General features: G+C 42.4%; 2 protein-coding genes and 1 long non-coding RNA gene across 4 annotated transcripts; all 3 read left to right on the top strand.

The window, feature by feature from the left end:
- Nucleotides 1–30,645: 30,645 nt before the first annotated feature.
- trpc4b (transient receptor potential cation channel, subfamily C, member 4b) lies at nucleotides 30,646–84,932 on the top strand. The gene is made up of 11 exons (XM_007891235.2): nucleotides 30,646–30,735; nucleotides 45,053–45,457; nucleotides 47,926–48,444; nucleotides 60,176–60,512; nucleotides 68,005–68,144; nucleotides 71,872–72,194; nucleotides 73,411–73,606; nucleotides 74,690–74,896; nucleotides 75,085–75,126; nucleotides 81,799–81,888; nucleotides 84,138–84,932. Exons 2-11 carry the CDS (start codon nucleotides 45,080–45,082, stop codon nucleotides 84,876–84,878), a joined length of 2,973 nt encoding a protein of 990 aa, XP_007889426.2. The 5' UTR covers nucleotides 30,646–30,735; nucleotides 45,053–45,079; the 3' UTR covers nucleotides 84,879–84,932.
- LOC121848908 lies at nucleotides 76,125–76,503 on the top strand. The gene is made up of 2 exons (XR_006085042.1): nucleotides 76,125–76,205; nucleotides 76,446–76,503. It is a non-coding gene; the product is annotated as an uncharacterized LOC121848908 (long non-coding RNA).
- A 9,319-nt stretch (nucleotides 84,933–94,251) lies between the features above and the next one.
- LOC103177186 (periostin) lies at nucleotides 94,252–136,185 on the top strand. Of its 2 annotated transcripts, XM_007891236.2 has the most exons (22): nucleotides 94,252–94,416; nucleotides 94,696–94,794; nucleotides 110,177–110,241; nucleotides 112,700–112,857; nucleotides 113,596–113,760; nucleotides 114,821–114,967; nucleotides 115,378–115,519; nucleotides 119,387–119,599; nucleotides 119,795–119,929; nucleotides 120,870–121,018; nucleotides 121,554–121,690; nucleotides 122,603–122,733; nucleotides 123,331–123,461; nucleotides 123,660–123,762; nucleotides 124,515–124,582; nucleotides 128,291–128,336; nucleotides 128,662–128,757; nucleotides 129,385–129,447; nucleotides 130,955–131,041; nucleotides 133,417–133,506; nucleotides 134,106–134,147; nucleotides 135,165–136,185. In XM_007891236.2, exons 1-22 carry the CDS (start codon nucleotides 94,298–94,300, stop codon nucleotides 135,233–135,235), a joined length of 2,457 nt encoding a protein of 818 aa, XP_007889427.2. In that variant the 5' UTR covers nucleotides 94,252–94,297; the 3' UTR covers nucleotides 135,236–136,185. The 2 variants fall into 2 exon arrangements, with proteins under 2 accessions (XP_007889427.2, XP_007889428.2); XM_007891237.2 differs by lacking the exon at nucleotides 130,955–131,041.
- Nucleotides 136,186–144,179: the final 7,994 nt, after the last annotated feature.

Below are 144,179 nucleotides of genomic sequence, written 5' to 3'. Positions count from 1 at the left end.
GCAAATTAGACCCAAAATATGTGTGGCGACGTCAATATTCAAGATGAACAATAGAATTGAAGATTGATATGTAACCAAGTAAGATAGTTTTATTGTAACTGAATGACAAACTCTTATCACTAAAACTAGCAATTACTTTCTTGAAGTCTTTATAATATTTTTCCCTTCATAAAAGTTGAGAGGAAAAGATCTCTAGTTTTAGGGAACGCTTTATGTTGAACCTTGGATGCTGATAAACCTTTCATTCAAGTATTTTTTTCTTGCCATAAATGTATCATTTGGCTCTCAATGCTTAAACAGTGGAATCATTTGTTCAATGCCAAGGTTGGTTGTCGAAGTGTCCTGACCTGACTCAGAAATGTTTTGTGAAACATATCTTACAAGAAGATATAAACACATCATACTGTAGTTCCAACTCCTAATAGCAAAAATTGGCTGCCACGTTTCACCCTCAAAATACAGATCAATCCACTTTACAATATATTCTGTGAAGCGCTTTGAGACGTCTCAACAATGTGGGAAGGTGCTCTATCAAATGCAAGGATTGTTATTATAAATTTTCACAAAATGGTTCTTCAAGGTGCTATCATATGTCATTCCCAACTGATTGTATTGATGTTCACATTAAATACGGTGCCTCTTTATATGTATGTTAAGAAAGGGAGAATTCTACAGTTCACAGGCAGTTTTCGATTGCCATCTGAATTTTGCTTTCGGGCTGTTTTTCAGCTGATAAAAGACCCATGCTGTGGAAAGCAATAAATGTGCCACAAAAAGCCTCTCCCTGTCTTCAGGAACATTATTTGATTCAGCAAAACTGGTTTTGTTAGCAAAATGTGCAATTTCATTGCAAAGCTCACAGGGAATAAGCAGAGTTTCTTGGGTGACATGGTTGACAATGGATCATGTCAGCTCTCAGTTACAGTGATATGTGCTACACTGAACATCAAGCTACATTCCTTGGGCAGCAGAGGGATCTGGAGCTCTTCACCTGAAAGTTAGGCAACTCAGACTCCCCCACTGCTTGCTGCCCCTCTACTCACCACCCCCGCCCGCACGCTGCACCCTTTTCACCACTGGCTCCACCACAACTTTTTTATTATCACATTACACATCATGCATCGAGGGTATCAAGGGCTGTGGAGCAAAGGCAGGGAAATTAAGTCGAGGTACAGATCAACCATGATCTAGTAGAATGGCGGAACAGGCTCGAGGGTCTGAATGGCCTAGTCCTTTTCCTACGTTCCTATGTTTCACCCCAATTTGTTTCTTGAGAGAAGGAAAGCTGATAATTTTAGCAATTTGTTCCAATTTGGTTTTGTAATTTACCAGAACACTCCAGTCCTCATCCTGTGTCCACTGCAGTCTAAGGTACTTAATGAGTCAAGGCAAACATGTTACCTTATCTCTTTATTGCTCAACAACCTTATACAAGCATCTCACCATCACCCTGTTGGAATTTTAAACACTTGGAATCTGAGGCCTAAAATTCCACCTAGTCTCACCCTGCAAAGAGTATTTTGCCTTAAAGTATAGGACGACCCAGAATTGTTAAATACAGTATTAAATTGGAAGCTGGATTTCATAAAACGAACAAACTCCCTTGGTTTCCAGATTAAGACCAATTTCATGCATTTTAAGATGAAATGTTCTTACAGAGCACAACTAGGTTAGATTTCAAGCCCCTAGCAGGGCAACATGAGCTTGCCTCAAATCCAGTACATTAATCTATGTGTGCTGCTAGTCAACGTCTGAAAGCTTGATCGAAACTTACATACAGATAAGCTTGTAACAGTACATAGCTTGAGCTGAAAAATAAATAAAGTGAATAATATTGGCTCTCGGATGTCGGCTCATATGGGATTTGATCAAATGTACAGGTGGTGTCTGCAGGAGGGATTATCACTTTGCACCAAGCGCTGCACAGAGTAATTTGCTACATCAATTTTCTCCGCACACGGCAGATTTTATTTAATGAAAAGATGACTGGTGAAATGAGATTTGACAGCAATATGAATGCATATCAAGCTGCAGAGCATTATAAGGTCTGTTACTACGTATCTCCAGGCATCTGTCATGGCAATTAAAATATTCTCCTGCTTCTTAACTAACTCCCTTGGCAACGGAATGCAAAACAACTGGTCACAACTGATGTTGAATTTGTGCACCGAGGTATATCTACAGCACAACAGTTGAAGATAATTATGACAAATAGCAGTATGTGGCAGCCTGGGTCCAATTGCTATTACTTTGTTTGAATTGCCACAATTGCATTTCGCCTCTCTGAGCATTCACAGCTCATTTTTAAGCCCAACTTCTCTGTTTTTTCAAGGCAGATGTTGCAGTTGATATGTAAAAAATAATAATAATAATCCTTGCATTTGATATGGCACTTAACACGTCATCAAAATGTCTCAAAGCGCTTTATAGGATTTACTGTAATGTGCAGTCATTGTGTAGGCATATGTGACAACCAATTTGTGTACAGCAATGTGCCACAAATAATCATGCAGTGGATTTTATTTGGGGATTGAATCTTTACGAGTAGTGCCATGGGATCTTAAACATCAGACGGCAATGAACAGGAAGGAATGTTTAAAGGCTCATCTGAAGGATGACACCTCTGGCAATGCAGTATTCCTCCAGCAGAATGTCAGGCTAGACCGTCAGTTGGAAGTCCTAATGTGGGACATGAACCCACAACCTTCGGACTCAGAGGCAAGATTGCTACCAACTGAACCAGGCTGACACCTACCATTCACTCACTTATCTCAAATCCATTTATGTCCGTAACCATTTACATTGACAAAAAAATGAAATCTTGGTCCTTTCTCCGCACATTAATACTAAAAACTTATCCTCTATGTCGACATTAACACAAACTTCAACACACTTGTTTAGGCCCATAACAGTATTAAGGGCATTGTTTTATTGCCACTTATGTCGACAGGACACTCTTAATTAATGACTCTTTTTTATTTACATGACTATTTTTGTAAATATGTTAATTTTTTGTAAATAAGGTAACGAAAATACATGTAAATACATGGTTCAGGAACTTTAATTAAATGCAAGCTATTTTTTAAAATAAATCAATGAAAATGCATGGTACAGAAATTTTAATCACAGATTATCTATTTGTCGAATTGTAACAAAACACGATGAGCCCCATGAATGTCTACCTAGGTAGGTAGGACTGTAATAATAATAATAATCTGTGCATTTGATATAGCGCCTTATCATATCGTCAAGACATCTCAAAGAGAGACCTGAGTTCAATTCCAGGCAGAGGGCGAAACCTTGGGCAAGTTTCCTTACTCCACACACCTAATAATAATCCCTTCAAAACCAAAAACAATAATAAATTGGTCATTTTCAATCTACGACTGTTTGTGGGACATTGCTGTGCGCAATTGGCTGCCGCGTTCGCCCACAAATATACAGTCAATTCACTTTACAGTGTGTTCTGTGAAGCGCTTTGGGACGTCTTCCCGACGTGAAAAGCGCTATATGTAATGCAAGGATTATTATTATTATCATTATTATTATTATTGACTGTGTATCTTATGGCTCAAATCTTTTCATGTCAGGATGTTGTCTCAAAGCGCTTTGGAGATGGGGAATTTTTCCAATATTTTTNCCTATTTTTTAAAATCCAATTTCGTAGCATATTGTTTTCAAATTTCCTTTGATAATATGCCAGGCATGGCCTCAACCAGTGACGTGTACTAATTCAACAGAAGCCACTTGCTCTTGTGCTCACACAGAGTTAGTTGAGCTCACCAGTTGTAAGTCATAACTGAGCTTCACATGTAAATTCTATCTGTTAAGGTTTTGTGGCTTTATTATTCTTCAGTTGCTTGTTTTCTAAAGGAACCTACATTGTGGGACTGTGCAAACAACATTGGTACAATACCAGCAGAGAGTTTTATTGAACAGGAGGAGGGAGAACTGGTCAAGGGATGACGCCCTGAGAGAAATCAGACAGTGGCTTTTTTGGAAGCAGAGTTGACTTGCAGGTTCCTGAGCAACAGTGGCTGAGACGCCTACGCTTATCAATGCAGCCTGTGACAGAACTGCTGAAGCTTGTGAAAAATGATATACTGGGAGGTCATCTGTGCATACAGCATTGACACCCGCTGCGAAAATTACAATTTCTCTGAACTTTTGTTGCAATGGTTCTTTCCGAGTTCCAACCGGGAATATGTCTCAGGAGCGAAGCACTGCACAAGAGATCGACAAGTGTGTTGTATTGTATGACCTCAAGCTGAAATAATGTTGGCTGCAAGATTCGAGGACAGAGCCTGCAGCAACTTAGTTTTGATGCTCCTAAGTTTAGTTCTGTACAAGGGTCATTGACTATCCTCATTGGAGCCCTTAGGGAATCTTCATGGAACCCACTGCAATAATTTAACTATAGCATGTCCACTCAATAATTCCATAACTGGTGTGTGAACACAAACGATGTGCTCTGAATGTAATTACCAAGAGGTATCCTGAGGTGAAAGCAATGAAGCTTTCATTCTCATAATAATAATAATCCTTGCATTTGATATAGCGTCTTATTGCATTGTCAAGGTGCATCAAAGTGCTTCACAGGATATATTGTAAAGTGGATTGACTGTGTATTTTTTGGGTGAAACACAGCAGCCAGTTTGTGCACAGCAATGTCCCACAAATAGCCATTGAGTGAGTGACTGATTTTATTTGGGGATTTATTGGCCAGGACACCGAGAGAAACTCTCTTCTCTTTTCGAATACAGTAGTGGCATGGGATCTTTAACATCCACCTGAACAGGCAGATGTGGCCTTGGTTTAACATCTCATCCAAAGGATGGATACCATGCTCCATACCAGAGATGTTCAAAAGAGCGTCTCATTGATATCTCCTTTCAACCGTGTTGGCAGGATTCATTTTCTTTACTGGTGCAGAGAAAAATGAGAATCAGTCGCACTCCAGTTCATGAGTCCTCTTAGAAGTGGTACACATTTCCTACAAAGACCCAGAGGAGCATTGTATTAATAATAATAATAATCCCTGCATTTCATACAGTGCCTTATTACATCTTCTAAACGTTTCGAAGCGCTTCACAGAATATACCGTAAAGTGAATTGACTGCGGGTTTTGTGGGCGAAACGTGGCAGCCAATTGCACACAGTAGTTTCCCACAAACAGTCGTGGATTAAGTGACCACATTTTCTTTTGAAGGACATAAAACCTCATCACATCAGTGAAACATCTTCAGAGCTTCACAGGGTTTATTGTGAAGTGCAGTGACTGTTAGTTTGATGGTAAGCGTAGCCCTTAATTTGCATTTGACAATGCCTCACAGAAAAGCCATGAAGCCAATTAGCAATTTTATGTGAGGGATTGTTGTTCAAGACACCAGATAAAACTCCCTTCTCATTTCAAATAGTGGCATGGGATCTTTAACATCTATCTGAACAGGCAGACAGCCTCATAAAGATCTCTAGAATCATTTGATAAGCTGGCTGTTTTGAAACGGGATCACTGCCAGGAGATTGTCTATGTAATTTAAGCACATGGCTTGTTAGGTCATGGAACAGGGGCAGACAGCAGTAAACGGCCACCTGATTAAGACTACCGCAGCAACACGCCAGAGAGAATTGGCAGGGCCATGTCGACAGTTTTTCATTCAACAAGCCATCTGCCACTCTCAGTTATTTTCAATTATGTGTAAAAATCTTCCACATTTGGCATATCATTGAAATAACAGCCCAGAAGGAGGCCATTTGGCTGGTGCTAGCTTCTACATTGGTGTTCCAGACTAGTCTTAATTCTCTTTCCCTTTACTCTTTCAGTAGCAGATATGAACCTCGTAGTCCTGCGATCTGTATTTTTTTCCTTTTCAATCACTGATTCACTCATCAGAGGGAATAATCTTCCAGACGAATAATTCATTAATACCTTCAGATAAATCCCATAATGTCTTGGCACTGTAATCACTCTTCATTTCTTTAGCAGCAATTTTACTTGCCAGTCCGACAACAACAACAAAATTACATTTGTATACCACCTTTCACGTCGGGAAGATATCCCACTATCCCACTAATATATCACTCGTCACTATTTTTGTTTCATTCACTCTTCTAGATCGTGGTCCTCACCTTCAAAGCCTTCCATGGCCTTGCTCCCCCCTATATCTGCAACCTACTAACCCCCTAACATCCTGCCCACTCCCTCCACTTAGCGGGCTCCAGCCTGCTTCAAGTCACCCGCTTCTACATTCCAGACACCAATATATGTAGATATATCACTGTCAGCTTGGCTCAGTGCTGGTAGTGTTCTCATCTCTGCGTCAAAAGTTTCGCCCACAAAATATACAGTCAATTCACTTTACAGTATATTCTGTGAAGTGCTTTGAGAAGTCTCGAAGATGTGATAGGGCACTATAGCAAATGCAAGGATTATTATTTTTATAAAAGGTTTTCGGGTTCAAGTCCTGTGTTTGGGACTTTGAGTTCATAGTTGAGGCTGACACTCCAGTTCAGGGTTGGGAAACATTTCATTGTCAGAGGTGCTGCATTCAGATGAAATGTTAAGCCAAGGTCCCTTCCATCTATTCAGTTAATTGGACGTTAAAGATCTAAGCACTATTCAAAAAGAGCAGGGAGTTTCTCCTACTGGCGTGACCAATAATAATCCAGTTAAAATGGTCATTCATACTCTGGCTGTTTGTAGGGCAATTGTAGTGTCCAGTTGGCTGTTGCATTCACCTATAAATACAACAACGACAACAAATTACACTTATATAGCGCCTGATGTAAGGAGGTGCTATCGTGAGCCAAGCAGGAGGGCCTCTGTCTTGCCAGCATTGAGCTAGAGGAAGTTGGCTCTCATCCAGGTCTTGATGTCAGACAGACAAGAAGCCAGTTCATCATTGCTGCTGGAGTCGAGGATAGAAGCGGCGAGATAGAGTTGGGTGTCATTCACACACATGTATAAATTGACCCCATGCCTGCAGATGAAATTGCATGTATAGATTGAAGAGGAGGAGACTGAGGACAGAGCCCTTAGGGACACCACATGTGCAATGCGGAGGTTAGAGGAGAAGCCGTTGGTGGCCACATAGTGCAGATGATGGGAAAGGTAGGATTGGAACCAGGCAAGAATAGAACCATTGAGGTGGTGGAGAAGAATAGAGTGGTCAACAGAATCGAAAGCAGCTAAGAGGTCAAGAAGGACGAGGAGACAGAGAGAGCCCTAGTCGCAGGTGGATAGAATGTAATTTGTCACTTTGACCAGGGCTGTGCTGTGAGTAGCACAAAACCCAGATTGGAGGGGTTCATGGAGTGAATGCTGGGAGAGGAAAGAGTGAAGCTGGGAAGTGACAACTTGTTCCATGACCTTTGATAGAAAAGGAAGGTTTGAAGCAGAGCAGTAATTGAAGAGCAGAGATGGGTCAAGGGAAAGTTTTTTTCGGGGTGATGATGGCTGTCTTTTGGGGGATGGTATGATGCCAGTGGACAGGGAGAGGTTAACAAGGTCTTTAAGTAGGGGGGGCAAGGAGTTGGAACTGGGAGGTGAGGAGAGGGGTAGGGATGGGGTCAAGGGAGTAGGTGTTGGATTTCATACAGGAAATGATGGAGGTGAGCAAAGAGGGGAAGACAGGGTCAAAAGTGTGGAGGGCGGGAGGGAGGGAGGGAGCGGGCGGTGGGGATGCAGTGCCGGTAGATGGGCTAGAGGTGGCAGAGCGGATCCCCTTGGCTTTGGACTCAAGGAAATCCATCATCTCCTCACATTTGATGTTGGAGAAGAGGATAGCAGATGCATGGGAGGGTGGACGAAGGAGTTGTTCTTAGCTTCCAAGATTATTTTGGAATAAAAGGATGACTTAGCTGAGGGGAGGACAACGTGGTAAGTCTGGTTCAGTCTTGCCAGATCTGACGGTGAACCGTTAATTTGCATTTGCGCCAGGTGCATTTGGTGGAGCGCACCTGAGGGATTTGAGGGAGCGGAGGTGGCTGGTGTACCAGGGGGATTTGTGTGAGTAGGAGGCGGTGCGGGAGATGATGGGGGCAAACGTGTTGAGGAAGGCCGAGAGGGAGTTGTTTAGGAGGCTGAGCAAGGAGGGTAGGTCATTGCAGGAGGAGGGCCAGAGGGGTAGGAGTTCAGATGCCTCCGTGGCAGCAGAGAGAGCATGGATGGGGATTTTTCTTCAGGGGCGGTAGGAGATGCACATGGGGTAGCTGGCAGAGAGGGGATGGAGGAGTTAAGAGAGATTAAATAGTGAGCTCTGTAATAGTCACTACTGTAACAGTAATTTCATTGAGATTTTTTGATGTGATAATAATAATCTTTATATTTGATGTATTGCCTGTCACAACCGAAGAACATCTTAAATTCCTTCACAGGATTTACAGTAAAGTGCATTTACTGTCCATTTGCAGACAAAGGTGGTAGGTGCTGAAGTAATAAGCTGCTATATCAAATGCAAGAACTATTATTATTATTTATTATATCCCCTCCCAAAATAACCTTGAGGCCCAAAATCTGTAACTTATTTCAAGCAAGTGTGTCGTTAATTTATTATTCTACTTAACTCCACTTTTTCCCATTCAGTATCACTGAGAATTATAATCGTAATCATTCTATATCCCAAATCTACTTTTATCCTTACTTGTTATCTCCCCTTTCTGCGAGTCTGCCTTTTTAGGTGATTCATTCTTGAATTCTTGCATGCTGTAGAAGCATCAGTTGATGTAGTTCAATTCCCATTGTGATCCTCACAGCACTTCTGTCATCAACAAGTAATTTTTCTGTGTGCGCATGTGGTTGTGTATGTGAGGAGGAAGGAGGGAATCTGTACCTTTCTGTGGGCCACGCACTCATTAAACCTGAATATATTTTCTTGCGGATACACTATGTCAACTGAAGCGCAGGTCAGGGGCTTGCCGCAATGCCACAACTGACGCTCCAGTTGGCCAGTTGGCAGTTCTTAAGCATTCAATAGGAGCACAATGCAGGCCACTCAACAGATTTCTCCTTCTCCTTGCATCGCTCCTTCAACCCAGGGGTACAGCTCAGGTTGGCAACCCAGTAGTTGCAGTAATAAATCTGCATTCTCCTATACTTTAAAACTCCTAATGCCTGTTGTGTTAAAATGAGACCAAGGCCATATTACTATGTGTGATACCTCGCTTCTTCCCTACAACAACAACAACAACAACAAGATTCCATTTATAGAGCGCCTTTCACGTCAGGAGGACGTCCCAAGGCGCTGCACAGTTGGGTCATGACCCGAGCAGGGGGGAAATGGTCAGGGTGAGGGGAGGGAAGGGAGGGAGAGAGGAGGGGGGAAATGGTCAGGGTGAGGGGAGGGAAGGGAGGGAGCGAGGAGGAGGAAGAGAGTCGAGAGGGGAGCTGAAGGCACGGTCAAAGAGAAAGGTTTTGAGACCGGCCTTGAAGGAGGAAAGGGAGGAAGCAAGGCGAAGGCACTGGGGGATGGAGTTCCAGAGCCTCGGGGCTGAGAGGCTGAAGGCCCGACCACCGATAGTAGGGCGGTTGGGGCGGGGGACGTGGAGCAGACCGGAGCCAGAGGAACGGAGGGTACGGGCAGGTAGGTAGGGGGATAGTAGGTTGGAGAGGTAGGAGGGAGCAAGGCCGTGAATGGCCTTGTAGGTGAGGATGAGGATCTTGAAATCAATCCTCTGGGGGATGGGGAGCCAGTGGAGGCGAGCGAGGGTGGGAGTGATGTGGTCCCGAAGCCTGGTGCGGGACAGTACACGAGCTGCAGAGTTCTGAATGACCTGCAGCTTGTGGAGGGAGGTGGCGGGAAGGCCGGCGAGGAGAGAGTTCCCATAGTCCAGCCTTGAGGTGACAAAGGCGTGAACCAGGGTTTCAGCAGCGTGAGGGGTGAGGTAGTGCCGTAATCTGGCGATATTCCGGAGGTGATGGAAGGCGGTGCCAGTTGTGGTGCGGATGTGAGGGAGAAAGGACAGCTCAGGGTCGAACAAAACGCCGAGGTTCCTGACTGGCTTTGAGAGGTGGAGAGTGCAGCCTTGGATGCTGATGGTGTCAGCGCCTGAGGTGCGGAGGCGCTGACGTGAGCCAATCAGGAGGGCCTCGGTTTTTCGCACGTTGAGCTGAAGAAAGTTGTCTCTCGTCCAGGACTCGATGTCGGACAGGCAGGCTGTCAGGACATCGGTGGTCGTGGAGTTGAGAGTAGAGGAGGAAAGGTAGAGTTGGGTGTCATCCGCATACATGTGGAAGTTAACCCCATGTTTGCGGATGATGTCACCAAGGGGGAGCATATAGAGGGTGAAGAGGAGGGGACCGAGGACAGAGCCCTGAGGGACACCACATGAGACAGTACGGGGGGTGGAGGAGAAGCCATTCGTTGAGACGAAGTGAAGACGGTGAGAAAGGTACGACCTAAACCATTCAAGGACAGTGCCTTGAAGGTTGAGGTGGGAGGACAAGCGGTGGAGTAGGATAGTGTGGTCGACCGTATCGAATGCTGCCGATAGGTCGAGGAGGACGAGGAGACAGAGGGAGCCCTGGTCACAGATGGTCAGGATATCATTGGTGACCTTGACCAGGGCAGTTTCTGTGCTATGAGCAGCACGGAAACCTGACTGAAGGGGTTCAAAAAGAGAATGGGTGGAGAGGAAAGAGCGCAGTTGGGAGGCGACAACTCTTTCCAAGACCTTGGAGAGAAAGGGGAGGTTGGAGATGGGCCGGTAGCTTGATAGCTGCGACGCATCAAGGGAGGGTTTTTTCAGGGTGGGCGTGATGATGGCAGTTTTTAATGGAATGGGGACAGAGCCAGAGGAGAGGGACAGGTTTATGATGTCAGTGATGTGTGGGGCAAGAAAATGGAGCTGGGAGATAAGGAGTGGAGTGGGGATGGGGTCAAGGGAGCAGGTGGTTGGTTTTAGGGATAGGATGAGTTCAGTGACAGAGGGTGGGGAAACGGGTACGAAGGTGTGTAGGGGAGGATGGGTAGGAGTCGGAGTGTGGGAGGGAAGGGGTGGGTGGTGGGTGGAAGTTGGAGGGGAAGTGACCGCGGAGCGGATTCCCTTGATCTTGGATTCAAGGAAATCCAGCATCTCCTCGCAGTGAAGGTTGGAGGAGATGACCTGCGCGGGGTGGCGGGGGGACGGAGGAGTCGGGATGTGGTGGAAAACAGTAGCCTGGGGTTGTTCTTCGCCTCCAGGATTATCCTGGAGTAGAAGGACGACTTGGCCGAGGCTAGAGTGGAGCGGTAAATTTTGAGGAGGTCCAGCCAGATTTGTCGGTGGACCGTTAAGCCGGATTTGACAAAGGTGCGCTCAGCAGCCCGCACCTGGCATTTCAGTGAGCGGAGGTGGGTGGTGTACCAGGGGGAGGAGCGGGAGTAGGAGACAGTGCGGGAAGTGATGGGGGCAAGAGTATCGAGTGTGGAGGAGAGGATATTGTGGAGGAGGGAGAGAGGAGAAGAGGGGTCGGTGAGGGTTGAAGGCCAGAGGGAGAGGAGTTCAGAGGACTCCAAGGCATCGGTTAGGGATTGTGGGGGTAACTTCTTCCAAGGGCGGTAGAAGATGGTGGTGGGTCTGGTGGAGGTGGGGAGGGGGGTGGAGGTGGTGAAGGAGATGAAGTAGTGGTCGGAGATGGCCTTGTCGGTAATAGTGACATCCGAGACACTGAGGCCCCGGGTGATCACCAAATCGAGTGGGTGGCCGTGACTGTGAGTGGGGGAGTTTATGTGTAGGGAAAGGTTGAGTGAGGAGAGCAGGGAAGAGAAGTCTGTGGAGATGGAGCAGGAGGGGGTGAAGTGTAGGTTAAAGTCGCCCAGGATGATGAGGCGATCGGAGCAGAGGCAAAGAGATGTGAGGAGTGTTGAAATGTCAGAGATGAAGGTGGGAGAGGTTTTAGGGGGCCGGTAGAGGAGGAGGATTTTAAGGGAGAGGAATGAGGGGTGGGAGAGGGTGAGGTGCTCGAAGGAGGGGAAAGAGCCAGAGGAGTAGGGGGATAGGGCAAGTGGTGTCCTTGAGATAAGGGCAACACCACCGCCACGGCGGTTGGGGCGGGGGATGTGGTGGGAGGTGTAGCCGGGTGGCGTGGCCTCCGTGAGGGGGAAGGTGTCGCCTGGGGTGAGCCACGTTTCTGTCAAGGCCATGATATCAACGTTCTCATCAAGGATGAGATCGTTGATGACCAGGGCCTTGTTGCAGAGGGAGCGGACATTTTGCAGTCCGATGTGGAGGGAGCGGTTGACAGAAGGGTGTGTGGGAGGGGAGGGGGGTCCAGGTTGTGAGGCAGGGGTGGGGGAGATGGGGATGAGGGAGGAGAGGTTGACTCCCCGGGTCTGTGTCCGGGGTGGCTGGCGAGAGTGGTGGGGAATGGGGCAGTCGGTGTGGCTGCTGCTGGACAGCCAACGCCGAGTGCCACGGTGAGCCCGGCGGAGGATTCCCAGACTGGAACAGAGGGAGGTTGTGGGAGGGTCAAGTGGGGATAGAAGACGAGAGGGACGGAGAGAGAGGAGGAGAGAGCGGGAGAGATGCAGAGGGGGGAGGGTTTGGGGGGAGAGAGGAGGGGGGAGGGAGGGAGGGGGTGAGGGGGCTCGGGTCAAAGCGGCAGCCATAGTGCGCACGCGGGGACCGGGAGCGAGCGGTCAGGTGGATGGCATTATCCCGCAGATTGGGGCATCGAACCCAACAGGACCATAGTGGGCTCTGATGTGAGCCCTGGGGGGGGGGGGGGGCGCGGAGGGTTTTGTTTTTTTTGTTTTTTTTGTTTTGTGCGCGCGCACTCACCTGAAAACTAATCTATGACGTCGCAGTTCCCCCGCTCCGCCCCCACACCTCCCTCCACTCCCTAGCTGCACTCGCTCCGGCGTCGAGTTTAAGTACCTGGGTCAGTAGGCCCAGGCTCCTCCCCGCGCTGTCCTGCCGCCGCTCCCCGACTGGCTGCACTCGCTCCGGCGTCGAGTTTAAGTACCTGGGTCAGTAGGCCCAGGCTCCTCCCCGCGCTGTCCTGCTGCCGCTCCCCGACTGGCTGCACTCGCTCCGGCGTCGAGTTTAAGTACCTGGGTCAGTAGGCCCAGGCTCCTCCCCGCGCTGTCCTGCCGCCGCTCCCCGACTGGCTGCACTCGCTCCGGCGTCGAGTTTAAGTACCTGGGTCAGTAGGCCCAGGCTCCTCCCCGCGCTGTCCTGCCGCCGCTCCCCGACTGGCTGCACTCGCTCCGGCGTCGAGTTTAAGTACCTGGGTCAGTAGGCCCAGGCTCCTCCCCGCGCTGTCCTGCTGCCGCTCCCCGACTGGCTGCACTCGCTCCGGCGTCGAGTTTAAGTACCTGGGTCAGTAGGCCCAGGCTCCTCCCCGCGCTGTCCTGCTGCCGCTCCCCGACTGGCTGCACTCGCTCCGGCGTCGAGTTTAAGTACCTGGGTCAGTAGGCCCAGGCTCCTCCCCGCGCTGTCCTGCTGCCGCTCCCCGACTGGCTGCACTCGCTCCGGCGTCGAGTTTAAGTACCTGGGTCAGTAGGCCCAGGCTCCTCCCCGCGCTGTCCTGCTGCCGCTCCCCGACTGGCTGCACTCGCTCCGGCGTCGAGTTTAAGTACCCGGTCAGTAGGCCCAGGCTCCTCCCCGCGCTGTCCTGCTGCCGCTCCCCGACTGGCTGCACTCGCTCCGGCGTCGAGTTTAAGTACCCGGTCAGTAGGCCCAGGCTCCTCCCCGCGCTGTCCTGCTGCCGCTCCCCGACTAAAAATCAGCCCCTTCAACCAAGCCTTCAATCAAACTTCCCCTCCTATTCCCCTGCTTCCCACCTTGTTTGGGTTTCCACAACTTCCCTGAGAAGCACTTTCAGATGTTATCCTCCATGAAAGGTAAATTGCATTTAATTGCACCCTTCAAGCAGGGTAATGTCCCAGAGGCAGTGGCAAGGTGGGACCCCAAGCAAGGCAGAGTGGGGAGGTGACTCTTAAGATGGGCTTTAAAGACAGATAAAGAAATGGAGAGGTGGAGGATAGAGCCAGGAAGTTGCAGAGGTTGGGGGCATAGTAATAGAATCACTGATAGTGGAGTGTGGAGTGGGGTACAAACAGGTAGGGAGGTAAAAAAAGGCACTTGTTTTACAAGTTGCAAGTTGTTGTCTCTTATCTTGCAAATAAGATTTTACCTCAGGCCATGAACACACATACAATGGCAGGTTGCAAACCCACAGAGATACGTTACTCTGGGAGATGCACTTTCGTTGATGAATTATTAAAAATGTGGGCTATTGTTATAAAAACATGTAACAGTGACAAGTGGAGTGCAGTTGACATTCCTAATTTTCAGTATCAAGAACACATAATTACTGTAATATGCACTTCCTGAGCTGATAATTCCTGCGTTGGGTGTCAGTCTCACTCAGTCGGTGGCACTCTTACCACTTAATAATAATAATAATAATCCTTGCATTTGATATAGCGCTTTTCACGTCGGGAGGACGTCCCAAAGCGCTTCACAGAATATACTGTAAAGTGAATTGACTGTATATTTGTGGGCGAACGCGGCAGCCAATTGCGCACAGCAATGTCCCACAAACAGTCGTAGATTGAAAATGACCAATTTATTATTGTTTTTGGTTTTGGAGGGATTATTATTAGGCGTGTGGAGTAAGGAAACTTGCCCAAGGTTTCGCCCTGCCGGGAATTGAACTCAGGTCTCTCGTTTGCAAAGCGAGTGCTCTAACCACTGAGCTACAGGACTCCAAACTTAATGGGTTCAGACTCCACAATGGGACTTTGAGCTCATAATCCAGACTAATATTCCAATACAGTATTGGGAGGAGTGTTGTATTGTTATAGTTGCTGTCCTTTGTGTGAGAAATTAAACTGAGGCCTTGTTCACGTTAGACATTAAAGATCCCAAAAGGGAGTTTCTTCTGGTGTCCTGGACAACAAATAAAAAATTCAAAAAATTGACCAAAGAAGACCAAGGTCCATCCATTTTGCCTTCCACCATCCTGACATTTCCACCATCCTCGCAGTTGTATGCACTTGTCATATCCCAAACTATTTACTGTATCCCATGATATGTAATTTGCTTTTGAAAGAATCAACACTTTCTGCTTCCACCGTCTCCCTAAGGAGCCTATTCCTTACATTTGCTACTCTCTCACTGAAATAGTGTCTCCATAGATTTGTTTTGAAATTACCTCCCTTCAATTGCAGGCAGTATCCTCTGGTTCTAGGTCACGAACAGCCCTCAGACAATCTTTAAAGATGGGGTAAGAGGAGACAAGCCATTGGGACTTTATCTGGGATGGGAGCCTAAGTGGGCTGAAAAATGGTGTGACGTTACTCCACCATTGCTTAAACAATTTTTGTGGGGGAGTCAACAGGGTATCTGACACATGCGGAAACCCATAATCACCATGTTTAAGAGTATCCAAACCAAGCTGAGATTTCCTGAAATCCCAGAGATAGATTGTTGGAATGGAATGCGCACTCTCTCCCTGGAGGAATGCATCCTGCTTACCTAATTCCGGAAATCATTAGGCGCAGGTTGGCAAAAGCCAACTCTTGGAGACGTCAGAGTGTGTGTTGGGGTACTGTTGGAGTTTAACCAGCTAAAACTGCATAACTTGCCATTGATATTCCTGTCTGGAAGGCTTTCCCGCTGCTTGTCCACCTAGGACCACCCTAGCCGTTAGGGCTTTGACTTGCAATGTTAACAGAAACTGAGTGGGATGACTCCCTGCTCCCAGTGACTGGTCTGCCCTTCCAGGTCCTGCTGATGAGACAGCCTGGCTGTACTATCATCAGCTGTGCCCTGGAATACTTTGGACCTGCCTGGCTCAGGAATTGGACTACCAAGACCATCACAGAGGGCTGGCTCAATCCGACGTTCCATTGCCAGGCATGTCATCTTGGAGCCAGTTCAGCTCCAAGGAGACCCCGCTTACCTCCCACCAAGGAGGATAGACTTAAACAAAGGCTGAAATACTAGCTGTCCATTCCAAAATGTTCTGATGAAAGCATTTAATCTGATGTGTAAGCAGTAATTCACTTATACTGATTGCTATTCCCAATAATTGTTTCAACGCAATTTGAGAGATGGAAAAACTGGCCGATTTCATTTCAATTTAAAACCCAGACTGTAAAGTTTCACACAATGGAACTGGTGAAAGGCAAATTTAGCAATATCTCTCCCTCCCCCATCAAGAAGGAAATGAGGTAAGAGAAATATCTTGATTCTGTTCTGTAATCTGCAGACAGATTATGAGCAAGGCAAAGAGGGTAATATTTATTTTCTCTCCACTGAAATAGAACAAACAGTAAAGAGGAAAGAACTAGTGTAATTAAACTGAGGAAGGTGGATTAATGTGACTGGCAACCTCAGCAACTTGCTTGAGTTTATTCTTTTCACAGAGATACTGCAACAATGCAATAGACTGCAAATCTTGCCACCAGGGATCCCTTACTTAGCTCGAATCTTGTTTTTAACCTATATCAAACCTAACCATTTCGGGTTAATCTAGATTAACACAATCTAAACTGACATTTCAGTGAGATGCTGGGCGAGTATTGCAATGTCGGGAGGTGCTGTCCTTCAGAGGTGCCGTCTGCCTGTTCAGGCAAACGATAAAGGACGCCTGGTATTATTTGAAAAGAGAAGGAAGTTTCTCCCGGGTCAAAGTGCTCCCGACATGATAGGCGCTGTACAATGTAATTTCATAATTTTGTAACCATCTCCCAAATAAAAAAAAAGTCATTCATTTCATGGCTGTTGCACAACATTACTGTGCAGGACATTACTGTGCACAAATTGGCTATTGTATTTACCTACAAAAATACAGTCACTACATTTTACAGTAAGTCCTTTGAAATGTCTTCTTGACGTGAAAGGTGTTATATCAAAATGCAATGATTATTTTTATTATTATAATTTTTCATTGTGGTTTGGTTATCGAAGCGGTTTATTTACTCATAGAATACCAGCATCAGAACTCATCCATAGAACCATAGAAATTTACAGGACAGAAGAAGGCCTTTCAGTCCATCGTGTCTGTGTTTACTCTTAAAGAGCACTCATTTCAGCTCCATTTACCTGGCTTTTCCACAAACCTGTTTAGTTTACTTTTTTTTAGATATTGAGGACTGAGTCACAAATGAAACAGCACGTGTGAAATACCAACTGAAACAGAACATGGCTGTCACTACTGCGTTTTACACCATCCAGAATTTGACACATTGTTAAATTCAGTCTTAACCCTGAAATCAGCTTTCAAGTGCCCTAACAGGTAGGGTGGTCCTAGCTGGATAAGCAGCAGGAAGCTTCCAGTCAGTAATTTCAATGGCAAACCATGCAGTTTTAGCTGGTTGAACTCCAACAGTACCCCAACACACACTCTGGGGTCCCCAAGCCTTGGCTCTTGCCAACCTGTGACAAATGCTCTCCAGAATTAAATAAGCAGGGTGTGTCCCTCTGAGGAGAGAGTGCGTATTCCATTCTACCCATGGGAATTTCCATGTGTAGGTGGCATACATGGAACTCTGTCTTGTTTGGACACTTAAGGTTAAACTTAAGGTTTCCTTATGTGTCCAACACACAACCGATCAAAAAAATCTTACAGAAAAACAGTTTCAAGACTATTAAAAAAATTGCCAAATTCTGGGTTCTCTGACAATACTAAAACAATAGAGCAAATCTAGATCCATGAGGAAATTCTATCTCACTATCATAACTAATAAAGTATTTATGCCATTGAGGTCAAAGCTGCTTTGCTTGTTGCTGTACAATAATCATAATACTTACATATGGTATAGCACCTTATCATGTCTCAAAGCGCTTTACAGGATTTTACTCTGATATGTAATGACTGTGTATTTGTGGGTAAACACAACAGCCAATTTACATGAAAGCAATGTTTCACAAACAACCATGAAGTGTGTGACCAATTTTATCTGGGGGATTGTTGGCCAGGGTAAAGATGTGGAATAGGAAGTCTCATTGTGCTTTCAGCTTCACAACAAATTGGAACTCATATAGTCTAAGCTGAAATTCCAATGCAGTGCTGGGGTTTGCTGCATTCTCAGAGATGCTGTCCTTCGAATGAGACATTAAAACAAGGTCCCATCTGCCTATTCAGGTGGATGTTAAAGATCCCATTGCACTATTCAAAGATTGACAGGAGTTTCTTAAAGTGTCCTGGTCAACAATCCCCCAGATAAAATTGATCATTCATTTCATGGCTGTTTGTGGACATTGCTGTGTGCAAATTGTCTGCCAAGTTTATCCATACATGTAGTCACTGCATTTTAAAGTACATCCTGTGAATCAATTTGCGATGTACTCCTGACGTGGAAGATTATTATTATATTATTATTATGTTTCGCCCACAAAATATACAGCCCATTCACTTTACAGTATAATCTATGAAGCGCTTTGAGATATTTTGAAAATCTGATAAGATGCTAAATCACATGCCAGGATTATTATTATTATAACTGTAACTATAACAGGTTATTCTGTTGAATAAACAAAAGCAAATAATTGAGGCATAGAAAAAATACCCCCACCAAAAATCACAGCAGGTTGAATGTCATGCCAGAATCCACCTCAGTTTGTTGATGTACAGAATCAGAGAGCAAGAAAATAAATTAGAGCCTGGAAATAAAAGGTTTTTGCAACCTACACTTCAATTATATGAGACATCAACCAACAACATTGTCAACCAATTCTGTCTGGACAATACTCCCACATCTTCTTCCCTCGGAGCCAAAATCTCAAGTATTATCTTAAATGAGGAAGAAAAGTAACATATGCTGGATTAATCATAGATTATTGCCCTATAAGCTAAATTGTGGCCAGGTTTTTGTAAATATTATAAAAAAGCTAAAAGCAAGGCATGTGGCAGCACACACAAGATACAGGGCACTACATTTTTCAGTATATCAAACTGAAGCACTTTGAGCACTCCTTTTGATGTGAAAGGTGTTTTACCAAATGTAAGGATTATTATTAAAAAGATAAAACTGAAAGGTAAACAGGGAAGACAGAACAGTAAAGAAAAGAGTATAGAGAAGGAATATAAAAGGATACAGAATTAGGATTTATATATTCGGAAATGACATTAAACTGAAGCCCTTTTTGCCTGTTCAGGTGAACATTAAAAATCCCACAGCAATAATCAAAAGGAGAAGGGCAGCTTCTTCCAGTGTCCTGGCCAACAATCCCTCAAATAAAATTGGTGATTCTCTCCATCCTTTCTTAACAACCCTACCATCCCTCCCTCACTATCTGGCTTGAAATCCACCTTAAAATCTATCTCATCAACTGTGTTTATGGTTTATGGTTTATGGTTTATGGTTTCCCCCATGTCCCTTCACATCACCGTGAAGTGCTCCGAGATATTATCCTAAATGAAGAATGCTATATACGCAAGTCATTGTGGCATTATAGCCACAAAGGTTCATTACATTATCATCTTCGATTCATTACTATATTTAGTAATCATTAGATTTTGTCAATTTATCCAAGTTTTTAACAAATCCCCATGTATTGGCATTCATTGATGAAAGTTAACAGTAGGTGACAAGGATGACTGCAGAACGTAGAATACTGAATTATAAAATGAGACACACAGACCTAGGGGTTGAGAGGAGACATGTCATGTTTTCAAACCCAGTACTTAACATCAAAGTAATGCAGAACTAAAGACAGGAGTACAAAAATTAACAAGCCCCAAGAGACCTGGGATTAGAAGATTTTTTTAAAAACGCCTACTGAGCAAAAGATTTGTGAAAAAAAATCATTGCTTGGGTAAGCGTACAGTGATGATTAAATATTCCATGCAACATAGAGGTCTGTGGTGCTTGGAAGTTAGAACTATCTCATGTGGGATAGAGGTGATCATTGCTAAACAATCTCGGTTATAAGGTCAGAGATAGATTCTGGAGTTTTGTTCAAAGAACCTCTAAGATGCTTTTTTAGAAATTTCGCAGCATTTTCCCTCAGGAGATAAAATACATTGAAAATGATTCATGATAAGGACGAGCTAGGTGTGTACAAAGTCTGTTGCAGGAACGGCTTTGCTGAGCCAAATTTTTATTTCATGGTCCATGCTTTCTTACGTGCTGTATAATTCTGTGATTCTATGATATGGAGGAATTGTTGGCAAGGACACCTAGAGAAACTCCCTTCTCTTCTTGAGTAGTACTATGTGATCTTTAATGTCCACCTGAACAGGCAGATAGGAACTTAGTTTAATGTCTCATCCGAAGGATGGGACCTCCAACAATGCAGCTCACATGAAGGTGATCCATGAGTTTCTTGCTGTAACCTCACAATAAATTGGTCACTTCATGGCTGTTTTGGGGCATTTACTATGCACTGAATTGCTGCTGTTTATGCCTATAGCATAAATAGCCAGGACTGAGAGCCTAGTCCTGTAGCTCAGTGATTAGAGCACTCGCTTTGCAAGCGAGGGACCTGAGTTCAATTCCAGGCAGAGGGCGAAACCTTGGGCAAGTTTCCTTACTCCACACAGAGCCTAATAATAATCCCTCAAAAACCAAAAACAATAATAAATTGGTCATTTTCAATCTACGACTGTTTGTGGGACATTGCTGTGCGCAATTGGCTGCCGTGTTCGCCCACAAATATACAGTCAATTCACTTTACAGTGTGTTCTGTGAAGCGCTTTGGGACGTCCTCCCAACGTGAAAAGCGCTATATCAAATGCAAGGATTATTATTATTATTATTAGTCAATTTAAGGAATTTGGACCCACAACCTTCTGAGTTAACAGCAAGATTGCTATGAGTTGAGCCAGGCTGCCAGTTGGTGAATCTGTGATTGATGGTCATTAATTTAACATAGTTATCAAATGAACAAATTGGGAGTCATGAGAATTTTTTTCATGCACATAGATAGGATATGGATTCCCTACTGGGAGCAGTGGTCGAGGCAGGATTCATATTAGCTTTCAAAAAGGAATAGGAACAGTCTAAATTGAGGGTAAGATAATCATAGACATTTCAGCAACAAAGTAGACAAATAATAACCTATGTTATAATTGTTATTATAATAACAATAATAATTTTTGACTATTAATGTTTGTATGATCATGCAATATGGGAACAGTCTGATTAGGAATATTTTACCTATGGAGGGGGGGGTGTTGGGGGAGAGAGCATTGTCACCTAGGGTCTCGTTTTGCTGTCATAAATTAACACAACAACAACAAGATTACATTTGTATAGCGCCTTTCACATCGGGAGGACGTCGCAAGGCGCTGAAACACAACATCAGACTTCACAAACTTTCGTTCTTCATAGTTTTCACTGAGTTACAGGAGCAAAGGAAATTGCTCTGGATGCTTTCGGATGTCAAGCAACTTATCTTCTCTTTCTGGCAGTTGTGGGACTGTTCCCATCTCCAAAGAGTATATAATTGTTGAACTCAGCTGGTTCTGCAAGGTCGGCAAAGCTTGGATCCACAGATGCCTTGTTAAAATTGTTACAGTCTGGAATGGACTGCCTGAAAGGGTGGTGAAAGCAGATTCAATAATAACTTTCAAGAGGAAATTGTATATGCAGTAATTGAAAAGAATTGCAAGGCTATGGGGAAAGAGTGAGGGAATGGGACTATTACGATTGCCCTTTCAAAGAGCCAGCACAGGAACGATGAGCCTTTTGTGCTGTAGGATTCTATGAATAGTTGCCGAAAACAAGGAATCTTTGGACAGATATGAAGCCTGAAATTCAGTCTAAATTTCCCAGTTTTTTCTCACACTTTTTAAAAAACAAATCTGTGAGCCTCAGAGGTCGAGGAATTATACAGTCCAGTGGCCCAGCAAAGAGGAGCCTCGAGGAAGTGAGGATTTTGACATCATTGTTGTCAGATGAAGCTGTTCCCATTAGTGTGCTTCATGCAGGGTATAATTGGTCTCAATATATTCACATCTGACAAAGTAAAAGTTTCTTACATTAAATAGATTGCGCTGCCTCACTAATTGATTGCCTTGTCATTTTATTTCATTTGCCATTTATCTTGTGGCTACAGTAAACCACAACAGTCACCGGCACTTTCCCATATACACAATCCTCCAAGTATATTGCATCCTCATTTCGAATATTGTCATGTGATATTTAACCTCAACAGGCAGATGGAAATTAAGTTTAAAGTCTCATCCAAAGGCAGCACCTCCGATAATGCAGCACCTCATTAGTGTCAGCTGAGACTGCTGCATTCATAGAATGCTAGAATCATAGAATTATACACCACAGAAGGAGGCATTCGTGTCTGTGCCTGCTCTTTGAATGCTCTATCCAATTCAATCCCACTCCCCCATTCTTTCCCATAGCCCTGCAAACGTATCCTCCCCAAATAATTATCTTCAGTGAACCTTGAACCCTTGGCTTTCTTATTCAGAGATGAGAGTATTACAAACTGAACCAAACTGACACCATTATAACCATAACTTCATTGCTGAGGTTTAGGGCAGTCCCATGTGTCTTGTTTGTGTTGTAAGCATTTCTGAGACCTCTTTGGATAATGTCATAACATGCTGAAAATGTCATTGTCTATGGTTGCTCATTGTGGATTCACTGTAACATTCTGTGAATTATGTTTCTGAGGGTAATGAAACTGCATATTTCATATATACAAGATCACAAACAGGCTGGATGTTTCAGTAAATAAAACATATAATCGAAGATCTAGTGTTTATAGAAACATAGAGGTTTACAGCACTGAAGGAGGCCATTCGGCCCATCAAGTCTGCAGCATCTCTCAGAGTGAGCTGCTCATTCAATGCTACTGCCCTGCCTTATCCCAATACCTCTGCTAGTTGATTGTATTAGTTGAATTATGTTCTATTTGATTAACATTACAGTCCCTGTAAAAGGTTGCGCTATTCAGTGCTACACAATTTGAGCTGGTGTTTGCTTCACTCAGTTGGTAGAACTTTTGCCTCTGGGTCAAAGATAGTCTAGTTCTAAGCCTCACGTCAAGACACAAGTGTATAGTCTAGTCTGACACTCCAGTAGAACACAGAGAGAGCGCTGTAAGAAAACAAGTTCTTTTGTTTTTTTCTTGGGGCCGGACATTCTGACATTTCAATTTCATTAAAAACAGTTTCGAAACTTTTTTGACATGTTTTTTTGAAGGAAAGGTAAGATTCCTTGAGATTGATTCCTTACGCTCAAAAATGTTTGTGAGAAATGCCATTTAATTAATGCTGACCAGATCGCATCAGAATTGTAGTTCGAGCTTCTAAAGCAGCTAATGAGCCAATTGAGCAGAATAAAAAGTCTAAATTCTGTTCCTTCAGTTCATGTAGCAATGAAGAAATGGCGCACTGACAAATGCATTTGAGAGGTTACCCTGTATGAAGGTATGCACAAAATAATAGAGCAATACAACTGTATTCTTGGTGGGCAGGTCAGCACTTCCTGAACATCATAAAAATAATAAGCAACTTTGCATTTGATTTAGTGCCATTCAATCAGGAGGTCCTGTGCAACTTACACATCAGGTTCGACCCACCGATGTCCTTCCTTCCCCACATTTGGTCCCTGATCAGGACCGCCTTCCTCCACCTCCGCCACATTGCCTGCCTCCGACCATACCTTACCTCAGACGGAGATGAAACACTTCAACACTTAATCCACCCTTTCAGCACCTCCATCCTTGACTATTCAGATGCCCTCCTCACCAGTTTCCTCAGCTCCATCATCCACAAAATCCAGCTAATCCAAAACTCTGCTGTAAGATTGTATTTGTGATGTTTAATTTTTTTTAAGGCTTTCAATTAATCTTTATATACAATTAGAATGTAACCTGCTCATAATCCTTTAATAAGGTTTGTTTGATGTAATGACTAGCTTAGCAGGGGTTAAAAATATCTTTGCCGGACCAGTTGAGATCAGCTTCTGATTACATTCCATATTTTCTTGGGAAGATGTTCACTCCTCTGAGATTAGTGAGCAATCTGAGAACAAATGGACCACAGAAAGAAAAGGCTGCAGACACCTGCCTATCTCAAGGCTGAGAAACAAGCAGGCCGTGGAAGGCTGCCCAGAAGTTGTCCACATCTCTCTCTCTGCAAAGCAGCCTGCGAAGGGTGGGGTCTATCTCTGTGACAAGGAGAGACGGAGTTAGAAACATATAAAGAAAGATGTAACTTTGGAATAGTTGGAATCATCGTAGGAGGAACAGTTAGTTGGTGGTCAGTGATTTCCCCAATGGAATTGGGTAATATCGGTTTGTTGAATCTTACTGCTTTAATGTAACTTAACGATATAGTAATTGTATGTCTTAAAGCATTAACCTTTGAATTGTGTATGATATTAAAAGATTTGTAATCCACACCACCTGTATTGGGTAAAGTTTTTCTGGTGAACCTTAAACCGCCACCCTCATAGTCACCTGTACTAAATTCCGTATCCCCATCACATCACACCAATTCTAGCCAGGCTCCACTTGCTCCACTGGCTCCCCATTGCCGAACAGATCGATTTCAAGATCCTCACACTCGTTTTCAAATACCTTAATGCCCTGCACCTCCTTATCAATGGTTAGAGCGTTCGTCTCGCAAGAGAGAGGCCCTGGGTTCGATTCCCAGGTAGGGGGAAACGTTAGGCAAGTTTCCTTGCTTCTCACGCCTCTAGTTTTCCTAGAGGTAAGTAGGACCCTGATTGTTAGTTGATTGGTGGATCACTTTTCCAGGGGTAATAATCCCTCCAAAAATTATTTTAAAAATAAAATAAATAATAATAATGAGTTAGTCACTCAATCCATGACTGTTTGTGGAAAACCGCTGTGTGCAATTGGATGCTGTGTTTTGCCCACAAAATATACAGCCACTTCACTTTACAATATATTCTGTGAAGCGCTTTCAGAAGTCTCGAAGACACGATAAGCTGGTATATCAAATGCCAGGATTATTATTAATAACCCTCCAAACTGCTGTTGGAATTTATATTTTTTGTATACTGCTAGAATCATAATAGATGTTGTGAATGGGTTAACTTTTGAGCAAGTTGCTAAAACTAGAGGACTTTGGTACCATCCCGGGATACTGATAAGAAATAGCCAGTCACTTAAAAGGAATGTACTAATGATCCCACACCACAAAATAATGAGCACCAGATACAGCCCTAAACTGATCAATCCTCTATCTTAGACAATTAAGGACAATGTGTATGTGTGCTGAGGCACGTACACCCCATGAGGTGTTCACGTGAATCCAGCATGATTTCGACCAAGTGATCTAATGTCCGCACCATGATTGAACGAACATCGGTATAAGAGTTCCGATAACTTTGTCCCAGGTCGCGGAGACAAGGATACGGGAGATGGGGTCATCCCGGGCTGCGGAGACAAGGGTACGGAAGATGGAAGACTGAGAGCTAGAAATACTAAGACTGAGGATATCAGATGGAAGATTGAAAGCTGTAAGCAAGAAGACTGAAAGCATGAAGAATCAAGCTTGTGTGCTGTAAAGACACAGTGTTGAACTCAAGATATCTACTGTGGTATTGTTCTGTTATAAGATCTGTTGATTGTACCGGCCTTTGGTCTGACCCATCAGGATATTGGGGAATAACGAACGAATAATAATAAAACAGTCAGATATCTGGTTGCGAACGGATTATGGCTGATTTTATTTTCTAACACTGCTTATTCCCCAACCAGCTGGTTGCTGCCTCTGTTCGATTGGCTCTGGTCTCCTGGATGTACCTCGTGCGCTCTGTTCTACCATCAGTGGCCGGTTTCAGCCACTAAGCCCAGAAACTCTGGAACACTGTTCTTCTATCACTCCGCCTTGCTCCTTTCTTCCCCATCTTCAGATTCCTCTTTGACCGTGTCTACAGTCACATCCCACTGGCTCAGCGTCGTGCTCCACCACTGTCAAGTGCTCTGGGACTCTACCCTGCATGAGGAGCACAATATTGTTCATGTTGTCTCAAAGTGCTTCATAGAATTTATTGTAAAGTACAGTGACTATTTATTTCGTAGGCAACCACAGCAGCTAATTTGTGCTCAGCAATGTCCGACAAATAGCTATGAACTGAAAGAACACTTTTGTTTGGGTTTGGTGGCCAGGACCCCGAGTGAAAAACTATCGTCTTTACAAACAGGCAGCAACATATAAATTAGAGTTCACATTCCATTTCCCTCTGCTGGTGGAAGGAATATAGCTTTCCTTCCCATAGTATAAGCAGGGTATTAATCACCTAGAATCATAGAATCATAGAAATACCCAGCACAGAAGGAGGCCATTCAGCCCATCGTGTCTGTGCCAGTTCTTTTAAAAGAGTTATCCAAATCAATCCCACTCCTCTGCTCTCTCCCCTTAGCCCTGCAAATTTGTCCTCCCCAAATAACTATCTACTTCTCTCTAAAAAGTTGTTATTGAATCGGCTTCCACCACTCTTTCAGGCAATGTATTCCAGATCCGAAAAACTCATCTCCCCTCTGTTTCTTTTAACAACCATAACAACCTGAGGAAGGTTTCTGCACTGTTTTCCTTTAAAGGTAAATCAAGCAAATCTCTGCACTATCCATCCAACAAGCCATAAATCGTATATTTTTGGCCAAGTCACTTCTTTGATATGAGACTTTAGATTATAGATTTGTCTTGATCTATTTATTAGAGTGTTAGTACGAGCCGCAGTGAGGGTGTGAGTATTAGTGAGACCCATAGTGAGGATGTGAGTGTTAGTGTGAGTGCTGGTGTGAGGACAGTGAGGGGTGTGAGTGTTAGTGTGCGGAACATTGAGGGGTGTGAGTGTTGGTGTGAGGGGTGTGAGTGTTGGTGTGAGGGACAGTGAGGGTGAGGGTGTTAGTGTGAGGGACAGTGAGCGTGAGGGTGTTGGTGTGAGGACAGTGAGGGTGTTGGTGTGAGGGACAGTGAAGGTGAGGGTGTGAGGGACAGTGAGGGTGTTGGTGTGAGGACAGTGAGGGTGTTGGTGTGAGGACAGTGAGGGTCTTGGTGTGAGGGACAGTGAGGGTGTTGGTGTGAGTACAGTGAGGGTGAGGGTGTGAGGGACAGTGAGGGTGTTGGTGTGAGGGACAGTGAGGGTGCTGGTGTGAGGACAATGAGGGTGTGAGGGACAGTTGAGGGTGTGAGGGACAGTGAGTGTGTGAGGGACAGTGAGGGTGTGAGGGACAGTGAGGGTGTGAGGGACAGTGAGGGTGAGGGTGTGAGGGTGAGGGTGTGAGGACAGTGAGGGCGTTGGTGTGAGGGACAGTGAGAGTGAGGGTGTGAGGACAGTGAGGGTGTTGGTGGGAGGGACAGTGAGGGGGAGGGAAGTGAGGGGGAGGGACAGTGAGGGTGTGAGGGACAATGAGGGAAGTGAGGGTGTGAGGGACAGTGAGGGTGAGGGTGTGAGGATGAGGTTGTAAGGGTGAGGGTGTGAGGGACAGTGAGGGTGTTGGTGTGAGGACAGTGAGGGTGTTGGTGTGAGGGACAGTGAGGGTGTTGGTGTGAGTACAGTGAGGGTGAGGGTGTGAGGGACAGTGAGGGTGTTAATGTGAGGGACAGTGAGGGTATTGGTGTGAGGACAGTGAGGATGAGGGTGTGAGGACAGTGAGGGTGTTGGTGTGAGGACAGTGAAGGGGAGGGTGTGAGGGACAGTGAGGGTGAGGGTGTGAGGGACAGTGAGGGTGTTGGTGTGAGGGACAGTGAGGGTGTTGGTGTGAGGGATAGTGAAGGTGAGGGTGTGAGGGACAGTGAGGGTGTTGGTGTGAGGACAGTGAGGGTGTTGGTGTGAGGACAGTGAGGGTGTTGGTGTGAGGGACAGTGAGGGTGTTGGTGTGAGGGACAGTGAGGGTGTTGGTGTGAGGGACAGTGAGGGTGTTGGTGTGAGGGTCAGTGAAGGTGAGGGTGTGAGGGACGGTGAGGGTGTTGGTGGGAGGGACAGTGAGAGGGAGGGAAGTGAGAGGGAGGGACAGTGAGGGTGTGAGGGAAGTGAGGGTGTGAGGGACAGTGAGGGTGTGAGGGACAGTGAGGGTGTGAGGGACAGTGAGGGTGTGAGGGACAGTGAGGGGGAGGGACAGTGAGGGTGTGAGGGACAGTGAGGGTGTTGGTTTAAGGACAGTGAGGGTGTGAGGGACAGTGAGGGTGTTGGTGTGAGGACAGTGAGGGTGTTGGTGTGAGGTTGTGAGGGACAGTGAGGGTGAGGGTGTGAGGGACAGTGAGGGTGTTGGTGTGAGGGACAGTGAAGGTGAGGGTGAGGGACAGTGAGGGTGTTGGTGTGAGGTTGTGAGGGACAGTGAGGGTGTTGGTGTGAGGGACAGTGAAGGTGAGGGTGAGGGACAGTGAGGGTGTTGGTGTGAGGGACAGTGAGGGTGTGAGGGTGAGAGGGTGAGGGACAGTGAGGGTGTTAGTGTGAGGTTGTGAGGGGGTGAGGGACAGTGAGGGTGAAGGTGTGAGGACAGTGAGGGTGAGGGGGTGAGGGTCAGTGAGGGGGTGAGGGACAGTGAGGGTGAGAGAGGGTAAGGCTGTGAGGGTGAGGGACAGTCAGGGTGAGGGTGTGAGGGTGTGGGACAGTGAGGGGGTGAGGGTGAGGGTGTGAGGTTGGGGGGGTGAGGGTGAGAGGGTGACGGTGTGAGGGTGTGAGGGTGAGGGACAGTGAGGGTGAGGGGGTGATGGTGTGAGGATGAGGGTGTGAGGGTGACGGGGATGAGGGTGTGAGGGACAGTGATGGTGAGGGGGTGTGAGGGTGAGGGCGTGAGGGTGAGGGTCAGTGAGGGGGTGAGGGTGAGGGACAGTGAGGGTGAGGGGATGAGGGTGAGGAACAGTGAGGGTGAGGGTGTGAGGGACAGTTAGGGTGAGTGTGAGTGTGAGGGTGTGAAGATGAGGGTGAGGGTGTGAGGGTGAAGGTGTGAGGGGGTGAGGGACAGTGAGGGTGTGAGGGTGTGAGAGTGAGGGACAGTGAGGGTGAGAGGGTGAGGGACAGTGAGTGTGAGGGTGTGAGTGTGAGGGTGTGAGGGACAGTGAGTGAGGGTGTGAGTGTGAGGGTGTGAGGGAGTGAGTGTGAGGGTGTGAGTGTGAGGGTGTGAGGGACAGTGAGGGTGTGAGGGTGAGGGACAGTGAGTGAGGGTGTGAGTGTGAGGGTGTGAGGGACAGTGAGTGAGGGTGTGAGTGTGAGGGTGTGAGGGACAGTGAGGGTGAGGGTGAGGGGGAGGGGGGAGGGACAGTGAGGGTGAGGGGGAGGGAGGAGGGGGGGACAGTGAGGGTGAGTGTGAGGGTGAGGGAGGGAGGGGGGAGGGGGGGACAGTGAGGTGAGGGTGAGGGTGAGGGAGGGAGGGGGGACAGTGAGGGGGAGGGGAAGGGAGGGAGGGGGGACAGTGAGGGGGAGTGTGAGTGTGAGGGTGAGGGAGGGAGGGGGGGACAGTGAGGGTGAGAGGGAGGGAGGGGGGGCAGTGAGGGTGAGAGGGAGGGAGGGGGGGCAGTGAGGGTGAGGGGGAGGGAGGGGGGGACAGTGAGGGTGAGTGTGAGGGTGAGGGAGGGAGGGGGGACAGTGAGGGTGAGAGGAGGGAGGGGGGGACAGTGAGGGTGAGGGGGAGGGAGGGGGGACAGTGAGGGTGAGTGTGAGGGTGAGGGAGGGAGGGGGGACAGTGAGGGTGAGAGGGAGGGAGGGGGGGCAGTGAGGGTGAGGGGGAGGGAGGGGGGACAGTGAGGGTGAGGGGAGGGAGGGGGGACAGTGAGGGTGAGTGTGAGGGTGAGGGAGGGAGGGGGGGACAGTGAGGGTGAGAGGGAGGGAGGGGGGGGACAGTGAGGGTGAGAGGGAGGGAGGGGGGGACAGTGAGGGTGAGGGGGAGGGAGGGAGGGAGGGGGGAGACAGTGAGGGTGAGGGTGAGGGTGAGGGAGGGAGGGGGGACAGTGAGGGTGAGGGACAGTGAGTGAGGGTGTGAGTGTGTGAGGGACAGTGAGGGTGAGGGAGGGAGGGGATGAGGGTGTGAGGGACAGTGAGGGTGTGAGGGTGAGGGACAGTGAGGGTGTGAGTGTGTGAGGGACAGTGAGTGTGAGGGTGTGAGGGACAGTGAGGGGGTGAGTGTGAGGGTGTGAGGGTGTGAGGGACAGTGAGGGTGACGGGGTGAGGGACAGTGAGGGTGAGGGTGTGAGGGAGGGAGTGTGAGGGAGGGAGGGAGCAGGTGAGCAGAGCTGATCTCAGTCACTCAGTGCTGGAGGGCGGAGGAGGAGCTCCGGGTGTGAAGCTGTGGCTGTGGGTGAGAGCGCTTCATTTGGGGGTTAATCCCAACTTCACACAAACACCGTCAGGAAAGGGGGGAAAAAAACCCGGAAACCCGGCGGGAACACGAGGAAAGCCAAGAGGACAGTCAGGTCCCCGAGTCCTTTGGGGGCTGAGGGTTTGTGGCTGAGTCTCTGGAGAGGGGAAGAAAGAGAAGGAACCGCGACTTTGTGCGTCGACTCTTTGAGGTTTGGAGACACTGAGCGCTGTTGAGAGGTTCACTGATGGACAGTACCACCGCCACCACCACAGCAGCAACAACGCACTCAAACACCTCCCGGGAGCCGCCGCTTCGGGGTATATCTGTATTTTTTGGGGCGGTGTTTGGATCCCCATCTATCAAATTGAGGTCAAACAGCACCAGGATAATAAAAAAAGAAAAGGGGGGGAAAAAATTTCATCCCCACCCCCCCTCCTCCAAAAAAAAAAACCCCTCCACTGTCACTAAAGTGATGTGCAACAGTTCAGGGTGGACTTCTGATCTGATGGACAACCCGCGAGCTGAGGAGTAAGATTTCCGGAGTCAAAAACAAAACACCAAGTAAGTCGTATTGTCATAGGGTTGTGTTGTGTGTCTGTGTCTCTCTCTCTGTCTCTCTCTGTCTGTCTGTCTCCAGCGGTTAAGTCGCCACGAAAACTTAAGCCAAATCTGCGTCAGAAGGAGCTGTCCGACTGCATTGCAAACTGCAGCCCCTGTGTTCCTTTTCATTGCTTTTTCTTTTCTTTCTTTTTCTTTCTTTCTTTTTCTTTCTTTCTTTCTTTCTTTCTTTCTTTCTTTCTTTCTTTCTTTCTTTCTTGCTTTCTTTCTTTCTTGCTTTCTTGCTTTCTTGCTTTCTTGCTTTCTTTTTTTCTTTTTCTTTCTTATGTATATATTTGTGCAAATGCTTGAAAGATGTTGCAAAAAACAGGGATTTATGTATATATATATATGTATATATATATATATATATATATAATGTGTGTGTGTGTGTAGTGTGTGCGCCGGGAGTAACGTCAAGTGGTTTTATTTGCAGTTTATAACTGCGTTTGTTGTGATATTTGTGCAAATCACTTGGGGGGGTGTGTGGCTGTACATTAGGTTGAGTGCATTAGGTTGCAGACCCCCCCCCTAAGGGATCTATGCCGCTGCTCGACTTTCTGCAGATCTTAATTGGACCATTGGGGCAAAACTATTTATCCCCTCTGTGCGTCAGTGGGTTGCACTGAGGGTCTTATTGCTGGTGAAGGGCGCCCACGGTGGCCACCACTTGCAGTTGTGTCTGTTTGCTTTACTCCATTCCAACAATCCATCTCTGGGATTCCCATGAGATAATAATAATAATAATATCACTAACAATAATAATAACCGTCCTTGCATTTGATATGGCGCCTTATATCACGTCCTCGAGACGCCTCAAAGCGCTTCACGGAACGTTTCCGCATGTGCCAGACACCCGGCTGACCCGAAAAAAAAAGTTGTGTGTGCTCCGTTGCTTTTCTTTGGCTTGGGGGCAGATTCTTTCCCCCGTTAAGCCGAGCTGTGACCTGTCCTGTTCAGGCGGATGTTTAAAGATTCCCGCTGCAACATTTGGAAAAGAGCAAAGAGTTCCTCTTACATTCCTCCCCCCACCCCGTCTCCGTCCTGGCCAACAATCTCCCAGCTTTAATAGGGCATTCACTTTGTGGTTGTTTGATTGTGATGTGATAAGGTAATATGTCAAATTCATTATTATTATAAATTTATTGCTACGTTCACCTACAAAAATACTGTCACTACACTTTACAGTTATTCCTGTGAAGCCCTTTGAGATATCCTCTCCACAGAAAAGATGCTATGTCAAATCCAACGATTATTATTGTTAACAGTTGGGTTAAATCAGTGAGACAGGTTTAAAGACTTGTTTATCTAAAAGAGTCTGTGCAATAAAAGAAAATGGTTTGTTTAGAAATCAAATATCTGTTAATCTGCAAAGTTCTGGATTCCTCCAAATGCTGTAGGAAGACAGTTTAACAATTTATGTATTAGGATGCAATTGTTTTTATTGTCTTTAACATCTCATTTTTTACACGTATTAAGTGCATCGTCAGTCTCCAGTAAGTCAGAGTCTCGTGGGAGCAACAGCAATACAAAGAATCTCACACTTGTCCAAGCAATGTTGCATTAAATCACTGCTTTAAGCATTCCCTCTCCCCACCCCCCTCCCCTGCTCCCCATTTATCAGATTATTTCTGTTCACCATACAAGGTCTTCACAGCATGAGAGCAAAAAAAATATAGGATTGTAGGACAGAATCTGAGCCTCAGTGCTGTAAGTTGCATCCAGTGGCAGAGGATTGAATTGGTTTGGACTGGATTCACTACCTTCAGAATCTTATTGTATACTATAATGCAAATAATATGTGATGTAAAACAAGCCCAAATGTTTTTTTNAACATGCAAAGCAGAGAATAATTTAGGCCATTTGTACATTCTCTCAATGTAACATTGTGACATTGATCTATCATAATGCTTGCGTTTGATATAGTGCCTTTCATATCGTCAGGACGTCTCAAAGTGCTTCACATGAATCATTGTAATGTGTATTTCGTAGTAAAATGCGGACAATTTGTACACGACAGGATCCACACAAACAGCCAAGAACAGAATGAGGGTTGCTTTGCATCTTATCTGGAAGATTCTTGGCTAGAACACGGGGAGTAACACCCTTCACATTCTGAGTAGGGTCATGGGATCTTTAATATTCTCCTGAACAAGCAGGCAGGACCTCAGTTTAATGTCTCACCCCAAAGGATTGCACACCACCGGCACTCCACTCACAACCTTCTGACTCAGAAGCAAGAGTGCAACCAACTGAGCCAGGATGACATATCCCCAATTGAAATAGAATGAGATTTATTTTAATAAATAGAATTAAATAATGTGTTGAAAAATGTACAGCCAAAGAGCACAGAAATTAATTCTCAATAGCGACAGCAAAAAAACTGTCTTTTGAGCTATGTCCAGTTGATAACAACAACAACTTGCATCTATGTAGCACCTCTCACTTTGTCCTATCTCTCCCTTAAAAGATGTTTCTTTGGCCATGCATTTCATGAATGCGTTTAACTTCTCCTTCCTTCTTCCAGTATTTCCCATCATCTCTGTGAAACACTTTGAGATGTGTTATGGTACATGAAAGACATTATTAAGTGCAAGTTATTGCAGTATAATTAGGTAAGAAATTATAACAAACAAGTGGTTTTATATTGTAGTATGAATAATTAACAATAAAAATGTTACAAATTATATATTATGATTCTGAACCATAATGATTCTGTCTGAATTTTGAAAAATTATTATGAAGTATTGTTAGAAGTGAATCTGCACAATTAGTGAATCTATGCCAATAATACGGCCTCGACTCTTAGAAATTGTTTTGTAAACTGCTCAGATTGTCAGCAGTTTACGAAACGATTACCAAATCCTTCTCCATGACATGTTCATTTTGTGCACCTGTTATCTTTCATTATATCCAACTGTTATGCCGCCCTAGTATATTTGGAGGAAAGTTATAACCTAAAACAAAAATAATGTGTTCTACCTCCACAATTAAACGGCAGTGGCTTCACATTTGACTCAATGTCGACTATTAAGTTTCAAATATATAACTTCCATGTTTGCTGGATCACTTTCAAATACATAGACACCTGGCTAACATGTGAAAGATTTTGGAAAAGATAGTGTTCTAATCAATTAGATTGTGTTTTTTAAGATGCATGTTATTGTTCTGTAGTTTGAAAACATGTTCTGCATTGATATTTTTAAACTTGAATGTATGAATAACGTGGATGAGGTAATGTGGATTATTATGTGGTTGATGCTTATTTTCAATGTTGCACTGAGTAATTGGTATGTGAATGAAATAAAGAATATTGCCAATGCTGGATGTCCTGCCAGATTTTGTGAGTACAGTACACCCATTGTAGACTTCATAAGCTTTGCAGCTCCCCATGGCCCTCCACAAAAGTGCTGCATTAATGCAATTCACATAGTGATAGTGAGATGAGAAAATCTAATGTTAATAATAGGTATTTGTATTAAAATGTGGTGGCCCATGTTGCTTTGTGGGTGGGGCAGAGCTGAAGCAATTTAGCTTATACAACAACACACAGGGTAGCATCTCAGAGTGGCAGAGCCTGACTCCAAGCCAGTGGTGGAGGAGGGTGGGGGTGGGTGGTTGGCGTGGGGAGGTGACTGTAAGCACGGTCGAAAAGGAAGGTTTTCAGGCGGGACTTGGAAAAGGGGCAAGGCGGAGGGATTGAGGGAGTGTTCCAGAGTTATAATCTTTGTAACACAATTTAGCTCAGTTGATAGCACTCCAACAATACAGTATAAGTTACGTTTAATACCTTTCATGTCAGCAAGACGACTTAAGGTGGAAAGAGGCAAGAGTCGGAAGGCTGTGGGTTGAAGCCCCATGTTGGGATTTTGAACTCGCACAGTCTAGGCTGATACTCCAATGCAGGGCTGATGGAGTGCTGTATTTTAGAGATGCCGTCATTCAGATGAGTTGCTAAACCGAGGTCCCGTTTGTTTGTTCAGGTGGATGTTAAAGACCTCATGGTACCGTTCGAAAAGAGAAGGGAGTTTCTTCCGGTGTCCTGGTCAACAATCTATTGATCATTCACTTCATGGTTGTTTATGGGACATTGCTGTGTGCAAAATTATCTATCCCATTCGCCCACAGGATTTACAATCACACCACTTTACAATATGTCATGTGAAGTGCCTAGAGACATCCTTTTGATGCGAAAAGCACTAAATCAAATGCAAGGACTATTATATTGCTACAATCACTTTTATAGGCAGTCTCGCTTTCTGTTATAGGCACAGAACTAGGAATTTACATGTGAAGTTATTGAACTCCACATTTAGGTCAAAAACAGTACTTAAAACATATAGTAATCAATGACACACACATATATCCTATAATTGATTTCCACTAGCAGAAAGCTAATATTTCCTATACTTTCAGCTTGAGTGGAAATGACTTCCTTTAGATGACATGTTAGACCAATGTCCCAACTACCTGTTCCGGTGGTCATTAAAATGAGCACTATTCAAAATGAGTAGGAAGTTTCTCCTGGTGTCCTGGCCAACAATTTACCCAAGTAAAATTGGTCAATCATGCCTGTTGTGGGACATTGCTGTGTGCAATTAGCTGTCGTGTTTCACACACAAAATACATAGTCAATCCATTTTACAGTATATCCTGTGAAGCGCTTTGAGTCATCTCGACAACATAAGGCACTGTACCAAATGCAAGATTTACTATTATGTTCCTCAAATGCACATTTCACCACTTACATTTATCCATTTTAAAAATCCAATTGCATTAACAAACATGGTATTACCCAGCAACTGAAATGTCATTTGTCTGATTAATCCAGTAAATATATAATGTCTGACCTTCGGAGTCATGTTAATGTTATGTTTATGAGATTACACACTCTACAAAGTAAACACTGAAGCCAACAGCAGTTTTACAATACTAACAGTGAGAAAGCCCTGAATTAAACCTTATAAGGCCTCAAATTCCGCCTAGCCTGACCTGTAAGACAATTTCGCCTTAATTTGTATGCAGGATTGAGGAATATTCTTAAATTCAGCTTTAATTTTAAAGCAATTCTGCAGTTTGTAGGCTTGAAGGGGTGTGAGGATAAAATGGGTGTTGGGATTCAAGTGATTTCCTTGCTCTGTGACCCACTGCAGGCTTGATGAGCCAAATGACCTACTTCTGCTCTGTAGATTTCTATGTTTTTAAAGAATCGACTTCCAAATTAAGACGGAATTGAAGAATTTTCTAATTCTTTAATTTTTTTTCTCTTCTCTCTTCTTTCATTTGAAGCCTTCTGCTGAGTGACGCAATGATAAAAGAGAAAACACCAATAACATTGCATTTATATAGCGCTCCTCATACAGGGTCGTGTCCAGATGATGCCAAGGTGCATGATTGAGGTTAAATTCGGAGAGACCGAGTCAGTGTAAAGTGGGAGCAAAAGAAATTAGACAGTGAAATTTCATTTCATTTTGAGCGAAACCACTGCCATTTAAATGTTGTCAGTTTTTCTCAAATGACAAATTGCAAATGAGCTTAACTTGTTCCTTGCACAGTTGAATTCCCATGTGTTTAAGCGCTCCAAGATGCCATCTGGCATGAAGAGGGCTATATAAATGCAAGTTGTTGTTGTTGTTCAGCTCAGAGGTTTGCAGTCAGGAGAGAAAAAAACAGCAGTACTGAGAGTAAGAATTTATCCAGGAGTCCAGTTTGAAAGTAGGGTGGTATGTAAGTGTTGCTTTATCTGCTTGTAAATATGTAGGTATTGCTTCCTGCTCTCACAGTGAGTTGGAAAAATCCACCAATTTTGCTTTCACCTTCCACCCCTCCATAATATTCACATGGTCCATCTCCAACGCTTCCTTTTCCTTTCTCGACTTCACCATTTCAATCTTGGGACATAGATTATCAACAGATATCTTTTACAAGCCCACCAACACCCACAGTTACCTGGACTACACCTCCTCAAACCCCACCTCCTGTAAAGACTCCATTCCCTTTTCCCAGTTCCTCCATCTCGCCGCATCTGCTCTGATGATGCTACCTTTCACACCAGAGCTGCTGAAAGGTCCCCTTTTTCTTCGACCGAGGATTCCCATCCACTGTGGTAGGCAGGGCCCTTGACTGTGTCCGCCCTATTTCCTGCAACTCTGCCCTCACACCATCCTCCTCTTCGGAGAACCATAATAGGGTCCCCCTAGTCCTCACCTTCCACCCCACCAGAGACAGTGATTTATGTGTACTACCACCAATGTAGTTCACTGCATTCGCCGCTCATGATGTGGTCTCCTCTACACTGGAGAGACCAAATACAGATTGGGTGACCAATTTGCCAAGCGCCTCCGTTCTGTCCTCAAGCACAACCCTGAGCTTCCGGTTTCTTGCCACTTCAACTCTCCCTCCCAGTTGCACTCTGACCTCTCCATCTACGGTCTCCTACGCTGTTCCAATGAGCTACAGCACAAGCTCGAGAAACAGCTTCTCATTTATCTGCTAGGACCTTACAGCCCTCTGGCCTCAATATTGACTTCAACAATCTCAGACCATAACAGCTCACATTGCCTCTCCCCCTCTTCTGTGACCATTTCCACATCATCTGGGTCCCAGACATACTTTTCTCTCTCTGGTCTGCCTATTTTGTTGCAATATTTCCTCCCTTTGTTTTGCATCATTAATACCTCTTTAACCCATCATCCCCTGTCCTCTACCCCATTTTTTCCTTTGTCTTCCTTGTCCTGCCTCCCCCTCTCTGTTAGCCCTTAAAAGCCTCTCCCTCCCAAAATGCCCTAGTTGTGACGAACAGTCGTGGACCCGAAACGTTGACTCACTTTTCTTTCTCCATAGATGCTGCTTGACCCGCTGAGTGTTCCTAGCGACTTCTATTTTTGTTTCAGATTTCCAGCATCTGCAGTATTTTGCATTTTATTTTGGTATGTAAGTGTTGCCTGAAGGTGATTGTATGAAGCCGAGGTGCATTTAATCAAAGAGAATTGAACGAACCTCTGTTAACGTAGCAGTTGGGAATTGTGATTTTTCACATGGCGTCTCATTATTACACCTGAAAAGCCAAATGGATTCTCCATTTGAAAAGCATTTTCCATCACTCTCAAACTTCTTTACCATTAAAGTCTCAGCAGCAGCACAAGCCATCAATGTGGCCCACATGCAGAGTGTAGTTAGCTTGGACCAAGATCTTATATGAAAGAAAATAACTTTCATCTCAACTGTATTGTGTAGCACGCTTGTCTGACAATCACAAATGTACAATGTGTGATAGCAAGGAAAAGAAAGGGCAAAACTTGAAGTTGGAATCTATTATTGTCATACTTAGGGCAAAGATCAAGAGTAAGCAAACATTTTCTGCACAGAACAAATTCAATCTGCCCATTGTGTCTGTCCTAGTCTATTTTTCAACAAAAAAATGGTCTCACTTTCTAGCTCTCTCATCATTTCCCTTAATATTTTTTTACTACAGGTTACAATTCCATCTCACTAAATGTGTGGGTGTGTAATCTGAAATACTCACCACAGAGGCACAGCAAATGTCCACATTTAACAGCAAGAGGAATTTCTCCTTTGATGTTTCAAACTTTAATTGTGATCTGTACTTAACTCCAACTTTAAGTGGCATTCAAATGCAACCTTTTGTTCTAATAGTCATCCACTTTTTCGCAGATCATTTGATGTTAGTATAATGTTGCATTTGTTAATGGATTCAGTGACAGTCACAGTGAGGTCGAGACGGTGGCTGAGTAGTCAGTAATTTCATTTTTCAATACAACATGAATTTGCGCACGTCTGCAATTCCCATCTTTCGCAGAGCAATAACAACTTGCATTTATATAGTACCCCTCATGGAGGGTCCCAGAGTGCTTGACAGTAGCATAGCATGATGCTGAGTTGAGGGGGGTAGATGACAGATGGCACGGTCAAAGAGGCTTGATCAGAAGATGGCGGAGGAGGTGGCAAGGCAGAGGGATTGAGGGAGAGTGTTCCAGAGTTTTTGAGGGGAATGCGACCACTGATGGTGGAACGGACATCATATAGAAGGACGATCAGATATGGATATAATCTTTTATATGATCTCTGCCACTGATGGAGAAATGATGAGTGATGAAGATCATTCAGTCAGGATGAATATTTTACTAAATTGCTTTATCTGGCCATATAAATATCATTGAATCATGAGAAAATCATAGCTTTTTTTGTCCGGGCACTTAAGATTTACAATACATCAAGAGCAGAAAACTCTTGATCTGTAAATGGGAGAAATGATGGTAGAAGCAATCTAGACAACTATCAGAGGAGTCATGAATTGTTCATTGCTCTGTTGCAATTCAATTTGAGTCATTCACAACCAACATTCCACGCACAACAGGAAGCTTTTTCTCTGAGGTTCAGAGAAAAAANGCTTTTTTTTGCTTTCACTCCTAATCTCTAGAGCACCCTCCCTCTGCTCCTCTCTATCTGACTTCAAGTCCCACCTTAAAACCTACCATTTAACTGTGCCTATAGTCACTCCCTCCACTACTTGGCATCCCACACCACCATCATCAAGCTCTTCAAAATGTTATCTTACATGAAAGATGGTACATAAGTGCAAGTTGTTGTATCATTTGGTCTTACAGAGCTTGATTGTGTATGCACATGGGCTGTTATCTGGCAAATTAAGTTTAATTCAGATAAATGCAAGGTACTACATATACGAAGTAGAATAGGAAATACACGTATAAGAATAATAATCCTTGCATTTGATATAGCACCTTATCCTCGAGACTTCTCAAAGCGCTTCACAGAATATATTGTAAAGTCAATTGTCTGTATATTTTTTGTGGGCGAAACACGGCTGCCAATTGCGCACAGGAGTGTCCCACAAACAGTTGTGGTCTGAGTGACCAAATTATGGTTATTATTATTATTCCATGAATGGAATTTATGTACTCTGGAGTACATATGGAGTACATATTTATTATGTACTCCATGCATTGAATAGAACTTTCCAAGGAGGAAGATTATTGAGATCTAGGGGGTGTTATTTGACTCATTGTTCGCAAAAACAAAACAGTGTGAGGCAGCAACAAGCAAGGTAACCAGGATGCTGGGCTATATTGCTAAATCAGTTGAGTTCAGATCCCCAGAAGTCATACAGTACTCTGGTCAAGCCACACATAGAGTATTGAATGCAGTTTCGGTTGTCGTGACTCTAAATAAATCCTGTGAAGCGATTTGAGAGGATCTTCCTGATGTGAAAATTGCTATATGAAATGCAAAGATTATTATTTTTATTATTGGAAGGCAGAACTGAAATGAGTTTCCAGTAGAGTTTCAGAAGATCAATTGATACACGTTCGAGATTTGCTATTCTCAAATATATTGGTGAATCTCGAAATTTGTTTTGAGGTTCACACATATAATTGGTTCACTGAACTGGAACAGTCTTTGCTTTTGGACACAGTGTGGGTGGCAAGCAATGACTTATCTCAGAGTTCAGGTGACAATATGAGCCCTGCAGAAAAAGCTTGAGTGGTTTATCAGCAAATTTAAGATCTTTTGTTTCTTGCTTTATTCCAAGCATTCCATATCCTTTAAAAACATTTTCCTTCCTTTTTCTCAAAATACAGATTGAAATTCCGGAAAAAATAGTTTCTTTGCTGTCTCTCTTTTCACATGATGATGCAGTAAGCCTATCATTAATGCATAATCAATAATAATCCTTCCACCTGATATAGCACTTACAATGTTGAAACATCTCAAAAGCTCGGCATTTGCAGGTGAACACAACCACAGCCAATTTGCACACAGCAATATCTCACAAAAGGTCAGAAGGTGAATGACCAAATTATCTGGAAGTTTGTTCCTCAGAGTGCTAGGGAAGCTCTCTTGTCTTTTCAAACAAGGTCGTGGGATCATTTAATATGACAGACTATGTAGGACTTGAAACTAATGACAAGCATAGCATCAGGTACTCTTGCCTCTAATTCAGAAGGTTGTGGGTTCAAGCCCCACCTGTGAGTTCATAGTCTCTCGCCAATACAGTGTCTGGGACTGCATTGTGGAGGTGCTGACTATTGGATGAAATGTTAAAACTGGGTCCTGTCTGTCGGTTCAGATCCCATGGCACTGTTCGAAAAGAGAAGGCAGTTTCTCCTGGTGTCCTGGCCAACCATCCCCAAATAAAATTGGATTCTTTGGTCATAGTCATGGCTGTTTGCGGGACATTGCTGTGAAAATTGACTGTTGTGTTCGCCTCCAAGGTACCTTGTCCCTGCACTTTACAGTAAATAATTTTGGATTTATGTTAAATCTGCTTTGAGGCGCTACAGCAAATGCAAACAGGAAGAATGATGACAGGATATTTTCAAATCAGGATGAAGAATTCTGCATTGTGTCTGCATGGCACCATAGGAACAGAAGACGATCATTCAGTCTATCGAGCGTGAGAAGCTACTGCTAAAGTATTGCTACTTTTTATTACTTTGACACAGCAGCATACTTTGGGCAGTATCTATTCGCAGATTCTGTTCTGTTTCCACTGCTAGTATTCTGAATTCAAACACTTATTTTAAATGAAATGCTGTAGTTTTCCTCTCTCCAAGCCCACACAGTCCCAAGACCTTCCAGAGATTTGCTTCCAAATAAAATGGCCATCGGCCTTTCAATATGTTGTCCACTATGTGCTAGTTTTTACTGCTGAGTAAAGAACTAATGCCTAATGGTCAATAGAAACAATATATTTTTTAAAAAATTGCCAAAAAATATTGGCAAAAGAACCAGAGGAGAGACAAGGAGAAATATTTTTACCCAGAGAGTTGTTACGATCTGGAATGCACTGCCTGAAAGGTTGGTGGAAGCAGATTCGATAATAGGTTTCAAAAGGGAATTGGATAGATACTTGAAAAGGAACCATTTGGAGGGCTGTGGGGTAAGAGAGGGGCAGTGGCACTAGTTGGATAGCTCTTTCAGAGTTGGCACAGGCACGACGGGCTGAATGTCTTCCTTCTGTGCTGTAAGATTCTATGATTCTGAGAAAGACTCAGGACTGTTCTCTCACTTCATTCTCCCTTAATACTGTAGTTCTCTTGCTCTCATGGCCTAGTCATTTCACGTCCTCCCGATATGAAAAGGGATATGCAAATATAAATTTTGTATTGTTTGTATGATATTTGAATTATAATAAAATAATCCTTGCATTTTGATATAGCGCCTTATCGTGTCTCAGGATTTTTCTGTAAAGTGTAGTGTCTATGTATTTGTAGGCAAATGTACACGGCCATGTGTGACCAATTTTATGTGAGGGCTTGTTGGCTAGGATACTGGGAGAAATTCCCTTCTCTACATTTTAATTTGAATGTTAAACGTGGGGTTATTCATTTGCAGTCATGACATTTTCACATTTATTACTACTGCTTGCCTGCAGTCACTCTACTTGGCTGTAAAATTCTGTGAAGCTCTTTGCGTCATCCGCCTGACATGAAAAGCGCCATATCGAATGCAAGGATTATCATTCTAGTATTTTGCAGACCAACAACGCTCTTCTTCTTGCTACTGTTTGAGATCTGCCCTTTCCTGGAGAGCAGGCGCCACATCCTTATGTCGTGCAGGCAGTAGTGCTGCATTGCCAAACCTCCTCCATTGTTTGCATGCTGGCGGCCAGAAACCTCATACAGCAAAAACACGCTGTTATTGCTTCAGAAAGACTTGCAGGACCTAATCCAAAAACCTTCTGACATATTTTTATCTGACATTCTCACGCTCCACAGCTAGATTCATAGATGTAGAGCATTTACAGCATAGACCAAGGCCAATACATGACTTGAACAAGCCACTCTAATCCAATTCTCCTGGTCTGCCTGTTCCCTGTACATTTTAATATGATGTTTTTTATATTAAAGTGAGTATTTATTCAATTTCCTTCTAAATTGTACTGTGCACTCATCTTTGACATCCATTGAAATGACATGTATGCTAACAGTCCTATGCATAAAATATTAATGAATTTTCGTATCTGAAAACCTAAATTAAAATGCCAAAGTACTCAAGCTGCCTGAAATACTCAGTATTGAAGGTACCTTCACTGATTTGTTGTCAGTTTTCATTAATAAGACCACAATTGACCACATGGGTCAGTCTGGTTCAGTCGGTAGCATTCTCTGAGTCATAAGATTGTATGGTCAAGCCATACAGGACTTTTTCAGTCTAGGCTGCCACTCTGGTTTAGTGCTTGGGGAGCACTGTATTGTTGGAGGTGCTATGCTCTGGATGAAATGTTAAACCGAGGCTCTGTCTGCCTGTTCAGGTGGACATTAAGGACACCTTTGCACCATTCGAAAAGAGAAGGAAATTTCAGGTCAACGTACTTTATAATAAATCATGTGAAGCTCTTTGAGGAATGTCCTCCCAGCATGAAAGATGCTATATCAAATGCAAGGAACAATCAATAAATACCCTTTATAGCAGCTGTAATGAACAGAAGAATTTCAGCCCCTTGTAACTAAAATGAGAAAATGGACAGTCAAAGCAGAAAGTCACGAAGCATTACTCAAACTCTGGAAGAATTACCATCACAGTCATTAAAAGCAAGCTAACAATGATAATATAGATGAGAAATCAGCTGTAACAGTTTGTATTAACATTTTATTCTGTATTCATTAACTTTATTCCGTGAATTCCTACTGCAAATTATATTAAACTCTAGTGAATAATACATGAGCAATGTTCAGAATTGATTTGAAAATGGGGCAATAATTCCCAAGTTGTTAGGACGTTGCAATATATCAGTGCCTCAGTAGGTCAGTCCGTTCTTCTTAAGGCATGTTAAACCAAGGCCCTGTCCACCTGTTCAGGTAATGCGAAAGCTCCCATGGCACACTTTGAAAAGGACATCTCCTGATGTCCTGACCAACAATTCCTCCTAATGAAATTGGTCATTCGCTTTGTAGGTGTTAGTGGGCCGTTGCTGTGTGCACATTGGCTACCACATTTGTTTACAAAATGCACGGTCATTCAACTTTATAGTAAATCCTGTGAAAGGCTTTGAGACATCCTCCTGACATGAAAGGCACTATATTGCATTGCAAAGATTATTACTATAGTATTGAATTTCTGAGATTTCTTCTAGTTTGAGCCTACAAGACCGTCATGTTTCTAAATTTAAGATTGCGTAAATTTGCAGAGAATTCTTAATTTGGAAGATGGTTGTTTATTTTAAAAGAAAATCACATAAAACTGGCTTCCAGATTATGACTGAATGAACGAATGTTCTACAATTCTGTGTGAGCTAAAGTTTTAAGAAAAAATGGCCTTTACAGTTGAAAACTAGGTGGAACTTTGGGTCTTTAATGTCCTTAAACTGTGCTTACGGTCACCTCCACCTGGCTCAACATCATGCTCTGCCACTGCCAAGCAATCTGGGATGCTACCTCTCGGGAGGGGCGCTGTATAAATGTAAATTGGTGTTGTTGTCCAATCAGTGATAATAATAATAATAATCTGTCCAATCTGTGATGGTGTAGCAGAGAGTGACCATTGTACAGTTTTAGCATGTATCTTCTTGATTCCCTTGCAATATAGTGTGGATGGTGGCAGCGGACAGAGGTAGTGAGGAATATGGCCATCTTGGCAGTGCAGTAAACAATGATACTTGCATTTCCTATAGCACCATTTTTTTTCTGTAAAATGTAGTCACTGTGTTTGCAGGCGAATTCAGCAGCCGATTTACACACACGAACAACAACAAAATTACATTTGTAAAGTGCCTTTCACATCGGGAGGATGTCCCAAGGTGCTGAACAGTCAGGGATCAGGACCCGAACGTGGGTCTGCATGGTTGGGATGAGGGAGGGCAGAGAGGTAGGAGGGAGGCTGAAGACCTGAACAACAAGGATGTGAACAACTAATTCAACAGAAGGCTTGTTGGCCAAGAATAATTGAGATTGGTATGTGTTTATTGGAAGCGCATCAGAAGAATAATCTTCAATTCTTTTGACAAGTTGAACAAGAAAACAGTTTGAGAGTTGACTTTTAAGTTTAATTTTATAATAGTATTTGCATTTCACTTAGCTCCTTTTTCACATCAAAAAGCTCTTCACAAAGTCTTTCCTGTAAAGTGTAGTGATTGTGTATTTGTAGGTGACTGCAGAATGATGTCCATTCAACATGAAGTTCCAATTGCTAATACAATCTAAATGTATAATGATAAAGATTATCATTATTATTATTATAAAGATTTTCCCCTTAACCACAACAAAATCACTTAAGTTTGTAAACATTTGCTTTCTTTAAGAGACAAGAATTTGACATGGGATGAGTGATGGCTCAGCTTTACTACAAGAGGAGTGACAATGCACCGTATAGAGACCGCATTTCTCTTCGAATCGTGCGAGCAGAATCCGAGCTCTCCCCTGCAGAGAAAACCTACCTAAGCGCAGTGGAGAAGGGCGATTATGCCAGTGTCAAGAAAGCGCTTGAAGAAGCCGAAATTTATTTTAAAATCAACATCAACTGCATTGACCCACTTGGGCGGACTGCCCTTCTCATAGCGATTGAGAATGAAAACTTGGAAATCATTGAACTCCTCTTGAGTTTCAATGTCTATGTAGGGGATGCTCTTCTCCATGCCATCAGGAAGGAGGTTGTAGGAGCTGTTGAACTCCTACTAATTCACAAGAAGCCAAGAGGAGAAAAACAGGTAAGTTATGTAACGAACATCAGTACGTTATGTGATTATGAAAGCGGAGGTTATGTGAACTGAAATTTACATTGTATTACTAACCCAGTCCTGAGAGTTTATGGGTTTTCCTGTGTTCAAAAAATCAGGATTATATTCTACATTGCTGGTTGGGCACACACATTGAGATATCCTCAAAACACATTCAACCACATGTGGTTAACACATTCCATTGAATTATGGAATAGGTTAACTAAATATTGCGAGGGGTATAATGTTGTAATTCAGTCCAAATAATTTTTTTAGGACCATCCTGTCCATTAGAGGTTTGCCCATGCACATAGCAAATCTCATTAAAAGGAGGAACAAGAAGATATAATAATAATCCTTGCAGTCGCTATAACGCCTTATCACGTCTTTGAGACGTCTCAAATCGCTTCACAAAATGCACTGTAAAGTGAATTGACTGTATACTTAGTGGGCGAAACACAGCAACCAAGTGCACACAGCAAACAGTCGCAGATTGAAGTGACCAATTTATTATTTTTTTTAAGGAATTATTACGTCCGGAAAAGCGATCCGCCAATCAACTAACAATCTGTTACAAATTTCACATTTTTCACTCCGTGCAAATAGTTATCGACAAACAGCTTCAGTTCAAACCAATGACATGGCTTCTACCTCTCAGTATTTATTAATAAAACAAGATACATTTTTCACAAAACTACTGGTTGCCTCAGGGTATTTGAAATATTCTTCGCATGTCAATTTCCTCATTTCGAGAACATTGAGAAATGGGGGAAATTTAGTTGGTTGGATGCAGTCTGTGGTGCAATTACACTGGAGCATTATACTACCGATGACCATGGCTGTGGATCAGCTAGTTTTCCTGTGCTCAATTTTATGGATGGCTTTAATCAGTGCTGGATCTCAATGTGTTCAAAAGCCTGCCACTTCTATGAGTTTAGCTAAGCTTTATCATAATGTGCATGAATCAAAAAGGAAATTTAGCTTCAGATACTTTGTTTTGTTCCAATTTTGTATGTTGCGTTTTGCCCACAAAATATACAGTCAATTCAGTTTACAGTATATTCTGTGAATCACTTTGAGACATCTCAAAGAGGTGATAAGGCACTATGTCAAATGCAAGGATTATTATTATTGCAGAGCCCTGACCAGAAAAAAGCCTTCCTTCACCCTAGCTGTGGCTTTGTTTCTACCCCTATGTCCAAGCCACATTTTGTGCTCTTCTGAATCCAGTTTTCTGCTCATAACCAATTCCTTCCATGCCACTACTTCAAGATTCCAGGCATCATGACATAGTCCTCTGGAAAAATCATCCAAAAGGTATATGAGGGAATATGTCAGTTTATCAACATGGGCCAAGAACAAGTGGAATCTCCAGAGGAAAGCCTCTTATACAATTAAATAATCTAAATGAAGTTAATTGATCCCAGTGATTGATTGGCCATTCGATTAATGGATGTCAAATAGAACTGGACTTGCAGTTCTGCTCAGAAAATTTTGACTGTTCCACAATCTCTCCAGAATACATTGAGTGATGGTTACCAATTTAATTTCCACTGATATATCATAAACCTGTCAAACCAATGTTTATCTGCACTCACTAAGATAGACTCCCAAAGGCACAGCATTTGGGTCTTTTTGCAATTCGAACATTTTATACTTTGGGTTTCTGCCATTTAATTCTATCTATTGATGTTAATTTCCTCTCCCTTATATATTTACACAAGGTATTAAACACAATTGCTTTAAAGTCACACAATAAATGTCGAGGAGATTCGTTGAAAGTAATGGAATAGGCAAAGAAGATTACCAGGAATTTGTACAGGCCTAAAATTCCCCTTAGTTTTAGCTTGTAAAACCTTAAAATTTCAGATCACACAGAATAGTGAATAATTTCTTAAATCTGGTCTTAATTTGGAAGTTGGTTTTCCCGCAAATCTTAAATAGAACCAGCTTCCAAAGTAAGACTGAATTTAAGAATTTCCCATAATTGTGCACATTCTTAAATTGAAGACAAAATCGTCTTAGAGCTGAGACTGAGTGCCTTACCTGTATTTACCTGTATCAGGCCTTATCTGTACATTCCTACAATTCTAGACATGTAGTCCAATCCTGTTACAACTTGTCACCTATAATGGGGTCAGACTGTATTCATATTGCAATGAATTCCGTACCTAAAGCAATGCCTAATGTTTGCCTATTTACCAAGCAACCAAGCAGCCTTGAAATCAAAATGCTCTTGGGCTGAGTACTGCAATCCACAAATGCAAAGTTCACAGACATCACGCTCAGGCTGTGTTGTGCGTAACATAAAGACATGTAATTGTGAGAGAGGGCAGCGAAAAACTAGCTTAAATGTGAGAAAAAATAGTAAAAAAAAACTCAATTTTCGTTTTTGCTATTTCCCATGAAATAGAAATTTTACTAGCTGAAAATAACACGTCTCCTGTTGTGTTTCTCAGGTTCCACCGATACTGCTGGATAAGCAGTTTTCGGAATTCACACCAGATATCACTCCGATAATCCTGGCAGCTCACACTAACAGTTACGAGATCATAAAGCTGCTGGTTCAAAGAGGAGTTTCCATCCCGCAGCCCCACGAAGTCCGCTGCAACTGTGTCGAGTGTGTTTCCAGTTCAGACGTGGACAGTCTGCGCCACTCCCGTTCCAGACTGAACATATACAGGGCCTTAGCAAGCCCATCTTTGATCGCTTTGTCCAGCGAGGACCCCTTTCTCACCGCATTTCATTTGAGCTGGGAGCTTCAGGAGCTGAGCAAGGTGGAAAATGAGTTCAAGTCAGAATACGAGGAGTTGTCACAACAGTGCAAAACTTTCGCGAAAGATTTATTGGACCAAACGAGAAGCTCCAGGGAATTGGAGCTTATTCTTAATTACGGGGATGATAATTGCATCCTGGAAGAGCAGAAAACAAATGATCTTTCCAGACTAAAGTTGGCAATTAAGTACCATCAAAAAGAGGTAAGGCCCATCAGATGTGTAAATGTGAGAGAAGGCAGGGAAAAAACACGTGTTATTCTTTAACGTGTGCGGCGATGCTTAGAGAAATGAATATGCCTGATGCAACCCAGCAAATAGATCAATATCCTGATGGATTTAATAACATTTCATTCTCACATGGAATTAAATTTCAGATATCTGATTTTCTCTTCTATCTTCCTGAAACAGATCAAATTTTTTTCATTTGAAAACAATGATTTGGTGAAAGACACAGGATTGGGTGTTAAATTATGATATTATTGGGAGATAAAACAATTTGTGTTGGTTACTTAAAAATTGAAAGACAAGAAAGATACAAAATTAGTATTAGGAACTTTCACAAAAAGTTTTAAGCCTTTTATCAAATTTATGCAATTTAGGAAACTTAATAGCGTTACAATTCTGCATTCATTGATAGAGGAGCAAAGAGGTATTGAAGAAACTGAGTTTGACTCTTAAGAGTACCCTTGTTTTCGGGGCATCTGACACACGTGGAAACCCATCACCATATTTAAGAATATCTAAACTCAGAGTAAGAATCACACATATATATGGAAATTTCCCTTTGTCTGGAATGTTAGAGGACCCCACCCTATATATCTAATCCCAGAAAGTATTTGGCACAGGCTGGCCTAAACCAAGGCTTGGAAACCCAGTGAGTGTGTCAGATTCCTGCTGATGTTAAAAAACACAGGTACCTTGCCTTTGCGAACATTGTCTGGCAAGTCTACCGTTGCTTGTCCAGTTGAACCTCTCTACCCATCAGGATGTTGGTTTACAGGGTATCCAGGAGCACATCATCATTAATCTGATCACTGACAAGGTTAGTAATTTGTTTGAAAGTAGAGATCGCTTGAAAGTGGGAAAATAGCAGGACAAACGGGAGAAGAACATGTATTTGACAGAAATATTAGCCTGTGGTGTAGGTTGTCTGTGTTTGGATATTATTATACATCTTCCAAAAAGTGTTTGACAAAGTACAAGGAAGACTCCTTCACAAACTAACGTCACTGGTTATCAAGGGCAAAACAAAAATATGGATTTAGAAATAGCTGAAGAGAAGAAAGTAGACGGTTGATCTCAGGGGAGCTAGGTCCAAATGGAGGGAGGTATCAAGTGGGGTGCCTCAGGGATCTGGGGTAATGGGACTCCTTATATTCATTTTATACATTAATGACTTGTATTCCAAACCCAGTGTATGGTAGTTACATTTTCAGATGACACGAATGTATCAGTTGGAGGTACCTGTGGAATTAGAGGAGGCAGCAAACATCTTACAAGAGAGCTTGAAAGAGTATGCACATGGGCAGATAACTGACAAATAAAGTTTAATACAGATAAATGTGTGGCACCACGTGCAGGAACTAAGAATAGGAAATACAAATGAATGGGATAGAACTTGCCAAGGGGAAAGTTAAAAGAGAACTAGTGGTGTTAGTTGACTTATCACTCACTATCTCAAAATAGTGTGAGTCAGTAGTAAATAAGGCAAACAGGATGCTGGGGTATATTGCAAAATCAATTGCATTCAGATCTCCAGAATTCATACTCGGTCTAAATGGTCTAGTCAGGCCACAGTGAGAGTACTGAATATAGACTTGGTCACCGCAACATAAGGGGACTGTGCAGGGCCATGAGACTGTAAAGAGGAGAGCAATGAGATGATCTCAGTGTTAAAAAAATGAGCTATGAACAATGATTAGAGAAATGGAGGGCTCTTCAGGCTTGAAAGGAAATGTCTCAGAAATGATCTATATAGAGGTGTATTACATTTTAAACAGAATTGAGAAAGTAAACCCAGAACAATAATTGGGATGCACCAATATAGTAGATCAAGAGGACACAGGATTAGAGTTGTAAAGGGAAATTTTAGGACAGACAGTATTTCTTTACACCAATGGTAATTAACAACTGGAACAAGTTGCCATAAAGGACGCTGGTCTCATTTAACAAAAGCCTGATGCTGTGATAAGCAGGGCCTTCTTTGTCCAAATTAATCGTGTGATTTTGTGGACCATTGTTCAGTCCAGATTCCTGATTTTCTGTATCGCTTTTTCTACATTAATCTGTTTAACAACTGTCTTGGTCCTAACGAATACCTTGCTCGGAGAAAGTCCCAGTGCCTAGTGCCCTCAGTGACACCACCCAATTTATAAATGTAATTTTGTATTGTATTTACACTCCTGAGTCTTATTTCTTCCAATCGTGGTTAGAGCACTCGCCTCGCAAGCGAGAGGACCCAGGTTCGATTCTCGGGCAGGCAAAACCATAGGCATGCTTCCTTACTCCATAAGCTTCTGTTTCCCTAGCAGTAAGTAAGAACCCGCTTGTTAGTCGATTGGCACATCGCTTTATGGGGGTAATAATCCCTTCAAAACAAAAATTATAAATAATAATAATTTGGTCTCTATATGTTTTGGGACATTGTTGTGTGAAATTGGCTGTTGATTTCGCCCACAAAATATACAGTCAATCCATTTTACAGTATATTCTGTGAAGTGCTTTGAGATGTCTCAATGACGTGATAAAGCGCTATATCAAATGCAAGGATTATGATTATATTATTATTAGTAAGTGTTATCTTTTGACAGATTTTCTGGGTTGTATTCGCATTTCCACTGCTCTGTGGGGAGTACATATTGTTTACTCATGTCTAGAAGTACATTTTGTCCCTGTGGTCCAACAGTTCTGTGCTCACAAGGTTAAATCAAGCAAGTTGCTTATATCCGTATCACCAAGACCTCTCACCATTTGAAATGTTCCATTTGAAATGCTCCATCCTTGAAACTCTGCTGCCCGCATCTTTGCTCCGCTGCCCAGGAAGCACAAAGTTTTGCATGTCCTATAGGCCGTGTTCTTGTCAGACTCCGCTGGCTCCCTGCCTCAATAGCCGAACATTCAGCCATCATGTCTACACCCTCTGGAACAGCCTCCCTCTATCCCCACAGCCTACTTTTTTATATATGTCTTCAAAATCCACCTAAAAAGCTATCCCTTTGATCCACCCTCTCTCACCCACCTGCTCGGTCCTTGGAATCATCTCTCTAAGTGCTCTGAGACTCTATGTGAAGGGCATGATATATAATAATAATAATAATAATAATCCTTGCATTTGATATAGCGCTTTTCACGTCGGGAGGACGTCCCAAAGCGCTTCACAGAACACACTGTAAAGTGAATTGACTGTATATTTGCGGGCGAACGCGGCAGCCAATTGCGCACAGCAGTGTCCCACAAACAGTAGTAGATTGAAAATGACCAATTTATTATTGTTTTGTTTTGGAGGGATTATTATTAGACGTGTGGAGTAAGGAAACTTGCCCAAGGTTTCGCCCTCTGCCTGGAATTGAACTCATGTCTCTCGCTTGCAAAGCGAGTGCTCTAACCACTGAGCTACAGGACTCCACAAATGCAAGTTGTTGTTAAAGACTTCTGGATCATACTTCCATTCAATCTTTGTTTCTCCAATGAAAATACTTCAGCTCCACTACTAGAACATAGAATCTTTCATCCTTCAATTGTCCTGATCATGCCACGCTGAAATATTTTCAACCTTTGAAGGTTGAGTACCAAATAAGTTCAGGCACACATCAAATGATTCGTTAACTTAGAGAAGAGTGACAAATAACTCCTACAACATGGGCTATTCTGAAGTAAAAGAGATAGCCATTGAAGCATCGAGAAATAATGAAGACTCTTATCAAACTCGTCCTCATCTTTGCAAGTGTTGTTTTGATCCTTAAAATAAGGATTCATATTTAATTAGCTTTATTGACAGCAGAAGCGCACAAACTGAAATTTATCAGTGAAAGATTTATGATCACTTCAAATCCGTTTCCACTTTTCAACTCGGCTAATAAACAAGCAATTTCATTGTGCGAACATGCTTGATATTTCTTGTTCCAATTTGCATTAGCTAACATTTATCATTATAAATATCCAGCTGTGTCCTCAGCTTCTGGGTTTAATTGGCCTAGTTCATTTTCAATTTTAGGAATCTGGCTCAGGAACCAGATTACCAAAAGACCACCACAGAAGTTTACCCTGTGTCTGCGGATGACATCGCCAAGAGGGAACATATATTAGGAAAAGAAGGGGCCAAAGATGGAGCCCTGGGGTACCCCGCAGGTGACCGGGTGGGGGAGGGAGGAGAAACCATTTGCTGAGATGAAATGGAGACATTTGGTTAAGTAGAACTCGAACCATTCGAGTCCGGTCCCACTAAGGAGGAGGGAGGAGAGTTGTTGTTGTATAATAGCGTTTTTCAGGGGGAATGAAACAGAACCCAAAGAGAGAGACTGGTTGATCTTGTCGGCCAGCAGGGGGGAGTTGAGTGACCAGCAGGTGGGTGGGGAGGTGGTCGAGGCAGCAGGTGGTGAACTTCACTCAGGTGATTGTGGTTGAGAGGGAGGAGAGAGAAATGTGAGCAAAGGAGTGTAAGGGTGGGGGGGCGCGGCAAGAGCCGTGGCGGAGGGAGAAGGCGGAATGGATGGTCTGGTTGGGGTGGAATGAGACATGGGGTGGTGGGGGAGGACGATGCAATCAAAGCAGATGTTTTCAATCTTTGTGGTGAAGAACTTCTTCGCATTTGGCATTTGATGTGAAGAAAGACCAACGAGGAAGGCACAGAATATTGTTAAACAATTTGATGCACACTTTTGATCATATGTGTCAGTAAGTTGGAGAAGCTGGCTCCAAGACATGCAATGCAAAAGGCAGCAAGGGAAAGAATTGAATTTGATCCTACTGATGCCTTACAACAGGCTTTGCTTAGCCAAATCTCTCGACAGCAGTGGAGGCTGTGAGAGTTTCTATCAAATGTGGAGAAAATGCTAAAACGCGGCATCCAATTATGCATCAAAATGGCTCAGATTGTAGCAATCTTGTCTCCAGGTCAGAAAGTTAAGGGTTCAAGCTATATTGAGGCTTCAGCACAAATTTATGCTCATGCTCAAATTTATGCTTATGCTCAAATTTATGCTCATGCTCAAATTTATGCTTATGCTCAAATTTATGCTCAAATGCAAGTGCTACATTGTTGGAGGTGCTGTCCTTTGGATTTTGTTTGGTCAGCCGAGTGTCTGGCACATGCGGAAACCCATCAGTAAGCTTAAGAGTATTCAAACCTAGCTGAAATTTCCATGCATCCCACCTACACATGGAAATCCCAGAGATAGGTTGTTGGAATAGAATGCGCACTTTCTTCCTGGAGAGATAATATAGAATAATAATAATAATAATCCTTGCATTTGATATAGCGCTTTTCACGTCTTCAAGACCTCTCAAAGTGCTTCACAGAATAGACTGTAAAGTGAATTGGCTGTATATTTGTGGGCGAAATGCGGCAGCCAATTGCGCACGGCAGTGTCCCATAAATGGTCGTGGTTTGAAGTGACCAATTTATTATTGTTTTATTTTTTTGAGGGATTATTATCAGGCATGTGGAGTAAGGAAACTTGCCCAAGGTTTCACCCTGCCGGGAATCGAGCCCAGCAGGGATGCATCCTGCTTACCTAATTCCAGAAAGTATTTTATCTATTTGCCAAGGCCCCACGCATGAGGACCTGGATTAAGCAGTTGGTTAGCACCTGGAATCCGCATTGACCCAGTCCTTTGGATGAACGTTATACTGAGGTCCTGTCTAAAGTTTAGGTGCACATTATAGATTCCATGACAAAAATGGAAAATAAAAGAGAGTTAGATTAGTAATAATAATATTTATACAAGCCTCCAGGTAAATTGGGTCTTTCATCTTATGGCTGCTTGTGGCCTTGTTGTATGCAAACAGGCTGCTGTGTTTTCCTACAGAAACAGTCACTACGTTTCACAGTAATAACTTGCAAAGCATTTTGCGACACTTCAACATTATAGGCTGTTTATTCAAATGCAAGTCAGTAGTCTAGGCTGACAATACAGTGCTGGGGGAGCACTGCATTGTTACAACGTCCATCATCAGATGAGAGGTTAAACCGAGGTCCCGTCTGCCTGTTCAGGTGGATGTTAAGCAGCCCATGTCACTAAAAGTAAAGGGAGCTTCTCTCAGTGTCCTGGCCAACAGTCTCCCCGATAAAATGGTTCATTCACTTCTGGTTATTCATGGGCATTGCTGTGTATAAATTAGCCCTCAAATAAACAGTCCATTTACAATAAATCCTGTGAAGTGCTTTGAAGCATTTCAATTATGTGGTAAGGCACTTTACAAAATGCAGGGATTATTAATATTAAATGCAAAGGGTTATTGTCATCATTATTATTACTGCGATGAACAAAATGCTGGTTTAAAAACAGAAGCATCAATAATTATTTTCTTTTTTTCTCTTCTGTAAATAGACTATTATTCTTCACAGAATGCCACACTGATTAGTAATTTATGCAGCCTAAATTAGTACCCAGGGCTGTTGTGGGAATTCAATGAGGTATAATCATCACATCTATTTTGGGAAGTTCTGTTATTTATTGTACGCTTGTTGTGCTGACACATTTGCTGCCCATCTGCATCTCTCCAGCAATGAATACAATGTAATCTGTCCACAAACAGTAGCTCCGTGAGTAGATTTATCCTCATGCATTTTAATGACTAGCTGGAGATAGACAGGGTTGCTTTTCCCTGGGCAGCCAGGTGTCTAACACAGATGGAAATCCTTCACCGTGGTTAAGAGCACTCAAACCACACTGAGGGTTCCACACCTGCATGCCGCTTACACACACAGATTTACTCTTTGTCTGGCGTTCCATTGAAGTATAGCAGTCTAAGAGGAATGAGCTGCAGCAACAATAGCAACAACTTGCACTTATATAGCGCCCTCCACACAGGGTAGCATCTCAGAGCGCTTGACCATTAGCAACCATTCGACAAGCTGAGGCTCTTTAGTCTTGAGAATCAACGTCGCAGAGGGGACCAATAGAGTTGTATAACATTTTAAACAGAATTAAAAAAGTAAACATAAAACAGTCCAATGCTGGGATGGGAACCTGGTGGGATAAGTGTTTTGGAAGAAATACATTTAGATGGACCGAAGAGCCTTCTTCATCTGAACCAATTTTGTGAGATCCAACTGTGTTGGTGTTTCTACCTCACTCTATCCCTGGAAGGATGCAGCCTGCTTACAACAATAACAACAACATGTTACATTCATATAATGCCTTCTACACCTGGAAATACTTCACACAGCTGACTGGGAGCCTAAGCTGTGGGGAGGGAGCTGGAGGCAGGGGGAAAAGCAGTCTAAAGTGTGGTCGATGGGAGATTCTTGAATGGGTTTGGAAGATAGGCAGGGAGGGGGCAAGTTGGAGCAACTCTGGGATGGAGTTCCAGAGAGTGGGGGCGGAGTGTCTGAAGGCCCGGCAAACCAGTGGAGCAGTGAGCACCAGGTGTAGGTCAGTGCATTCAGAACCTGCTTGCCTAATTGTTTAATTATGTATTAGGTGCAGGTTGGTGAGAGCCATGTCTTGGGTACTTGAATGTGTTTGTTAGGCACTGCTGGAGTTTGACCCGCTAAATCCACACAGCATGCCAATGCAAACAAATAATAGTCACTGCCATTCATTATCAGCATTCAGAACAGAATAAAATAAGAATTTGCTTGGCAATAGGTCCTTTTCATTTTCCGGACAGTTTATTTTCTTTCCATTTAAATCGTAGTCCCTTCCTGGATTTTTTGTCCCCTTGTGAAGCACTTTGCATTTCTCTACATTGAATTTAATAAACCTTAATAACTATGTCACTGAATGCTTTGTTTTCACACCATGATATAAACATTATGGAGAGGGACCTTAGCCACTGAACAATTACCATTGAGACATTGATAATTGTGTGAAGCATCATCGTTGGATGTTTTTAATGAAGCTAAATTAAAACAGAGTGGATAGTTGTGTGTAAAATGTAATTGAACATGACAATTGAGATATCTGTAGAAAGGACCAACAAAAACTGTGCATTGTTCTATGGCATTGTAGGGGACCTGCTGCCTCATTTCAGTTATCCAGGGTTATCCAGGTTGTTTATTGGGACTTTGAGCTCATAGTCTAGGCTGACACTCCAGTTCAATACTGGGGGAAGGTTGCATTGTGCCATGTGCTGTTCTTCGGATGAGGCATTAAGCTGTTCAACTACACGCTAAAGATTCCATGGCACTATTTGAAAAGAGAAGGGAGTTTCTCTCGATGTCCTGGCCAATAATCCCCACAGATAAAAACGGTCCTTCACTCAATGGTTCATTGTGGGACATTGCTAAACGCTAAATGCAAATTAGCTGCAAATTCACCTACAAATACACAGCCGTTACACTCTACTATAAAACTTGACGATATCTCAAAGACCAGGCAACAGCAGCAACAAGATCCTGAAGTTGTTATTTATTCCTGATATCAGGTCTGAGGGATTTTGCCTGAGTTGCCGCCTGCTGCATTCAGTTGCAACGAGATAGCGGAAATTGAGATTTGCAGATTTTCCAAGTATTCCCAAAGGAAGAAAGAAAATATGTTTCATTAATCTGAAAGACAGCAGACATGCTCTGAAAAGTAAGAGAGGAGACATTCCCCCATGTACTTTTTGTGGAGCTGTTTATAAACATACAAACAAATGGAGGATACAAAATACATTTCACTCACAGTCAATTCACTTTACAGTATATACTGTGAAGCACTTTGAGACGTCTTGTAGAAGTGATAAGCAGCTATATCAAATGCATAGTTTATTATTATACTGAGCCCAGCAAGCCTGCTCCACCAGTATATTACATCATGACAGATTTTTCAATCCCATTTCTCTGTCGTTTCACCAAACCCATTAAGAAATGGGAGTTACAATAAACTCCTGATAACAAGACCCTGGCTTAACTTATCACTACCATGTAATATCCACACTGTCAATATCCCGTCTGCTTCCCATGCAAATTGTTAATAAAGGACTCCGTTTTACTTGTCACTCCAATTATTACCACTTTAACTAGTCACATTCCTCGTCTCAAAGTGACTAAGTGACTAGTCTCAAAGTGCTTCACAGGGTATACTGTAAAGTGGATTGACTGTGTATTTTGTGGGCGAAACTTAGTCATAAAAGTAGGATGGCTGCGTGACAAGTAGAATGACTTGATGGCTGCTTGTAGGACTTTGCTCTGTGCAAATTGGCTCCCCTCTCCCCAGAGGTGAAAGGAGTTGTATCAAAGATTTAATATCTAAACCTAATTTATTAAAAGCCTCTTGTTGTCTAAAGCCTCTTGTCATCTAATAAGCAGCTCACCTCAGCTATGCATTAGTATCAGCCCTGGAATTTGATCCTGTGCTTTTTCAACCCTCCAGAACCAACACAAAGGATTACAAGCAGGTACTTATCTCCTTCCATATTTATTTAGTCCTGATGATACATTATTCAGCCAGTTAGATTTAGTGACATTTGCATTGTTTTTGTTTGACCACCAGCCAAAGACAAAATGTCAAAATGTGATCATAAAAAAGGATTTAGGAAGAATATTAAAACAACCAGCTGTGAGATAACACAGAATAAAATAATAGCATATTAGCATATCTGTAGCATATCTGACTAGACAATAATCAGAAATGCTCTGTCTCAGAATAATGCTTTTCGTAGTAATATAAATTTGAACAGAACTTTTGGTTTTATGGTTTTTATGGCTTTTTTGTACAGAATGATATGAAATTAATGAGCAAATTTGTACTAAAGCATTAAAATGATTGGCCACACATTCTTATAACCCTTTTAACCCTTTCAAAAAGTGCCTTATCACTTCATTGAGTTGTCTTAAAGTGCTTCACAGAATTTTACTGTGAAGTGTAATGACTTATATTTTGTAGACGAACACAGCAATCATTTTTGCACACAGCAATGTCTCACAAACAGCCTCAAAGTGAATGGCGAACTTATATGGGGGATTCTTTGCTTGGACTCCAAGAGAAACTCTACTCTCTGCCTCTCCAATCAAAACAAGGATCAAATACTAAAACATGAGAAATCAGCAATTATTGCTACAGAATAGTTGATGACTTTGAACAAAGTGAACTGTTAATGGCCTTTGCAATGAACATATATGGGGATAAATGTGTGATATACCATCACATTGTCCTAAACTGTGGTCCTATTGCGAATTGATTTCAGTCCGCAATAGACCACAAGCAAAGTGGTTTGGCCCAATGTCTCCAGCCTCTATTGTAGTTGTCACCAGTGGAGCCTAAGAGTTATAATAATAATAATCCTTGCATTTGTTATAGTGCACTGCAGAAGATCGTCTCAAAGTGCTTCACAGGATTTACTGTAAAGTGTAGTAACTTAAGGTATTTTTGTAGGCAAATGCAGTAGCCAAATGCACACAAGAATGTCCCACAAATGACCAATTTTATCTGGGGGTATTGTTGACCAGTCACCTGGAGAAGCTCCCTTCTCTTTTCGAATAGTGCCAGCAATCAAAGATAAAAACTAAGGCACACAATTTATATTTGTGTGTATCTTTGCATATGTAGCATACACTGGTAAAGCATGATAATGTGATAATGTTAATAATGAAGCCCATTTCTTCGACCGTGGCTTCGGCCACCCTTCTATCCCAACTCTATCTGCCCTCTACCCTCCTGAAACCAGCCCCCATCTCAGGTCCAAATCCTTGACTGTTCAGTGCCTTGGGACGTCCTCCTGATGTGAAACACACTATACAAATGTAATTTGTTGTTGTTGCTATTGTCTGTACAGCGCATTCTCAATGAAAACATGCTGCTTGTGAATTAGCTAAGCAGCCTCCAAGAAATGTTTTGCAGTGAAGTGCACAGATCAGCAAAATCATGTAAATTACGTATTGCCAGTGTATTGGTGCAGAAAGTACAGTACTGCTGGAGTAATCACTGTGTTATGGAGCTAATGCCAAAATCAATGCTCTTGCTTTTTTGCTAATGCATTATATAATGAAAAACAAACAAGAACATGGACTTAAAGCAGTGATGGACAACCTTTTTGGTCAGCAAACAAAATAAATTTTCTTAATCGCATATTTCTTGATTTATGCCATAAGCTTTTAGAGAGGCAGCACAGGCACTGATTCTTTGCTGTTAAAATATTCTATAGTTTCTATGCCTTGAACTTTGCCCTGTTCTGAATTACTTGGTCCCAAATTTGGCTACAATTTCCTGAAACAATTGAAATGTAGTCCTGACACTCACAAGATCATGAGATTGGTTTGGATGAAGAAAGTGCATCTGATCTGTTTACTCCAGAATACCCACCCTATCACCCTTCACAGGATCAACAACAACAACTTGCATTTATACAGCCCCCCCCCACTCACACAGGGGAGGGTCCCAGAGCACTTGAAAGTGGCGGAGCATGATGCATCAAACTGTTTATTAAACAGGTTCAGTGTCCTGGATTCAACCACCCATCCTGGCAACCTGTTCCAGTTGTTAATTACCCTTTGAGTAAAGAACCTCTCTGATACATGGAACCGAACACTAGCCAGAGTCAAAGGCTGCAGGCGTAATTTTCTTTTAAAAAAAGGCTATTAAATATAAACGATATAAAATGTTGCCAACTGAATGGCACAACCTTAACAGTACTACATGTTGTTTTACACTTTGATTAAGGTGTGATGCTGTTTTGCTTTCATGAATTTTCTTTGCGTTTACGCTGTGATTCTCAGTTGATTCTCTTGCATTCTCACCTTTTTTTCCGACATTTTATTGAAGTCATAATTCTTGTCTTGTCTTCTAGTTTGTTGCCCAGCCAAACTGTCAACAGCTCCTTGCTTCCCGTTGGTACGATGAATTTCCTGGCTGGAGGCGGCGACACTGGATAGTTAAATTCCTGACATGCATCGTCATCGGACTGCTATTCCCTGGCTTCTCTGTGTGCTACCTGATAGCTCCAAAAAGCACATTAGGCCTTTTTATTAGAAAGCCATTTATCAAGTTTATCTGCCACACTGCATCATACTTGACCTTTCTTTTCCTGCTGTTGCTGGCATCTCAACATATTGATCGAACAGATTTAAACATGCAAGGTCCCTCACCAACTCTTGTTGAATGGATGTTACTGCCTTGGGTGCTAGGTAAAGTCCTTGTATATGAAAATAAATGTGTGAATGTACGGCATTACTGGGAGCCCAGTGCAGTAATCGTCAACGTATGTTTAACTGTTGTACACAGAGTTACCCGAGGCAAGAAATTCCACCGGGTTTGTTATCCGTAAGACCATTTTGTATTAAAATTGTGCAAGAATTGTGCAACAGCAAATTCTGCAAATCATTCTCAATTTGGAAACCAGTCTCCAGGTCAGCTAGGATAGGCAAATCACCTTTCAGTACAACAGGAATAACATATTTATATATAGTGCTCCTCACATCAAGTAACATATTGGGGTATTTAAAAAGAAGGTACTGGACACTGAGCAGGGGGCAGGAGGGAGATGACTGTAGGCATGGCCAATAAGGTAGGTTTTTAGATGGCATAGACAGGGAGCAAGAACGAGGGATTGAGGGAGGAAGTTTGAGAAGGAGGGGGCAAAATGGCTGAAGACATGGGCCCCAATGGTAAGTTGAAAAGGGACGTGAAACACTAGCAGCACAGTACAAAGTGGGAATAGATTTTTGGTTAAAGGATTTTTTTTATTATCCAGTTTCAACAATGCATTAACTTCTGAAGTCTTATGATTCAAGTTGAAAAGTCTTTAGAGATTTGAAAATAATTTATTAATTCAGTTGTAAGCATTTCAAACATCATTTTTATAACAATAAGCATTTCAAATATAATTTTCATAACAATAACTTATCAACAATGACTTGCTGTTTATCCATAATATGAACATTGCATGTTCTAATGCAAATGTTCTGTGCTAATGCAAATTTGAGAAGGGTTTCTAGCAATGCATTCAAATCTATATACTGTACCTGTAATAGCTTTTGTCTCAAGAAGCAAAAATCTGATCTTGTGCACGCTCTTATAGGTTTGTCAACGATTTGGTCTGTGGATCAGGTAAAGTACTAACCACCCCATTAGAGTTAGGAGCGCCTCAATAAGTGATTGTGCTTTTCATAATGGATATGATGCTGATATTCTGGAGTTTTGGTGGTTACATAGAGTGATATGGCATGGAAATGGATCATTAGACCCAATTAGTCTCTGCCTGTGTCTGTGGGATGGAGTTCCAGAAGATGGGGGCAGAGTGGCAGAAGGCCCAACTGCCAATGGTGGATGGGCAAGCCGGGGTCGTGAAGCAGGCTGGAGCCCACTGGGCGGAGGGAGCGAGCAGGTGGTAGGGGGTTAAGAGATCGCAGAGGTAGGGGAGAGCAAGACCATGGATGGCTTTGAAGGTGAGGACCAGAATCTTGAACTGTATCCTCTATGTGATGGGAAGCCAGTGGAGTCAAGCGAGGATGGGGATGATAGAGCCCTGGTGTGGGAGAGGACATGGGCTGCAGAGGTCTGGATGATCTGCAGCCTATGGAGGGAGGAGTTGGGGAGGCCGACAAGCAGGGAGTTTGCATAGTCAAGCCTTGATGTAATGAAAGCGTGTATGAGGGTTTCGGCGGCCTGTGGCGTGAGACAGTGCAGAGCTGGGTGATGTTGTGGAGATGGGGGAAGGCAGAACGGGTCATGGTACAGATGTGGGATAGAAAGCCTAGTTGAAGGTCAAACAATCCGCCAAGGTTCCGGACTGATTTAGTAAGGTGGAGTGTGCATCCATGGATGGTGATGCTGTCAACGCCTGAGCTGTGGAGGCGCTGATGGGAGCCAATCAGGAAAGTCTCGGTCTTGATGACGTTCAACTGAAGAAAATTAGCTCTCATCCAGGACGATGTCTGACAGACATACTGGTCCTGCAGTCAAGGATGGAGGCAGAGAGGTACAGTTGGGTGTCATCCACATACATGTGGAAGTTGACCTCACGTTTGCAGATGATGTCACCAAGAGGGAGCACATAGATATTGAAGAGGCGGGCACCAAGGACAGAGCCTTGAGGAATGTACACGAGACGGTGTGGGGGCTAGAGGAGAAACCTATTATGGAGATGAAGTGGAAGCGGCATGTGAGGTACGATCTGAACCAGTCAAGGACAGAGCTGTGGAGGTGAGAGGAGAGGTGGTGGATGAGGATAGAGTGGTCGACGGTGTCGAAAGCAGCAGAGAGGTCAAGCAGGATGAGGAGGCAGAGGGAGCCCTGGTCGCAGATGGACAGAATATCATTTGTCACTTTGACCAGGGTTGTTTCTGTGCTGTGGGTGGCACGGAAACCCGATTGGAGGGGTTCATGGAGGGAGTGGAGGGAGAGGAAGGAGCAAAACTGAAAAGCAACAACTCGTTCCAGGACCTTGGAGAAGAAAGGAAGATTGGAGATGGGGCAGTAGTTTGAGAGTAGAGCTGGTTTCAGGGAGGGTTTTTTTAAGGATAGGCCTTAATGGGGTGGGAACAGTACCAGAGGAGAGGGAGAGGTGTATGATGTCTGTGAGTAGAGGGGCAAGGAGGTGGAGCTGGGAGGTAAGGAGAGGGCTAGGGATGGGGTCGAGGGAACAGATGATCGGTTTCATGCGGGTTATAGTGGTAGTGAAAGAGGAATGGGAGACAGATTCGAAGGTGTAGAAGGAGGGATGGGTAGGGGCCGGGGTGGGAGGGGGAGATGGAGAGAGGGAGGTAGTTGCAGTGGCAGAGGCAGCTGAGCGGATCCCCTCGACTTTGGATTTGAGGAAGTCCAACATCGTCTCGCAGTTGGTATTGGAGGTGAAGATGGGCGAGGTGTGAGAGGGTGGGTGGAGGAGCCAGTTGGTGATGGAAAAGAGGAGCCTGGGGTTGTCCTTGGCCTCCAAGATTGTCTTGGAGTAGAACGACGATTTAGCGGAGGCGAGGGCGGAGCGGTAGGATTTGATAAGGTCCAGCCAGATCTGCCGTTGGACAGTTAAGCTCGATTTAAGCCAGTTGCACTCAGCAGCATTCAACTGTGCTTTAAGGGCACGTAGGTGGCTGGTGTACCATGGTGACGTACTGGAGACATTCAAGTTCAAATGAGAGAGGGGAGCAAGGGAATCGAGAGTGAAGGAGAGGGAGCTGCGGAGAAGAGTGACCAAGGAGGATAGGTTTTTGTGGGAGGAAGCCCAGAGGAGAAGAAGTTCAGATGACTCCAAGGCAACCGAGGTGGGGGGGGTGTGGGTGGGGGGGAGATTATTTTTCAGGGGCGGTAGGAGATTGAGGTGGATTTGGTGACGGTGGGGAGAGGGATTGAGTAGTTAAGGGAGATGAAGTGATGATCCCAGATCACTTTGTCGATGATAGTAAGGTCTGAGAAGGTGAGGCCTCGAGTGATCACCAGGTCGAGGGGATGGAGTGGATGTAAAGGGAGAGCTTGAGAGAGGAGAAAAGGGAGGAGAAGTCAGCAGAGGTAGAGCAGGAGGGGGTGAAGTGAAGGTTGAAGTCGCCTAGGATGAGGCGGCGTTCGGAGCAGAGGGAGAGGGAAGATAGGAGGGTGGAGATGTCGGGGATGAAAGTGGGGTAGGGTTTGGGGGGGGCCATAGATAAAAAGAATTTTGACGTGTCTACATGTCTTACCTAAACCTTAAATGTCTCAACTACATCTGCCTGCACAAGAGCTAATCTGAACTAAATGAAAAAAATATATGAAGCAGATCCCTGAACAGAGGACGTTTGATCAGTTATAACTCTGACTGCAGTATATTAATAATAATAATATTAATCCTTGCATTTGATGTAGCGCCTTATCACGTCTTTGAGACGTCTCAAAGCGCTTCACAGAATATACTGCAAAGTGAAATGACTGTATAACTTGTGGGTGAAATGCGGCAGCCAATTGCACACAGTTAATATAATAGGACTGAAAAAGTAATAATTCCGGCATGTACGAGGAATCCTTTCGATAATCAGCAACATTTCATGACTGATTTGTGGGATAGCCACTTTGTAGCATGTAGAGTTACGATATACAATACAATTTACATTCATGAAGCGCCTTTCACATCAGGAGGGCTTCTTAAGGCACTTGACACTGCCTGGATGGTCACCTGAGCTGTGGTGGGAGCCAAGTGGGAAGGTGGCGAGGGGAAAGATGACCAAAGGCACAATCAAAGAGGTGCGTTTTGAGACTTGAGCAAGGGGAGGGAGGAAGACAGTAGGAGGGACTCTGGGATGGAGTTCCAGAGAGCGGGAAAAGAGATCGCAAGGGACATGAAGCAGGCGAGGGCAGGGGCCTAGTGTATTGATAGTTACTGTCCATTGTTTGACCACTGCCCAAATCTTTCAGGGTTGCCCATTGACAACCACTGCTTTTTCAACTCCAATGGATCTAATTGTACAAACATCTATGGAATTCTCCCATTCAAGCATTTTAAGGAGTTACCGTGTTATAGGCACTGTATAAAATGCCAGGATTATTATAAAATTTTGGGTTAAAACATAAATTTATGGCTCCTGTGGAGTCCTGTGGCTCAGTGGTTAGAGCACTCGCTTTGCAAGTGAGAGACCTGAGTTCAATTCCAGGCAGAGGGCGAAACCTTGGGCAAGTTTCCTTACTCCACACAGAGCCTAATAATAATCCCTCCAAAACAAAACAATAATAAATTGGTCATTTTCAATCCATATGACTGTTTGTGGGACATTGCTGTGCGCAATTGGCTGCCGTGTTCGCCCACAAATATACAGTCAATTCACTTTACAGTATGTTCTGTGAAGCACTTTGGGACGTCCTCCCGACGTGAAAAGCGCTATATCAAATGCAAGGATTATTATTATTATTATTAAAATGCAAGGTCTTCTAAAGATAACCTGTTTCTAGGAGCCATAAATTTATGTTTTAAACCAAAATATATAATCTTTCACTGTGGTTGTGAAAGTTGCAATGAGAATCGACTTCTGGTAAATAAATAGCAACCACAGTAAATGCCATTTCCCTTCTACGTAACAAGCATTCAATCAAATACCGCTAAGAAGCTGGATTGTGTAACCAAAGTGTCTTTGGGACTCTAACAATCTCGGATTTGTACCAGACCTTAAAGCAATTCAAATCCATTAACTCCCTGGCACTTCCCTACATCTCCGACGTCCTCACTGCCCACTCCACCATCTGGCGCCTGCACTCTACTGGCACCGGCCTCCTGCTCATTCCTCAGACCCTCCGCCCCACTATCGGAGGTTGTGCTTTCAGCCACTGTGCCCCAAAACTCTGGAACACTCTCCCTCAATCCTTCCGCCTTGTCCCCTCTCTCCCCTCTTTCAAGTCCCGCCTGAAAACTGCGCTTACGGGCACCTCGCCCCTCCTCCCAGCTCGGAGTCAGGCTCCGCCACTGTTAAGCGCTCTGAGACGCTACCCTGCGTGGAGGGCACTGCATAAGTGTAAGTTGTTGTTGTTGCAGTTCCTAATTCAAGTCTGAGGAGACTGCCTACCTGCTGATATTGTCACCATTAAAGTTGTCAATAAGGTAATGGTTCTTTGGAGCTCAGTCAATACCCAATCAGTTTCTGGCACAATGTGATGTTTCCCTCATTCAAATTGACAGCAAAATAATAATCTTGTACAATGGTTTGTAGGTGGTCTGTCCTTTATGGTTATTACTTCAACATTCACTGAAAGGTTCCTGGCCAATTCTGCACCTGAAATTCACATCAGTGTTGTCATTTTGCTTAGCTCAGGGGGAATATAAGTCCACTGTTATTGGATCCTGCATGGGTTTAGTCAATTTACTGGACAGCAGAGAATCAGATTCCGCCTCCTGCAGAGAATCACCTCCTCAGGTTAGAGGGAGGCACTTGCAAAACTACAACAACAACTTGATTTATATAGCATTGAAACATCTCAAAGTTCTTCACAGTATTTGATTGTAAAGTGTAGTGACTGTGTAGTTGTAGGTGAAGAGGGGATAGGCCACATACTGTATTCATCATCCTTGCATTTTGATATAGCGCCTGATCACATCTTCGAGACGTCTCAAAGCACATCACAGAATATACTGTAAAGTATGTTTTGGGGCGAAATACAGCAGCCAATTGCACACAACAGTGTCCCCCAGAAAAATGATCCGCTAATCGACTAACAACCAGGTTATGTGGAGTAAGGAAACTAAGGTTTCGCCCTGCCCGGGAATCAAACCCAGGTCCTCTCACTTGCGGGGCAAATACTCAAACCACTGAGCTACAGGACTCAGTTTGTGCATCTGCTGTCTGTCCCACAGAATACAAAGTTACATATCAGTGATTAAGTAAAGAGGATGCTGCACAGTGCAGTGTTTAAAATCAACAGAGACCATTCAGCCAAACTAGTCCGTGTTGGTGCTTACGCTCCAAATCAGCCTCCACCGCTCTCTTTCTCAAGTGTGCATCACGTTTCCTATTAAATACATTCTGAACTGGGATTTGAACCAGTGCACCCATGGCATATAAGCTTCAATTTGCTCCATTACACCATCAGGGCTCTTGGAAGTTTGAAGAGGTTTGAACTCTGAGTTGATGTCTGAACATCTGTAATTGAGGTTTAAATTACAACTTTTGTAAAGGTCATTGCACCCGTTACAGTGTCTCTTCCTAACTTCCTAACTTCCTTCCAAAATGCTTCAAATTCCAGAAATGTCACAATTGAAGGCACGTTTACCAATCTTCAGATCTAATGGCTGACAACCGGTATATGGGAGAAGTTCACTCTAATATGAAGATAATAATAAGAATAAGAATATCACCATCATCAGAAAATGATTTTGAAAAAACTTAAATAATCCTGACTGAGACTACAGTATTGTAATAAGACAGGTCAATAATACAGTAATTCGACTCGTGCAAATAAAATATTTTTAAACAAATATTTCCTACATAATTGAGCTCAGAAACATAGCCTGTTATGTTGAAAGATACGCTGTAAGATATTATTGATGTTTGTACTTTTCTCTTGAGAAGAGATTTTAAGTTTTTTTAAAATCAATGACGAAACACAAAAGACACAAAATTTCACTGAGTCTCAACTTGAATGACTTATATTTTGTCTTGAAGTTGATATCAAATTGTGGAAAATTCTTCCATTTAGTCGTAATTTGGACGACAGTTTTCCGCAGTTCTTAAAAAAGAACCACCTTCTAAATTATTTAAGGTAAATTGGTCTTACAGACTAAGACTAGTTGAAGTTTCAAACCTAGAGTACTATAACTTCTTACAATATTGCATCCCACCAAAATGGGTTAATAACAATTTTGGCTCAAATTTAACACAATTAATCGAGTGTCTGACACATGCAGACACTTATCATCACGCTTCAGAGTATCCAAACCAAACCGGGGGTTCCGTGCATTCCACCTACACGTGGAAGTTTTCATATATTAGAATGCAATGCACACTCGCTTTTCCTGGAGGAACACTTCCTATTTAACCTAATTTCGCAGAGTGAACAAGAGATCTGTTCATAATATTGCATTGGTAGCAAACCCAGCTCAAAGAGATAGATAAATTACTATGTAACTTTTCACTGTTTCTTATCTTTTTAAATGCATGTGCATCAATACGTTGTTATGAATATTTAAGAATACAAATTCTGAGATGTCTTTCTTTTCTTTGGCTACAGGTTTTATTTGGGGTGAAATAAAGCAAATGTGGGATGGTGGACTTCAGGATTATATACATGACTGGTGGAACCTCATGGACTTTGTAATGAATTCTTTGTACCTCGCAACAATATCCCTTAAAATTGTCGCTTTTATCAAGGTAATTATAATTCCTCTTCTAACCCTCCTCACACCTGTCAAAGTTTAGCTATGATCTGAACACCTCAACAGATAAACAAATTCACACCCTTCCAATACGTCGAAATACAACAACACCAAAATGAACATAATAATAATAATCCTTGCATTTGATATAGCGCCTTATCACGTCTTCGAGACATCTCAAAGTACTTCACAGAATATACTGTAAAGTGAATTGACTGTATATTTTGTGGGCGAAATGCGGCAGCCAATTGCGCACAGCAGTGTCTCACAAACAGTCATGGATTGAAGTGACCAATTTATTATTTTTTTTAAGGAATTATTACTCCCAGGAAAGCGATCCGCCAATCGATTAACTACTGGGTTCCTACTTACTGCTAGGTAAATAGAGGCATGTGGAGTAAGGAAACTTGCCCAACATTTTGCCCTGCCAGGAATCAAACCAAGGTCTCTCATTTGCGAGGCGAGTGCTCTAACCACTGACCTATAGGATTCCACAAGATATTAATCTCTGAGAGGTTTATAATAATAATACTCATTATTAATAATATTCATTGCATTTGATAAAGCACCCTTCACGTCAGGGGACATCTCAATGCGCTTCACGGGATATATTGTAAAATGGAATAACTGCAAGTTTTGTGGGCAAACATGGCAGCTAATTTGTGTACAGCAATGTCCCACAAGCAGCCATGAAGCTTTACTATTCTAACAAAATTGCTTTAAAAGAATGCAAAGCTTCGTTGATGCCCCATGCTAATTTCTATACAGCAAATCGTTCCGTGCAAAAAGGTTTGAAGAAACTAACTATTTGAAATGCTGCTGGAGAATAGGTATTAAGAATACAGAGCATTGCTGGGGACAAATATCACCCGGGTCTGTTTTTAATCTGTTCAGTTTTAGAGCGTTCTAAATTTGTCAAATTCTTAAGTGCAGCCTTAATTTTCTGTAATCTTTTAAGAACTATAGAAAAAAACAATTTCAACGTTAAGACTGAATTAAACAATTTGCCAAATTCTGGGCACTCTGAAATGCTACGTAAATCTACACCCTGGTGGAATTTGTTACCCATGTCAATTATTTTTAAATCAGGTGTTGTTCATCTGATTATATTCATAATCAATGGATTTAACCAGTTTTCAAGGTTAAAGAAATCTCGACACAAATTTGATTGGCCAACACATGATAAATCGACACCTTGCACTGAATTTTTGCCTGTGATAAAGCATCTTGTTCACAAACAGGGAGCTGCAAAATTAAGTGTGTTATGTATTTGGGAGTGACCGTTGCCTTAGCACAAATCTGGAAAAATAACAGTGGGGTGAATGTTGTAATGTGATAATTATCACTGGTGATAATTACACCGTGCCTTGTAATCTTTGTCCTAAAGAATATTTGTACATTCTTGACCGAATATTTTGCTTCATTTGGCAAATAATCTTCTGTGAAGGAACATAACTGTGCGCAAGTTGTGAAGGGCTACAGACTGTACATCAAACTCTAGTATTATTGTTAACATTAGTAACATTAGTGCTGCTGTTAGTGTAAATCTGAAGTTACAGCTGTAGAAAGCTGTAATTAATAAGGAGTTTGACTTAATGATTGCCTTCCACATCTCTTCCGCACCATCAGCTGAAAACAAAATAATCTTCATGGTACTTGTAATTATGCCTCCAAAGAGAAAAGATATATTTTTTTCATTTTAATATTGCTAATAATAATAATAATAATATTGCTAAGAATAGTATCTACAATATATGCAGGACCCAACAACACACCAGCATGATATTTCTGACGGTACAGAGCAGCTGCTCAGAAAGTAACATTAAAATCACAATGGAAGCCAGTAATTGGATCTGTCTTTATCAGCTTGATAAATAATAATAATAATAAAAATCATCGCATTTCATATTGCACCTTAACACATCGTCGAGATGTCTCAAAGCACTTAATAGGATTTCACTGTGTAGTGACTGTGTATTTGCATTCAATATGCAAGATTGATAACCTTATTAAGGACAATAATTGAATTGGACTCATTGAATAACCTAAATAATTGTTTCTGTATTTTAAAATTAATGTCTTGGTAACGCTGACGCTTTTATGTTCTAAATTAAGATTACATCCACAAGGGAAATAATGTTGCTTTTAAAAATGGATTTTAAAATTTTATGATGCATAAAGCAACATGGTGGTTTCATTGTCTGTGCAAATAATAATGGAATTTATCCTTGCCAAGGGGAAAGCTGAAAGAGATGTAGGGGTGTTAGTTGATTCATCGCTCACTATGTCAAAACAGTGTGAGGCAGCAATAAATAAGGCAAACAGGACACTGGTCTATGTTGCTAAATCCATTAAGTTCAGATTCAAAGGTGTAATGCTCAAGTTGTACTCTGATCAGGCCGGACCTAGAATACTGTGTACAATTCTGGTTACCCTGACATAACCAGGTCAAGAGACGGTGCAGAGGAGAGCAACAAAGATGATCCCCAATGTTAGAGGAATGAGCAGTGATTAGACAAGCTGCATCTTTTTAGCCTTGAAGAGAGATGTCTTTATAGAGATGATCTTATAGAGGTAGATAAATTGGATTTAATGGAATTGAGAAAATAAAACCAGAACCATACATATCATATATTCTGTGAAGCACTTTGTCAAAAAGTTTTTTTTGAGATGTCTCAAAGACGTGATAAGGCACTATATCAAATGCAAGGATTATCATTGTTATTATTCAAGTATGATAGGGTTGCAGAACAAGGGAGCCGAGATTCAGTAGAGACGAGGAACACCATAATTTCCTTCTTTAGCCAGAGGGGAATTAATGACTGAAAGGTTGCCAGGAAGGGGTTTTTGAGGCCAGGATACCGGAATCATTTTAAGAAATAACTTGATGTTATGATAGCAGGACACTGAGGTGGATATTCTGGAAGGATGAGATCAAATTGGGCAAACAGGTTTCTTTGTGTGATCTTGTAATCACCAGCACAGATTTGTTCAGTTTAAGAACATAAGAACATAAGAAATTGGAGCTGGAGTAGCCATTCGGCCCCTCATGGCTGATCTACTAACCTAATTCCCCATATTCCTTAATCTCTTTAATTTTTAAAAATGTCAGGTGTCCAGTCGTCTTTGTTAGTGGTATTCGCACCTTTGAGTCAGAAGGTTGTGGGTTCACATCTTGTGTCAGAATTAGATTTGATTAATACTCCTAAGTAGCACTTGGGAAGTGCATCCATTGAGGGAGATGTTGTCCTTTGAATCAATTATTAGTCTAAGGGCACACCTGTCTGATCTTTATCTGAACATTAAAGATCTACAAGACTATTTGAAAAGAGACATAAATTTATCCCGGTGACCTGGCTAACAATTCTCCTTATAAATGATTCTCCACCTCAGGACTCTCCATGAGACTTGCTTTGTGCAAAATGGCTGACTTGTTTACCCACAAAATACAGGCACTACATTTGATAATAATTACTGTAAACCATTTGAGAGGTTTTGACGTGTGGATAAGGCACGATTTAAAATACAATCCCTTTTTCTTTCTTTAGCTCATTCAAGAGGAAAAAATATATAAAATCAGTAAATTAATGACAGGAACAGGTTGCCAGAAAGGATGGGTTGAGTCCGGGACACTTGATGGGCCAAAGGACTTTCATCATCCAAACCTATGGCTTGTGGTCTTGTGAGTGTGCTTTGTATTGATATTGTTATTTTGTTTAAAGTACAGTGGATCTCGGAAACGTGAAGAATGGGAAATGTGGCATCCCACCTTGGTCGCTGAGGCATTGTTTGCCTTTGCAAACATCTTCAGCTCCCTTCGCCTGATCTCACTGTTCACCGCCAACTCTCACCTGGGACCACTGCAGATATCTCTCGGACGGATGCTCCTGGACATTCTGAAGTTCTTATTCATTTACTGCCTGGTGCTGCTGGCTTTTGCAAATGGCCTCAACCAGTTGTACTTCTACTATGAGACAAACGCATCAGAGGAACCGAATAACTGCAAGGGGATCAGGTGTGAGAAACAGAATAATGCCTTTTCAACGTAAGTACTTTGTTTTATTTTAAATTACAATGTGGATTTTGAAGTATAAGATAAACTCAGTTCTAGCAAGATTTATTCGGGGGCAAGAACAGTCTACTGAAATGCCCCATGATCCAACACTGATAAAGCAGTGCATCAATTTAGTTCCAAAATGAAATGGAGAGATTAATATAAAGGAAAAAATCTATCCTTGTTGGGGGAGGGGGAGGGGTGGATGGAGGTAAGTGTTGTCTTCTTGGAGATGAGTCGGCACTAAGGTAATGATCTTGAGTATGGAATATCAAGTCAATCCTTTGTGCCGGTCTCGGTAGTCCAGTTCCTGAGACAGGCAGGTCCACGGTAATTCAAGACACTGCTGAAAATAGACCAGCCAGCTTGACATATTGCAGGACTTGGAAGAACAGACTGCGGGCAGGGATTTTTCCCACTCGACTCTTGTTAACTAAGCCATTCAAAGTCCTGATGGGTAGGGTGGTTCTAGCTGGACAAGCAGTGTCAGACATTCAATGCAAGCTATGTGGTTTTAGCTGGTAAACTCCAGCAGAAATGTTTTCACACAGCAAGTTGTCAGATCTGGAATGCACTGCCTGAAAGGGTGGTAGAAGCAGATTCCATAACAGTTTTCAAGAGAGAAGCAGATAGATGTTTGGGGAGGACAAATTTGCAGAGCTGTGGGCAAAGAATGGGGGAGTGGGATTAATTCGGACAGCTCTTTCAAAGAGCCAGCACAGACATGATGGACCGAATGGCCTCCATCTGTGCTGTATAATTCTCTGATTCTATGAGTACCCCAATGTACAATCTGGAGTCCCCAAGCCTTGGCCTTCACCAATCCTCAATTTGGCCTTCCAAATCCTGATGGTGTGTCATCAGTGGTGTCTTGAATTACTGTGAAACCACCTGGCTCAGGAACTACACTACTGAATCTACTGAATCTGCCACTGAGGACTGACTAGGTTCGAATTCCTTACTCAAGCACATAATCAACTCTCCAGAATAAACAGTGTATATCACTCCGAGGAGAGAGAGTTCCATTCCAGAGACAGAGAAATTTCCATGTGTAGATATGGAATGTCAAACGTTCAGTCTGGTTTGGATACTCTTATGTATGGTGATGGGTTTGCACGCATGTGAATCACCTGGCTGACAAAAAAAAATGTAATGATTATTTAACTAAATTATGCATATTAAGTATTCGATTAACTTAATTTTACAGGTTATTTGAAACACTTCAATCACTTTTCTGGTCAATCTTTGGTCTGATTAACCTGTATGTGACTAATGTGAAGGCACGGCATGAATTCACGGAGTTTGTAGGTACCACTATGTTTGGAACGTATAACGTGATATCTCTCGTGGTTTTACTCAACATGCTGATAGCTATGATGAACAATTCTTATCAACTCATTGCGGTGAGTTCTTCTTCATTATTATTTTATTAAGCTGTAGATGACACAGCCCCAGTAGTGTAATGGATTGGGCTGCAAATTATGGAACAAAAATCACTGGTTTGAATCCCGGTTGCTGCTGATTTTTCTGGTCTAATTTAGCCTCCCTGAATGGGGAGGATAAATTAGCCCCGATCTTCCCAGGGTTAGGGAAGGGAAAACCAGCCAGGCTTCCTGCGCCTAGTCCACCCACACCACAGCCTTGTGTGAGTGGGTGGCAGCGGGTGGGGAGAGGTTAGGTGTAGCTGACAATCGAGTGACCTGCCAACACTCAGTGCTGACAGTCATACATGAACAATGACACTTGGGTAGAGTAGCAGAGGGCAACCAGTGGCCGAGGAACCGCACCACAGCAAGAGGAGGCCAGACCTGAAGACAGAGAGCACAAGACAGACTGTCCAGTGCCTTGGGACGTCCTCCAGAGGAGCTGTACAAATGTGATTTTGTATTTCTACTGGGTTGAAAGTTAGATAACTAACTAATTACACAAAGTATTTTGGTGGGGAAAGCTCCGAATATTGTTTCATATCTAAAGTAAAACGACCTAATCAGACACAGGATTCTGCTTGAACAGAGGCCTAAATCAAGCTCTTTTGATATTTATTGCTTTTTGAAGATGTGAGAGCAGAATTCACTCATAGTCTTCAAAATATGACTGTGAAGTAAAAGCCATGGAAAAAGATTAGTGTGGTGTGCTTTCAGTCTTGACAATTGCTTTGTGGCACAGTTTCGACACATATTTTCAGAAAGCTCACTGCCTCACCCTGCAAAGCTCCCTTTAAAGTTGCAGTGAAAAAAAGGATGCAAGATTCACTAACGTAAAGCAGGTTGGGGAAGAGGGAGAATATGTTGTGCAGTGCATGTGTTGCCATTACTGGTTGGCATTGCCGAGCTCTCATTATTTCAGGTAGGAATGTATCAAGGTTAAATAAGCCGCTGTATGTTCACTTTTCATACAAATTTCTATTGAAGATTACAATTCACATGTGGTGATGTAGATAGATAGCTGGTAAGCATCGCCATTACCAACATGATTCATTTCTACAGGACCATGCAGATATTGAGTGGAAATTTGCGAGAACCAAGCTTTGGATGAGTTATTTCGAAGAGGGTGGCACTCTTCCAACCCCCTTCAACATCATTGCGAGCCCAAAGTCGGCCTGGTATTTATTGAAATGGCTACAGAGACATCTCTGCCCCAAAAAGTTCTGCAAGCAAGAACGGAAAAAACCTGAAAGTCTTGGGTGCCTCGGGGTAGGAAGTTCATTTATGTGATCAATACGGTTTCATGTGCTTCCATAGATTGTGATATCGTTTGCTTTAATGCAGATGATCTACGGGAAGTTTCTCCAGATCTTAATATTGTAAGCGCTCTCAAATTATTTGCTGTTCCAAAGCACTTTCCTTTACTGATTTTACTCATTTTTGACTTTTCTTTAAAGAGACGTGCAGCTAACAATCTGAAGCGTAATCATCAATATCAGGTAAGAAGAACCTTTCAACTCTGCTCTGATTGTTACTAATGACAAGTTCACATAGGAACACAGATAAAACAAGAACATCGGTACTTCCTTTCCGTACTGCAATCAACAGACAATGTCACTGCAGCAGTTTGGGTGTATGAGGGTCGAAATACTGAGGTCTAGCCATTATTCGAGTGACAATAAAGCCCTTTCAGAAAACACAAAAACAACAATATTAATAAGTCGATTGATAATATTAATAGTCGATTGGCGGATTGTTTTCTGGGGGTAATAATTCCTTCAAACAAAATAATAAAATTAGTCACTCAATCCACGATTGCTTGTGGGACAATGCTGTGCGCAATTGGCTACCATGTTTTGCCCACAAAATACAGTCAATTCACTTTACAGTATATTACCAAGGCACATCTCAAAACCCTTCTCTTCAACCAAGCCTTTGGCTACCCTCCTACCCTCCCTGCCCTCCACCCTCCCCGATCCCGACCACCAGTTCAGGTCCAAATACCTGACTGTCCAGTGCCTAAGGCATCCTCCCGACATGAAGGGCACTGCACTATACAAATGTAATTTTGTATTGTATTGTATATTCTGTGAAGCGCTTTGAGACATCTCAAAGATGTGATAAAGCGGTATATCAAATGCAAGGATTTATTGTTAATATTCCTTGCATTTGGTTTCATACCATTCATGTCTGGAGGACATCCCAAAGAGCTTCATGGGATTTACTGAGGTGAATAGATGAAGTTTAGAGGGTTTAGTGATGATCTGATTGAGGTTTTTAAAATAATCAAGGGATTTGATAGGGTAGATACAGAGAAACTATTTCCTGTGGTTGGGGAATCCAGAACAAGGGGCATAATCTTAAAAGTAGAGCTAGGCCATTTAGGAGTGAAAGCAGGAGGCACATTTGCAGGGCTATGGGGAGAGAGCGGGTGAGTGGGATTGATTTGGATAGCTTTTTTCAAAGAACCGGCACAGACACGATGGGCCGAATGGCCTCCTTCTGTCCTGTATAATTCTATGAAATCCTTGAACTCATATTCTACTGGAGGAACAAGGACCAGACTACATGGATTCTGGTGAGTATTATGCCACATTTTGCTACTTCATATATAAACTTCAGCTATTATCATTGTACCATGTAATCACTTTCTGATAGCTTGTATATTAGTGCTTTAAACTACATGCAAATGTTCCTGGCGTATAATCAGTTCAGAATCATTTCCGACAGTGTCATGATTCTCTCAAAGCATTATTACCGTAAGCACATTCACAATCCAAAAATAATTAAGAAGAATCTTGTTTTCATCGCTCCGCAGATGATTCCTCCGCACTTACTTCCTTTTGATTAATTGATGGGAAGAGCTGGATAAAGAAGAAAAAGAAGAAGAGAGAAAAAAAGATAGGAAGGGATTGCAACTAGCCGTGGAGAAAGTGCTTTTGGATGAAGAAGATTAAAATACAATAGCGGCAATGTAGGAGGAAAGATCTTCAGTGTATGGTTAGGTAGCCGATGAATGGCTCTCCTGATTCAGGCATAGCCCACAAGGTTCACCAGGCGAATAGGAAATATCAATCCACGTTCATAGTTGCTGTCCTTTCAAATTGATCCCAGAGCACATAGGGTGCAGGACCTACTCCTGAGTGTCAGTGTTTTTTTTCCACCAAAGTTTAGATAATCTCGGGCAGGATTGCATCAAGGGTCACCATTGCACATAGCTATCCCAGTGGGTCGTTCGTCTGGTTAATGAGGTGCACACAGTGGTTATATTCCAGCATTTCTCTCCCATCCCAAACCTGGAGCTGAGAGGGAACGTCAGGTTACATTACAACAAAGTGGCTGATGTGCCTGAGAGAAGACCATGAACATGTCATTTCTCTGCTGAGGAAGCTTCCCAAAGCTCCACAGACTGCTAGGCCTGCAGCTATAAACAAAAAGAGTGGCTAAATTATTTCAGAGAAAACTGGGACATTCAATTCTTTCAGCTATCTAGCTGAAAATCTATTTATTTATAAATGTTAGATATGAGGGTGCCCCCAGATATTTTGTACGTGCCCCCAGATTTGCTTTGCAAAATATGACCCCCCTATTCACATACCAGTATCTAATTAATAATGTCACTGTAATAATAATAGTATTTCTTACATTTCACTTCAGGAGGATGACTCAAAGTGCTTCCCAGGATATATTGTAAAGTGTTGTGACTGTATTTTATCGGCGAAACAGATGAATATTTGGTAGGCTGAGGCATTAAGGGAAATGGTGAAAGGGCAAGGAAATATTATTAAATTGCAGATCAGCCATGATCCAATAATAAGCTTCAACAGGCTCGACGGGCTGAATTGTCTATTTCTGCTCTAATCTTATGTTCTTATGATACCCAGAAGTAAGCTTTAATGTTTCAACCTGTAGTGAATGCAACTTCACTTCATTATTGAACAGTTTAGAATTCAGAGCCATTTTACTATCATAAAAATGTTTGATGCTCTTTGGAATAAAACTTTTTATCATCCACAAATGTGTCTATTGTGCCTTTTTCTTGAAGATATTCATTCCTTCATGTAATAATTGTGCCTAAGACCCAACTGTGTATATTGGAATGATCTGCCAATGTAGTATTTATTTATATCACGGATTCTGCGTTAAGTATCAATGACTAAGATGCTCAAAATAGTTCATGGATTCAGCTCCAGTGGAGCAGTTGTCCACGCAACTCCTTCTGTGCTGTTTTTTTAAGTAAACAAGATACAAAAATAATAAAATAATAAATTGGTGACTCAATCCACGACTTTCTGTGGGACACTGCTGTGTGCAATTGGCTGCCGCGTTTCACCCACAAATATACAGTCAATTCATTTTACAGTATATTCTGTGAAGCGCTTTGAGACCTCTCGAAGATGTGATAAGGCACTATATCAAATGAAAGGATTATTATTATTATCTGTATACTTGGAAATCCATCACCATGCATAAGAATATCCAAATCACACTATTGAATGTTCCACATATGTTCCATATTTTAGGAAATAATATCTGGGATACAGTGTATAATTTGAGACAAATCTTATGTTCCCTTTGTCTGGAATGAAATGTGCACTCTCTCCCCAGAGGGAAACATCCGACTCACTTAATCCCGGATTGTATTAGGTTCAGATTGGCAAGAGCCAAGGCTTGGGGACTCCAGAGTGTGTGTTGAAATACTGCTGCATTTAAACCAACTAAAACTGCACAGCTTGCCATTGCAAACACTGTCTGACAAGCTTCCTGCTGCTTGTCCATCTTTCCATCTGGGTACCACCTTAGCTTGCAGGGCTATATAATAACATATAATATATGAACAAGATGGGAACATTGCTAAGCATGTTACCCAACAAATAATCCATTTAGGAAATTCTTTATTGAGGCAGGATTTGAGAATATGGAGTAAGCTTTCTTGGAAGCAGTTAGGTGTATTTCCAAGAAAGTCAGTAAGGAGCAATTTTTTAATCCTTGCATTTGATATAGCGCTTTTCACGTCTTCTAGACGTCTCAAAGCACTTCACAGAATATACTGTAAAGTGAATTGACTGTATATTTGTGGGTGAAATTGGGTAACCAGTTGTGCACAGCAGTATCCCACAAACAGTCGTGGATTGAAGTGACCAATTGTATTATTGTTCTTTTTTGAGGGATTATTATCAGGCGTGTGGAGTAAGAAAACTTGCCCAAGGTTTCGCCCTGCCGGGAAATTAACACATCTCTCACTTGCGAGGTGAGTGATCTAACCACTGAGCTACAGGACTCCTTGAGCTACAGGGATAGTGAGCTACGGGCTGTAACCACTGAGCTACAGGGCTAGTGGGAGATCAGTGGGAAAAATTCTAGCCCCCAGTGACCATAATTTCTATGATGACACCCACATTGAAAGTTAATGATTATGCAATCACTGCAAATATATCAAATAGCAGTATTTAATTCCTAGAACGCAAGACAATTGATGATCACTAAAAATATCTTTTCACCGGCTTCATAATGGAAAAGATTTCTATTTCCTGAACTCAGCATAAAATTGTAGCCCAGTATTTCTTAACTCTTTTTTTTCCTGACGATCTTCTTTCTCTCCATCTGCCTCCTCTCTTCCCTCCCTCTCCCCACACCACACCCCATCCCACATACATATTCAACCCCACCACCCCAAAGGCATTTTGATTCCTTTGTTCTCCCAATGAAGCAGGATTCCTTCAGCACCAGCCATCCTCTGATAACTCACCCAAATAACTAGTATACCATACTTGACTGACTGACCAATTTTCATATATATTGATGCATCCACTTCCATGGAATGTTTTCATTGAAACTGGTTCAGAATGTGCTGGAAAAGGTGTGAAACACAACTTTCACAAACCTGAAGGCACTATCCCAATTTGCTGCTTCTGGTTTGCAACTAAAATTATAGGATTCATGGACAAATTACATTCTCAGCTTCCTCTAACCTCTTCCCGTCCAAGAAACGGCCTCAAATCTACAACAACAACTTGCACTTATATAGCGCCCTCCACACAGGGTAGCATCTCAGAACGCTTAGGCCTTTTCTGGACAAATGATGACCATTCTTTCCATTGTGTCTGTGGTTCTGCTGCCTCTTTTTTTCTATAATCCTTTGTTTTTTGCCTACTAAATGCAGCTTTCTTCCTGTATCCCTTTAATTTTGAGCAATGTGCCCTATAGACAAGCGAGGGCTCTTTAGTCTTGAGAAAAGATGATTCAGTGGGGATCCCATAAAGGGGTATACAATTTTAATTTGGATTGAAAAAGAACTTCTAGACTAGAGCAATACTTTAGGATGTACTGAAATAGTAGAGCAAGAGGATATAGGTTTAAAGTTGCAAAGGGCAATTTCAGCACAGGCGCCAGGAAGTATTTTTTTACTCAGAGGATAATTAAGGATTGCAACAGGTTGCCAGGAAAGGTGGTCCAGGCCAGGACACTGGACTCATTTAAACAGCTGTTTGATGCTGTGATGGGAGGATAGGAGGGGAGTGTTCTGGAAGGATAACCTCAAATGAGCCCAAGGTCCTTCTTCATCCAAACCATATGATTTTGTGTTTCTGTTTATTGCTTCGCTATTTATCTGGTTCCCTTCTAAGTGCAAGCAAAATGCAGACCATGATCGTACCTTCCTGCTATCAGTCCTGGTCAGCATCCTGATCTCGGGCTTTATCATGGACAAAGAATAAATCACCAGCCAGCCCCAAGAATGGCCTTTCCCAGCCTTGGGGATCAGAGTATATTTTCCCAGCAATTTGGTTTTCCCGAGAATCCCACAGTTTGATTCGTAAACCAGAAACTGCAATTAACCAAATGCCCACCATTGGCGGGTGGGCCTTCAGCCACTCTGCCCCTACCCTCTGGAACTCCATCCCACAGCCAGTTTGCTTCACCCCCTCCTTTGCCTCCTTCAAGACCTGTCTCAAGACCCTGCTCTTCGACCATGCCATTGGTCACCCTCCTTCTCACTCTGCCCCCCACCCCCCACCTTCCCTGATCCCAACCCCCAGCTCAGGTCCAAAATACTGATTGTCCAGCGCCTTGGGACATCCTCTCGATGTGAAGTGCGCTATACAAACGTAATTTTGTTGATGTTGTGGCTTGTTGGCATATTATGCAAAACACGTGTGTGGCAGCTCATGACTGTCATTATTATTAACCTCCAGTTGTATTATGTTGTCATGCAAATTTCCAGTTTGCTTGCTTGTTCAAATCAATGTAAAGATAGAAAGTGAGAAAGGCTGAGAAAAACAAATGTTTAGAGCGCAGAACAGATGTTTGTTGATTGGCCGCATTTCAGAAGTAACCTTAGATATTTTTATAATAATATGTTTATTCCTGGGGAGAAATTATAGGAGAGAAATGCCAGCTGTGTGTCAAGTATTTTACTGTAGTAATGCGGCGTTTTAGAACATTCAGAATTTGACAAATTCCTAAATACTGCCTTTATTTTGAAGTCATTTTTCCATAAGTTTGTTTTAAGAACTTTTAAGAAAAACAACTTCAAATTTAAGGAAGAATTCAACAATTTGCCAAATTGTAGAAACTCAAATAAAAACAAATCCAGATCAAGGTAGAATTCTCCCCCACATGATTTGCTTATTTATTAGCTGCGAACATCATCCAAGTCAAAACTATGTCTTAAACCGATATAAGTGCAAACATTTTCAATATCACACACAAGTAGAGTAAAATCTAGACCCAGATGGAATTTCTCCCCCTTAGATGCAAATAATTGAGGTAAGTCATTTTACTGCTTAAAGGTTACAAATAAAGAGGTAACTCTAATTACCAGAAATATGTTGTTTGATTTTCAAATCAGATCACAACCCTTCTTTCGTGAGAACTATGATAGTTCTTGCATTTGATGTAGTGCCTTTTCATGTCAAAACTTCTCAAAGCACTTCACAGAGCTTTCTGTAAATTGTGGTAACTGTACATCTGTTAGGAAATGTGACAGCTAATTTGCAACGTCCTACAAACACCCATGAAGTAAATGACCAATTTTGTTTTCTGGACAATTGTCGGTCAGGACATCACAGAAGAAACTCGACACAGTTCTGTTAAAAAAAACATTTTAAGTTTTACCCCTGGGTTCAGTGTTTTATAAACTAAAAAAATTGTGTTTTTTTAATCTATTTCAGGAGGTTATAAGAAATTTAGTGAAAAGATATGTTGCAGCAATGATCAGAGATGCCAAAACTGAAGAAGGCCTCACTGAGGAGAATTTCAAGGTAAAGTCTTTGACTATCATTTGTGAGGTTGTGTAGATAGAAACAGAAACCTATAATTGCATTTATAGAGCAATTAGTAACATTGACACAGTGGGCCAAATGACCTTCGGTGCTGTAAATTTCTACTGGAAACACCTAAAGGGAAACAGATGATTTTGTGCTAGAGCAATGATTGCAACAATCTTAATTTTCAGAATAAAGAAGTTTTATCTTTACCATATATATTGTACAACTTGTAGTGTTGCTATTTGGTCCATATCTACTGTTTCCTTGGAAGAATTGTGGAATTTTTTTCATGTTGAGCATTTTTGAACTGTATGTTGAATGTTGGAGTGGGAGGATATGCAGCGTTTCTCTGGAGTTGAGTTGGCTTCAGGGTGACATACTTGGCAATCTCAGTGATGGTTTCTGAGCCAGGCAAGTCTGCCCTGCTCCAAAGCACTGTTGAGGATGAACTAGCCAGCCTGGCTCATTATAAGGACTTGGATGAGCAGACCAGTAACGGAGGAGGGATGGAGGTGGGTGGATTCTCCTCACTGGCTATTATTAACCTTCTAAGGTAAAGTCTCAACAGGTAGGGTGATCATAGCTGGGCAAGCAGCAGGAAATTTGCCAGACAGTGTTAGCAATAGCAAACAATAGCTCATTAAACAAAGCTGGGTTACCAATAAAACCACCTGCCCTTTAATTCATTTTTATTTGTTTAGCTGGGGCAGGTGTATTTGCCCTTATGAAGAGGACAGGTGCCGTGAAGGAGGAATCTTATTGCTTTTCTCTCAGTCACTATATTAAGTTTTCACACGTCAGCAATAACGGATACAATGAATAACTCACCTAAGTTACACTGGCAGGATATCTGAACTCTAGCTACAGAAAGCTCCCCTCAGTATACAAAAAAAAACCTTCCTTTAAACCTTTGTGTGTTAATGCGACTTTTAATATTCTACACTGTGTGTTCCATTGTTTTGCCTTTCTGCTATTTTTTGTGGGCAACAAATTTATATCTACTTTGGAACTGAATTAAGACTGCAAATTCACTTTGTTTAGTAGTTCCTCCGATGAGTAAACTGGAATTAACATTAGAGAATATTAAAATGCTTATTGGGATCTAATATCTGCAAATAGATTTTGTTGCATTAATTGACAAACTCACCACGGATTTTGTAAGCTGGAAGTCACATGTAATTAATACAAACAAAGTTCGCTAATGTTACAAATTATACAACACTATAACTATATTTTTATATTGTGATGTGGTTAAAAAATAATCGGTCAAAATCCTTTGAATATTGCCTTGAATTTGTCCCATTTCTTAACCTTATTCCCAAATCTTATGTCCAATAGTTGAAATTTCCCTCTTTGCCCACAGTGGTAGAGTCCAAGGGAACCCCAATGTAAAGAGTGTGTTTTGTTTCAGATTAAAAATCAATTAACAACAACACATTGCATTTATATAGCATCTTTCACTTCAGGAGGATGTCCCAAGTCAAGAGTTTGCACCCGTCTTGGGGATTGGATTCAGGAGGGATGAGGGCAAATGGGGTGTTGGGGGAAGATGCCCGAAGGCACGGGCAATGAAGAAGGTCTTAATAATAATAATAATAATCCTTGCATCACGTCTTTGAGACGTCTCAAAGCACTTCACAAGATATACTGCAGTGACTGTGGAGTGACTGTGTATTTTGTGGGTGAAACGCGGCAGCCAATTGTTTTGGTCAGCCACGTATCTGACACATGTGGAAAACCATCACCAGATTGTGAATATCCAAACCATCAGTGTAGTGTGTTGGAGTACTATGGAGCTGCCTGGCTCAGGAACCTGCACTGAGACTGCCACAGAGTATTGACTCAATTCCCACATTCTGTTGCCAAGCAGTTCACCTTGTAGTCAGTTCAGCCGAATACAGAGATCGAGTTAACACTGGCACAAATTTAGTTAATGGGTTAAAGAGCGCAACAAATTTTACCTCATTTTCTTATTAAAATGTGGAGCACTTTAACGTCTTGACTCCACTCCTCTGTATCATTGGAAGATTTGGAAACTTTATTTTGATTTGTAATTGAGATTGTTCTTCATAACCAAGGAGTTTCTTTAGCAGCAACTCCAAAATCTGTTGGTTACTTGCTCATTTTTGTCCAGTTTTTTTTAATCCCTGAGATTCAGATGCCTGTTAATTGTAGTTGTGTCTCGAAAGCAAAACTGTGGTTACAGAATCTTTTCAATTACATTGTTTTTATTGTGCTTCAAGGAACTGAAGCAGGATATCTCTAGTTTCCGCTACGAAGTTCTGGGTCTTCTTAAAGGAAGCAGACCATCTTCTGTACAGCCGTCAAACGTTAGCACAGCGCCAACAAAGATCTCAGATAAAAACAAAGTATTTGAGACTAAACCTGAATCTGGGACTGTTTCAACATCCTCGAGTGAACAAAAGAACAAACTAACCTTTTACGAAGTAACGTCTTTGCTTTGTCCAAAGTCAGTGCCTAAACGATCAGGCACTGAAACAGCATCTACCAGCTTAAGCAATGGGTCCACACCAAAAGCTACTGAGTTGTGCAAGGAAAAGCAAAACAACAAAAGTATTGTCAAAGACTCCATCAAAAACTTAGGGTTCTTTCGGAAACGAACAAAACTGTGCAATACAGAGCAGAGTATGAACAGGATATATACGGTGTCTGAGGAAATTACTCAGGAAGAGACCCTGCAGAAAGACACAGAAAACGCTGACTGCAGGAGCAAGAGAGACTCGGAGCCTGTAAGTGACAGTGGCTCAGGCCTAAAGCATCCAAGGGCAAGCAAAGAATGTAACCCAGAATTGGAAGACAGTACCCATGTGTTGTTGCACAGACAGTCTTTGGAGAGCAGCGCCATTCGTTTGTTAGAGTCAACACAGGACGTTGTAACAAACGTTTCAGGGAACAAAGACAGCGTCTGCCCTGTAAATCAATGGACTATGACACAGGATGACTATGTAACTACAAGATTATGATACAAAACCAAGGGACGACTAAATTATAAAGTAATTTATTTTGCAGATTGCTTTTCGCAAAGATAATAAAGAAATTCTATTAACACAATGTGGTAATTCATCACGCTCAACTAGTGCTTGATTCCTTAGGGTATCTAATTATTCAATCATATTCATGTGTCATGTTCATATTTGTAACTCTTGTCAATTACATTTTTCATTCTGTAAACAAAAATTAGACAATCCATAAATGTATGAGTAAATATCAGGGAAGAATAGAAAATATTTAAGTAACATTGAAACCACCGCTATTTGTTGTACCCTATTTTGTCATTTAGCTCCCAATATTAAGATTAAAATGTAAATGCAATGCATAACATCATCAATTATTTTAAGAAGCGATGCACATACACAACTTTTTAAGTTAGATAGAATGAAAGGGAGTATTGGAAACGGACATGTGCTTTTATCATTTCCTGAATACACTTTATCCCATGTACCCAATTGGAGACCCTAAATTTTGCATGATCTTAACCTGACGACTATTGTATTAAAATGCAAGAATGTGAAAGATTTTGGATAATTATTAGCATGGTCTTGATTTGGAAATTGTTTTTCAATATAAATTTTTAAGGCTTCCAGGACTTTTCCAAAATTCTGCACAAACATAAATTTATGGCAGTGGTTTTAAGGGTAAGTCTAGGAATAATTTGGCCAGTGGCATATCAAGAAAGTGTAGAAGAAATTGCACTTACAATGTTAGGGTCATCAAATTCCAACTGGAAGTTAAGCAAACAAAATTAAATTAAATACAAAGGTTTTAAATAATTAAATTCCAATTAAAAGGTAACAGAAAATACAATAGAAATATTGTACACTTTGAATAAAAAGCATACTCTAAAGATTTGTTCGAAGATATGCCGTTGCTTTCAAACACAGGAATAAAAATAGAGGGAACAAGTTTAAATGTCTCTGGTTAATCAAAAATTAACAGGATCTATTTAAATGTACTTCAAAATTAGGCGCATTTTGGTTGGCACATTAAAACATTTATGTATGGAAGAAGCTGATGGTGAGATGTACTCTACTGGATTCTTGATCTAAGATATCTGCTATGAGGATGTGCCTCATGCAACCACGTAGAGAAAACAAAAGGACATTTCTCCCCATGGTCTGCTATCTTACACCTCATACTGAATACCTTTGAGTGGAATTGGAAGAGGTTTTTGTAGCAAATCACTTTATTCACCAGAGTTTGTTCCAAGGCTAAGAAAATATTGAGGGAAAGCTAAACTAGATATTGGAGGGAATAGCATTCTTGCTTCTGGGTAAAACTGTTGTGGAATAAAGTCCCACACTAGGATTTGAGCACAAAATCTAAACAGACACTTCAGTGCAACACTGAGTGAGTTCTGCATTGCTGATGTGCTGTCCTTCGAATGTTATGTTTCTATCTGTCTGTTCTGGTAGTCAAAGACTCTGTGCTTTGATAAAGAGCAGGGTGTATTTTTTCTGATATCCTGGCAATTTAACTCCCTGGTCCATAAAAGGTTACATTTGGCCATTCATCTCACAGAGCTAATTGTGGGATGTTGCTTGGCACAGATTAGCTGCTGAGTTTACTCACATTAAAACAAGTCATTTCGTTATACAGTACTTCAAACTAATGCATTAGGGCTTCGAGATGTTTGAATGTTATAAGACACTTTATCAAATGCAATTATTAACGCATTATTTAAAACCTCAAAAACTATAATATACAGAACTTGGTAAATAGGTCAGGAATTCAGTTTGTGCAAAAATGTAATTTAGATGTAATAAAATATTTATGTCAATGAAGATCTCCGACTTCTCAGCACTTTTCTAAAATAAGCATTTTCATCGAATGAAATGTATCTGCTGTTCAGTTCACCCACAAATGTTTTGTCTGCAAACCATTTAGAAATTTTATTTGAAAAATAAAAAGAATCCAGGACACACACCATTTTAAGACTGTTTTCAACATAACCCATTGCGTTGTAGAGCCACGAACAATCCTTAAAATCAGAATCTTAAAACTACGGTATCCAATTACTAACTCAGGCTCTAACACAAGGGCGATATCAGGAAGTCTGTAAAGAACATCCAATCACACAGTTTCAGTTGCACAAAAAGTGACGTTGTGTCCTCTTGTCTTCAAAAGTGTCCATTTTAACACTTTTATGAGTAATTTGTGAACTCAGTAAAATAATTTACCAATTGCTTGGTTCAAATTAGAATGTGATGAGGAACTTAATAATACTTTAAAGTGTTCACTTTGCCAATGTTTCATCACTGTTTACACTGTCCTTCTTGAGCTGGATAAACAGTACGCTCTAATGCCCTGCTGTTGCTGCTCCCTAGTGGTTAATAAGAAGTGTATTTTCACCATGTACGTTTACCTTCCTTTCCAGTCAAAAACCCATCTAAAGGAACTCATTGAAGATAGCCAAATTGAAGGGATACTTGAATCTGGGAGACAAGCTGTGGCCACTTTTTCTGAACCCAAAACACTCCCGTTTCCTAAAGTTTATCATTTTCTGAATACATATCCAAATATTATACTCATCACCACAAAACGTTATCTTCAGTTGGTAGCAATCTCGCCTCGGAGTCGAAAGGTTGTGGGTTCAAACCCCACGTTGGATCTTTGGAACTCATAGTTTAGGCTGACACTCCAATGCAGTGCTGGGTGTGTGCTGCATTGTTGAAGGTGCCGTCCTTTAAATTGGACATTAAACTGAGTTCCCGTCTGCCTGTTGAGATTAGAGATCCCATGGGCCCATTTGAAAAGAGAAGGGAGATTCACCCTGTCCTTGCCAATCATTCCCCAGATAAAATTGGTCATTCACTTCACTTAGGACAATAGTGCATGCAAATCAGCTGTCGCGGTTTCTTACAAATATATAGTAAAATCCTGTGAAGTGCTTTATCATTTATCATTTTCTAAATACATATCCAGATATTATATTCATCTTCACAAAACGTTGTCTTCAGTTGGTAGCACTCTCGCCTCGGAATCAAAAGGCGGTGGGTTCAAACCCCACGTCTCAAGACAGCTTGACAAAATGGTACCAAACATAAGGATTATTATTATTAAAACAAACAGCGATAGTTAATTGGCTCTGCATGCACATAAGTGTGTCGATAATCCTACAGAATGTATGAGGAGGCTCAATGTGGATATTATGTCTATCAGAAATAAATAATTTAAATCTTGTTTCTTCTTTGTGCTGTCCCTTATAAGTATAATTGATAATTCAATTTAAAGTATGATCAGCAACTCATGCACATCGTGGTCTTTTGTGACAGTCATAATGTCTCACTGATTGAAAATATGAAGTGAAAATCCAATATGTGTTGTGAGAAATATCACCGGTGATCTCATTTTTCACTGCTGTATTTTATTCTTGGCTGGTTAATAAAAGTATCAGGAAGGATCGTATTTACCTCATATTAAACCAGAGCAGTGTGGAACCGTTACTCCGAGGGATATCTCATCTTTCATTATGTTGGACCCCCATCATGTGGCAAAGTATGCATCTTTGAAACAAACAGAATCCTTCCTGGATATTGGAGTCTCATTGCTTTAGGTTCAAGTCGTGCCCCTCAATTTGTCATTGAATTCTGGCCTGTGTCAGGTTATTAGGGGGAATGCCTTTCAAATCCCCAAAACATTCTGTACACAGCAAGCGACTGGATTCATATTTCAAATACTGTTAATGGTAACAGAAATCTGACATTTAGCAGCTCCTGGAAACCAAAAGCATACCTGCATTCTCACTCTTTTGTCAATGTCAAAAAGTGCCTTAAAATCTACCCTCCCTCGTATCGTCTTGTTGCAATATTCCAATAATAAATGCTAACAAAATCTTAAAATGCAGAAATCGTGTTTACTTACTGTTTGATTCCAGAATGTGGATGTTACAAATTCCTCATATGACTGCTACCCGTGCTGATGTGATCTACCTCTCGGTATACTATCTGTCCTCTCTACAAGCATTAACTTTCATTTCAATAACTTAAATTACATTTGTTGTACTGTCATTAAAGAGACTCCCTTTCAATGGCATAGGGAGAGAGAGAGAGAGATAGGTGATATTTTCCACCATTGATTTATATCTCCCACCCTGTGTTTCTATTCAAATGGGGCAGTAGATTGTGAACCCTCCACATGTCCCACTTATAATAAATAATAATAATGATCAATACTATTCCAAACGCTGAACTCTAGGGTTCCTTTGAAATTAAATGGCTTGCTGGATCCATGTCTCTATGAACACTCAACTCTAACCACACTTAATTCACTGTGCTAAAAGATAAGATACCATGTTATGTGTAGATATATTCACCAGTACTTTCCTCGGTTTGTCTTATGTTTGGAAAACATTGCTTTGGTGTAATACTATGACTCAATTGCTGTTACACTTTAAAAAGCTATTCGAAGACCTTCAGCCTGCTTTTGCTTCTTTGGAAGCAATAAAGTAGTTTTGAGATGTTTAACAATCCCAAATGGTGACTAATTAGACAATCATTCTCTGAAGAACATCACTCTTCAATATTTTTGGCCAGTTTTTCTCTTCCCTCTCTCCCTCCTCCACTTCTTCTGGTCTGTGATTTATTGTTCCTTCCCACGGAATCCGACAGTTTCACAAACGAAGCACTGAGTATTTGGCAGTCAGGCTATTTATTGACTCATCGAAGGCATCATGACAGAGCCTAATTTTGTGGCACAGAGTACAGACACACACACCCACACACACATACCACTAGGGTTTCTGGATAGCAAACAGGACCAGGAATCATGGCATATTATTCCAGGTGTTGAAGCCAAATTTAGTGCCCCAACTGTTGAATTGTATTATATAGCCTGGCATTATACTGCAGTCTAACCACAGTGGGTTGGGTTGAAAACCTAAGGGCAAGATTGGAGATTGGGTTAATTAACTGATACACATGCCCTGAGTTATATAATTAACCAATTCAAAGTGTGGAATCATCTGCAATGCTTTCTCCTGGTTCGTATATGACATAACTAAGGGCATAATACAAGCTTTCAGCTGTTCTGCCCCCGCTCTCTGGAACTCCATCCCAGACTCCCTCCAAATTGCTCCCTGCCCACATTCAAAGCACACCTCAAGATTTACCTCTTTGACTTTGTTTTCGTTCACTTTTTTCGCTCCTCGCTCTCTTCGGCTCCCATCCCGTGCTCGCATGCCCAACCAGCAGTGTGAAGCACTTTGAGACGTCCTCCTGATGTGAAAGCGCAATATAAACGTAAATTATATTAAACATTTGCATAAAGCCCAGCCTGCACATTTTGTACACGGGCTGTTAACTCAACCCACAATTGGGACCTAAGATTGCACACAGCAGAAAACGGTGGTTAGGAAGAAAAATCATTCCCAGAAGAGAATATGAAAAGCCACGAGAGCTGCAAAGATGTCCATTATTCAAATAGATTTACAGCACCCCTACAATACTTTAAACCATGCACAGTTCTTGAACCACTCTTTGAATGATTAAGGAATATTATCTGCATTAGGACGGGTGGTGAGCTAAGCCCAGGGTTGTACTATATTTTAGCAGGAACCAGCCATCAATAATTGCTTTGCGGTGGTGTTTCTTATCTGCCTCTCATTGCAGTGAGCTGATTCAAATTAAATGATGCTGTTTTAATTTAATTTAACATATTACATCTCTCAGTCTGGCTCAGTGGTGGCATCTTGCCTCTGAATCAGTAGTTTGTAGGTCAAGCACCATTTCACGACTTGAACTCACATTGTCTAAGCTGATCTTCCAAAGCAGTCGCATTGATGGAGGTGCCGTTCTTCGGATGAGATGTTAATCCAAGATCCGTCTGCCTGTTCAGGTGGACAATAAAGACACCAATGACGTTATTCGAAAGGAAGAGGCAATTTCTCTCAGTGACATGACCAACAATCCCCCAAAATTAAATTTGCCATTCAATTCATGGTCATTTGTGGGACATAGCTGTGTCCCACACATGTTTCCCGACGTGAAAGGCGCTCTATAAATGGAATCTTGTTGTTCTTGTTGTGTGCAAATTGGCTGCTGTTTTCACCCACAAATACAGTCACACCACTTCACAGTAAAATCCTATACTTTCAGATATTCACCCTGATGACATTGCACAATTATTATTATTATCATTTTTATTATGACATAAGGATCTCAGTAATAATGTGAAGTAACTTGATTTCTTTAGGGTTAATCTGAGAAAAAATACTCATGATAATACCTCGACTTTTACTGTCACTTTAGAGAGCAATTGGCAACAATAATTACCATCTGTCACTGCCAATCACATCAATGAGTGTTACGTTGAAAATCGCACCAATTTTTATTGTTTCTGTAATAAATCTACGGAGCAAATGCTATTCGATATAGTAATTAGCGGTTAACATAATGAACACAATAACTAGGGAATAAGCTCACAGTCCAAGCTGACTCTCCAGTTCAGTGCTGGGGGAAGGGGGACTGGTGTTTTGTGGGAGGTCCCATCCTTTGGATGAAATGTTAAACTGAGGTCCAGTCTGCCTGTTCTGAAGGAAATTAAAGATCCCATGGCACTATTGGAAAAGAGAAGGTTGTGTCTTCTTGTGTCCTGGCTAACAATCCCCCTGCATTTACAAGCCTGACCTCACTTTTTTGCTGAGATATCCCTTATTGAAACAATGCCAGGATCAGGCCACTGAAAGTAGACAACTGATTCTTGGTGATTCAGCAGTGAGCGCCAACAACACTAGATAATATAGAAGAGAAACTTCTGACCTCAGATGATAACAATAATAATAACAATCCTTGCATTTGGTATAGTGCCTTATCACGTCTTCGAGACGTCTCAAAACACTTCCCAGAATATACTGCAAAGTGAATTGACTATATATTGTGAGCGAAACGCGGCAGTCAATTGTTCATAGTAGTGTCCCACAAACAGTCGTGGATTGAGTGGATCATGGTAACATTGTCATTTGTAATTTGTTGTTGTTGTTGTCATTGAAAGCAGGGGTTCTTCTCACTCAGCTCCTGTTAAACTTGCAAGCCAAGGCCCTAATCGGTAGGGTAGCTTAAGCTGAGCAAGCAGTGGCAAGCTTGTTAACAGTGCTCTCGACGACAAGCTGTGAGATTTTAGCTGTTTAACTCCAATCCACCTTCTGGTGTGACCTGAAGATACGGAAGGCGGGAGCAAGGCAGAGGTATATAGGAAGAGTGTACCAGAGTTTCGGGGCGTAGTGACTGAAAGTCCGGCCACCACAGTGGAATGGAGGGCACAGGGGACAAGCAAAGTCTCATCTGAATTTTGGCAAGTGTGTGTTGGGGTTATAGCTGGAGTTTTACCTATGAAAACCATCCAGCTTCCCTTCTCAGCACTGTCTGGCAATTATCCCTGACAGCGGGTCACAATGCATTTGTTGGAATTTGTGGCGCTTCTTGTGAAGGAATGCACTTACCAGTGTGTGTGACTGAGATCATCCACTTACTATATCGGGAACAGCTCCTGTATATTTTGTTCTGGGATTAACATGATCTAATTTTGCTGGGTTGAAAGCAGTTGGGAGACTTTGTTTGAGAGAGAGGAGAGAGAGAAGAGAGAGAGAGAGAGAGAGAAAGAAAAAAGAAGCAGAAAATAATTAGCCCTGCTCAATACATAGATTTCAAATCTGGCTCATTTACGGTTGTAATGGGAATTGAAAATGTTATTCTGAGTGATCGATTTGCCAGTGTTAACATTGCGTCTTTGCAGCCAGTAGAGGGAGTTATTGGCAAACCTTTCAGACTCCAGCAGCAACCCTCAGCTACTGTGTGAAGATTCTAGAAAGCCCCCAGAGCTTCGCTCACTTCGGATTAGCCCAACTCACATTACAACCAGCTTAATTGTTGAACAACAGTTACGATCACATTTCAACGATCTTTACATTGGTCGATTTAATGTCCAAAATAGATTTAATGTCCTAACATTTAGCCCTTACATTATAATAATATAATAATAATAATAATAATAATAATCCTTGCATTTGACATAGCGCTTTTCACGTCGGGAGAACGTCCCAAAGCGCTTCACAGAACATACTGTAAAGTGAATCGACTGTATATTTGTGGGCGAACGCGGCAGCCAATTGCGCACAGCAATGTCCCACAAACAGTCGTAGATTGAAAATGACCAATTTATTATTGTTTGAGGTTTTGGAGGGATTATTATTAGGCGTTGATTTATGACACTGTAGCTTGCTTCATAGTCATTTTATTACAAAAAATAAACATAGCGTGGATATGTGTCAGTTATTTTATGAGAAGACATCTATTTAAGGTTAAATTGTTTTTTTTTACAGGACTGATTGTCCTATAATAAAGCATTGACGTTCTGCAACAATCAGGACTCTTCAAAGTCAGAAGCTCACAGTGTTGTCATGTTTTAATGTCGCCTCCAGGGTGCTGTAAATAAGGCAATGGTTTATGATCTAATAACTGCTTGTCACGTTAAGCAACTGACAGAGGAAACAGATTAGATGAAGTGAAGCTCTCTCAGCACAAACATAAGACTTGTCATACTTCCAATGTCATTGGCGACTGAAAGGTTCGTGCATTATTATTGTAATGTTACCCTGAATCAGAATAAGAGCAAAGTTATTGTGAGGTTTTCAATTCAAATTGATAAATAATAGTTACACATGATCCTCACGCTTGTGTATAAATCACTTCATGCCCTGGCACCTCTCTATCTCTCCGACCTGCTTACTCTCCACTCCACACCACCTCCGCTTGGCTGGCTCTGGCTTCCTACTTGTTCCTTGTCCATTCCGTTCCACTCTCAGGGGCTGTGCGTTCAGCCACTACACCCTGAAACTATGGAACTCTCTGCTTCAAACCCTCCGCCTTGCCTCCTCCTTCCCTGACTTTAGATCACAGCTGAAGACCTTCCTCTTGACCGTACCTATGATCACCTCCCCCCTCTCCCAGCTCAGCATCAGGCTTTGCCACTGTTAAGTGGTCCGAGACGTTGTCCCGAATGAAAGACACTATATAAATGCAAGTTGTAGTTGTCGTTAAATAGCTTGCATAAGGGTTATATTATGTACCTACCTATTCAGGCTTCACTGTGTTGCGATGATTGTATGTGTTATTTTTTAGTAACAATGCAGATCTCCAACCTATTGCTGTTTTGGTCAGAGTTTTATATTGGAGACTTCAGTTAGCAATGTTGGATGTGATTGACAGTGTGGTTCCCTCTCTGATCTGCTGTTTTCAGGAGGTGGGGAGGTTGGGGGGAGGAACAGTCTGAATGGGTCCTTCCCCCAGGCTGGGAACTTGTATAAAAGTTACCAAGTTCGCTGCTCCTTCTTCCCAGTCCTATCGCAGTGTTGTGAGCTAATTCTCGACCTAACACAGCTAGGACAAAGATGAAGCTCTTACTTTTAACTACCTTCAGCCTCTTTGTGTTTACATCCTTTGACCAAGCGGAGTCGTCTTACTATGATAAGATAGTTACCCACAGTCGAATCCGGGCAAAAACTAAGGGGTAAGAAAGGTGTATTTAAATTTTCAAGCAACAATGGAAAACAGTGTAGACAGACAAATCCATTTACTAATATTCTTAGGGAACAGCTAAGGCTTATGAAAATATACATCAAATGCATGGATTATCATTATTATTAAATAATTATGGTGTTAAAATTTGGATTTTAACTTCGGTCGGGTTAGGTATCATTGACATTGTTTGTTAAAGATCAAATTATTCTTTCCCATATTAAAATGATTCATTCATTCATTCATTCATTTCATTTTGCTTCATCCACAGACCAAATGTGTGCGCCCTTCAGCAAGTGGTGGGAACTAAAAAGAAATATTTCAGCACTTGCAGAAACTGGTACCGAAAGTCCATCTGTGGCAAAAAAGCGTGAGTTTACTGTGATACTTCTAATGTGATTTCCGATGCAAACTATTCTTTTTAACATTAACAAGAGGTTTTAATGCAGAAGCTGAGTAAATTAATATCCGTGTGTGTATGTGTGCGTGTGTGTGTGTGTGTGAGATGCGTTGTAGTGAGCTCGAACAAACTTTCTCAAGTTTTTTCTTTGAGAAGTTTATTGGTTTCATTAGAGAAGAGATGTGTTTCACTGCTTCGATTGTAATGGGCACTTGGATACCTTTCTTTACTGTTGTGTAGCTCTTAGCTCTTAACATAGTATTTAGGATTCAGAGAGGAACTAGTTAAGAATCGTGTTATGGATAAGAATTATTAATTCAGATATAATTCAGAGAAAATGGCACTACTTGAAAAGAGAAGGGAGTTTCTCCTGATGTCATGACCAACAATCCTCCCAAATAATATTGGTCATTAATTTTATTGGCTGCTGTGCGCAATTATATTGTCGCAGTCGCCTACAAATGCAGTCAATCACTCCATTTCACTTCACAATATAACCCTGTAAATACTTTGAGATGTCAGCCTGACAAAAAAGGGACTGTACCTGAATCATTGATTGTTATCAAGGAATCCTGTAGCTCAGTGGTTAGAGCACTCACCTCGCAAGTAAGAGACCTGGGTTCGATTCCCAGCAGGGCGAAATGTTGGGCAAGTTTCCTTACTCCACACGCCTCTGTTTATCTAGCAGTAATTAGGAACCCTGTTGTTAGTCGACTCACGGATCGCTTTTCTGGGGATTCCTTCAAAAAATTAAAATAATAATTTGGTCACTCAATCCACGACTGTTTGTGGGACACTCCTAACAATTGGCTGCCGTGCTTCCCCAAAACATATACAGTCAATTCACTGTACAGTATATTCTGTGAAGGGCTTTGAGGCGTCTCAATAACGTGATAAGGCACTCTATCAAATGCAAGGATTATTGTTATTATTTATAACTTTTACTTTAGAAAATACTAGTAGCTTTAACTTCAGGATGTTAATATCAATTTATAACTAGGTGAATGTTAAGTAAGTGTAGACATCAAAATATTTCAAGTGTTTTATTGGTTAAACAAAATGTAAGAGAAAAAGGCTGACGTTGTCAATATGTGTTGCCGCTTGTATGATGTTAAAAGAGACATTTAATCTGCAGATTGTCTGATGTTGAAAATTGAGTCATCGAGACTTCTTTCCCTACTGTAATTTAAATGGAGCTCTGACGCTGCAAACAAATTTGGCTCTAGAAAAATGAAGTGGCAAAAGGCCACTTGTGTGTTTTCTTTGGTATGACATTGCTTGTCAGCATCATAAACAGGGGCTCAAACTCCCAAGGACGGCTGCAGCAACAGGCACTATACTGTGATCTTTGCTGTGACTTCAAAGGCTTGTAACTGGGGCTCCCAGATCTCAGTCTGAATGCTTTATTACAAATCAAAGTGGCTGCATAAGTAATCTGACCTCTATTAAAATGTTTTAAAGTGTTTGAAAATTTACTGCGTTGCATGACACACAAGATTTTCACTGTGACATGAGGCCAATGGACTCCTGTGTTTCTGAACAGCAATATTTGGGCTCGCAAAATGATCGACTGCCAAAACAAATCTTGCAGTGGCGCTGTATATCACATTTGCTACCATTTCGTATCACTGCAAGGTAACCCAGTTATGTTACCCTTTGAGTCAGTGCTGTCTCATTTAGTGGGAGCACTGCCTTGCCTATGTTAATCAAAAGTCAGGTATAGCCTGCACCAACAGCAAAAACAATTTATGTTTATATAGCTCTTTTCACATCAGGAGAATGTCTCAAAGCGCTTCACAGAACCAATTAGGAGCCTGAACCGGGGATTGGGGGGGAGCTGAGGAAAGTGAGGAGGGAGGAGAAAGGAGACTAAAAGTCAGTCGGAAAAGTAAGGTGTTAAGGTGGGCTTTAAAAAGTGGGGACGTGGTTTCAGAGAGTGGGGGTAGAATGGCTGAATGCTTGCCCACTGTTGGTGGGGTGGGTCAAGTGGTGGACATGCAGGAAGCCAGTGTTAGCTGAGCGGAGAAAGCAGCCATGGAGACAGGGTTGCAGTGGGTCACTGAGGTAGGGTGGGACGACGAGGCCATGGAGGCATTTGACCCCAGCTTGTGCAACTAAAAGGCTGACTTTTGAGTTGTCAGGTTGCTGCTAATGTCACTTGATGTGTGCTGACAATGAGTGCTTTGTGCAGGAAGAACCACCAAGACATTGGACTCAAGCTGATTGTATTCTAATGAGGTTCCCTTGAAATTTGTTTTGATCACATTTGGGACATACATAAAAACATTGATATCATCATGATACCCATACAAGCACCAGTTGGGTCAAGCACCAATTCCAGAAGCAAAGAAAAATAGTTTGGGTAGAGGAAGGAGTTCCCGAGGTTAGAAGTGTAGCAGCTGAAAGCTCAGTCACCAATGTTGAGACAGAGGAGGTGGGAGATGTGCAGCAGATTTGAGTTTGCTGAGTAGAGAGGCCCAAGCAAAGGAGCAGAGTAGAAGCTCAGAGACAGGCTGATGCTATGAAATAATTTATAGGTAAAGGTGAGGCCCTTTGAAGTTGATCTGTTGGGAGTCAGGGACCCACTGGAGCCTGGCAAGGACTGGAGTGATGACCAGCAAAGTTAGGTGAGGATGTAGTTTTGAATTAGCTGGAGTTTTGGATTGAGTGGGTTGGTGAGGAGGGCATTTGAAAAGCCTAAGTGGGAGGTAACAAAGGTGTGAATGAAGGTTGTAGTGGCATTTGTTGTGAGATAAGGGCGAGGAGGTAGGCATATTCAAGTTTGTTCCTAAAAGGAAAGTGTTGAGCTCAGAGAATGTATATTTACTGAAGAGGACACTTCCAATATTTGCTTAGTGATATGAACATCCCACGAATTGTTTAATGATAATTTCAGGCAGGTGTAGTCCCTCATTCCCTTAGGTTTAGCCCTTCAAGACTACTTCAGTAATCTTTAAATATAAGAGACTGACCTATATATAATCATTAACTATAATCCTGAATTATTTTAGCTGAAAGGACAGAAACAACTTATATTCTTATAGTGCCTTATCATGGCAAAACATTTCAAAAGTACTTCACAAGTAAATACTGTTTAGTGTAGTAACCATTTTGTTGGCAAATGCAATAAGTGGATGTTACAGGGATCACAAAACTGTTTGAAGTGAGAAGGAATTTTTTCCTTAAGCCTTGTTAAATCTTCCTCAATAATTGAGTAACAATCTTCCTGATTAATTGAGTGATTCAGCTCATGGCTGTCTGTGGGATCTTGCTGTGAGCAAAATAACTGCTGCAGTTTGCCTACATCAGATAGTTACTGTAAAGCACTTCAAGACATTTCAACATCTTGAGAAAATTTATTTAAAGCTGTTTTTTTACTGTCTTCAAAGCTCCAGTGGCAGCAGTATACATTAGTGACATGGATTTCTTGTCAATACAAACAAATGAAATGTCACATTTAGTTTGATTACTGTGTAACTAAAGGATCGGGGTTCATACCCCATTAGTTAGTTTTAACTGAGTTAATTCACTTCCAAACCAATCAGTGGCTTTGGTCAGTGGCACATCCTGGCGACCACTGGAAGCACTTGCGAGAGTGATCGCCGCTGACCGGTCAGTAACCTGCACACATTTCACAGGAAGCCGGTAAGTCACCCAATGACTCGGAAGCACTGACCGACGGACATTTTTATGACTCAAACTCTTTTAATGCAGGGTCTTATTTTACGCATCCAAACCACTGCGTTACAACAGGAGACTGACTATACCACATAGAATCAAGAATAGCATTGTTTTGCTCTAACTTTTGCATGTCAGGAAAAGGCGTATTTACAAGTAGCTGTTTACGCATTGACCTATGAAATGTTTCACTACTTATAAAAATCTTGCCCATATTCAGCTGCAGGAAGTTTACACTCATCCCGGCCTTGATGTCTGCCAGACAAGCTGATAGAACATCGGCGAAGCTGGTACTGAAGGAGGCAAAGTAGATTGCTATGTCATCTGCATACATGTGGAAGTTTACCCCGTGTCTGCAGATGACATCGCCCAGAGGAAGTATATAGATAAGGAAAATAAAAGGGCCAAGGATGGAGTCCTGGTGTACCCTACAGTTGACCAGGTGGGGGAGGGAGGAGAAACCATTTGCTGAGATGAAATGGAAGCGGTTGTTAATTAAGACTCGAACCATGTGAGTGCAGTCTCACTAAGGTAGATGAGGGAGGAGAGCCGATGGAGGAGGCATGGTCGACTATGTTGAATGCGGCAGAGGGATCCAGGAGGACAAGGAGGCATAGGGAACCTTGGTCACAGATAGTGAGAATGTTGTTTGTGACTTTGACAAGCGCTGTCTCTGTGCTGTGGCCAAGGCAAAAATGGAATAGAGCCTGAGGAGAGAGACTGGTTGACCATGTCAGCCAGCAGGGGTGAGAGAAGGGGGATTTGAGTGACCAGCAGCTGGGTGGGGCAGGGGGTCAAGGTAGCAGGTGGTGAACTTCATCTGGGTGATTGTGGTTGAGAGGGACGAGAGAGAAATGGGGGCAAAGGAGAGTAAGGAGTGGGGAGCGGCAGGAGCCGTGGAAGAGGAGGAAGGTGGTGTGGATGGTCTAGGTGGGGTGGAAGGGGACATGGGGGTGAAGGACAGTGCAGCCAAGTGGATGTTTTCAATTAGAGTTGACTGGGGCCTAAGCTGGATAGGGGGGAAAGAGTTGAGAAGAGGTGGGGATGGAGGTGATAAAAGGGACTAGTAGGTGGCCTTTTAAAGTGGGGAGGGAGGGGTAAGACAGATGGACTCTGGGATGAAGTTCAAAACAGCAGGGGCAGAGTGGGTGGGGCGGACGACAACATGAAGCAGGCCGCTGTTTATTGAATGGAGCAGTAGGGTCACAGGAGGGTGCAGAGGTAGTGTGGGGGCAAGGCTGTGGAGGGATTTGGGAGAGCAAAGATTTTGAATTCGATGCATTGATGGAGCCAAGTGAGCAGGGAGGGCGGGAGTGACGGGTTTATGGAACCTGGAGAAGGACCTTTTCAACTTCTGCACCGTTAATCGCCTTAAACAAAATGCCATTTTACAATCTGAGAAGCATAGAACTGTAGCTATTGTCATAAGTTCTGGGTGTGGTGTGGGGAGGGCATGGGAGGAAACATTAATTCTTATCTGTTGCTAAAGACAGTTTTTTAAGGATACATTTTAGATGCATTTTTTCATTCATGCAATTTACTGAGAAAGTATTAATTCATTGACGAACTGACTACGTGAGATGTCTTCCATAAAACTCAAAGCTCTTTAACTTCTTCAATAAAATTGAATTGTTTTAAATAATCTAGTAATGTTTCTTTTCCACAAAACTTGGTTCAGTAATTGAAGATTTAGGGCTGTCTAAAGGAATTGGAGTTTAAAGAGGATTTATAGACTTAATTTGTGAAGATGGTACATTTACTATTAATACCTCACTCTTATATTCTTACAGCAATTAAACATGTCAGTGATGACTGAAGCATAATAATAATCTTTGCATTTGATATAGCAGCTTATCACATTAAATCGCTTTTTTTTATTGAGAGGATTGTTGGCCAGGGTACCAGATGAAACTTCCTTTCGTTTTCAAAAAAATGACATGGGATCTTAAACGTCTGCCTGAACAGTCAGATGGGACCTTGTTTAACTTCTCATTCAAAGGCAGGTGTCTCCAATAATGCAGCACTATTTCCCTCCGCACCCCCCCCCCCAACCGCCCGCGCCCCCGGACTACACTGGAGTGTCAGCCTAGGCTGTGAGCTCAAAGCCTCCATAAGCAGGGCTTGAACCCATAAGCTTCAGACACAGAGGCGAGAGCGTTAGCAACTGAGCTAAGCAGCATAGCCTGCAGATTGTGTGGTCCGACACTCTGGAATCCAGCCAAACATGTGGGTTGCTGTAGGTTCCTCTCTTTGATGTCTGGATGAAGCCATTTCCGATAGTCTCGATTCCGTTCCCAGAGGAATCCCCACATAAGTGCATAATTCCGCAGTGTTCGGTATTTTGATCATTTTTTTCTCAAGAGTCAAACCGCCTCGCCTCTGAGTCGGAAGGTTGTGGGTTCAAGCCCCACGTCAGGACTTGGAACTCATCTAGCCTGAGAATGTGGGAATCTGGTATAACGCAGAGATTGTGCAGGAAGAACACTGTTGGGCAATAAACATTGGTCAGAGCGCTTGCTTTTCATTTGATCTGTATGTTGTGCCTGACCTGACTGCCACAAGATGAAAAACTTAAAATTTTCCATGTTTTTTAGAATACGTAAAAATAAAGAACACTGTAAGAATATGCTTATAATTGCGGCCACTGAGTGAGTGCTCCACAGTTCAGTGGTGGATGGGGGTTTGAGGCACTAATATGGATGATGAGAGAGGCTAGGATGGGGCAGCCCCGATGAATAGCACATTTCACAGGAGGACGTATTGAAGCACTTCACAGGATATACTGTAACAACAACAACAATAAAATTACATTTATAGAGTGCCTTTCACATCAGGAGGACGTCCCAAAGCGCAGAACAGTCAGGTGTCGGGGCCCGAGCATGGGGGAGGGTTGGTTTAGGGGTGAAGGAAGGCAGAGAGGTGGGAGGGAGACCAAAGGCACGATCGAAGAGAAGGGTCTTGAGACCGGCCTTGAAGGAGGCAAAGGAGGAAGCGAGGCAAAGGGACCGTGGGATGGAGTTCCAGAGTGTGGGGGCAGAGAGGCTGAAAGCCCGGCTTCCGATGGTAGGGCGGGTCAGACGGGAGACATGGAGCAGGCCGGAGCCCAATGAACGGAGGGAGCGGGCAGGCTCGTAGGGAGTCAGCAGGTCAGAGAGGTAAGAGGGGGCAAGGCCATGGATGGCCTTAAAGATGAGGACGAGGATCTTGAACTTGATCCTCTGGGGGATGGGGAGCCAGTGGAGTCGGGCGCGGGTGGGAGTGATGGGGTCACGGAGCCTGGTGAGTGAGAATACTCGAGCTGCAGAGTTTTGGATGACCTGCAGCTTGTGAAAGGAAGAGTTGGGAAGGCCGATGAGGAGGGAGTTCCTGTAATCAAGCATTGAGGTTACGAATGCATGGGTGAGGGTTTCAGCAGCCTGAGGGGTGAGGCAGTCGCGGAGTCTGGCAATGTTGCGGAGGTGGTGGTAGGCAGTGCCGGTCATAGCGCGGGTGTGGGGAGAAAGGACAATTCAGGGTCAAACAGGATACCCAGGTTCCTGACTGGCTTAGTGAGCTTGAGTGTGCAACCGTGGAGGCTAATGCTGCCAGTGCCTGAGGTGTGGAGGAGTTGGCGCAAACCAATCAGGAGAGCCTCGGTCTTGTAAAGTGTAGTGACTGTGTTTTAAGGGCAAATGCATCAACCAATTTACTCACAACAATGTTCCACAAACAACCAAGGGGATTGGTTGTTGGCCAGGACACCATAAGAAACACCCTTCTCTTCTCGAATGGTGCCATGGGATCTTCAATGCCCATCTAAACAGACAGACGATGGTTGGTTAACATTCCATCTGAAGGAAGACCCCCCACCCAGCAATGCATCGGGGTGTCATCTTGGGCTAGATAAGTACCACATCCCAATGTGGGGCTTGAACCCACAACCTTCTGATTCAGAGGCAAGAGTGTTACCAACTGACCTAGGCAGAAATAAAAGTCTCAGATCAAATAAATAATCCTTAGATTTTATATAGCGCCTTATCTTCAAAAAATCTCAAAAGCATTTACTGTAAAATGTAATAAGGTGTAGTGTATTTAAATAAAAATAAATAATAATCCCTGCATTTGATATAGCACTTTTCACGTCTTCTAGACGAGTGCTTGAACCACTGAGCTATAGGACTACACTGTAGCTTTGTTTGTTGGCTAAAGCAACATGGTAATTATTGCCTGCACAGTTTATTAGCTTTTGAAGGATCTGGGTTACATCAATGCTAAGCTGTGTTGTGTTGGTTTATATTTACGTGGGGGTTAACATTGTGTAGATAGTTAAGTGTAATCTGGACCTTGGGATCCTTTGAGATTTGAACATTGAACTAACAGGAAACTAGCTTCCCGTTGGAACTGTTTGCAACCACAATACAATATATCTGCTGCATCAGTTTTCGGTAAAACATCCTTAGTGCAAGCTAATCTCATGACAAAGTACTGCAGAAAGGAACTTTTACTTTCCAGTCTACTGGAAAGACTTGACTTCTTGTAGATTTTCAAGACTGAGGTGAATAGGTATTCGTTAGGTCAGGGTATCAAGGGATATTCGGCAAGCGTAGGCAATTGGACTTGAGGTACAGATCAGCCATGATCTTATAGAATGGTGGAACAGGCTTGAGGGGCTGAATGGCCTACTCCTGTTTCTATGTTCCTGTGTTCCTAGATGGGTTTTAAATCAGAAAACTGTCTCAAAGCGCTTCACTTGCTAAAGTGGAGTGATTATGTGTTTTGGGGGCAAATGTGGCAGCCAACTTACACACAGCAATGTCCCACAAACTGCCATGTAGAGGAAACTATGTCCCAGATAGTTAAAGTGCCTGCGTTATATGCTTTCTTACAATTCTTTCTTATGCCAGTAACTTATTATTTTAAGTTTGCCCGACAGTTTATATTGGTTGCAATCCAGATCCTGCCTGCACACTCTCCAATAATCTGTGCTGAGATAATGTTCTGCAACTCGACAGAACATGTGGAAATGTTCACCCAAGACTGAAGCCCTGGTGATAGTTTTTTTTTCCCTCAAGAGCTTTTGCTGAAGAGGAAGCTTGCTGCATATTGAATTTAATACAATTTCCCAAGGGTCCTGCTGTCTTGTAACACTGACTGGAAAGAGCGATGGGCTTTCCAGCTGGCTATGTTCCAAATACTCTAAATGCAGTTTCAAAAAATCTCTGTGTAAACTTTGTCTGCTCCTGCTGGGAACAGGTGGCACAGACTTTAACATTTCACACAATTTGGGGTTTATTTCGCAGCCACGTCGACTTGTGCGCTGACAGGCCCTGCACAACTGGAGCCCATTAAATAACCCTGTCTCGTTCGTGTCGGCCAGTTTGTCCTCCCACTAGCAAAGGTCCCACAGTTTCCTCTGATCCTCAGAGCGGCACAGCGTGTGCACTAGCAGGTATCCTCTCCACATCAAGCAGCCTATGCATGCGCTCCCCATTTCGGAGGAAACCAGAGCTCAACCCATTCCGCTCAGTCACAGACATGTTGAAACTATTTGCAAGTGACAGACTTGCCAACCAGTAGGGCGTGTCGAGTAAATGGAAAGTGGAATGGAAGGTTGATAATATCTTGACACGCAATATTTTAGGAGCACTGTTTCAGCTCCCATCTACTATGTGGCAGCTCAGTTGTAGCACTCTTGCATGCACTCTAAACTGCCACTCCATTGCAGTGCTGGAGTGTAGTATATTGTTGGAGTTGCCATCCTTCGGATGAGACATTAAACCAAGGTCTCCCTCTGTCCCACCTCTATAACATCGCCCGGCCCCCCCACTGTCTCACATCACAGGCCGCCGAAACTCTCATGCATGCATTCATTACATCGAGGCTTGACTATGCAAACTCTTTGCTTGTCGGCCTCCCCAACTCCTCCCTCCATAGGCTGCAGATCATCCAGAACTCTGCAGCCTGTGTCTTCTCCCGCACTAAGCTCCGCGACCCTATCAGTCCCATCCTCGCCCGTCTCCACTGGCTTCTCATCACACAGAGGATACAGTTCAAGATCCTGGTCCTCATCTATGAACCCCTCCATGATCTTGCTGCCGCTCTGTGACCTCCTACCCCCCTACCATCCTGCCCACTCCCTTCGCTCAGCAGGCTCCAACCTGCTTCACGTCCCCCATCTCGCCTGCCCCACCATTGGCGGGTGGACCTTCTGCCATTCTGCCCCCACCCTTTGGAATTCTATCCCGCATTCCCTCCACCACGCCCCCTTCTTTGCCTCCTTCAAAACCCATCTCAAGACCCTCCTCTTTGACTGTTCTTTCGATCACCCCGCTTATACCCTGCCCTCCACCCTCCCCAATCCCAACTCCCAGTTTAGGTCCGAAACCCTGTCTGTCCAGCACCTTGGGATGTCCTCCCGATGTGAAAGGCACTTTACAAATGTAATTTTGTTGTTGTTGTCTGTTCAGGTGGACGTTAAAAAATCCATTGCACTATTTGAAAAGAGAATCTCCCAGTGTCCGGATTAACAATCACCCAGGTAAAATCGGTCAATCACGTCATGGGTCTTTGTGGAACACTGCTGTGTGCAAATTGGCTGCTACATTCACCTGCAAAATACAAAGTCACTACACTTTATAGTAAATCCTGTGAAGCACTTTGAAAAGTACTGAGATGAAATGCACTATATCAAATAATAATAATCCTTACATTTGATAACGTGCCTTTCATGTCAGGAAGATATCTCAAAGCGCTTCACAGGATAAAGTGGAGTGACTATGTGTTGTGCCGGCAAACGTGGCAGCCAATTTGCACACAGATATGTGCCACAAACTTCCATGAATTGAGCTTGATCTGGTGTTTGTGGAAGGTAGAGCTGGGAAGCTGATTCGGTTTAAGCTTACAGCCCTCTGGGGTATCAGTGAAATGCGGTAACGTGATCTGCTTTTCCGCTCTTTTTAGGACTATGAGCTTGCTTCCATTGTAACCTGTCCCATAGTCTTGTTGCGTAACAACTGAGGCTGCTGCTCATTTTATATAAATCAGATTACCAACTGTTGTCTGTTCAGTAAATGAAATAAAGTTGTATCATTTGCCTTTGTTCTCATAGAATCATAGAATTATACAGCTCAGAAGGAGGCCATTCAGCCCATTATGTCTGTGCCGGCTCTTTTAAAAGAGCTTTCCAAATCAATCCCACTCTCCTGCTCTCTCCCCATAGCCCTGCAAACTTGATCTAATCTAACCTTGTTCTGCTGCACAATATCTAATTTACCGTGGTTACTTTGACATTGCAGTGATCTAACATGATTCAAGAGCAAATATAAACAGTCCAGATGTCCCACTGATCACAGAAGCATCTGATCTCCATTGCTCAGAAATCCATGTCTGGTTTTCCTCTGTAGACAGAACATAGCATTTGTTTTATGGCTTAAAAGCTTAGTAGGAATCAAGTTCTCTGTTACTTTAAATTACCCCAGAACAATATTTACATAGCAGCACACTGATTTTGTCATTTTTTATTGTTGATATTTTTTAAACAGTAACTTAGATTGTCGTTGCACTTTGTGAAGCAGTTTGAGATGTTCTCGACGTTATACTTCTGAGATGAAAGACGCTATGTCAAAGAATAATAATTTGCATTTCATCCCAAAAGTACACAGTCAATTCACTTTACAATACATTTTGTGAAGTGCTTTGAGACATCTCAGCGATGTGATAAAGCGCTATATCAAATGCAAGGATTATTATTATTTATAAGCGCTATATAAAATGTTACTATTATGGATGTATGGTTTCTGCTTAATGGATATTTTTGTTACTTTGCAAAGGGTAATTTTAATTTCAAGACAGACACTAGGAAGTTTTTCTTCACCTAGAGGGTAGTTATCAACAACTCTAACCATTAATTGCATTTGTATAGATCCTTTCGCATTGGGAGGATGTCCCAAGGCCCTGGACAGTTGAGAATTTGCACCTGAGCTGGATTTGGGTGGGTGGTGAGCTAAGGGGAGCATCGTTCCACATTAGCTCTGTGAGTTGGAATGGGCACACATGTAGATTGATTACTAGGGAAGTGCTGCATTGTTGCAGGAGCTGTCTGTTAAAAGGTACAAACTCTAGTCCCAACAATCCTTCAGATTATTTGATCATTCTACCTAAGGGCACTTTATAGTAATAATGCTAATAGTAATTCTTGTGGTGATTATCAGTGGAACCTTGCTGGAGCAAACTGTGTTTTCCTACAAAATCAGTGCTTGCAGGTAATTGATTTGATGTTATTTTTTGGGTGCACTGTTGCAAGTTTCTTTTATCTAAATTGTACAAGCATTTCTAACAGGATTCAGTTGGCATTGGAGGGTCATGAACCACGTCAGCCTGGGTGTTAGTCTGACTCATTTGGTGCACTCTCACCTCTTGAGTCAGACGGTTGTGGATTAAAGCCCAGTGTTGGGACTTTGAGCTCATAGAAATGTCTGACAATCCAGTGCAATAATGGGGGTTTGCTGCATTGTCAGAGGTACAATTCTTTGATTGTGATGTTAAATAAAGACCCCATCTGCTGTTCATGTGGACGTTAAAAACTATTGTAAAAGAGAAGGGAGTTTCTCTTTGTGTCCTGGCATAAAGTCCCCCAAATAAACTGGTTATTCACTTCATGGCTGTTTGCAGGACATTGCTGTGTGAAAATTAGCTGCCGCATTTGCCTACCAAACACAGCCACTACACCTTGCAAGAAAACCTGCGAAGTGCTTTGAGATTGTTTGATAAGGCTCTATATCAAAACAACAATAACAACTTACATTGTCTTCGGCCCACAGAAATACACAATCAATCAACTGTACAGTATATCCTGTGAAGCGTTTTGAGAAATCCCAATGATGTGATAAGTCATTTGCAAGGATTAGTATGATTATTATTATATAGCTTTCTTATGTAGAATAAAGTCTCAGAGGGCTTTACATTGTAAGGATTACTATTTTAAATCCCAGACTGGTGGTTTCATCAAAGTATTCATCCTAGTGCATAAATCTGCTGCACGTCTATCAATTGACCCGGTGAATATTGGCATGACCCATGGAGAAAGACAAATTGATCATAGGTTCAGATCTGTAAGTAATTCAGTGAATATTCATTCAGAGATTTGCACTCAGCAGAGGGTTTGGCAGCAGGATTACATTTTAATTCATTTTCCACAGCATAGGCTGAAACCGCGGATTTCCCTGGGGTACCATTGATATATATTAACAAATAAAAGGAACCAGGCTTGCCAGTACTTGATTTCTTTTAAAGAGCGTTCATATAGTAATACGCCAAATAGGTTGAGTATGTCTGTGATTCGCAGCTAACAACAATTGTAACAATCTGGTCTCAAGATCAAAACACTGGGGGCTCCTGATCTCATTTTCTTGGAATGAGATGTAAACTTGGGACCTCTCCTACCTGTTTAGTTGGATATTTGAAGATCCCACGGCATTACTGGAAATGAAAAAGGAGCTGTCATTTATGCATAAACAGAACCAGTATTTGTGACTTTAGTAATCTCTCATTCATTTACATGGGATACTAGCTTTGGGTTTCTTTTTAGTGAAGTACTCTCAATGTCGCTGTGAAGTGAGCTGTATAATTGCAAGTTGTTGCTGTTTATATAGCCCCATTAACGGAGGGATATGAATGCCAGTTGTTGGTGCAAAAATGCAAGTTGTGCTACAGGAAGTTTAATTTGCAGGTCGGTTTAACCATGTGTAGAAAGGGAATTCCAAGTGTCCTTAGTTATGCAATGATATATATTCCTTGGGTGTGTTTGAACAGATACCAGTCATTCATATAGTGTACTGCTTGCATGCACATTTAAACCACCAGCCACAATATTTCCAGCTTTATGAGGTGTCCAATCTGATCAGCGACTATTATTTGCACTTTAAAGCATTTTCAAAGTGTATTTTTATAATCCTTATTAAAGTAAAGCTAGCTTGTTTGGAATTTTCAAAGTGGAGCCATTCCCATTAAATGATGGTTTGCAAGCCAGAAATTCCTGACAGCTCACCTTTCAGACATTAGGACCATAATATGTAGAACAAGAGATTGCTATTCAGTTGATTAAACCAGTTTCTTCCACACTGGATGCACAATTTGCCTGGCCATGGCATCTGATCAAACCTAATAAATTGTTCAGGTGGAAGCCAACTGACCACAGAAAAACCTCTGAAACAAATCTTGTGAAAAGTTTCCAAGGCAATCAGCACGTCTCCAAGATGTTAATCTAATCCGACAAACCACAATGTTCAACTCTCGCCAATCGAACGCAGCAGATGTGCAAGTTACCATTGTATTCTAAAGTGTTTCCTCATCTAAGAAAGGGGTGAATAAGGGGAAACCTCCCGACTCCTGGGTCCAGTGTGTCAGAGCTTCCTTCATAAAGTGATGTCAGCAATGCTTCCTGTACTTTGGCTAAGATCAAATGTAGTCTCGTTCTTAGACAGTTACTTCTGGAACTAGTGTTCTGGGGAAGCTCATCTCCTGTTGAGATTTCCTAACCAAATCTCACCCCTAACTGGCGCATTATGGGAAAGATTAGGCAAGGATTATTAAAGATTGAGCTCCCAGCTGCAGCTATGCTTTCAACCCTATGTTGGTTGTGATCGGTGTTGCAGTACTTCCGATCTAAGGAGTTTGATCTGCTCTCACAAAGAGGAAGCAGAGAATACTTGAGCTCGGAGCTACCTTGAGCACTTGGTCACTAGGCACAGACCGGGCTTGCCCTACCGGAGAGGTGATCATGTACCTGACTTGCTCAGGTGGCCGTGAAGACATGGTTCAGGTTCTTTAACAATTTGGGGCCTAGAAGGGTTTGGGGGATTAGGGTTTGTCTGCAGGGAAAGAACTCTCGCTCACCAATAAAACAAAATAGGGTCCATGCAAAGAAAGGGATGTCAGCAAAGAATTTTGACCCGGAAGTTGGCCATGATTTAGCACAGGAAAAAGATTATCAATGCTGGAAGCCAGGTGTAGCACACTTCAGTGTTTGGTAAGCAAACGCGGCAGCTAATTTTCACACAGCGATGTCCTGCAAACAGCCATGAAGTGAATAACCAGTTTATTTGGGGGACTTTATGCCAGGACACAAAGAGAAACTCCCTTCTCTTTTACAATAGTTTTAACGTCCACATGAACAGCAGATGGGGTCTTTATTTAACATCACAATAAAAGAATTGTACCTCTGACAATGCAGCAAACCCCCATTATTGCACTGGATTGTCAGACATTTCTATGAGCTCAAAGTCCCATCACTGGGCTTGAATCCACAACCGTCTGACTCAAGAGGTGAGAGTGCACCAAATGAGTCAGACTAACACCCAGGCTGACGTGGTTCATGACCCTCCAATGCCAACTGAATCCTGTTAGAAATGCTTGTACAATTTAGATAAAAGAAACTTGCAACAGTGCACCCAAAAAATAACATCAAATCAATTACCTGCAAGCACTGATTTTGTAGGAAAACACAGTTTGCTCCAGCAAGGTTCCACTGATAATCACCACAAGAATTACTATTAGCATTATTACTATATAGTGCCCTTATGTAGAATGATCAAATAATCTGAAGGATTGTTGGGACTAGAGTTTGTACTTTTTAACAGACAGCTCCTGCAACAATTTATTTTCTGTGCTCATTTCTATGCAACCCTCTTTGTTGCAGAATGGTCCTATATGAATGCTGCCCAGGTTATATGAGCCTCGATGGAACACAGGGGTGCCCAGCAGGTAATTTTTTTTTTTTGAAACATCCTCGTTTAATGATGGTAGCTAAAACTTAACAGACTTTGGCCTTTTTTAAAAAATCTTAATAGTAAACATATAAACATTCCACTGAAATAAACTGAATTTGTTTTGTTACAGTGTACTTTGTATTATTTCCTTATGTCACTAACTTTTGCATCAGTCACGTGTCAATTTGCTTCTCAGAAGAAATGGACTCGTAACGAAAGAAAAATTTCCACTGATTTCACAGATTATCAAAAAAATCATTCATAATCTGGAGTGATTTAAAAGGCTTTGGGTCATCAATAGTCTTTTCCTATCTTGTTCATTCTTAAGGCTTTACCCTCACCTACGGTTTTAAGTCATGCTTTTAGACAACTCAAAACTTGCTTTCGGGACAACAATGTCTTATGAAATCTAGATGAAATTTCCAGCCAATACTCAGTGACTGAGTTTGTTGGTGCAAAAAATAGTCAACTCTTCAATTTACTAATAACCTCAGATGCATATTCAACTGTTCATGATAATCATAATCCTTGCATTTGATATAACATCTTATCACATTATTGAAACATCTCAGAGCACTTCACAGGATTTACAACAACTACAACAAGATTTACGGTAAAGACTGTATCTATATGAACTGGCAGACAATTTGCACACAACAATGTCCCACAAACAGGCATAAAATGAATGACCAATTTATTTGAGGGATTGTTGGCCCAGGAGATCAGCTCCCTTTTCTTTTCAAATAGTGCCATAAAATTGAACAGGCAGTGTCAGACTAGACTAGAAAGTTCGTTGAAACCATTGTAAATGATATAAAACATGCTTCACGTTACCCTGGCTCCTCTGTCTTTTGGCACGTATGCTGTAATAGATTTGAACTGTCTCCCCTGCGAAGTGGAGTCCTGTAGCTCAGTGGTCAGCGCACTAGCTTTGCAAGTGAGAGACCTGGGTTCGATTCCTGGCAGAGTGAAACCTTGGACAACTTTCCTTACGCCACACGCCTGATAATAATCCCTCAAAAAAAAAATTGGTCATTTTCAATCCACGACTGTTTGTGGGACACTGCTGTACGCAATTGGCTGCCGCATTTCGCCCACAAAAGTACAGTCAATTTACTTTACAGTCTATTCTGTGAAGTGCTTTGAGATGTCGAGAAGACGTGAAAAGTGCTATATCAAATGCAAGGATTAAAAAATTGCTCCTCACTGACTTCCTTGGAAATACACCTAACTACTTTCAAGAAAGCTTACTCCATATTCTCAAATCCTGCCTCAATAAAGAATTTCCTAAATGGATTATTTGTTGGGTAACATGCCTTAGCAATGTTCCCATCTTGTTCGTAATAGAGCACCATGACCGTAAATTGTTTGTTGTGCCATTGTTTGTTGTGTATTTCACGGAATCGTGAAACTTAAACAAATCTGGGAAATCAGGTAGCACTCTATGCAGGTAAAATTATAAAATTATAACCCTTTGTGATTGTACTGAAATGCATGGCAGGAAAAGAAGATCTTGTCTGACTTCATTTTATTTCTTTTAGCTTGACAGGATTGCACAGATTAACACTTGGCACAAGAACTGCTAGAAATAAAACTTGAAATGGGATGTTTCCTTGTATTAGAGTAAGCCTAGAACTGGTGCTAACATGCAATGCATAGCTAGCTGAAAAACATGTAGCATAGTCACCCTCTCACCACATACAACTTTAAAAGCATCTAGTGTTTATTATTATCATTTTCACTTCATGGCTGTTTAAGGAATATTGCTGTAATCAAATTGGCTGACATGTTTGCCTACAAATAAACAATCTCCACACTCACAGTAAATCCTATAAAGCATTTTGAGACGTTTCAAATATGGCACTATATCAAATGCACATATTATTTATTTATTATTATCATTGATCTTAATAGGAATCCCCAAATAAAATTGGACACTCACAGTATGGCTGGTTGTGGGATATTTCTGTGTGCAACTGGCTGCCGCATTTATAAAATAATAATAATCCTTGCATTTGAGATAGCTCTTTTCATGTCTTCTAGACGTCTCAAAGCACTTCACAGAATATACTGTGAAGTGAATTGACTGTATCTTTGTGGGCGAAACACGGCAGCCAATTGCGCACAGCAGTGTCCCACAAACAGTTGTGGATTGAAGTGACAAGTTTATTATTGGTTTTTTTCTTGAGGGATTATTATCAGGCTTGTGGAGCAAGGAAACTTGCCCAAAGTTTTGCCCTGCCTGGAATCAAACCCAAGTCTCTCGCTTGCGAGGCAAGTGCTCTAACCACTGAGCTACAGGACTCCACATACATGTCACTCCACTTACAGTATATCCTGCGAAGCACTTTGAGATGTCTCGATGATGTGATAAAATGTAAGGATTATTTTTATTAGTTATCCCAATTGCTGTCATTAAACTAAATCTTCCCTTTGTATTTTTTTTCCTTCAGTTGCCCCTATTGATCATGTCTACAGTACCTTGGATATTGTGGGTGCCACAACTACACAGGAGTATTCAGATAGATCTAATCTAAGAAAAGAGATTGAAGGAATTGGCTCATTTACATTCTTTGCACCGAGTAATGAAGCCTGGACGATCTTAGATTCTGTAAGTTATCTGTGAATCAAGTCACGAGGCAAACAGCACTCTTCAGCACAATCAGAACATTTTAGACAAGAAGATCACGCCAATACTGCTGGTGAATGGCAATGCAGCTACTAATGGTGCTTGGATGATGATAATGATCAGTAGTTTTGAGAAAGCTTTGTGGGGAGATGTTCTTTGAAATAGAACACCACCCCCATGCCTAAGATGTGGTGCACGTGTTAGATTTCAAAGAGCTTCTGTTCACAAAGTGAACATGATTCCATTATAGCGATCAACAGATCTGAAAAGATCAAGACTTTGGCTCAATCAGCCCTCATCTCAAACGAAAAAGAGATCTGCACAGATGTAGTTTGCTCCCTGATTTATTCTCTTACTCGCCACGGAAAAGGGTAGTTAGAGAACTAGCCCGGGAGCAAAAAAAAATTCAAGATTAAATTAAAGTAATATATAATACTAAGAGAAATTTAGAAATTAAATTAAAAAAAGAAAATCATATGCCTGTATTTGTAATTGTCACTAAGTTATTCAAATTACTTGCACAATGTTCAGTCAAGAGCAGTTTTTTTTACAAGACGGATGGGGATATTTTCGGGTATCAAGTCAACTTGCTAGTGAGATTTCCTAGATTTAAATAATATGAGTCTAAACAGGAATGTTATTTTAAACAGCATTACAGGATTAAGATGCCAAATACTGTACTGGTTAAGTAACTGGCAATTGCTTTTGATTTCCTATTAGGAAGTTCGCAATGCACTGCTAAGCAATGTGAACATTGAACTCTTAAACGCCTTACATTACCACATGGTTAACAAACGGTTAATGACTAAGGATTTGAAGAATGGATTAACGCTGCAGTCAATGCACGATGACCAGACTCTCCTCATCAATCATTACTCAAATGGGGTATGTTTGCCACCTTTAACATATTTAATATATTTAAAAAAAACTTATTTTAGTATTTTAATGGTTATTTTGTTTAAAATAACATAGCAAAATGGTTTCTTTGTTATAATAATAATAATAATAATATAATCATTATCCTCACATTTGGTATGGCACCTTTCACATCAGGAGGATGTCACAAAGCTCTTCAACAATGACAACAAATTGCATTTATATAGCATCTTTCACATCAGAAGGACAGCCCAAGGTACTGGACAGTTAAGAGTTTGCACTGGGGTGGTAAAGATGAATGTAAGCATGGTCAGAGAGGCAGGTTCTTGAGACAGATCTTGAAGGAGGTGAAGGAACTCTAGAGGCTCCAAGATGGAGTACCAGAGAGTGGGGACAGAAAGGTTGAAAGCCTGTCTGCCAATTTTGGGGCAGGCAGGGTGGGGGACATGAAGCAGGCTAATCCCACTGAGCAGAGGAAGCAGTCAAGTTGGTAGTTTTAAGAAGGTTGTAGAGGGCGGGTAGGAGAAATCCATGGAGGGATTTAAAATTGAGGATAAAGATCTTGAACTCAATCCGTTGGGGGATAGGGAGCCAATGGAGTTGAGTGAGGAAGTAGCTGATAGACTTGTGGAGCCCAGTGCTTGACAGAATGTACTGACTCTATTTTGTAGTCAAACCCAGAAGCCCACCTGCGCACAGCAATGATGTACAATCAACTATGAAGTGATTGATCTTTAATAATAATAATAATAATCCTTGCATTTGATATAATATAGTGAAACCCCATTATAATGAGCTTTATTATAGAGCTGGTTTACTTATAATGCACATAGGTTGTGGACCCCAAGATGTTCCTACCCTACTACAGACAATCTTGACATTTGCTGCCCAAACCCCTTATCAAATTTGAAATCTTGCTAGAAATCGCTTTGTTGTGCTTGAAAATATGAAAGCGCATTGGAAAGGCAACCTTGAGCTTATGCATCTATGTTCAAAGTACATAACTGTTGAGAGGTTTCAGATCTTAGAAGTTTCTACAATGTTTACTTTCCATTTCCCCTTGCGATAGGTTGTTACAGTCAACTGTGCTAGAATACTTCTTGCAAACCAGATTGCTACCAATGGTGTTGTGCACGTGATTGACCGAGTTATCACAGCAGTTGGTTACACCATAGAGGACTTCATTGAGAATGATGAGGAGCTCTTATCTCTCAGAGTAAGTGTGCTATATAATAGACATTCCTGAATTACTGGCACTGAAATGATCACAAAAAGGATGTGCTCAGCTGGGAGCCTGACACACACAGATATCACTTGCCATGATTCCAGTTTCCAGATACTGAGAACTCACAGAGGTATAATTTCTGTTTGTCACTTCCAGGGCCGAGGGACACACACACACATTCACACACACACACCCACATCCACAAACACACTTACTTGTCAATGCCCATAGAGCATAGGCCCAGGTTGACAGGTGAAGGCATTAAGGGCCCTAAGGTTTACATTGGGGTATAACAGGAATGACATTTGCTAAAACCACACAGCTTAATAGTACAAGGAGCTAGTAGTTCAAAGTTCATCTCTCTCTTAAGGATGGCATGAATGAGAATTATTTGCTTTCAGGCTGCTACCACTGCCTCTGGGGTGCTGGCGAAACTTGGCAAGAAAGGACATTACACTCTCTTTGCTCCGACCAATGCTGCCTTTGACAAGCTTCCTCAAGATGTCCTGCAACGCATCCTAAGTGATCCTGTGGCACTCAAAGGTACATTGTGAACTGGTATTACTGCTACTACTAATAATCCTGACAATTGATTCAGCGTCTTTCACATCGGGAGAATGACTCAAAGCACTTTATAGAATTCACAGTAAAGTGTAGTAAATGCTAAGAAATCAGAAGAGCATTCCAAAACTTGGGAGTCCTGTAGCTCAGTGGTTAGAGCACTCGCTTTGCACGTGAGAGACCTGAGTTCAATTCCAGGCAGGGCGAAACCTTGGGCAAGTTTCCTTACTCCAGACGCCTAATAATAATCCCTCCAAAAAACAAAACAATAATAAAATTGGTCATTTTCAATCCATGACTGTTTGCTGTGCGCAATTGGCTGCCGCGTTCGCCCACAGATATACAGTCAATTCACTTTGCGAGAAGCGCTTTGGGATGTCTGGAAGATGTGAAAAGCGCTATATCAAATGCAAGGATTATTATTATATATATTATTATAAAACACTTCACAGGACACACTGCAAACTGCCGTGACTGTGAGTGTCGAGGCCAAGTGGGCAAATGCAGCATCCATTTACATGCAGCAATGTCCCACAAACAGCACAGAGTGAATGACCAATTCTATTTGGGAGATTGTTGGGCAAGACACTGGGATAAAGTTCTTTGTCTTTTTGAATAGTGCCATCAAATGGTTAACGTCCATCTGAACAGGACCTAATTTTAGGGAAATGAGTCTCTCTTATTGTGGTGGCCAATGGTGCCATCAGTAGTAGTGAAATGATCACATTTAATTAAATTAAGCAGTTTCAGTTGGTTAAATTCTAGCAGTACCCCAATGCACAAGCCTTGGCTCTTACCAACCTACTTACGTAATTCCTGTAGAATTAAGTAAGTAGGGTGCATCCCTGTGTGTGTGTAGGGGTGGGTGGGGGGGCGTGGAGACTGCATTCCATTTCAGACACAGAGATATTTTCAGTATAGGTGGCATATATATTTGAAAATTTCAGTCTAATCTGGGTTTCCATAACTATCAAGAAATCCGATGACCCCCCCACCAAAAAAGTTAAATTTATTCTTCATGATTTGATTTCTAGATCTTCACACTTGTCTTCAAATACTTCATGCCCTAACACCGCCCTACCTCTCCGACCTGCTTAATCCCCAACCCACTGCCCACTCAACTGGCAACTGGCCTCCTGCATGTTCCTCGTGCCCTCTGTTCCATTATTGGTGGCCGCGATTTCAGCCACTATGCCCCGAAACTCTGGATCACTCTTCCTCTATCCCTCTGCCTTGCCCCTTTGTGCCTGAAGACCTTCCTCTTCGAGTGTGCCAACGGTCACCTCCCTCCTCTCCCAGCTCAGTGTCATGCTCCCCCACTGTCAAGTGCTCTGGGATGCTACCCTGTGTGAGGGGTGCTGTATAAATGCAAGCTGTTGTTGTTCTGTTCACAATACCACAATACATGATTCAATATTGTGGTAAATGTTATCTATCAGGAAACCTGACTCCAAACATTTTACTGAATTCAACAGTAAATTCCATATCTAAACAGAATGGAATTTATTTGTGAAGAAAATTGTTTTACGAGAACAGCTGGGTTCTTTCCCGAAACCCTCTTAAAGTGTTTGTGTTGAGTTCAATAACTGGCTCAGTTTCAGTTGGCACGTGTGTTAACTTCTTCAACATACAAATAACCTTTGTGTTATTAAAGAAATATTTCTTGTGTAAGAGTTTGAGTTGATGCCTGAACGCACTGAAGGACTGTCTCCTCTTAACAGCTGTTCCAGTTTCAACAATGACTAAGTTATTGAAATTGCAGATTTCAGTACTCCATGAACACAAGTCTGAAACTATTTTTTAAAAAAGTTCTTATTAGTTTCATTACATTTGTTGTGTGTAAGCCTGAGTCAGTTGAGCCAATCAGGAGGGCCTCGGTCTTGCTGACATTGAGTTGGAGAAAGTTGTCCTTCGTCCAGGAATTGATGTCGGACAGGCAGTCGGTCAGTACGCCAGTAGTCCTGGAGTTGAGGGTGGAGGCAGAGAGATAGAGTTGGGTGTCATCCGCTCTGCATACATGTGGAAATTTACCCCATGTCAGCGGATGATATCACCAAGGGGGAGCATGTAGATGGTGAAGAGGCGGGGACCGAGGACAGAGCCCTGAGGTACACCACATGAGATGGTGCGGAGCCTGAAGGAGGAGCCGTTTGCTGCAACAAAGTGGAGGCGGAGTGAAAGGTAGGACCTGAACCAGTCAAGGACAGAACCTTGAAGGTTGAGGTGGGAGAAGAGGCGGTGGAGGAGGATTGAATGGTTCACAGTGTTAAAGGCGGCGGAGAGGTTGGGGAGGATGAGGAGGCAGAGGGAGCCCTGGTCGCACATGGTCAGGATGTCATTGGTGATCTTGACCAGAGCAGTTTCAGTGCTGTGGGCAGCACAGAAGCCCGATTGGAGGGGTTCATAGAGGGAGTGGGAGGAGAGGAAAGAGCGAAGCTGGGAGGCAACTCTCTCTCAAGGACCTTGGACAGGAAAGGGAAGTTTGAGATGGGCCAGTAGCTGGATAGCTGTGATGGGTCAAGGGAAGGTTTCTTCAAGGTGGGGGTGATAGTGGCTGCTTTGAGGGGAGTAGGAACAGTGCCAGATGACGGAGAGATTGATGATAATAATAATAATAATAATAATAATAATAATAATAATAATAATAATAATAATAATAATAATAATCCTTGCATTTGATATAGCGCTTTTCACGTGGGGAGGATGTCCCAAAGCGCTTCACAGAACACACTGTAAAGTGAATTGGCTGTATATTTGTGGGCGAACGCGGCAGCCAATTGCGCGCAGCAATGTCCCACAAACAGTCGTAGATTGAAAATGACCAATTTATCATTGTTTTTGGTTTTGGAAGGATTATTATTAAACGTGTGGAGTAAGGAAACTTGCCCAAGGTTTCGCCCTCTGCTTGGCATTGAACTCAGGTCTCTCGCTTGCAAAGCGAGTGCTCTAACCACTGAGCTACAGGACTCCTACAGGATGTCGGCGAGTAGAGGGGCAAGGAGGTGGAGCTGGGATTTAAGGAGAGGGGTGGGATGGGGTCCAGGGAGCAGGTGGTGGGTTTCATGGAGGATATGGTGGTGAAGACAGAGGAGGGGTTGACAGGTTCAAAGGTGTGGAAGGAGGGATGGGTAGTTGTCGGAGTGTGGCGGGAGGTAGGGAGGGGGTGGAAGTTGGGGGTCAGTGGCAGCTGAGTGGATTCCCTCGATTTTGGACTTTAGGAAGTCCAGCATTTTCTCGCAGTGAGAGTCAGAGGAAAGAATCTGTGAGGCGTGGTGAGGAGGAGCGGGTTGGTGGTGGAGAACAGGAGCCTGGGGTTGCCCTTCGCCTCCAGGATTAACCTGGAATAGAAGGACAATTTGGCCGAGGCGAGAGCAGAGCGGTAGGTTTTGATGAGGTCCAGCCAGATGTGCCGGTAGATCGTTAGGCTGGATTTGAGCCAAGTGCATTGGCAGCCCACATCTGGCCCTTAAGCAAGAGGTGTGAAAGCATTACAACAGTATTATTATGTCTTGTTTCAAATAATTTCTCTCTATATATCCATTCAAAAGCATTCGCAATTTTGAAAATTTCTGTAAGATTCTTTCCCTCCCTCCAGTTTCTTGCCCCCAAATTTTGTTCAATGAACTGTTCAGCAATATTAACAACAACAAAACCACAACAAATTATACTTGTATAACGCCCTTCACGTCAGAAAGATGTCTCAGGGTGCTGGACAACAGGAGCCTTTGTGGTTTGATTGTCCACAATATCACTGTAGTATTGTCATATTATGACTGGAAGGGCAGTCTGACAGAGTGTATCTCTGATCGGGTCAGTTTGCAGACATTATGTGTCCTTATTTCCTTACAGCGTTGCTGAACTACCACATCCTCGAATCTGTCCAGTGCTCTGAGGCCATAATGTCGGGCTCAGCCTACACTACCTTGGAGGGATCTAATATAGAGATCGGTTGCGATGGTGACAGTTTGACTATAAATGGAAAGAAGATGGTCAATCGCAAGGACATTGTGACAACCAATGGCGTGATTCACTTAATCGATGAAGTCCTTATTCCAGATGCAGGTAAATGGCAGAACTTCATGTCCGTTCAGAGCTGACTCAGTGTCATGGTTCCATGAGGCAGATGTCAACTGAATGGGATTACTTATTTTTTAATAAAATACTCCTTCATTGAATTAAGAAAATAAGGACAAACACATATTATATCATTGATGCATTGTGGTGTGATCATGAATGTTTTCCCTTTTGTAATTCCAGCTATGCAAGTTCTGGAGCTGACCAGTGACAAACAGTCGACATTTTATGACTTAGTGAAGGAAACTGGATTGTCGGAGGCTCTTCGTGCAGATGGGGAATACACACTGCTTGCCCCCATGAATGATGCCTTCACTGGTAACTTGGTGTTGAGTAAAATGTTACACACGTGGTATTCTGTCTCTGTAATATACTGGTGCCTTTTTAAGTTGCATTCCAATAGTTTCCTTTTCTTCTGAACAGTAACACTATGAGGAGAGATGAGATAAACTGGGAATGTTCACACTAGATGGACCTTGGTCTTCTTTCACCTAGCAAATTCTTCTGTTCTTCTGTAACCAACTCTGTTGAGCATTTAAGCTGTATCACTGTTTTATTGTCTGACTGCAACTGGAACAACAGTTTGACAAGAGGATACAAAAAATAGATACAAGAAAGGCGTCCTCAAAGGGTGATGAATTGGTTTGGAACCATTGGCCCCAAATATCTCATGGTCTGAGACTTAAAACCATTGTCTTAATATGTAATGGCCCATCAGATTTTCAATTAATTTGGGAAAGAAAATGGTTTTGAATAGTTCCTAAAAAGATCTGCAGTAAAAGAAAACAGGCTTTTTAATTAAGACTGAGTGAGGATTTTTCAGTATTCTGCTTAATGTTAAATTTAAAGACAATGAACTTGAGACCATAAAAAATTCCAGGTCTCTGGTGCATTCCTGCCCATTTTTTTAACTCTGCACCATAGCAAGTAGGAGTTGATGGTAAATAAATATACTGATATTAATGTAGCGCCTTCATACTGTCAAACTCATTAACTCCAACATAGTTATTATCCAATAATATAACCAGCAACACCTATTTATGGAAACACTTTTGAATAAGCAGAAATGCACAATGGACAAGTTGAAAGATTTGTGGCACTTTGTGTGGTCATTTTAATAATATAAATAATAATAAATTCTTATTATTTTATTTTGAAATCTATTTTAAATCTATGTGAGTTGACAACCCCTCCTTAACATCATGCAAGGGATAGCAAGAGGCTGCTCTAGTCTGAAATTTCCTCTTTTATTTGGCAGAGAGCATTATGGCACTTGATCAGCGAATGCTCAAAGTGATTCTGCAGAACCATGTCCTGAAGCCGAAAGTGGCCCTCAGTGAGCTGTTTAATGAACAAAAGCTGCAGACACTGGGGGGAAACTACCTCCGAGTCTTTGTCTATCGCACTGTGAGTACTCACCTATTCATCAATAACCCTTACATTTGATATGATGCCTTTCACGTCAAGTGGAAATCTCAAAGCATTTCACAGGATTTTCCTGTGAAGTGCAGTGACTGCAGATTTTATAGGTTATTGCAGCAGCCAATTTGTACACAGCAGTGCCTCACACGCATGAAGTGAATGTTCAATAATTATTTGGGGAATGAAAGCTCGGTTTCATGAGGAACTCGGTTTAATGTCTTATCCCCCACCCTCTCCCTTTGCGACATATTCGCACCAGCTTGACCTGAAGTCATCTGCACTGTTGTAACCGAGTTTGAAAAACAAGCAACCTCTAGGCCGGCCCATCTAGTTAATGACCGACCTCATTGCCTACATTTACTCAAGGATGGAATAACTATCGTCAGATACAGTTACCACATTACACCTCACAATGCAGTGAAGCATCCATAAAACACTGCATTTCTCAGTAGGCCAAAGGAATCATGACTGTTAGAAATGTCAGGAAGATTAAGTGAAAGGGATCTTTGTGTCCCGACAGGCGGTGTGCATTGAGAATTCTTGCTTGATCCGAGGCAGCAAAGAGGGAAGAAATGGCATTATTCACACCATCAGAAAGGTTGTTGACCCTGCCAAAAAATCAATGCTGGAAATTCTGAGGGCGGACCCACGCTTTACGTAAGTACTGATCCCTTTGGACTGCAACGATTTTACTTTTTTTTTTCTTCCTACACATTTTCACAGAAAGTCGCAGAGCAGCTATTTCTGGTGCACGAACATATAGAGACTTTGCAGTGATTCTGTAGAGAATGTAAGATTCCAAAGGGACTGGATAATGTAGACCATGATAAGCTGATTTATCTTGTACTTAACAAAGAACCAGAGGACACGGCCTGTGATTGAAGGGGGGTAAATTCAGAACAAATCTGCTGAAACACTACTTCAGTGAGCAAGTAGTAAACATGTGGAACAAGTTCCCTATGGCGACAGTGGAAGTAGAAAGTATCGATTCTTGCAATAGATTTCTGGTACAAAATAATATCTCAGGATATAACATATAGTTTGGGCACACAACATGTCATATGACTGTCAGAATGGTGGAAGGAGAACTGGATCTGCTAGACAAAAGGGCTTTGATCTCCTTTGCCTAGCAAATTCTTATGTATTTAAGTAACTGAAAAATGATTGAGAAAATTCCATTCATGTCGCTCTTTAATTTTGATAATGCAGCAGTTTTGTCACATTTACTCATTTCTATTCCCCCTGGGAAAAGGGGAGTATGTGGCAGGGATCAGAGAAGTGACTGGGAGAGAGCAGGTGGGATGGAGTATAGGTGGACGGGAGATGCAGAGAAGACAAATGAGTGGGAGGCAGTGAGGGAGATAGTGTGTGAGGGACAAGAAAGAGTAGGGACAGCATAGTGAGCGAGAGTCCAGGGTTACGGATTTAGTTGCAATACAGAAGGGATAAAAAATTCAGATAACTTAGATGGGATAATTGCTCTTTTCTCACCACAATCTTGCTGACCACTGTTAGATATTTCCCTTGTCATCGAAATTGCATTAAAACTCTGGTAACGTTTCTCATCAGCATATTCCTGTCTCTGATGGAGTCTGCTGATTTGTTGGATCTACTCATTGCTGAAGGATCCTGGACTTTATTTGTTCCAACAGATGATGTGTTTGAAAGTATCTCTCCTGATGAGATGGAGCAGCTAAAAAGTCAGTATATCGTATATATAGATGTCAACAACAACATCAACAACTTGCACTTATATAGCGCCCTCCACGCAGAGTAGGGTCTCCAAGCGCTTAAATGTCCTTTGTTTCTGTAAATGAATGTTTCTTTGCAGAAATATTCTCTTCACTGGAACTCCACAATTGCATTGCAGAAGTTGCTATTCTGAGTTGAATTGAATGATAAGAATGACAGAGTGCCCTTCACCCTTTTCAGTATGCTGCTGAAGAACAGGGTCCACATAAAAGTTTTACATTTGGTCAGTCAGGTGATGGTACGTGCTGGGACCAGGAGCAGAAACCCTGACTGTGTTTCCTCTCTCTAATCCAAGGAAGGATTTATCCTCCTCATTTCAGCCCCACTGAGACCAACAAACTCAACACCAACCAGGATTCAAACAACCATAAACTGGAGCCATACACATTACAGGCTACATATATATTATATACAATATGTACAGCATGAGTTATATACACTGTATTTGTCAGGAGCTATGGACATTATATTAACTGAGGACTACCCTACCATTTAGTTTAAAGGATCATGAAAAACATGCACTAAAATTGTTCCTCATTTCACAGGTAATAAAAATGCTCTCAGACACATCCTCATGTACCACCTTCTCAAAGGAGTTTTCATTGGAGGAGGGATTGAATATGGAGTCACAAACATACTGAAATCGTACCAGGGCAGCAGGGTGATGGTAAAATTGGTGAGTTTACTTAACACCGAGCTGAAATAAAACACTCTGCTTTATTTGAAAGTATCCAGAAATGTTTGCGCCACACAATGAGACAGCACTTGAAATGCAAACCATTCCCATTCGCAGCTTGTAGCATTGCATGGGTCAAGTGTTGCTTTAAAGTAATTTGAGAATGAACTTTCATCAACAAATGATCTAAATTTTCAGGTAAATGAGACATTGCTGGTGAATGGTTTGAAGTCCAAGGAATCTGACATCATGGCAAATAACGGTGTCATTCATGTGGTCAACTCTTTACTCTATCCTAAAGGTGAGCTTTCCACTTTCTATGGGATCACTCAGATCTATCTGTTTTATCATAATCTCATAATCTCTGACAAACCAGTTTTCATCTTGGTAGGGAACTGAAATGATCATTACTGATCTCTCTGGCTGCCTATTGCCTGTGAACGGCATTCAACAAATTAGCTGTCGAGGTTCCAATTCATTAGACCACAAGAATACAAGATTGGTTTGGATGAAGAAGGCCCTTTGGCTCATCTGATTTCATCCCTCCAGAATGCCTATCGCCCCCATCACAGCACCAAGCTGCTTTTTAAATGAGTCCAGTGCCCTGGCCACAACTGTCCTTCCTGGGAACTTGTTGTAGTCATTAATTATCCTCTGGATAAAGAAACTTCATAGTGTTCAATATTTGTCTGCTACTATCCAAACAACTCAGAAGTAAGTTCAGTTTAAGTATGAACAGTTTCAATGCATTAGTCATATGCTGTAGGTGACGTGGGTGAAATTTAGCCAGTGTGATCTGAAACAACGCTCAAAGGCAGCCTCCAGGATTTAAAATAAGAGTTATTCCCAAAATCCAAGTTATCAGCAATTTTTCAAAAGCGGCAATGTGATGACATTAAAACCTTTTGTACCTGTTTCAATGTGGTCGCATAGAATCTTGTAATCAAATGTCACAAATGTTAGTTCACAGCTTCTACACTTTATTAGACTACAGGAGCGCTACAGCCATTTGAGTATTTGTACAAATTATATTTATCTCTTTTTATTTAACAGATCTCCCTGTGGCAAATGAGGTTCTGTACAGGTTTCTAACAAGAATATTGAAATATATTGAAATAAAGGTATGTTTTTAACTCTAATGTTTATACAGCAAAAGGCCAAATTCATTTCCGTGAAGTGACATCAGCAGTGCTTCCTTCACATGGAGCAAGTGCACATGAGCAGGAAGTGATGTTAGTGTTTTCTGTGCATGTGTAGTGTGCAGTAAGTGACATTAACAATGACCTTCCATTATTAGTAGGAAGGATTATTCATCAGGATTTGTAAACGACTCATGTAAGATGAGTCTCAATGTTGGGGAGGGGAGAAATCAGTGAGTATCTCTCCTCCCTCATCCCCATTCCCCCCACTCCTGCCTCACAACCTGGACCCCCCTCCCCTCCCACACACCCTTCTGTCAACCGCTCCCTCCACATCGGACTGCAAAATGTCCGCTCCCTCTGCAACAAGGCCCTGGTCATCAACGATCTCATCCTTGATGAGAACGTTGATATCATGGCCTTGACAGAAACGTGGCTCACCCCAGGCGACACCTTCCCCCTCACGGAGGCCACGCCACCCGGCTACACCTCCCACCACATCCCCCGCCCCAACCGCCGTGGCGGTGGTGTTGCCCTTATCTCAAGGACACCACTTGCCCTATCCCCCTACTCCACTGGCTCTTTCCCCTCCTTTGAGCACCTCACCCTCTCCCACCCCTCATTCCTCTCCCTTAAAATCCTCCTCCTCTACCGGCCCCCTAAAACCTCTCCCACCTTCATCTCTGACATTTCAACACTCCTCACATCTCTTTGCCTCTGCTCCGATCGCCTCATCATCCTGGGCGACTTTAACCTACACTTCACCCCCTCCTGCTCCATCTCCACAGACTTCTCTTCCCTGCTCTCCTCACTCAACCTCTCCTTACACATAAACTCCCCCACTCACAGTCACGGCCACCCACTCGATTTGGTGATCACCCGGGGCCTCAGTGTCTCGGATGTCACTATTACCGACAAGGCCATCTCTGACCACCACTTCATCTCCTTCACCACCTCCACCCCCCTCCCCACCTCCACCAGACCCACCACCATCTTCTACCGCCCTTGGAAGAAGTTACCCCCACAATCCCTAACCGATGCCTTGGAGTCCTCTGAACTCCTCTCCCTCTGGCCTTCAACCCTCACCGACCCCTCTTCTCCTCTCTCCCTCCTCCACAATACCCTCTCCTCCACACTCGATACTCTTGCCCCCATCACTTCCCGCACTGTCTCCTACTCCCGCTCCTCCCCCTGGTACACCACCCACCTCCGCTCACTGAAAAGCCAGGTGCGGGCTGCTGAACGCACCTGTGTCAAATCTGGCCTAACGGTCCACCGACAAATCTGGCTGGACCTCCTCAAAATTTACCGCTCCACTCTAGCCTCGGCCAAGTCGTCCTTCTACTCCAGGATAATCCTGGAGGCGAAGAACAACCCCAGGCTACTGTTTTCCACCACAACCCGACTCCTCCGTCCCCCCCGCCACCCCGCGCAGGTCATCTCCTCCAACCTTCACTGCGAGGAGATGCTGGATTTCCTTGAATCCAAGATCAAGGGAATCCGCTCCGCGGTCACTTCCCCTCCAACTTCCACCCACCACCCACCCCTTCCCTCCCACACTCCGACTCCTACCCATCCTCCCCTACACACCTTCGTACCCGTTTCCCCACCCTCTGTCACTGAACTCATCCTATCCCTAAAACCAACCACCTGCTCCCTTGACCCCATCCCCACTCCACTCCTTATCTCCCAGCTCCACTTTCTTGCCCCACATATCACTGACATCATCAACCTGTCCCTCTCCTCTGGCTCTGTCCCCATTCCATTAAAAACTGCCATCATCACGCCCACCCTGAAAAAACCCTCCCTTGATGCGTCGCAGCTATCAAGTTACCGGCCCATCTCCAACCTCCCCTTTCTCTCCAAGGTCTTGGAAAGAGTTGTCGCCTCCCAACTGCGCTCTTTCCTTTCCACCCATTCTCTTTTCGAACCCCTTCAGTCAGGTTTCCGTGCTGCCCATAGCACAGAAACTGCCCTGGTCAAGGTCACCAATGATATCCTGACCATCTGTGACCAGGGCTCCCTCTGTCTCCTCGTCCTCCTCGACCTATCGGCAGCATTCGATACGGTCGACCACGCTATCCTACTCCACCGCTTGTCCTCCCACCTCAACCTTCAAGGCACTGTCCTTGAATGGTTTAGGTCGTACCTTTCTCACCGTCTTCATTTCGTCTCGACGAATGGCTTCTCCTCCACCCCCCGCACTGTCTCATGTGGTGTCCCTCAGGGCTCTGTCCTCGGTCCCCTCCTCTTCACCCTCTATATGCTCCCCCTTGGTGACATCATCCGCAGACATGGAGTTAACTTCCACATGTATGCGGATGACACCCAACTCTACCTTTCCTCCTCTACTCTCAACTCCACGACCACCGATGTCCTGACAGCCTGCCTGTCCGACATCGAGTCCTGGACGAGAGACAACTTTCTTCAGCTCAACGTGCGAAAAACCGAGGCCCTCCTGATTGGCTCACGTCAGCGCCTCCGCACCTCAGGCGCTGACACCATCAGCATCCAAGGCTGCACTCTCCACCTCGCAAAGCCAGTCAGGAACCTCGGCGTTTTGTTCGACCCTGAGCTGTCCTTTCTCCCTCACATCCGCACCACAACTGGCACCGCCTTCCATCACCTCCGGAACATCGCCAGACTACGGCATTACCTCACCCCTCACGCTGCTGAAACCCTGGTCCACGCCTTTGTCACCTCAAGGCTGGACTATGGGAACTCTCTCCTCGCCGGCCTTCCCGCCACCTCCCTCCACAAGCTGCAGGTCATTCAGAACTCTGCAGCTCGTGTACTGTCCCGCACCAGGCTTCGGGACCACATCACTCCCACCCTCGCTCGCCTCCACTGGCTCCCCATCCCCCAGAGGATTGATTTCAAGATCCTCATCCTCACCTACAAGGCCATTCACGGCCTTGCTCCCTCCTACCTCTCCAACCTACTATCCCCCTACCTACCTGCCCGTACCCTCCGTTCCTCTGGCTCCGGTCTGCTCCACGTCCCCCGCCCCAACCGCCCTACCATCGGTGGTCGGGCCTTCAGCCTCTCAGCCCCCAGGCTCTGGAACTCCATCCCCCAGTGCCTTCGCCTTGCTTCCTCCCTTTCCTCCTTCAAGGCCGGTCTCAAAACCTTTCTCTTTGACCGAGCCTTCAGCTCCCCTCTCGACTCTCTTCCCCCTCCTCGCTCCCTCCCTTCCCTCCCCTCACCCTGACCATTTCCCCCCTGCTCGGGTCATGACCCAACTGTGCAGCGCCTTGGGACGTCCTCCTGACGTGAAAGGCGCTTTATAAATGGAATCTTGTTGTTGTTGTTGTTGTTGTATCTATGCACAACTTCCCGTAAGAGTTGGTACGATCTTAGTTGCAGTATTTATTAAGTGGATTGCTTAATAGACCTCCAGTAGATCATGTCAGAGCTGTTCTCACTATTTTAGGGTAGTTGTGCGTGGGACTTCAGGAGATGAAAGAGAGATAGACGGATACTTGGGTAGTAATGGTATTAAGGGGTATGGACATGGCGCATAACATTGGGATTAAAAGCTTTACCATGTCTAACAAACTGGTAGAACAAGCTTGATGGTCTGAATTGATATTTGTTACGTGTATTTTGTATGTTAACTTATTTATACAACTTAATAATAATCAATAACTTATTTATACAAGCCATTTTGTGTTTCTTTTTCTTATATAGCACATCCCAAGTTACACCTACAAGGAAATCAGAATACCCTATATCAGTAAGTTTTATTGTTTTGAGTGTTCTTAAAGTTTGAAATGGTGTGAATTGTCCTCTCGTTTACGAGGCGAGGGCTCCAACCAATGTCTGGTGCAAGAAATGGAATAGGACCTTTAAAAGTGTATAAAGATATAAAGACATATTGGTCACATAAATACCCAAGCCCATATTAGAAAACACGGTTTAATAAATAATAAGGCAACATTTAATGCATATAGTCCAAGAGAAGCAGTCATCTTTAATTAATTTTGACTCCTACCTCTATGTTCCTGGATCTAAATGAGTTGTTTCCATTTAAGTAATGGATTAATATCTTTTCTTTCCAGCAACTCACATCACAAAAATCACACGAGTTATAACAAGTAAACCAGAAATAAGAGTCTTCAGCGATGGAGAGACAATCACCAGGGTCATTGAAGGCCGTAAGTTCTCTTATTATTATTATTTCATTATTACATTCTCTTACTATTCATTATTTTTATTTGCTAGTGTTGAAATCTATGTTGGTTCATACTGTTTAATGAGTAAATTAATTAACTATATGTTTACTAATGGATGGGATGGATAAAATACGTAATAGGCGTCCTATCAAATTCTGCGTATGTATTATGCAGGGATTTTGTTCAGTTGATTGGAAGATTTGATGTACTTGGCACTATCCTCAATACTTACAGCAACTAAAGGAAATTCCTGCATAGTACATATAGTAATCTTTGCATCTGATCTATAGAAATGCAATATATTGTTGTTGCTCTTGTTGATAGAGAGCTTTATCATACTTGACCTGCAGGTGCTCAGTTCTGGCTAAAATGAGAAATATTTTGCACCTTGTGCCCCTAATGTAAATATGCGTGTAACCTTGATCAGTGGAAACCACCCCTTTTTAAAAAAAATCAAAGCTATACCGGCAACAGGAGGTTACATAGAGTGAAACATTGATATTATGAATGGGTATCTGGAATCAATGTTATCTGTCTTGCAGTGCAGTACTCTCCAGTCATTCTGTTGTCATTGTTTCAACACAAATGCTTTGTAATCTCTCTTCTCAGAACCATCTGAATATGCATTTGATACCGATGCGGAGTCCCTGACCAAACTTATTCGCGAAGGAGGTGAGTTTCAATAATATGTTAAGCCGTTTTCCAATGTTTCGCCTAGAGGCGAAAAAATTTGATATTTCATACAGATTCAGTGTTATAAGTTTCATATCAGATTGGTCAGAAAACATCATATTTTTCAATACATTCCTGAAACCTAACCATGAAACTTGAAACAATGAGTATGAAATAAATAATGTCAAATCAGCAGACACCCTGGCATTGGAGCAAACTTCCCCAGATACTGACACAGTATCGAGACTGGAAAGAAGCAAGAAAGGGGCTAAGGTGTTGGGATTGCCGGATAGAGTTACAGAGTGGGGGCAGAGATGCTGAATGCCTGACTGCCAATGGTGGGTCGGGAAGTGCGGGGGACTTGAAGGAGGCCAGTGTCCGCCGAGCGGAGGGAGCGGACAAGCTGATATCGTGTTAGGAGATCGGAAAAGTAGGAGGAGCAAGACGGTGGAGGGATAAGAGATGTAACCTGTTACATCTGGAAATGTTTCTATTCAATCATACAATGAAGAAGCAGTGGTTAAAAGCCAAAGTATTAGCTTTTAACTTGTCTTATGTTAGATCACTGCAGTTATCTCTGACCTACTGTAACAGCTCCTAATGAGTGTGAGAAGAGGTTGGAAGCCAAAAACCTACATTTACCACTACAACACAACATCAACAACTTGCACTTACCTAGCGTCCTTCATATAGGATAACATCTCAGAGTACTTCACAATGGCATGGGTGGACGCTGAGCAAGGGAGAAATGGGAAGTGACCGTAGGCACAGTCAAAGAGCAAGGTACTAAAGTGGGATTTAAGAGTAGAGAGGGAGCAAAGTGGAGGGATAGAGGTGTAGTGACTGAAGGCTTGGCCACCGATGGTAGACATGCCTGTGTTAATTAAGTAGAGTAATTATTTTCTGCTGAGTCCTCTGTTCAAGGAAGAAAACTACAAGGCCAGAATCACATGCCTAACTCTAACTATATTATATAATATAAGGTGACCAAAAAATTGTGATACCATTACAAAGTTAAAGAAATGATGATATTTTTGTTTCTTAGATAATAGGGTAGATATCACGACTTTTTGGTCACCTTGCATAATTTTTTTTCACTGTTACTTCCCATTATTTTGTACTCTGGTACCCAAATTCCGGATGCTCTGAATTGTTATGTGCAGTAAATCAACACCCAGGTGGAATTTCTCCTCTATGTCTTCTCTTGGCCAGTGAATAAAGTATTGAATGAAGACAGGAGCATCATTGATTAATCTAAAACTCACCAGGAAGGACAACGAATAAAATTGACAACATTTTTGCGAAGTGGATATATATTTGAATCAGTGAACTCGATGGTTTTCAACATTGCAATTTTCAATTGCTACCTTGAATATTTTGACAGTTACGATCAGAGGATTCAAGCTATGGATAGTTGTTTCTCTCCATTTTCTATATATTATGTATGTCTTTGCTTGGTAGAGCTAGAGAAGTGTTTGAGATTCACCATTGACCTGTATCCTATCAGGAACACACTACACCAAGGTTACCAAGATAATTGAAGGTGACCCTAAATTACTTGAAGATGAAGAAATCCAAAAACTCCTTCAAGGAGGTTAGTGAAATGGTGTCTCTGGCCTTCATCTCATGAGGCATGTATTACCAGAGATTAAAAAAATCATCCTCTATTCCCGATTGTAACCCCAACAATCTAATTGCCTGTGACTACCTATGTTTCTCCTCAATCAGCATGTGGAATTAACATGAGCCATGTGTCTGGTCAAAATTGTTTTAGAGAATAGTGAAACCCCGCCTGTGGAGATACCCAATCCCAAGCCATCCTTTTAACCATTAATAACCAAACAAAGGTTGCTTTGTGTTTATTGGTAAAAGTCTTGTCCTCTGAATGCTGAATGTGTATACCATGCTTGTGGAGATTCCCTAACCTACTCCGGGCTTAATGTTCCACCTGGATTTAGCCTAAAATTCTTCAATTCAGTCTTAATTTTGAAGCTGTTTTCTATAGCTCTTAAAAAAAAGACCTGCCTCCAAATTAGGAGCAAATTTGAGAATTTTCCCCAATTCTGCACAATCTTGCATTTTAAGACAAAAAGGTCTTACAGGCTAAAAACAGGGTGGAATTTCAGGTGTCTTGCATTTATTAGGTCTAATATAGTACTTGGTGGTATTAGACGTACCTTGGATATTTGGATACTCAAACCAACCGGTGAAAATTCTCCCTTACCTTCTCCTCTTTAATTATGGTTGCATTTGAACATCTGAGAGCCTCAAACTGAGGCCTGTGGAAACATTCTTTACCTGCATTCCTCACTGATAATCTAAGGGTGGACTTCTTTACACATCTTGCTTTTAAACTAACTAAGCCCCTGGCACTTGAGAAAACCCACCACAGCATTTGGAGCCCGCAGATTAAGAGTCAACAACAGCAACAACAATGTATATTTATATAGTGCGCTTCACATAGGATCAATTGTTAGAGAGCCTCACAGGGCTGGGGATGGACACCGAGCAAGGGAGAAGGGATAGGTGACCATAGGCGTGGTTGAAGAAGAAGAGTTTTTAGGTTGGGCTTTAAGACAGATAGAGAGGGGTGAGATGGAGGGTTAGACGTAGGGAGTTTCAAAGGATGGCAGTGTAATTGCTGAAGGTTCAGCCACAAATGGTAGGGTGGGCGACATGCAACAGACCAATGTTTGCCAAGTGGATGGGGTGAGAAGAACAATACGGAGGTGGAAAGAAATTTATAGATGAAGTTGAGGTCATTGAAATCGATCCATTAGATGATGGAACCAATGGAACCTGGTGAGTTCTGGGGTGATGGGTGCACGGAGTTTGTTGTGGGTGAGGACGCAGGCAGCAGAGTTTCAAATGAGCTGAGGTTTTCGGATGGTGGAACTATGGAGACCGGCAAGGAGGCTGGGGTCCCTTCCTCATTAAAAAACATAATGGAGTTTAGTTTCAGTTTCACTCACTCCCAAAGTTGTTTCCATTTCCACTTGTTCAATACTTAAGTCAATCTCAACCCAAAGACCCCCGTCCCAAATTACCCTCTTCAATAGAAATCATTTGTGTTCACTATTGTGCTCTAGATATCCGGATATTCAAATGCAACCTCCTCCCCTGCATTCTCCCCTTCATTAACAATCTTAGTAAACATCTTGATTTTGAGAAAACAGTACGGTGAGTATTTTGGAAAGATGAGATCAAGTGAGCTGAAAAGCCCTCTTCATCCATATCTTTCTTGTGTTCTTTGTATTTAATAATAATAATGCTTGCATTTGATATATTGCCTTATCACGTCTTCAATACATCTCAAAGCGTTTCACAGGACATACTGTAAAGCGAATTGACTGTATATTTTGAGGGTGAAACTTTCACTTTGATTTTGTTTTACTAGTCCTGTAGCTCAGTGGTTAGAGCACTCGCTTTGCAAGCGAGAGACCTGAGTTCAATTCCAGGCAGGGCAAAACCTTGGGCAAGTTTCCTTACTCCACACGCCTAATAATAATCCCTCCAAAAAAAACCTACAATAAATTGGTCATTTTCAATCCATGACTGTTTGTGGGACACTGCTGTGCGCAATTGGCTGCCGCGTTTGCCCACAAATATACAATCAAATTCACTTTATAGTCTATTCTGTGAAGCGCTTTGGGACATTGAGAAGACGTGAAAAGCGCTATATCAAATGCAAGGATTATTATTATTATTACTTCCAGCTGCTGGAATGGCTCCTAACTTTCAATTGGTTTGTTTATTTAGCGTTAGGATTATGTAGGCCACCATCTGGTGAAGAACCGACAAATGTGTGCTCTCTTGGCCATGCTTTAAAAACATGTCGCAGAGCTCTGAATAATAAATCTAAATTCTTTAATGTTGAAACAAGCGCAGCCTCGTGCAGTGCCGTCCCCCAAATCAGCGCTACCTAATATAACCCGAGAACCAACACTTTGGCAACGATTCTTACTTTAGGAAGCAGCAGTTCAAAGTTCACCAAAATTACCATTGATGGCAATCCAGATTTTGAAGATGCGGAAGAAATCACCAGGCGACTTAGAACACGTAAGTGCACGCTCAATGAATTACAACCTATTTGCAATTTTATTCCCTCAGTTGGCACACTGAATAAAATACAGGAAATGAAATGGGAGCAGCGAGAGTGTATTAAGTGTTAGCATGTGTTAGTGTTTAATGGGGCACTGGAGGAGATTTCAGGACAGCTCAGATCAGAGAAGAGATGGAACTTTTCTCGAACCACATAGCTCTTAGCTTATATAATGTTTGCTTCCGTATAATGTTCATGACAGTAGAGCAGGGCCTCTGACCATCACCTTGACTATCTTGGTTGATCAGCTGAGAACCATGTTGATCCCATACATATGAACATAGGAAGGTACAAGCTCAAAAAAGAACATTGTACTGCATCTGGTCAGTTCCACAATAGATAAACAGATAATGCTCTTTATCTGTTATACACTTCATGTAAGTCTTCTTTATCTAATATATACGTAATTCCATCTTGAATTTGCTTCCAAAACATCTGCAGGTTCTGAAGGGTCAAGGTTTTAAAAAGGAATGAATATCTGGAAAGAGATTTAGATTTTAAAGGTATCTTTGTTTTATCAACCGGGTAAAATTTACTTGTATCTATTTATTTTAAGAACCTGGAAAAAGAGTTTCCTATCGTCACAGAAGAGTACCAGGTATGAATGACATTCACTGGGTGGGGCGGGGGGGGGTGGGTGGAATCTGCAACATTTCATAACAGATTTGATGTGTTGATGATAATGATAATAATAATAATAATAATAATTCCATTTGATATAGGAGCTTTTAGTCAGGAGAATTCACAAGGATTATTGTAAACTGAGGTGATTATGCACTGGGGTTATGCCTTCACAGATATCAGCCTGGCTCAGGTAGTAACACTTTCACTTCTGCGTCAGAAGGTTGTGGGTTCCACCCCCATGCCGGGACTTTGAATACAAACAACCCAGCCTGATACGACTGAGGTCCCATCCACCTGTTCAGATGAAAGTTAAAGATCCCAAAGCACTATTATAATAATAATAATAATCCTTGCATTTGATATAGCGCTGTTCACGTCTTCTAGACGTCCCAAAGCGCTTCACAGAATATACTGTAAAGTGAATTGACTGTATATTTCAAGAAAGAGAAGGGAGTTTCTACCAGTGTTGTGGCCAACAATTCCCCAAATAACATTAGTCATTTTCTCAAATTTTATCATTGTGCATGAAAGTGCTCAGGTGAGGTAAAGGTGTGTCAATTGATACAGAACTGAAAAACAGATCCTCTATGTTCCGGTTTGAATTGTCTCTTGCACACACAGGAGATGGGAATACAAACTCGTTTACCTTTGAAACTTATCAAAACACACAGGCTGATAAATGTCACATCTGTGAGCCCATGAATTTATTTGACAATAATAGTAAATCATGCCTGAATGTTTGAAGGGTCCTCCCAGTGTAAAATCACTACATAATGTAAAATTGTTGTTGAATATTACAACGCAACAACTTGCATTTATATAGTGCCCTTCACGTAGGCAGAATCTTGGAATGCTGCAAAGTAGGAATTGGTAAAGGTACTGATATATTTTGTAAAAGCTGATGCTTTTTGTAATTAATTTCCCAACATAACAGAATAATTTCAGGCTGCTCTAAACCAAATTCCTCCTTTTTGTAATTTTTCTCATTAAGTTGGAGCGAGGAAGGCAAGACAAACGACAAAGAACACCTCTCGAAGAAAAGTACTTGGAAAAAGGAATTAAAACTTTTTCTACCTGAAAATGCAGGACATACAACTAAATGAGAACAGTTGAAATTAATGATGTGGCCTGACCTCCAGCAAGCCCAAATTAACAGGATGTCGGATTTGCACATGTCATACCTACAAGCTCGTATCAGTTTACAATGAATGTGGAACAGCAAAAGTCAGTGGTCAAAACATTTTAACTAAACCATTTTCCTACATTTGTATTCAGAATTTAGTGTATTTTAGGTTTGATTCTGGATGCTTTTCATTGCTAGTATTGAACGTCAAGTCAGGGAATTGTAAAATGTAGTCATCTGCTTAAAAGCCATTTAACAATCACTTTTACCCAGTAACAGTAAAAACGCTTGATCCACTGGGTTAAAATAAATAAATGAATGAAATGCATATCCTTTGGTTTCCTTAGAGGTGTGACTATCTAAGCAGCATAAATTTGCTGAGAAACATAGCAAATACAAATGTGTTTTTTCCAAATTAAACAGCTTTGCTTACAAAAAAAATTAACTGTTTGTGTGTTTCCATTTTCTGGAGGGAACTTGCTAATGCATGGAAAATGGTGCCTTTGCATGCTTAAAAAGAAATGTATTGCTGCCAGAACTCCATCTAATGATATGGGTGTACTTTTGGCCATTTATTTTGTATTAAGAAATAAAAAGCTTTCCAGTTCACAAGCACAAATTTAGGTTGGTCCAAAATATGTTTTTGTAAATTGGGTCAGTTGACTTTGAAATGTTTTTTATAACTTTTTTGAACCTTTAAATGACTTACTATTTCTGCTCTCGCAGGTTTGAGCTTTGCCTAAAATGTTCTAATGGCACTATTTTGGGGGAAAGGACCCCACCTTAGCCTTGCCTGAAATCTATGGAAAGCAATTTGCTTAACTTGGTGCTCTGTTTTTTTTGTATTTCTTTTGAGAAACAATTATTCATTAAAAGATATTTCCTCAGAGATGAATTCTTAGTTTTATTTTGTTCTTTAGTTATCAACCTGACTCAGTTGGTAGCATTCTCATCTCTTGAGTCAGAAGGTCATGCTTCAAGTCCCATGTCGTGACTTGGAGCTTGAGAGTCTTGGATGACACTCCAATGTAGTCCTGGAAGTGATGTATTGTTGGAAGTGCCATCCTTTGGATAAGATATTAAACCAGGCTTGTCTGCCTTTTAGGTCAATGTTAAAGATCCTATAGCAGTATTTGTAAAGAGAAGGGAATTTCTCCCAATTTTTCTGTGCACTAAATTAACAGCTGCATTCGCATACAAAATAGACAAGTCACTGCACGCTACAATAAATTCTGTGAAGTGCTTTGAAATAATAATAATCCTTGCATTTGATATAGCGCTTTTCACGTCGGGAGGACGTCCCAAAGTGCTTCACAGAACACACTGTAAAGTGAATTGACTGTATATTTGTGGGCGAACGCGGCAGCCAATTGCGCACAGCAATGTCCCACAAACAGTCGTGGATTGAAAATGACCAATTTATTATTGTTTTTGGTTTTGGAGGGATTATTATCAGGCTCTGTGTGGAGTAAGGAAACTTGCCCAAGGTTTCGCCCTGACCTGCCTGGAATTGAACTCAGGTCTCTCGCTTGCAAAGCGAGTGCTCTAACCACTGAGCTACAGGACTCCACATGTTTCACAAAGTGCTAAAGCAAATACAAGGTTTATTATTAGTTGTAGGAAACACTCTTTAAGCTATTTGAAAATTATTTTTACACAATACAAATTCTAATACATTGGCTCCTCTGCTGAATTGCACATCTTCATGCATGGCTATAAACAGTATTCTGTTGATGCATTACTCAGTAGCATCTTCAATTGTTTTAATATTGTCAGGAATGTTCTTTTCCAAGCTGTTTCTGTCTAAGCAATGAGAGATCTAAAATAGATCGAGAATAGATCAAGTGAGAGGACACAGATTTGATTCCCGGGCAGGACAAAACCTTAGGCAAGTTTCCTTACCCACACTCCTCTGTTTACCACCTTGCTTACAAAGTAGATCTAAGTATGAACCCAGTTGTTAGTCGATTGTGAATCGCTCTCTGGAGATAATTTTAAAATAATAAATAAAATAATAATAATAATTTGGTCACTCAATCCACGACTGTTTGTTGACTGTGTTGACTGTTTCCAACACTGGAGTCCACAAACTTGGCAGGTTGGTGGGGAGTCAGCAGGTCAGAGAGGTAGGAGGGGGCAAGGCCATGGATGGCCTTAAAGGTGAGAATGAGAATTTTGAACTCGATCCTCTGGGGGACGGGGAGCCAGTGGAGTCGGGCGAGGATGGGAGTGATGGGAGTGATGGGGTCACAGAGCCTGATGGGTGAAAGTACACGAGCTGCAGAGTTTTGGATGATCTAACACATGGAACATAATGAAACGTGGCATTTTTCCATCTTCACTATGATAATTTCCCAAGCTTTGATTTGATAGGGATTAGAAGTAAAACTACATTTTACACTAGAATTCTAAAAATACAGCATCACACACCAATGTGTTTGCTGTTTACCCTGGCTTATGTAGAACCAGTCACCATGGAGAGTGGGTCTCAGTGTCCTTGGGTTAGGGAGTGAGAAAAACAGCCAGGGCTCCTGCTCTTGATCTCTGTCCAGAAACTCCTGCAGGAAAGTGGTTGTCAGGTGGGGACAACAACAACAACAAATTACATTTGTATAGCACCTTTCACGTCAGGAGGACATCCCAAAGCGCTGGACAGACAGGGATTTGGACCAGAACTGGGGTTGGAATCAGGAGGGGTGGAGGGCAGGGAGGGTAAGGGTAGGAGGGTGACCAAAGGCACAGTCAAAGAGGAGGGTCTTGAGATGGACCTTGAAGGAGGCAAGGAAGGAGGCGAAGGCACTGTGAGATGGAATTCCAAAGGGTAGGGACAGAGCGGCTGAAGGCCCAACTGCAATAGTGGGGCAGGCCAGGCGGGGGACATAGAGCAGGCCAGAGCCACTGCGCGATCAGAGTGAACGGACAGGTCTGAGTAAACATATAGACACATTCAAAGGAGATGGTTTGTCTCGCGGGACTACAGCAACAACAAGATTCCATTTATAGAGCGCCTTTCACGTCGGGAGGATGTCCCAAGGTGCTGTACATTTGGGTCAGGACCCGAGCAGGGGGGAAATGGTCAGGGTGAGGGGAGGGAAGGGAGGGAGCGAGGAGGGGGTAGAGAGTCAAGAGGGGAGCTGAAGGCACGGTCAAAGAGAAGGGTCTTGAGACCAGCCTTGAAGGAGGAAAGGGAGGAACCGGCGAAGGCACTGGGGGATAGAGTTCCAGAGCCTCGGGGCTGAGAGGCTGAAGGCCCGGCCACCGATGGTAGGGCGGTTGTGGCAGGGGATGTGGAGCAGACTGGAGTCAGAGGAACGGAGGGCACGGGCAGGTAAGTAGGGGGAAAGTAGGTCAGAGAGGTAGGAGGGAGCAAGGTCGTGAATGGCCTTGTAGGTGAGGATGAGGATCTTGAGTTCGATCCTCTGGGGGATGGGGAGCCAGTGGAGGCGAGCGAGGGTAGGAGTGATGTGGTCGCGAAGCCTGGTGCGGGACAGTACACGAGCTGCAGAGTTCTGAATGACCTGCAGCTTGTGGAGGGAGGTGCCGGGAAGGCCGGCGAGGAGAGAGTTCCCATAGTCCAGCCTTGGGGTGATAAAGGCGTGGACCAGAGTTTCAGTAGCGTGAGGGGTGAGGTAGTGCCGTAGTCTGGCGATGTTCCGGAGGTGATGGAAGGCGGTGCCAGTTGTGGCACGGATATGAGGAAGAGAGGACAGCTCAGGGTCGAACAGAACACCGAGGTTCCTGACTGGCTTTGACGGGTGGAGAGTGCAGCCTTGGATGCTGATGCTGTCACTAAAATCCATGCATCACATTGAAATAAAGTTCTGTTGAGAACGTTTGATTTCACTGGGTGGTAATTGCAGTAAATTCAATGAATTTGCCTACAAAGCACTCACTCACTTCACTCTCCAGTAAACCTTGTGAAGAGATTTGAGATGAAGGGGATGTATCGAATGCAAATATTATTTTCATTCTAATTGTTGTGGCATGATGGTGCTGTGGTTTTCAATCATGCTGTGGTGGAAATTACATAACATTTTGTTACACAACAGCAAATGTCAGCTACAGCATCCTGGAATCAAGCTATTTGGTAGAAATGAAGCACACACACAACACCTCCCCCGCAGCACATGGTTTAGTAAGGAACATAGGATTATTAGGTTTCAATGGTAATTATTATTATTCGATGCAACCGCTAAGCAAGGAGCAACACAGGAAAATGACTATCCAATACTCTGCTGGAAAACGACCAAATTTGGAAACCCATGCTTAAGAGTATCCAAACCAAACTGATATATATATATATATATATATATGTAATTTACACATGTAATTTTCCCAGAGTCAGAAATGGTCTGGGCTCTCTCTCCCTGGAAGATAGTTGGGTTGCCAACAGTAACTTATACTTATATAGCACTTTACACATAGAAACATGGCATCACAGAAAGGAGTAGCAGGGAGATGGCTGAAGGCACAGTCAAAGGAGTAGGTTATTCAATGTTTATTTAAAAGCAGAGGAAACCAGAAAGTGAGGTTGAAAGCTTGCCTACTGATAGTGTGCAGGGGGTGATGGAGGACATGAAGTAGGTCTGAGTCAGCACAGTGAAGGAAAGGTGTTGGGGCGTCGGTGGTAGGAAGATTGCAGAAGATCTCATAGATGTGGTGGGGCAAGGGCAAGTAAGAATTTAAAAGTTAAAACAAGGATCTTAAAATCAATCTGCTGAGGAACAGAAAGCCAATATAGCCCGGTGAAGGTGCAGGTGACAATGTGGGCTGCAGAGTTTTGGGTAATCTCGGTGTTGTTGAGGGCTAGTGAGGCCAGCAAGGAGGGTATTGGAGAAGTCACCAAAGAGGCAAAGCTGAGTACTTCTATTTACAATAGATGTTCAGTCCCTCTACATCTCCATACCCCACAAGGACCAACTGCGGGGCCTCCACTTCCACTTCGAACAGCAGCCTAACCAGTCTCCGTCCGCCACCACCCTCCTCTGCCTGGCTTCAACTTCAACTCCAACGACTTCCTCCAAGAAAAGATGTTGTTATGGGAACCCACATGGTCTATGCCTGCCTGTTTGTTGGCCAACTGGAACACTCTTTCTTCTGGACCTACTCAGGTCCGCTCCCTGACCTGTTCCTCAGATACATTGATGACAGTGCAAGCTCAAGGAACAGCTGCTCATTTATTCACTAGGGATCTTACAGTCCTCTGGCCTCAATATTGATTTCAACAATTTCAGACCATAACAGTTCACCTTCCCCCTCCCCCTCTTCTGTGACCATTACCACATCATCTGGGTCACAGACACACCTTTTCTCTCTCTGGTCTGCCTATTTTGTTGCACAGTTTTACCCCATTTGGTTTGCATTATTAACACCCTGCTTTGTTGCAATCCCCCCTTGGTTTTGCATCATTAACACCTCTTTAACCCATCATCCCCTGTCCTCTACCCCATTTTCTCCTTTGTGTTCCTTGCCCTACCTCCCTGCTCTCTGTTTGTCCTTAAAAGCCTCTCCCCAGTTCTGACGAAGGGTCATGGACCCAAAACGTTGACTCACTTTCCTTTCTCCATAGATGCTGCCTGACCTGCTGAGTGTTCCCAGTGACTTCTGTTATTGAAACAGAGTAGTTTGGTTCGTGTTCCAACAAGTTACAAAACAAATATAACACCGGCTCAGCATCAGGCTCCTCCATTGTTAAGTGCTCCAAGACGCTACCCCAGGTGAAGGGCACTATATAAATGCAAGTTGTTGTTATTGTTGCTGTTGCTGTTGTAAACATTTCTGCAAGTCATATACATGTCACAAGTTTTACTAGTTGAGCTAATATAATGTAATATTTAAATATAATATAATGTGGTAACCAATGTTTTCCAGAAATACATTTTTAGCAAATTAAAAATAGTTCCTGAATTTTCATTGGAGAGAGTTCGAGATAATTTGGTGCAGGTGGTATTTCTTAAAGAATTCCTGTTTGGTCAGCCGAGTGTTTGAGACCTGTGGAAACCCATCACCATACTGGTGTCCAAACTAGATTGAGAATGCTACATGTATGCCACCTACACTGGAACTTTTTCCTGTGCCTGGAATAAAATGCTTTATTCCGAGAGAGGAGAAGCGGGACGATAGACATAGTTGCGAGGTAAGCTCTTAAAATGAGTTTAAAGACAGGTGGAGAGGGAGTAAAACAGAAGAGCAGAGGAAGAGAGTAAGGGGCAATGTAGCTAAAGAATTGTCCACTACTGATGATGTGGAAGGATGATAGAATATACTATAAAGTGAATTGAATGTATATTTTGTGGGTGAAATGTGACACCCAATTATGCACAGCAGTCATGGATTGAGTAAACAGATTAACATTTTTTTTAAATGTATTTTTGAAAGGATTATTACCCCTGGAAAGAGCAATCCAGCAATCAAACAATAACTGGGTTCCTACTTACTGCTAAGTGAACAGAGGCATGTGGAGCAAGGAAACTCGCCTAACGTTTCACTCTGCCTAAGTCCTCTTTGCTTGTAAGGCAAGTGCTCTAACCAATATGCTACAGAAATCCACACATAATTCACACATTATAGGTTGACATTTCCACCCCAGTTTTTTCAGTGACCCGGGCCTGGGTAATTAAATTCTATAATAACCATATGTTCTTTTCCTTCATCAGTTGAGCACTGACGATTCACACAGCTGTTTGCATGCTCTGGTAGTAATTTCAGTGATTGGCCAGGTTACATAAAGGTGGCATCAACCAATGTCAGTGTCACGATTTTAAAAAGTTAAAGATTACGATTTTCAGAATCTGCAGCTCATCAAATCTTGGCTTAAAGTGTAATCTGAAGGATGGCACCTCCAGCAACGCACCTCCGCAACAACAAAAACAATTTGCATTTTTATAGCGCCCTTCACGCCGGACAACGTCTCGGAGCGCTTAAACTGTATGGGAGGCTTGAGACCAAGTGTTTATGGGTTTTATAAACGTCATTTCAAAACCCCTCATATTTATTTTCACAGGTGTGGGCTATTGCTTCAAGAATGGTCGTGTTTTACAGGCAGTGTTCATAGAAGTCGAAGGAATTTCTGCAAGGGTCTCCTTTAACAGGGAAGACAGTAAATTAGAACATTTGAACACTTCAAGTCAGTCTTGAACTTCTGGCCCCATAGCTAATAGAAAAATAAAAAGTTTGGCAGCACTTCCATAATTAATGGGCTAGTCTATGATGTAACTAGTTTTATTATTTCAATCCTAGCCATCATATGGAATATGCTTAGAGAGAAGCCAAGAGTAGAACATGCATTCCTTATACCCCATATTTCCTCTAAATTATGATCATATGGATTCAGTCTGGTTCAGCTTAAAGCAAACGCTAACTGACCTGTACACCATTAATTTATTACAGTCTTTGCATGACTATCCTTTTCCGTATTCAACAGATGCAGACTTAGAGAACAGGACCACAGGGGGGTGAGGAGAGGAATCTATTCCACTTCACTGCATGAGTACATTAGATCATGATTATACTCTGCCAATAGCAATGAAATGGAAATGAGGAACAGAATTCCACAGAGCTTTAAGATTTGAGTTTTTACAGAATTGTGTATTAAAGAATCTTAAATTCAAGTCAAATTAAATGTTAAGACAAAATGGTGCTTCATGTCCCCTGCCAACCCTACCATTGGCAGGCACGCTTTCAGTCTTTCTGCTCCTTCCCACTCTCACTGGAACTCCAACCTGGAGTCCTTCCAAACTGTTCCCTTCCTCACTTCAACAACAACTTAAATAGCACCCTTCACATGTCTCGGAGCACTGAGCAATGGCGTAGTTTGACACCAAAATAGGGAAGGTGACTGCAGGTACAGTTGAAGTGGAAAGTCTTCAGGTATGATCTGAAGACCTGTAAAAAGGGAGCAATGTGAAGCGATTGAGGCAGGGAGTTGCAAAGGTTTGGGCTTAATGGCTGAAAGTACGATGGTGAGGCAGAGGAATTGAGGGACCTCATTCAAGGTCCACCTCAAGACATACCTTTTTGATCATGATTTCAGTCATCTTTCCCCTCCCCACCACCTCGATCCCACTCTGGCTTAGGTGCCCAGCCTGTACAATAATTGCTTTGGAGCTTCCCACCAATGTGAAAGTCCTGTTATCCCCCTGTTGTTTTCTTACAATGAATTTTTATTCTCTGTTGCAGGTAAGTTGAGTGTAATAATGTTTGTTACCAGTAACTTCCTCCTCACTCCATCCATGCTATGGAAGATGTCACACCAAACTTCGTGATGGATTATTATCTGCCATGAAAATGAAGGCACTCACTCACACCGATCCGCTGAATGTCTAAGTATCGTTAAATACTTGTACTGAATACAATTAGCTACTTCTAAATACAATTATCATCATTCTTCCACATGTTTCAGTTGTTGGGCAGTGCACTGTAGAAAATGAAAACATGGGATAACAGGATTTTATGAACACCCTATAGCATTTTAGAGTATCCAGAATTTGATAAATTATCTTAAACTTGGTGTCTTTTTTTTACAGTTTTTAAAAGAACTTACAGAAAACTGGCTTCAAATTGAAGCCTTTCTTTAACAAATTATCAAATTCTGAATGCTCTAAAAACGCTACGTTAATAGAATAAGTCTAGACCCAGGTGGAATTTCTCCCCACATAATTATATAATGGAAGAAACCTGCAACACCTTCTATACACATGATTAATATATCCCGCAAATTAGACCTAGCGTGTGTTAGAGTGAATCTACAATTTGGTAGGAGTAAAACAGGCTGGATTATTGTTCCATCTTTGCAGTTTACACAGATTTTTCTTTAATTCTGTAGCTATAGCCACAACTGGATATCCATTCAGTATTGCTACCACTAACTCCACAGCAGGCATT

This window comes from Callorhinchus milii, unplaced genomic scaffold (assembly GCF_018977255.1).
Source record: "Callorhinchus milii isolate IMCB2004 unplaced genomic scaffold, IMCB_Cmil_1.0 Scaffold4, whole genome shotgun sequence".
Lineage (NCBI taxonomy): Eukaryota > Metazoa > Chordata > Chondrichthyes > Chimaeriformes > Callorhinchidae > Callorhinchus > Callorhinchus milii.
Note: the sequence above shows the minus strand (reverse complement) of the source record. Positions and strands in the feature narration are given on the sequence as shown.

Coding starts and splice junctions, on each gene's coding strand:
- trpc4b (XM_007891235.2), top strand. CDS start 45,080: ATGGCTCAGCTTTACTACAAGAGGAGTGACAATGCACCGTATAGAGAC. Junction 60,513..68,004: donor GTTACTGCCTTGGGTGCTAG/GTAAAGTCCTTG, acceptor CTTTGGCTACAG/GTTTTATTTGGGGTGAAATA. Junction 81,889..84,137: donor TCACTGAGGAGAATTTCAAG/GTAAAGTCTTTG, acceptor TTGTGCTTCAAG/GAACTGAAGCAGGATATCTC.
- LOC103177186 (XM_007891236.2), top strand. CDS start 94,298: ATGAAGCTCTTACTTTTAACTACCTTCAGCCTCTTTGTGTTTACATCC. Junction 122,734..123,330: donor TGAGATGGAGCAGCTAAAAA/GTCAGTATATCG, acceptor CTCATTTCACAG/GTAATAAAAATGCTCTCAGA. Junction 128,758..129,384: donor CACCAGGGTCATTGAAGGCC/GTAAGTTCTCTT, acceptor CTCTCTTCTCAG/AACCATCTGAATATGCATTT.